The sequence below is a fragment of the Pinus tabuliformis genome, chromosome 7, assembly GCF_031772625.1.
Source record: "Pinus tabuliformis cultivar Carrire ecotype Pingquan chromosome 7, CPIR1, whole genome shotgun sequence".
Lineage (NCBI taxonomy): Eukaryota > Viridiplantae > Streptophyta > Pinopsida > Pinales > Pinaceae > Pinus > Pinus tabuliformis.
The window spans coordinates 602,956,051-603,100,229 of NC_142293.1; positions in this window are offsets into that span (position 1 = coordinate 602,956,051).

Consider the following 144,179-nt stretch of genomic DNA (forward strand, 5'->3'; position numbering starts at 1 on the left):
CAATGAACTCTTCTAGCATATAGGTACGGGAGCATACTGATGAACCAAATATCAAGAAAGGACATCAATAATGGTAAACCTTTCTTTTTACAACTATGGAGGTTTCTTCCTACAACTAAGGAGGTTTCTTCTGAGACCAATGAACGTTTCTGGCATACAGCTAGGGAGGCATACCAACGAACCAGAGATCGAGCAACATCATCAATCGAGGTCATTAAGTTCTAGGTTCCCCCCCTGGTGGGCAACGATATCCTTTATTATCTTAATTCAATCGTAAAATCATCTTTATCATAGTTTGTTCCCTCTTCTGTCAGACAATCATCTCCACATCATGTTATTTCTTCCTTCAATTGTAAAAGTCATAAGTATTGACCATCCATGACATTCAATCCCTCATTTGGCATCCATTTATTTCAATCTCTCAAACTTCATATGTTCCAATGTTTATCCCTCCCTAGTGACCACTCTATTTCTTGTTTATTCCCAATTATTTGTTGGTAGTCCCGAGTATTGGTAGATATTTCCGAAAAGAGTTGTTAATCTACCTACCTGCTATTGGTTGACCAAACAAAGGTCCTAGAAAATTTGCAAGTGCCCACCAATCCCTTCCAATATCCCTGCAGGGTTTGACATTAATTCCTAAGGTAGTTCTTAGGATCCAATCAACAAAATTTAGTAGCTTTCCAACGTGTCCAACATAAAGGTAATCATGTAGCCTTTGCCAAGTCCTCCCTAAAATCCAAGCGCAAAGTGGTGAAAGACAGTTCCATGAGATTTTATCTTTTTTATTTTTTTAATCGATGGAAGCATTCACATTAAAATAGTGAATATCTCATCTATATCAAATATATTATATCATAGTGTGTGAGTGACATTATAAAAAATATTTGTAATGAATCTTAATACAAATAATATATATATCTATATATATATATATATATATATATATATATATATATATATATATATATATATATATATATATATATATATATATTTGTCTTAAGAAAAGTGAGATGAAAGCTTTTTATATACATGTTCACATATAATAATGTATCAAAAATCAAACTTAAATTAGTTCTAATGCTATAAAAAAAAAGAATCAAATTGATCTCTGAGTTGTTTTGCCTTAGCATGGAACTTCACTTTAGATGACTTGATTTTATCCTTAATATCATTAAGATCGGCTTTAGAATGCACCTTATTAACCATGCTGGTCTAAATCTTATAGTACATTGTTGGATTGACTTAGTACATTGGGGGATTGAATTACAAAATTACATTATGAAAACATGTACAAGTCATGATAGTCATAGATATTTGTAACTAGTAATTGACTTCTCCTTATCATAGACTCGTATGAGATACAAACTCCATGTATTGACCATTTCATACGTTAGAAGGAATATTATTCAATTTTGTTACAAGAATGATCAATGAACCTCGTGGATATTGGTGGAAAACCACCTATCCCACCTAGATCTCCAGTTAGTTTCATCTGTTTCCTTGTTTGTTTAAGCATTTACTACTTTTAGCAGTTTTTTGGGTCCTGAACTTCTGGTGCAGTTTTGACCCCTAAATGATGTTCTTTTGAGGTCTGCTGCTAGCCCATGGCCAAAGGAAGCTGCTTGCAGAAAATATTGTATTACTCAGAGAGACCTTTCCAACAAGGCATCATATGCACCAAATGGAGAAAGTATGACCAAGTTATGATCTTGGGAAGTTGGTTTCCCAAGTAACCCCAACAGGGCCCACAATCCCTTCGCGTTACATCTCCTCGGGTTAGGTTTTTGGCTGCTTAGGGTTTCCTCATGTCTTGAAATAACAAATAGGCCCTTGAGCCTCATTCTAACACATTTTAGAGAAATGTAGCTGCCACATCACTTCTCAGAGATAAGGTACCATCATCCAAGCTAGTCTTATTTCCATTCTATTTGTAAGCATATTCCAGTATTTGATATTAATGAAATGAAGTGTTATTTCTGGTGCGTCTTTGTATTTATGGTTATATCTATAATTTCTTGAATTCCTAGTTAAATTCAAATCAGTGATATCAGGCTGGTCTGCTCTTTCTCTCTTTTTCTTTGCATGTCCCATACCAGGTCTTGATATAAGGATTTAGGGCTTCAACTAGTCGAACCTTTGCAAGACTAGCTTTGTAAATCCTAACGGCCTCCCATGGAAAAAGAAAAGAAAGATGAGGGTGATGCATCTACTTCCATCAACTTTGAACAGATCCTTTAACAGCTACCCATGGGCGATGCATCTACTTCCATCAACTAATATTGAACTATCACACCCTTTAAGGTACAAGTTAATTTTGACATTCCCCTATTTGAGGGTTAGATAGATGCAGATGTCGTAGATAAATGGTTAAACCTGCTAGATGGATATGTTTTTATTCTTGATTTTTCCATCCAGGAAAAGATTATTTTTTTCTCATCTCAAAGCCACCCCACATGTCAAGGATTGGTGGGAAACCTATTGTGAGCAGAAGGATGAAGGTACGCCTTCACTATTTTCGGTCCCACCTGCTTGAGATTCATTCTGGATGCCATCAAGGAGAAATACTACCCTGTCAGGAGCTATGAGGATAAGTAAATAAAGTGGACCACAATGCAACAGGGAAAAGACCAAGACGTGATGGAGTTTACCAATGTTTTTCATACCCTTTTCACAAAGTTGGGTATCAAGGATTCTAAGAAACATTTGGTAATCAAGTACTATGGTTGCCTACATAGGTACATCCAGAATGAGATGGAGTTCCTAGAGATCTACTCACTCAGCACAACATACCAATACATTGTCGAGATTAAGGAGAAGCTTAAGTAGAAAAAGTGAGACTTTAGATCTGTGAATTCGAAGGAAGGGAAAGGTGCCCCCAAATTGTAGAATAAAGGGAAAAGTCAAGGCTGGGTGACCCAGGATAACCCGCTGAGGCCATAAGAAATGAAGAACACCAAAAAGACAAAGAAGGACATGGGAAAGTGGTGTGAGTTACATAAGAGCTCCACTCACAACACAAGTGAGTGTCAGGCCAAGTAGTCACTAGCGGTCGAGTTGAAGGCTTCTGAGTCTGATGCATGTTTTGGCTTTGAGTCAGAACCTGATAAGGGGAATGAAAAATGCAGGAAAATCATTTATGTGGAGCCCAGTGCCATTTTGGACACCACCAAGATTAAGAAGATTGAGCCTGAAGATCGAGAAGAGGGGGAGCTCATATTCCACACACAGATGTGGGTGAAGGGTTCTCCACTACAGTTCATTGTCGACAGTGGGAGTGAAAAGAACCTCATTTTAGGAGCGGTCCTAAAGGAGAGGGGCCTACCAACTACAACAAATTTCCAGCCATATAACATCTGGTGTCTTCACCAAGGACGAGATCTTTGCATCAGCCAGTAATTTTGTTTTCCCTAGAGGATCAAGCTCTTCACGGATGAGGTACTATGTGATGTTGATCTTCCTGAAGTTTGTGATGTATTATTAGGACAACCATACTTATGGAAGTGGCATGTTGTATATGTGTCTAGACCTTGTTCTATTATTATTTATTTGGGTACTAAATTATATAGGATATCGGAGGTAGCCCCACCTACCGCTGTCTCTTGATCTTTTCTAAGCAAAGCAGTAAGGTCATCTCCCAGACCGAGGAATTTATTTTCTTTATAATTCACTCTCAAAGTAATAGTAAGGTCGTAGCCACATCTATGGCCCCTGAGAAGGTTTAATCCAAGCAACAGAAGCAAGTGGATACAGTTGTGGAAGAATACGGGGATGTCTTCTACTCACCCACAGGGGTACCCTTGCATTGTCAGGTCAAGCATTCAATTAATCTAACTCCCATAGAACTTCCACTGAACTGACCGATATATCACTGCTTCATTTTGGAAAATGAAGAGATCAAGTGACATATCTAGGAGTTTCTATAGAAATGGCGCTAAACAGGCTCTACAAGGATGGGTCCTAGAGGCTCTACATTAATTATCAGGCACTAAACAAAATCACTATCAGGAACAAATATCAAATCCTATGGTTTGATGACCTGCGGGACCAACTCAAGGGGGCCATGTATTTCAGCAAGATTGATCTAAACTCTGGTCATCACTAGGTTCCAATAGGGCCCAAAGATGTATGGAAGACTACCTTTAAATCCAAGGAGGGCCTTTTTTAATGGTTGGTTATGCCCTTCGGGTTGACAAATTCCCTTGCTACTTTTATGAGGCTAATGGATGACATCTTGTGACTTTTCGCCAACTCATTCATTGTGGTTTATCTGGACGACATCCTCCTCTTCAACAAGAGTTAGGAAGAACACTTGCAACACATTCAATAGGTCCTTCAAACCCTTCAACAGCACAAACTCTTTGCCAACTTGGAGAAATGCACCTTTGGAGTGAGCTAGGTCCAATAATTGGGTTACATCATAGATGAGCATGGCGTGCATATGGGCCTAACAAAGATCCAAGTCATTTAGGACTAGCCAGCTTCAACCACTCTAACGAAGCCTCACAACTTTTTGGCTCTTGCAAATTTCTATCGGAGGTTCGTGTTGGGATTCTCCCATACCACTTGGCCTTTGAGTCAGATTACTAAAAGTGAGGTGAAAGAAATGTTTTCTTGGTCCGAGTCCCAATAGAAGGCATTCATTGAGTTGAAGCACCGCTTCCTCTCTGCACTGGTACTCACACTTCCAAACCTGTAGCAGCCATTTGAAATCAAGATAGACACATTAGACTATGCTATTGGTGCAATCCTCACCCATCACGGGAATCCAATGGCCTATCATAGTGAGACACTTTCTGATACAATTTATAAGTACCCCACCTATGATAAAGAGAGGTATTCCATCATGCATGCTTACCGACAATGGAAGCACTATATTCTTGGGAAGGAGGCGTCTTCCACATCGATCACCAACCTATTTAGTTTATACATGCGGGAGGGAAGTTACAGAATGATCGCCATCAGAAGTGGTCTACATAACTGCAACAATTCCACTTAAATATTAAATAAAAAAAGGGTAGCACCAATCATGTTGTAGACTACCTCAGCCAACCCCCAATTGCCACACTGACTACTTTTCTCTACTCTTGTCGTCACGAGACCTCTTGATAGCCGCAACTATACAAAAATGAGCCATAGTTTCCCTCGCATACCAGATTCTAACTGGGAGGCGCTTTGGTGTGGAAAAAATTGTGGTTGTGCTACAAAAGTACTTTGATTAGCCCAAAATCTGACTGGATGCTGGGAAATATATCAGATCTTGCACTACATGTGCCATCGACAAGCCAACTATCAAGAAGAAAGGCTTGTACACTCCTATACCTACTCCCAACCAATTGTGGGAATCCATCTCCGTGGACTATATGTTTGGCCTTCCTTCTACCAAGCATGGTAATGACTGTGTATTTGTGGTCATGGATAGATTTAAGATGGTGGCCTACAAGAAGATTGGGATCCCGTAGACCATTATACAAGAATAGAATAGAAGGTTTGTCAACACATTCTAGTCAAGTCTCTTAACACTATTGGATGCCGAATTCACCAAATTGACTTCCTTCCATCCCCAAACTGATGGTCAGACGGAGGTCATCAATGGGATGATAGTGCACATATGTCGAATGTACAACTCCAGGCATCCTCAAACCTGGGATGAGAGACTTCCATATGTACAACACATTTATAATAGAGCTCTCCATAGCTCGACGGGTTGCGGTCCCTTTCAAGTGGGTCTAACATTTCAACAGTTTTGTCTAATTGATGTTTTCATGCCTCATGCGACTACGTAGACATAATCCACACATATATTGTATGAGGCTGATAAAGTGAAAAAATTTATTGAATGCATCCAACACATCAACCAGAAGGTTCACAACATCCTAAAGAAGTCAAATTTCAAGTACAAGCAACCACATGCTGAACATCAGGTGCCATACAAGTTTCAGGTGGGTGACAAAGTCTGGTTGTGCTTGCAAAAATAATGCCTTATCCGAGTCCATTGGAAGCTCAAAGCACTCCTATAGGGTCCTTACACCATTACCAAGGTTGTGGAAGACAATGATTTTGAGCTCAAAATTCCTGCATTCCTTGTATTACACTCAATGTTCAATGTGGACCACCTTCGACCATACCTACCACCATTGTTGGACACATCAAACATTGAAGAACAACTCACACCAACAGAGTTAAACCCAATCTGCATGGAACAGGCCACAACTGATCAGATTATGGACACATAGGTTAAGAAAACTCGCTAGCGAAAGATCCAAATATATAGTTTTGTCAAAACTAACCAACTCCTGTACCAAGGTAAGTGGCTCATGAGCAACCAAGTTCAACATAAATTTACTCACCTCATGGAGGATTTGCACACAATGGGGACCATTTTTTCATAAGGGGAGAGGAATGATACAGGTGGATATTAGTGACCACCCACCTATCCCACATAGACCTTGAGTTAGCTTCACTTGTTTCCTTGTTTATTTAAACATTTACTACTTTTAGCAGTTTTTCGGGTCTTGAACTTCCGGAGCAATTTTGACCCCCTAAAGGACATTTTTTTTTTGGTCTGTTGTAGGCCAATAGCCAAAGGAAATGACCTATGGAAAATATTTAAGTACTCGGATGGACCTTAACAACAAGGTATTGTACGTGCCACATAATGATAATATGACCACGTTATCACCCTGTGGTGTTGGTTTCCCAACTAACCCCAACAGGGCCTACAGGCTCTTGGCGTTACATCTCCTGGGGTTAGGGTTTTGGTTGCTTATGGGTTCCTCATGTTTTTAAATAATAAATAGGCCCTTGAGCCTCATTGTGGCACAGTTCAGAGGCATGTAGCTGCCACATCTCTTTTCAGAGATAAGTTACCATCGTCCAAGCTAGTCTTATTTCCATTATGTTTGTAAGCATATTTCAGTATTTGATATTAATGAAATGAAGTTTTATTTCTATCGCGTCTTTGTATTTCTGGTTATATCTGTAATTTTTTGCATTCCTGTTTAAATTCAGATCAATCGACCTTACTAATAAAAGCTTAAGTCTCCACAACAACTTTCTAGATTGATATAACTCTCAAGCTTTTTAGTGATCATAAATATAGTTTTGATATTAATAACTCTAGATTTCTTTGGTGATCATGAAAATAGTGTTCCCTACCTCACAATCAAAATAGTAGCGAAGAATGTTAGTATGTGAATTGTTTAGTGCTTCTACCATCCTTCACACTTTTGTTTCTTATACCACTTTTAATATGTCCAACTTGATCACACAAAGAGGATTGAGTGGAAACTTGTTGTATGTTACCAACCTCATATTTCCATGTGGCATTGGCTTATCACGTAAACAAAAATGGAGCCATGTTAGCATTACCATAAAATGTAAAGAAAATGGAACCATCTCACTTTATAAACTAATGCAAAAAAAATTGAGATCAATTATTTAGAAACAATAAAACAGGGTTTCTAGTTAGATGATTTTAGCCTTTTTTTGGTTTTGCATTTTTAAGAAAGCTCAAATTTGATAAATGAATTTGCAAGTGATTTTAGTGGAACTTAGAATAATTGAACTCCACAAAGGACATATAAGGTGGAAAATTTCCAATCAAATTATTATGCACATTATGCACATGAAAAAACACATTAGTCGCTTATGACCCAAAACCATTTCCCTTCCATTACACTTTTATCCCAATGGAAATAAGGGTAGCTTTGATGTAATTATCGAAAGGTAGGCATTATCACAGTCATAACCATTGCATACATATTTGAGATATACACTTAACAACACTAAATAATTGCATCTCTTACATTAAAGACAGTAAATGGTCGGTTAATTTTGAAATTGTTACGTAGATGAAAAATTACACTTTAATCACTTATGTAACAAAACCATTTCTAGTCAACTTTCATCCCAAAAGCAATAAGTTGGCTTTGATGTGATTGGCCAAAGGTAGCTATTATAGCCATTGGAACCAGTCCATACATATTTGAGACTTATTTTCCTTCCTCTTAAATCTTATAGACTTCGAAGTCTCAGTCCATAAGCAACACTTATACATTGCCATGTTGTTGTTGGGAAATTTCTTCTTTTTTAATTTCCTCAACAACCAATCCAATCAATAATCTCACATTTGAGATAGAAAATTATTTTTACTTTATTTAAAACCATCTGATAAAGAGAAATGCACTTAGCTTAAAGATATTTTATTTTCATCTTGGAATGATGTATATTTTCCCATGATGAATGCATATTATTATCTATCATTTCTTCATGATATGCATCCTACTAGATTTTAGAGAAACTTAACAAAAAAACCAACCAAAAAACTTCCAAAAAATTACATTGAAAGAAACTCATTATGAAAGCCATGTAAGCCCACTCACAGACACATTCATTGCGCAAGTTGAATTTTTTATTTTTTTTTACACCTTATGAATTGCTACCAGAGCTAATCTGAAACCCAGGATCAATACACGTAGCTACGTCTATAACACCAAGAGTACATCCAACTACCTGCAAGTTAGATATACTAAGATCCTATGACTTTAGCAAGAGTGGACTCATGTGCCGCCAAGGCCCGGATGGGGAATCTATTCATTGAGCTGACACCACAGCAAGTCATTGTACTCATTGAGATTTGAACTAGAGTCTCTTGAGCTTCGCACAAATTGAATTAAAAATCCCTGCTTGAGGAATCCATGGTATTAATGGAAAGGAATCCCAGATATTCCCCTTGTCATATAGAATAATTAGAGTCATGAATAGAATGAGGACTTTTCCCTAGTCATATAGAATAATTGGAATTCTTGTGAACCTAAGAATATCATAAGGTTTTGTTCCTAGGACCCTATGGTTTTGAAGGTTCTGTTGGCATGGATATAACTAATTTTCATGAGACTTAACATGTATTAAGGTTTAACTAATATGGGGATATACTTTATTCAAAATAGTATTAATATTAGAAAAATATAAATAGTGATAAAGCGTTTTATTAAGAACCTCTTTATATGAATGTTGTCCATTCAAATTTATAGAAGTATAAGAATTTCAACGCTATTCACAAATTTTTAGCCACAACCTACATCACAAACTAATTATAAAAAAATATGAATAATTAAAATAATAATTCTTTTTAAATTACAATCCTTTTTTTGCCTTTGCTATAAGAAGATGGTTGTTTAATTGTTGTGATGGTTATGGGACATCATATTGGAGATAACTATTAGAATTATTTTCATTTTCAATTGAGTAATTTTGTTAATATGCAACATATTAATATTATAACAGAGGTTATATAGTAGCTAGTATTTGCCTCTTAACTTAAATACAGTTTTATAAAATAAAAACATAAGAAAAGCAAATATTTCATCACAAAAATAAAGTAACTAATAAAATACTATATTGTTTAATATCATCATCAAAAATTAAGAAATATAATTAATATATGTGTGTGTGTGTGTGTGTGCACGCGCGCAGGCTTTATTTTTATTAATATATGTACAACTTGAGTGGGCCTAATGGTTAAGATTATGTGTTTCCTCCTAAGAAGTCACAAGTTCAAAACCAGAGGGGGGTAGAGTATGTATACCTTCGTAGACTTAGCAGTCAAATTGCTGCGCGGAGGTGGGTCCCTTGTCCCACAAACAAGGGGGTCTCATACACCAATTTGGTTTCTGGCTTGGCTGTGACCTTAAAAATGGATATTATTATTATTATTATTATTATTATTATTATTATTATTGTATACAATTAAATGTATTAAAACATGTTTTTAATATAATAATTAGTCACGTTAAATTGAAAACACTATGCAAAATTATAAAATTCAGTAAAATATAAATAATAGAAAAACTAAAAATAAAAAATAAAAAAGTTAAAAAGAAATAAAACAAAAAAAAAAAATAAATTAATAACCAATAGAAATGGCAATCCATAACGACACCTCAACCAATCACCTTATAAATAAATAGATAAAAATTGAATTCCTAATCTTAAACTATGGATAGACATCATAAATTTTTTGTCAAAGACAAACTAATACCCAGTCAAAGGCAAAAATATTTTTTTTATACCATTGGTAGGTATAATAATAAAAAGAACATTAATTTAATTTAATGAGCTTTTTTAATTTATTGGTTCATATTGTAAATATAAAAAGGTTATAAGAAATAAAAATGTATTAGAGTTTAAGTTTATGATTATTTTATAATCCATCCCTATTAATTTGTATCTACCAAGCATGGAGAGAGATCAAATATCTTGAGATGGAAACCTTTCTTAGAGTGAAGAAAGATTTTGTCTCTCACGATGCTTGATAGATCTCAAATTGAGATGCATCTAGTTTGGTCTTAACTCTAATCTTACATCTTAATCCTATGGAAATAAGATTCAAAACTAAATCTTCCCCCACATAATATTCTTTGGTGACTTTAATATTTCTTTGAAGCATGTGATAAAGAAAGGGACCTCAATTGCTTCAACCGGTGATGATCAATTTAATATAGGTACAATGTGATATGGATCTTTGGGAGCTGCATAATCTTGCGTTTCCTGCTTACCTAAAAGCCTCTCCTCTACTCCACTTAGGGAATGTAAATAAATATTCTTCTAACGAGTCAATTCTCACCATTATTTTATGCTTCCGTTAACACTTTTATAATGGTAAAACTGTAAATGTGTAGGCTTATTAGTGGTTACTACCCACCAAATTTTATACAAGTTAATGTGCCTTAGCGATTAATTAAATTATTCACTTCATTGATCAATTTATTAGCTACTTCCATAGTAATACTATAAGATTTGATCTGCATGTTGACCATCATTAATTTAGCATTCACTAATGTTGGTTATAATTTTTTATGTATCTTTTCACAGACTTCTAACATGAATGATAGGAGAAGCTTTCATACAATATTTGTTTTAATTGTTTTAATTTATATGGTAAAATTAATCTTAATTTATAGCTACTATTTATGTGTGGTAAATTTTAATATGATATGTATATTATGATTTTCTTTTAGAGAATTTTTTCATAATTTTATTTATAAAAACAAAATTAAAATATAAAAATTTGATTTTTTTAAACCTTTTATTATTAATTGAGCTCACATGTAAATGTCAAATTTTTACAAACATTTATTCTTACATACATGTCCCTATTCTCTACATTATGCTCTAATTTATTGACATATAAATGTTTATGTTAAATATTAATTTTATAAACATTTACCTTTTGAACACCTCTAGGTGCAATAAATTTTTTTCCCAGGAAAAATTGTAATCTTTCATTAATTTTGAGAAATTACATATAGTAAATGCTTGACAACATATGCATCATTGTCTCTTTTTCAATTTAGTCACAAAATTCCATCAAAAACCATTCCTGTAATGGCTGGAAAAAGAAAAACATTCACCACACAGGGTGATATCCTGAGAAAGTCTAATATGTATGTTCAAAATCCATGAGATCTATAATATATACACCATGTAGGGTGATCTCATATGATATAATCTGCAAAAGAACTATGATATATACAGTATAAATTATAACCGAGAACTTCCAGCAAAATTTAAGGTCCATCAACCCGATGATATGCCTGATCTATATAAGGCCTGTGATAATATTGGTACTGTGTAGTACCCCTCTACTCTTGTATCATCCACTGACCTTTGGGAAGTAGCGTGGCCTCCTTCAAAAGCCTATCAGTGCTGTCTTTATGCTCCCTGTAGATATGATGACATGTGATGGAGTTAAAATGTGATTTGAAAATGTTCACTCCATCCAAAATATTTCTAAGTGTGTGTGCATGGCAGATTGTGATATTATTGAAATAGTTAATAATGATTCTGGAGTCTCTAAAAATCTGAAGATTGTTGCAATCATGGCTTAGAGATAAATGTAATAAATGGCAAAGGGTAATTAGTTCTGCAAATTTTTTTGTTCATTCACCAAGTCCCATCTTGACCCTGTAATGATGTTGATCATAGAGGTACAGAAGAAATCCACCCCCACACCCATGTTCCTGTGCGACACCGTCAAAAAAAGCCCATGGGATGGAGTGGTCTATAGGATCGGGTGCTAGTGGTCTGCGGGGTCTCGGCTTAGTGAATTCAGGGAGCTCGTGATATGCGGAGATTATTTTTGTAGTGATAAACTGCCATCTGACTGCACAATTTTCAAAAATCATTCTGTTCCGAGCCAACCAAATAGACCAGCATATAATCAGAGGGAGGCAGATCAGGTTGGTTCCCGAGTGTGAGCTGAGCCAGGTGTTCCATGCTTGGATGATGTTGTCCCCTTCCCACTTGCCAGAATAATGAATCTCTGTTGCGATGGATCTCCAGAGATTGACCGTAGTTTCACACTTTAGAAATAGATGCTCAGTCGATTCGGAAGCTTGCTTGCACAGCACACACCAGTGAGGTCCGTGGATGGCTCTGTGTGTTAGGGATTCCCCAGTGGGGACTTTATTGCTAAGTACACACCAAAAGAAGAGCTTGGTCCGAGGCGGGGATTTTAATTTCCAGATAGCCTGCCACCATTCATGTGTAATCTCTGGTTTTTTGTTATTAATCAGTGCAAGGTAACCAGCCTTTGGGGTGTATGCTCCATTTTCTGCCAGGCACCACATAATTTCATCCGATCCCTCTTTTATTCTGATGTGAGACTTTGTCAAAGCAGCAGTGTAATTATTCCAAATTTGGTGCCAATGAAGTGGAATGTTTAACTGATTTGCAGATTTCCAGGCCTGTGCATAAATGGAGGAGTTAACCTGGTCTGCAATATGGGCAATCACACTGATATCTCTCTGATTTAAGTGGAGGATTAACTCTCGCGGAAGCTGGAATTGACCACCTCCCCCTGTCTAGGGGTCCAGACCAATGCGCACTTTAGTGCCATCATTTATCCTCCATGCCAAATGATTGCGGATGTTCGGGAGGGAGTGGAGCAGTGCTTTCCAGACCGATGAGATACTGATCCTTGTCCATTGTGGCAGCCTAACCCAGTCCATGATTTGGAGAGGCCAAACATATTTGTGATATGAAACAGAGGTCCAAAGGTTCTGTTTGTTGAGGAGTGTCCAACCCATTTTTGCTGCAAGAGCTTTTGCAAAAAGGGTTAAATCTTTGAGTCCCCACCCTCCCCATTTTTTGGGCAAGGCAATATTGTTCCAACCAACCCAAGCAAATGTTTGCTTATCCTATTGACCATTCCAAAGATATCTGCTGCAAATCTATTGGAGGCGGGCAAGTATACTTCTGGGTATCCAAGCTAAAGCCATCCAGAAAACAGGGGTAGCCTCCAAGACTGATTTTATTAGCACTAATCTTCCAGCTCTGGACAAGAAGCGATGACACCAATTTGTTAGCCTCTTCTCCAATTTGATGACCAACCATATCCAATATGCAATTTTTTGGCTCAGGGGTTTGATCTAGAAACCCAGGTATTTGAATCCATGGTTAAGAGGGCGAATACAATAAGGGTAGCATTGATGAGAAAATCTAGATTCATGGATAGATGTGTGGGGCAAAGTAATGGTAGATCTCCCATGGTTGGCCATCATACCTATAGCCCAGGACAAAGAAGATAGAAGCTTATCAAAGGATACAGAGTCTCTAATGCTACCATCTAGAAAAATAAGGACATCATCGACAAATAGGAGGTGTGTGAGATAGCAATGATCATTGATTTTCAGACTGAAAAGTCTGCCTTTTTCATTTTTCATGTGCTATTAAGCGACTGAGTCCTTCCATGACAATGAGGAATAGGAGTGGGGATAGAGGGCATCCTTATCTGAGTCCCCTTTCAGTATGAAAGAAATGGGAAGCAGAGCCGTTTATGAGTACACTGAAGGAGGCAGATGATATGCAAGACATAATCCAGGAGGTGAAAAGATGTGGGAATCCCAGGTGAATAAGGAGCATTTTGATGTATAACCAGCTAACACAGTCAAAAAAATTTGCCAGGTCGATCTTTAATATGATGCCTTTAAGCTTTCTTGATCTAATAGAGTGTGTAGCCTCTTGAGTAGTACCAATGGCTTCGTGGATCTATTGGTCTTCGAGAAAAGCAAACTGCTCAGGTGAAATATGGTGAGATAGGATGGGTCTCATTTCGTTGGCAATGACCCTAGAGATGATTTTGTAGAGAAAATTGTAGAGGGAGATAGGGCGGAAGTCAGTTAAGGATGATGGAGAATCAGACTTGGGTATAATGGCAATGAAGGTGTAATTGATGGCATCATACAACTTTCCTGAAGTCCTACACTCCTCCACCACATTGAGCAGGTCTTAACCCAAGAGATCATTGAATGCTAGATAAAACTCAATAGTCCACCCATCCAGCCCTGGACTTTTATCCTTTTTAAACCATTTCAGGATCCCCTCAAGCTCAGTAGGTGATACTGGTGAATTTAGCTCCTCTGCCTTCTCATCATCTACAAACCTAGGGAAATAGCTAGCCACTTGAATGATATCCACTAGATTGGTCTCTCGGGGAGATTTGTAAAGGTTTTGGAAATGTGAGGTACCTAGAAGTGATAGCTTTTTTAAGGTGTTAGCCATGCCTCCATCTGGAAGGGGTATTTTATAGATTGTGTTGGCAACCTTTCTTCCCTTTGTAAAGTTCTGAAAAAACTTTGTGTTATCATCTCCCGCTTGTAGCCATAATGCCCTTCTCTTAAGTCTCCAGGTTTCTTCTGTTTCCTTCAAAAAAAATTCCTTCTGTTTCTCAAGCTCAATAAGATGTAGTTTTTCAGAGGCAGATGCAAATCCCTTATTACTGTCATCCATAAGGGCATTCAATTTAGATTCAATCAAAGATAGGGTCTGATCATCCCTCATTGTTTTCTCCTTGTCCCAAGAAATGGAGAGGTGCTTAAACTGTGAAAGATTGTGGCAGAAGCCCTCAGCCAGTGATCTGTGACTTGATATTGGATGTGATCTCCAAAAGTTAGTGACCATCTTGATGTATCCCGAATCCTGTAACCAGACATGATTGAATTTGTAGGGGCATTTAGGCTTGGAATTACGGCCCAGGATCTCCAACTGTATAGGGGAGTGGTATGATATGCCCCCAAAACCCACCCATTGTATATATCTATATAGTTGTTGCATCAGGGGCACCTTAATCAGGAATTTATCGAGCCTCTTAGCGAAAGCTCTTTCCCCTACCCTTTTATTTCTCCATGTGGATAAGGGCTTGTTCATGGGGATGTCTATGAGGTTGTGTTGCTCCAAAGAATCCCTAAAGTAACGAGACAAAGGATCTACTTGTGCTTGGGATCCCCAAGATTCTCCAAATCCTATGGAGAAATTAAGATCACCTCTGATGACTAGATGATCAAATGAAGTGATTTCCAGGTTGAGGAAACACTTCCAAAAATCTTCTCGTTGTTGACAAGGTCCATAAAAATTTATAACCCAGATATTCATACCAAGATCAGTAGAAAAAATATCCATACCTATGAATCCTAATCCTCCCCAGGATTCTGAAACCTTTATAGTGCGCGGGTCATATCCAATGGCTAATCCCCTCGATCGACCCACAACATCAAGGGAGTAGAATATCCAACCGGATTTTAAATTTTCTAAGAATTGATTGATGAGATTAGTGTCCCCTAGGGTTTCCTGCAGCATGATGATATCCACGGGCTCAACTTCAAATAATCTACACGGGATAGTTTTTTGGAGGCACTAGCCATGCCTCTGCAGTTAAAGGAAAGCCATTTCTTGGTGGAACCTTCCCAGGGGTGTTCATAGCTCTAAGAATGCCTTCTAGAGTGGATTGTCTACCCGAGACCACTTTTGCCCTGGCCTTATGAATGGCTTTTATGAGATTGGAATTTCGTCCATAAGATGGTTGAATGGCCAGACTAGGGTAAGTGAGACCTAGCCCTGAGTAGGAGGGTGTAAGGATCTCCGGGAGTGATCGAGGTTGAAGGTTGTATGGGTGAGTCAACTCCATTCGATTCATGGAAGATGGGAGGCGGGAGGAGGGGGGAGTAGGAACAGATGGAGATGTGGTAGAAATAGTGGGAGGAGGTGACGAAAGTGTACATGGAATGGAGGGAGAAATGAACTTTGAAGATTTTTTATCCAATGATGCATAGCATGTAAGAGATACAGATGATACAGATGAGACAGGGAGGGAGGAAAGAGGAGTAACTGCTTTTGTTGCGGCCTCGGCAATAGCAGCTCGTGCACAAGTCATCGGTGGCAATGGAGTCTTGTGCGATCCTTCCGTAGCCATGGGGGTACCGACCCTATCAGGTGCTCGGTGTGCCGAAACTGGAGTGATGGCCTCGTTGGCTACTGCTTTACCCTTAGAGATAGTTGGTGTGCACAGGAGATCAGTTGATTTCATGATTAATGGACATTCCTTGAACTCATATTTCATTAAATTTGGAAGTAAATAGTGGATCTAGAATTTCAAAATAACCAAAAAGCTTAATTCTAGTGATGTCCTTGTAATAAAATATTTCCAAATTTAACGAAATATGTGTTCTTGTAGATATGCCCTACCTTATGGCATCTTCTGCAATGAAAAGGGATGCCTTCGTAGTCCAAGATTTGAATTCGAGTGTAGTGCCTCCATTTTAATGTGATTTTCTCCTCCAAGCCTTCTTGCATATCCAAATGCACCAAGATACGGGCCAAGGTTTGATTCTTTGTCTGGACATAGGTCTTATCGTAGTCGAGGTAGGTGTCGAGCGTGTTCTCGATTCTAACAAAAACTTCTTCAGACCAATACTGGAGTGAAAGACCTGGTAATCAAACCCAAATAGGTCTAGCTCTTATTTTCTCCCTTTCTAGGTTAAACAATGGACTCCATCACTTAAGGAGAATCGGCACCATCTCAATATGCCAGTATTTCGCTAGAACGAAGTTTGTATAGTCCTCCTTGGAAAAATGTAGCGCGAACCATCCCCTTGGAAGGATTTGGACCTCCGACAAATATTTGAGGGTATTGCCCCAAATTTCCTTGACCCAGAGGGTTGGTCTCTCCACAGTGTAAGCCCTTTCTCAGACATGCCCAACCAGGACCGAGTTGGCCTTGTTCGCAACTTCGCCCATTGGGATGTCTTCCCCGAAGGAGATTGTGAAGTCCTTTGCTAAGGCCTTTACACACTTGACCTTTCGTTTTCCAGTCCATAGAGCTGATGGATGTCCCTACAATGGATCAATGGTAGACCCTCCCTCCTATTGGTGCTGAGCTACCGATTTTACCATGATCATAGGGGTTTCAAAACACCCTGAAGGTGGAAGGCTAGGGTTTGGTTGGCTGGTACTATGAGCACCTCTGGATGCTACATCTATTGTTGGCAGAGGGCAAGACTGGTGCAACTGAATGCCCAGAGGGCACGACCCGAATAAAGGAGATGGCAAGGTGATGGCAGTGAGTAGATTCAACGTCCCAAGTGAGGGCAGAGGACAGTCAAGGCTAGGAGAATCAACGGAAAGCGAGCCAAACTATAGAGTAGGTGTGGTATGGCCAGGTAGGGAGACCACCAGAGCAGAGCAAGTTTGAACAGTGGCGAAAGGTGGAGACACAACAACGTTGGATGAGATAGGGTTAAGGTTACAAAAGATGGCTTGACCGGAAAACAGGTCCAGGGAATAATTGACTTCTTCGAAATCCATGATATCCTCCATGTTGAGACAGGGAACCGACACCGAGACCACCGGAAGCAGGTTGACAATGACGCATGGAGACGGATGTCGATAGTTGTTTGGAGACTGTGGCTTATGAATAGCTGTAAAGCACCCTCGAAATTAACCTAACCCTTTGTTAGGTAGGCTATGTGTGCGAGCCTCCATCCTCTACAATTATTTTTCTCTCCTCTAGGTGCAATAATTTATTATGTTATTAATTTGTTATTATTTATTTTTTATTCGTTTATTTACTTATATTTTGAAAAATTAAAATAATAATTACAATAGATAAAAGAATTATGTTAAAGTAAATAATATAAGTTACCTACTAATTTACAATAAGTTTATAGCTTAACAAAAAGGGATTGAGAGGAATGTCAATTTAGGAATTTGGAATGTTATTAATTATTAATTTATTATTTATTATTTATTTATATATTTAACAATTGAAAAACTAATTATACTATATAAAATAATCATGTTAAAGTAAATAATAAAAGTTACCTACTAGTTTACAAAAAGTTTGTAGCTTAACAAAAAGGGACTGAGAGGGATGCCAATTTTGGGATTTTGAACTTTTAAGAGGTACATGTTTTTTTGGTTAATTGGTTGTATTTTTATTTATGTATAAAGAATTTTTTAAATCACATGTTTGGATTTTATCCTATTCTTGCCTAGTTGGAGGAATTTTTAATAATTTTTAGTAGCTATATTTCTTTACCCAACATAGCTTCTTGTACATGGAGGTTCCATCTCCATCCAGACTTAAGGTTCATGGCTCCAAGTTGTACAAAAGTCCTCAGTAGGGAAAAACAGGCTTTAAGTTAAACTTTATGAAACATTAATCAACATACAAGCATAGCTTTGGTTCTCAAGTATATTTATAGTTTGTTTTATTTTGTCAATATTGTCTCAATTATATTTCCATTTACGTTTGCTTTTTGTTTTTTGTCTTATATTTTTAGGAAGTGTATTTAGTTCTCATGGCTTTCTCTTTTTCAAGGATTATCTTTCCTTTTTGTTCTCTATATTTTAAGATTCTTTGGAATTCCTTGTTTGTTGTTTCTATTGTGTCTATTTTAGAGGGGTTTCTTATTGGTTTTTCCTTTAGTCACCTCACCCTATTTAGTTCTCATTGCTCTCTCTTGTTCAAGGATTATCTTTTCATTTAGTTCTCCATATTTTCAGATTTGTTCTTATTGGTTTTTTCTTTAGTTACCTCACCACAACACTTTGGTTTTGTTTGTTGGATTTGGATTATTTTGGTTCTCTAGCCATCTATCAACACTCCCTTTTTAACCCTTAATTCCCTTTTTCTTGTTCAGAATTATGCCGATCAATTTAGCGTACTATTCATTTCCCTTTGATGGCTAGGTGCATTTGTTCTATTTCCTTGTTAATATCATTTGTACAAATTGGTTTAGGGCTCATAGAGGGAGAAGAGGCCATCACCCCCTTTCCAACTCTTAAGCCTAATTTTCTATAGAGTGTTTTAGTGCACTATCTATGTGAAATCTACCCCTTCTAGTATTAGAAGAGAGGAACATGATGTAGAATGGGAAGCTATAATAGAGAGAAAATTTATCACAAATGTTAAGGTTGATGTGGAGCTTGGGCACCAGGTTCTTAATATAGGAAACACAAGAAGTGGACAAAAAAGATATATGTAAACTATTGATATATATTAACAATCGCTGACCATCACAAGAAAAGTAATAGTTGAGAAATTTGAAACCCAATATGACATTAGTTTATATCTCTTGAGTTATGTTATTAAGTTTAAAATGTTTAAATGGACAAAGTAAGTTGTGTTACCATCCTACTATCCTAGTTTCCCTTGTGGTAGAGAAGTAAGCATTATGCAAATAATTGCAGCACGAGACACTCTCCAACCTTGTATGGTAGAGATGTTGTAAGGTTTTGTTAAAATTTTTGGCTCAAAATAAAATAAAATAAAATAAACTAAAAAACATAGAATTACTAATTATAATCAATAACTAAACCATGATAGATCCATCTTAACTCTAATTCTACGAAGTGCTAAGAGGGATCAAATCTCTTTGGATTGAAATCTCCTTTAGAGTGAAAAGCAATTTTATCTCTTTCAAAAATAGATAAATCGATAAAACTGACATAATAATAATAATTAAAAATAAAAATTAAATTTAAAATTTATACACTCTACTTTAAATTAAATTAAAGATAAAAATTAAATTAAGATAAAGGACCCACTATGGGATCCCATCCATATGCCGGACACTGAAATTGTGGCCGATGGCTTTGATGGCAAATGATTTCTGACCTCTCATGTATGATTTTGTCTTCACTGTGTACTTTCCAGAAAATCAAGAAAGACCTAACGCATCCTTGTACATTGAAATTCCGCGATAGTTTGTTTGGAGCTGTTTGAATGAAAGTATCTATTGAAAATTTGGGTAAATGTATGGATGAATAAAAAATTAAAATGTAAGCCTGCTTGGCCTTCATAGTCTCTCTGCGAAATCCTCTGATGCTGCCATGGACTGAGCGCTTCTTTCCCACCTCGCGCCATGTGCGGCGAATTGTACCCAAAATGTTTCTGCTTAAAAGTCGTCTTACTCTGTCAAGTCCTTGTAGAATGAGATCGAGGTAACCAGAAGTTACCTGCTTAATTGCTGCTATGCACACTATTGATCTAGAATGGAAGATATACCTGGTATTTGCTGTTTTTCTGGTTGTTCTTTTTTTTCAGTGTTCAGCGTAGATTTCGATATTATTTTAAAGATAATATGTTGAGCGTAGATTTCGATAATAGTTTCTGTATATTGATTCAACTGGGTTAAGTCATTTATCTATGACTAATCTATGAGAGATAGTTTCAATTAATCTATGAGAGATAGTTTTAATTAATTATTTTTTTATGATTTTTGAATAGGTTTATTTAGCATTCATTGTATAAGGTGATGCTCACACAGCCCGGTGAAGAAGTGCCACTGAAACTAGTGAAATAAATCACATAAATTCAATTATCATTTCCTAGGCTTACACTAACCAGGACTTCTGAAGTATAAACCTGGAACTAATGACTAACCCTATGTGATTTATTTCACTAATTTCACTACCAAAATAATATCTAATGTAATACATTAACAAAATCTCACAACATTTATTATAGTGTTGCACATCTGAGCTTCATCTCAACGGTTTTGTTTGCTCTCTTTGCACCGGGCTGATAATTGTGATCCACATCTACAGAGTTTTGTGGATGGACTGTTCGAGACATTTTCCTCTGCGGTCACTGTTGGTGAGATTTCTCGTTTGCTGTTCACTCGCTTTTAAGCTTTGATGATGGTGATCAGAGTCAACTGAGATTGATATGGTTTTTAGATTTGAAGAGATTTTGAACATTTTATTTTTTACGTTTAAAAATATAAATAAAAACAGTTTAACGCCACTTAATTTATTTTTTCATTTATATTTTTAATGGAACACAATTTTTAAACGTTAACTATACCATTTCGAACCAACAATCTTCGCACAACGACTCTTTTACCATTTTAATTTTCTATTTTGTTCCAATAACTTCTCACCGGTTGCTCACTATTGCTAACTGGTCATTGTTATCACTCTTTTTCCCCTTGTTTTCTGAAAATTAAAATGACCACCTCCTTTTCCTTTCATGTATTTTCTCATGTAAATGTTAAAAATTAAGATCCCTTCTCTTAGAAAGTGGTTAAGATCCAAAACCAAGGTTTGAAAATGCTAAAACATATGAGCATAAATATATTTGACCATCTTTGTATAGGTTATTGGTCTTCAAAGAAGACAAAGCATGAATTCACACATAAAACATGAGTTGTTGTTTTTCTATTGATCACATGAAACATGATGGTTACAATGAACCCGATGAAGGGTATTTAACCTTTTCCAACTAGCTTCTTCCCTAAAATATATTGACATGAAACCACATGCAATCACACACTCAAAGTCATCTATCAATTAACTCGAATTGACTCAACACTCAAACACTCAACCACTCAATCACTTAGTTAACTCACTCTCTATATTTAGTCAACTCCACATGTAGGAGTAATTACAATTTCTAACACTCCCCCTCAATTACGATCGTAAGACTCAACATGAATTAACTATTACATACACATGCCTGCTGGTTTATGTCTCAGCTAGGCTAACAATGACTCAAGAATTTTACAATTTTGCATTTTTTTTTTCTTTGCTTCCAAATTCTATATCCTCGAAATTGCTTCATTCTCTGTTGAACTTTCCTTCTATAGGCTTCATTCACTTGTTGTTGCTGCAATTTCTCTTTGACTTGTCTTGAACTTGTTCTGAAAAAAATTGGATCAAGTCCTCTACAACTTCCTCTTCAAATATTCGTTCAACTACAGACTGCGTCCAAAACATTGCATCTTCAAACTGTCTTCTTTGCTTTGGCTTTTATACTTTATATTCATAAGTTTGACTCGCTTCAATTTGTCCTACTGGTTTATGAATCCATTCTTTAATGAGCTTCAAATCTACTTGAAATTTGTTAAAAACCTTGCTTTCAACTTCTTTGCCCATACTATTTTGAACACCTGCATATTAAAAAATAATATTATGAACATCTTTAATGTGACTTTCTTTAGTGAGAGCTTCCTTATCTACATCTGCCTTCTTTTCAACTATATGGAGGTTGTCTTCCACTGTTATGTTGTTAGTGAATATTCTCATAAAAAACTCTTCAATCACTTTATCCTCTTCTTCATCAACTGCTGCTAAATGACATACTACTTCATGAGCAATTCCAACTGCTTCATATCTTGCTGCTACAGTGGTAGCTTCAACCTTCAATGTTTCATTAAAATTTGTGCTTACCATATTGTCACAATTAATCCATCTTTCAAAAAAGAAACCACACATATCATCAATATAATATTCGTCCACACTATGGTGGGATATTCGAGCATGCATGTGCTCATTGTCAATTTCAACTTCACCAAATCCATAAGCGGAATCCAGATTCACCAATTCACATCTCATAGTGGGATTCACCACCATCTACATCATCCACGTTATAGTGGAGTCTTTGAGGGTTTATTTGCTCTTGCTTTGCTTCACACATAGAGGCTATTCTTCCTGTCTCCGCAATTTTTGTTGCATCATCTTCATCCATATGCATGCTTGCATAATGGGTTTCAATTGTATGGTATTGACAACCATCATCCACTTTTGAATGGGATTCTCCAAGCTCTGTTTTCCTCTTAAAGTCTTCCTCATCTAATCTCAGATCTACAGCTGACTTCTTTGATTGTAACATAACCTGTTGTTGCATGTCACTGTCTTTTGCACCAAACTCTGCTTCCAGGAATTTCCATGCTTCCTTGGAAGTTGTAGCTTTTGCTACCCTGCACAAACACTTCTCATCCAATGCTTGTTTTATAAAATTCAATGTTCAAACATCGTATCATATGGGTTATTGGAATCATACTCGATTAACTCTTTAACTCAAAGAAAAGTTAACATCTTGATAATCCAATGATCAAAATATTCACCTGTAAACATAAGAGGTGGTAGCAAATCAAAGCTACACTAATCACCTTTGATTTCTTCTTTGTCTTTTGCTGGACTTCTTAGTTCCTCAACTGCGGCCTGAACCTCTCTAACCATGGCAACAATCTCTGTCTCTTTTTTTCGATTCATTTTCTTAGTCTTCTTCAGTCACGCTTTGTGACCCATAAATGTTGTTACTCCTTTTCTTATAGCTTATTTGCTGATTGCATGAGGCTATCTTCCATATCACCCCCAAAAAAAATATGATTTTCAATATACAGTCTCATAAGGCACAATTTCCACCAAAAAATTGTCATTAACACACTTTACAAAACCTAAATTCTCTTGCCATCCCGGATTTTATGTTTTTGTTTTATAAAAAAAAAACTTAAAAAAAATCGTTTTCCCAGACCCTTTTAAAAAATCCCTTTCTAAAAACTTTAATAAAAAACCTTAATAATACGCTCTTCAAAATTCAAGAATCTTATAAAAGGCTTTATGAAAAGACCTTTCACCAACACGTATGTATTTAAGAATTTAAGAAGTCAAACAACTGAACTTTGGTAGTAGCTTCCACGATAATTGACTTCTCCACGTTAATGCCCTGTATCGTTTAAACTATTGCATGTTAACGCCTTTTACGTTAATGAACTTCCGAGTTAGTCCTTTAACGCTTGCAACCACAGATCGAATCCGCGTGCATGAGGAACTGCAGAACACCAATTGCGGAAAGCTGTAAGAGTCAGATTTATAACACGGCTTTTTCTTAAACCTGCCAATAATAGGAAAAATTATATTTCTCCTCTCACCATTGTTGTTAATTCGTTTTTTTTTTCGCTTTATGTAACTTTGTTCTGATATCAATTTGTTAGAAAGGTAGAGAAGATAAAATATGAATTCACCATAAAACACGAGTTGCTGCTGCTCTTCTATTGATCACCTAAAACATGATGCTTACAATGAATCTGGTAAAATGTATTTAACCTTTTCCTACTAACTTCTTGCCTAAAATATCTTGACATGCAACCACATATAATCACACACTCAAAATAGTCTATCACTTAAGCTCGACTTGACTCAACACTCAGACACTATATATTTAATCAACTCCACATACCGAAGTAATTACAATTTCTAACCGCTTTTATCAAACAACCTAGTGTGTCATAACAAATTAAAACCTCGTTTATATCTGCATTTTTATCGACAATATATGAATGAATGGATATATAGATTCATGTCCCTATGTACTAGACTACCTCTTCAATCGTTGATCTTGGATATCAATGTGTATATACTTTCAGCAAAGCTAATTGTTTGACAAAACAGACTTCAACATTTTTGTTGCACTGAAGTGGGTATATATTTCTTGGAGTTTCCAAGCACCCACTTATTAGGCACCGGAATGCAGGGCCTGTAAACCAGCTAGTCCATATATGGGAAATTTGGTAAGTTTACATCCATACTATGGTAACAGTGCAACTCATTCATGTGGTTATACACTTCGAAATATTCATGTGCTCAACATTGATTTTCAAGATTACTTTTATCTTTGTTTTTGCTTTATAGATTTTTTCTGGGGTAAACTAGATTGGAGTAAGGAATAAAAAATTCAAATAAATTTATGGTGATAGTTTTGGACATATATTGTATGTATTGCTTCTATATATATTTTTATCATCTTTTCTTTCCTATTAATAATTTTTCCCTCTTATATTTTGTCAAGTTAATTGTCACGAAAGTAAAAGTTTTAAAACCTGGGCATATTTGGACCCAATAACCTTCAATGTTGCCAATATGAAAACTAGAACTCTGGGAATTCAGGTTGTGAATATTGCTTCTCTCAAGTACTCCATAGATTTGACCGTGCTCGTGCCTATGCATGATCTAGCACCCTCATTGTTGTCGCCTTTTCAATGCAGTTTCCTTCCACTATAAATTCTTTTTTGCTTGTTGCGCCTCATATTCTTGATCTTCTTTCTTCCATATTTCTTGATAGAAGAATTTTCTTTCTTCCTGAATCTGTTCCTGAAAGAATATTTCAATGTTTTATTCTTCATATTATGTTTCTTGTTCTACATATTTTTAGCCATCTTCTCTTTCAGTTGGATTGCTATCTCGTTTACGTGCACACTCAAAATAATTGTTAAAAACATCTTCCTTATGCTCTCACTGAGAGATTTCTCATCCTCATCTTCCTTCTGTGCCTTCTTTTCTACTCTTTTACAAACCTTTATTGTTGCAAACATGTTTTCTTCCACTTGGCTTCTTGAAACAAGTGGGCTTCTCTCACCAAATAATAACATATCAATAAGATCTTTCTTTTGCATCATGTGCAACCACTCATTACTAGTTAATGGTTCTTCATCAAGCTTAACATCAACAAATCCAATTATTGGATCCAACAAACCATTTGATGCTCTATTGATAGCTTTAACGATGCCAAACATAGTTGTTGTTTCTCCACATGATACTTCATAAGCAGTGCCAAATGCTTCATAACTTTATGCTACAATGGCATCTTCAACCTTCAATTATTCATCAAACATGACACTTGTCATATTTCCACAATAAATCATTGTTTCAAAAAAGAAACTACACAGATCATCAACATAATGTTCATCCACATTGTGGTGGGATATTCAAGCATGCATGTGCTACTGAAAAATTAAACTTCATGAACTACATCAGTTGCAGCTGGATTCAACAATTCATATCTCACTTTGCAATCATCATATGCATGTGTTTCATCACAGTGAGATTCACCATCATATGCACTATCCATGTTACAGTGGAGTTCTTGGGAATTTATATTCTCTCGCTCTGCTTGATACAAGGAGGCTTCAATTTCTCTCTCTGTAACCTTTGTTGAGTCTTCTTCATCCATATGTATGTCTGCATAATGGGTTTCACTTCTATAGTGTTCATGGCCATCATACACTTTTGAGTGGGATTTTCCAAGCTTTGTTGTCTTCCCATAGTCTTTATCATCTACTCTCAAATCTGCGGCTGACTTAAGAGACTCTGACACATCTTGCTACTATATGTCACTCTCCTTTGTGCCAAACTTTTTTTCTAGGATCTTCCATCCTTCCTTAGAAGTTGTAACTTTTCATACCTTACACAAAAAATTCTCATCTAATGTTTTTTTTATAAAATGTAATGCTAAAACATCGCATACTTCATCATATCGGTTATTATAGTGGTACTCAATTAACTCTTTAGCTCGAAGAAAAATTGGGATTTTTGATAACCCAAAAATAAAAATATTTACCAATAGACATAGGTGGTAGAAAATGTAGGCTACACCAATCACACTTTATCTATTTTCCATCCTCTTCTAGATTTCTCAGTTCCTTGACCATGGCATGAACTTCTCTAAACATGGAAACAATCTTTGTATTTTAATTTCGATTCCTTTTATTCATTTGCTTTAGTCACGCTTTGTGACCGATGACTATGGCCTTTCCTCTATCTTATAGCTTCTTTCTTCATTGCATGAGGCTATATTCCTTTTATTCATTTTCTTTAGTCACAATTTGTGACCCTTGATTGTGGCCTTTCCTCTATCTTATAGCTTCTTCCTCATTGCATGAGGCTATTTTCTGTATTGTCCCCCCCTCTCCTCACAAAAAAAATTATGATTTCAATATGCGCCGTGTAAGGCACAATCTTCTTCCAAAACAATGTCATATTTTCTATAAACTCGTAACAATATTTCTCTTTTAATTTTTTTATAAGCAGAGAAACCCAACAATCACCTCACACGTAGTTGTTAGTAAACAACCAAAAACTACGACCTGTCCTCCTTTCTATAACCTCAACTACAACATAAAAATTTGAACCTAAATCTTTCAAATTCCAACAATTTCAGTTATCTCGAATTACCAACTAAACTATTCCTGTAACTCATAACAATATCTCTCATGCTTGAATAACTCTCAACCTTAAAAACCTTTAAAACGACCTTTTGCAAATCTTTAACTTTAAGGAGGCACATATGGTATTCACATTTTCAAATAAACCTTTTTTAAATCCTTTTATTTGTGATCTTATGAATAACTTTGGCCACGTAACTTAAAAATAATCTCCATATATAAAAAATATCTTTTGGATTTTTTAAACGATTTGACACCTCCTTTTTTTGAATGACTCGTAACGTTTTTATGATAACTGTGATTTGATTTTTTGACTTTTTCGTCAAACGTTAAAGACTGACTATCATTAAGCAATTAATTTTATTAGCTCCCGACTTTTCAACAGACCATTGCACCTTTCGCTAGGGTGGAGCTGCAATTGATTTTTAAATTCAATGTTCTTTTAACAAATAAGGACTCCGATGAGCGAGAACTTTGTAAGTTTGCGATCTATGCACCTTTTATATTTGACAAACGGTGATGGGCACCTTAAACTGCGATGGTTCTACCAAGGTCTTCTTCCGTCAGCTTGATAGCTATGTTGGTTCATTGTATTTTCTAATCTTTCCTGGTACCAGTTTGGTGGAAAGATAGGGAGGAGGAAACACAAAATTTACACACAAACAAATAATATTAAGTGTGTTGTTCTATTTATTTCGTAAACTTGGTTTTCAAACAACTATTAATAGAATTTTGGCTCTTAAGTTTCACACATACTTTATTCGACTTGACTTGATTACAATGAACCCAATGAGGGGTATTTATTCCTTTTAGCAATCAATTCACTCAAAATAATTTCAACTTCCAAATACACACTATATTTGAATTTTTCCAAAATAAGACTGAACACAAAATCACTCACACTTGACTGACTTAACTTGCACTCTAAATCTAGATTGCACTTAACTCAGCTTATCTCTTCATGCATCACTTGACTTGGATCTTGCTAGATATTCATGCAGGAGTAATTACTATTTCCAAAAATTTCATGGCTTGATTTATGAGATGAATTGGGCCATATTTGACTGAAAGCTATGGCATCTGGTGGCATTGAAAGTGGATCAAGTTAAAGCTACATGAAAATGGTCAACACTTAGATTTACAAATACTTTGCAAGTAATATAATTTTCAATGGTAGGAGAGTGACGTCTCAACTATCAAAGATGCTCACTAGTATTGGAATTGCAAGAATACACCAATTAAGACTTTTATGCATGCATGGAAATAATCTAAAATGCAAGGACGAGACTCCTTACCATTATCAATATCCATTACAAAGTCCATTACTAGTCTAAATAAAACATTCATCATAAAATAGAATACTTATACTCAGTGAAGAAGCATCAGATGACACATTCACATCCCACACTCACCTTTGGGATATAGTGAAAACTAGTTCTTAGAATAGACAAAATAACACTAGAATTTTATATTTTTCAATTTTATTATATATGATAGTAGCAACATGACTTCAATTCTAGGTGTTATCAACTCTAAGTTTTGTAGAAAGGTCTGAAATTCTTACCAACATTATTATGTCCTTCACTATGTTATCATGTTTAAACTATTTAAATGGATAAAATTTTTGCTACTACATTATTGGTCTACTTTCCCTAGTGCCTAAAATACAAGGTGTTGTGAGTTCTATGTTTTCTAGCTAAGTGTCAAATTGGTATAACATTTATTAACTCAAGTTATGTTATTAAATTTAAAATGTTTAAATGGACAAAATAAGTTCTATTACCATCTTACTAGGCTAGTTTCCCTTACGGTAGATAAGTAAGCATTATGAAAATAGTTGCACCTAGACATACTCTCCAACCTATTATGGTAGGGATGTCACAATGTTTTGTTAAATTTTTTTGGCTCAAAAAAAAATAAAAAAATAAAAAAATATAAAACAAGTTAAATTAAAAAAACATACAATTACTAATTATAATTAATAATTAAACCAAGGTAGATTCATCTTAAATCTAACTCTACAAAATACTAAGAGGGACCAAATCTTTTTGGATGCAAGGATCAAATCTGTTTTGATGCAAATCTCCTTTAAAGTGAAAATAAATTTTCTCTTTTAAAAATTAGTAAATCCGAAGTTAAGATAAATTTAAAATAGTAATAATAATAATTATAATTAAAAATAAAAATTAAATTAAAATTTTGTATACTCTACTCTTATGGAATTTGAACCTATAATATTTTATAAAAAAATTATATTCTCACAATTTTTATGGGACTATATTTTTTCATTAACAATTTACTGAATATTAAAAAAGATAAAACAAATAAAAATTAAATAATTTTTTTGTCAACTTCTTGTTTTTATATAAATTTTGTAATATCTATTTTTTATATATTTAAATGCTTTCCATTTAATTTATCAATTTATGAATATAATACGGTTAGTATGACGTATTATAAATACATTTCAATTCTATCAAAATAATTACTCAAAAGAGAGGTTGATGGGTGGGGAAATGTGTTTCACATGCCCGTCATTCCCATTTACCCACCACCCGATCATGCATAAATAATTACTCAAAAGAGAGGTTGATGGGTGGGGAAATGTGTTTCACATGCCCGTCATTCCCATTTACCCACCACCCGATCATGCATAAGGTTGGATCAGTCGTTCTCCACGTGGTTGGATGTGAGAGAAAATGTTGAGGAAGAGTATGAGCAGGACGTGAGAGAAAATGATAAGGAAGAGTATGAGCCTCCATTCATTAGGCATGGATAAGGTGTTGTTAGAGGAAGGTTTAAGGGAATGAGACAAGCCACCATTGGATGATAATTTTTTAATGTACAATGTTTATGAAGCGATAATTTTTTTAACGTACAATGTTTATGAAGCAAGAAAAATTGGGATTCAAGAGTTAACATTATATCATATCAAGATGTTAGGGTGAAGATGTTAAGGTGAGGGATAATTGTAGTAGAATTCACTATTTTTTTTTATTACAGAAGTTTTAGTAGTTTTTATAGTTGATTGATGAGTGGAGTGGACACTTTTTTGAGGCTTTCAGTGTGGGTGAAAACAATGGGAGTATATTGGACATGTTAGCTCTCCATGACTTTCTCTCATTAGGTAGCATGGATTTTGTTTAATATGTGTTATATTCTTTACATGACTAGTCTAACATGCAATTTGTATGCACTTTCAACAATGGGTTAGGGGGTGGGATGCTAGTCAAAGAAGGGTGAAGCCCCCAATTTATCTTTTTCTGATGTTTTACATTTTTCTGCATAGGGTTTGTGCTTTTGACATTTTTATGGTTTATGGTGGTTCAAACATTAGTTTTCCAATTTTTGTTAACGAAATTATATTGAAATATAATCCATGTTAGTGGATTAAAGGTTTTGAATGTTGCAAGATCATGTATATTGTATTCCAAAAAAATGAAAATGATAAGAAAATTAGAGGTGTGGAACTAAACAACTTGCTAGTTTTCTTAGTTTGGGTTTCTAAGATAAATTGATGTACAATATGTGATTGATATTGTTTTACTTTTCTATATTATTGAGAATTTGTGCATTATTGTACAATCTTTGTAACATATAATTTACCTCGTCCTTACATACTCTACTACATTTGGCTTATGTACTTGGTCAAGGATGGGTTGCGTATTGATCTTAAGTGGGTTCTCTCAGAATTAAGGTTTTGATCTAGGTGGAGAAGAAGTTTTGGTGGGTGGAGGCCAATCCTAACCTACTTTACTTGGTTCTACTGATGGTTAGTGTTGTTTTCTTATCTTGTGAAGGATTTTAGTTAGTGAGTTTATATAGTGCGTGGGGCTAGTTGAGTTGGTGTTGGTAGGAAATAAGAATGAAGAATGGAGATTGATAAAGATTCCTATGTGGTTCAATCCACCCACTTGTCCATGACTATTGGTGAGGCATAAGAAGTTGAAAAATATACCATGATATATGCTTATAAGTAACGAAATAAGAAATAGAACACTCAAAGAAAGTGGTGTAGGAAAGAAAAGTGATTTGATTAATTATAAACAACTAATGTTTACACAAATTTCTTTTGATACAACAATTAGTACACAAATTTTGATGAAAATTTTCAATTATGGCCATTATCTATAATTAACTATACTTCCTTTTCATTTATAACATGAATATGCTTATATCTTTTATCTAAAAAGTTTATCAAAATATCAATTTAAAATCAAATAACATTACATCATCATTATATTGTATCTCATATATGAAATAATCAACCATATCATTAATGTGAAAGTAATAAAGATAATTGATATTGAAAAAAATAAATTAATAATTATATAAAATAAAAAATTAATTGATATTACATCATTCTGATATATATCAGTGAAATCATCTTGGATATTATATTAATTAAATTTTCATCTTTCACTTTGATAAATCCAAAATAATAATATATTAAATTATTTCATTTTAATTATATATTGTTATTAATTTTTATTTATTTAATTAAAAAAATCTTATTATATTTTTTTTATTAATTTTAATATTCATAAATAAATTTAATAATTATTAATCTAGTCCCTCCATTGATTTTTGATTTCACTAATTTCAGTTAACTTTAATTTTTTTTTTTTCTCGAAAAGAATGATAGAGAAAAATATATATTATAGCATGAAGTTGATGTATTATATTCGATATTTTATTTTATTTTGGCTTTTTCCCTTTTTTAATATTAATTGACTTTCCATTTTTACATACTTTGAATAGTGAAGTTATTAAACATTCTTTAATACTAACTGGCTTTCCATTTTTACATACTTTGAATGATGAAGTTATTAAATATTCAATCTTTGTAATGCAGGACAAAGACGGATGTCAATCGAATATTTTCAGTTCATGTATGTATTCAATGATTTGATCAGAAGACAGTTTTAAAAAGCCATTTTTAAATAGTAATTGATTTTCTATTCTTATATACTTTTCACTTTTAATCATGAAGTGATCAAATATTCCAACTCTATAATGGAGGACAAAGACTGCCATTTTTAAATAGTAATTGATTTTCTATTCTTATATACTTTTAATCATGAAGTGATCAAATATTCCAACTCTATAATGGAGGACAAAGACTGATATCTGTTGATTTTTTTAATTCATGTATCTGTTTGATAAATTAATTGCCACACATCTCCAAAACGTGGACCGCAGGGATCACAATTGAACACATCAGAGCCCTTCAAAGGGTCTTTGGCACGTCAGAGAAGTGGGGAGAAAATTTTACCAGTCAAAAAAAATTAAAAATTGATTTTTGTTATTTAAAAAAAAAATTGGAATAATAGCTTAAATTTTTTAAAGAAGTGCTGTCAAATTGTCAACCTTTTTTTAAATTTCATTTTTTCTGATATTAGAATTTTATGAATGTTGAATTTGTAAATTTCTTTTCATGTTAAAACTTAAATCCCATTTCAGAAACTCCCATTTCAAAAACAACAGTTTCCTTTTGAGTTGTTTTTTCTAATTGTGCATATGATGCAAGTTCTTATTAATTATTATGTCACAATTACCTTTTGATACCATTACATTTGACAGTTTTTTAGTTGCTCCCATTTCAAAAACAACAGTTTCTTTTTGAGTTGTTTTTTCTAATTGTGCATATGATGGAAGTTCTTATTAATTATTATGTCACAATTACCCTTTGATACCATTACATTTGGTAGTTTCAATTGAGAGTGACTAGATGTCAATATGGGCCATGTATTAGGTCTGTAATTTCACTGGGTTGTGCGTGAAGGTTGCCCAAAGCAAGGTTTGACGAAGATTTAAGCGGGAGAGGAGCATAGATTCATCATTCAGCAAATGCCTGTCAAGCAAGGTTTAAGCACGATTTATGCTTGGAGAGGAGCGCATTCAACATGCTTCCTAACATACTGGATTTGATTTGTTTGCGGATTCCCAATTCCTGGTATGTTTTCATATTAAAAAAGGAGATACCAAAAACATATACACCTTTGTACACTCTTTTGTTGAATCCTAAACCTATTTAGAATTTTACTGAATTTTTTCATTCATGCAATAAACTTAAATTTGATTGAGCTACTTGTACATTGGCTTGAACGTTTTGGTCACAAAAATTTCCTACAAAATTAATCCTTATCTGAACTGGAGCAGGAATATAGGTCTCCTATTTATCCATTAATGGTAAATGCATCCGATATATTAGTTGCAGCTCATATCAGACCTGCCTTATACACAACATCCATGGGGTTGTTGTTCCACCATTCTCCTGTGAAAAAATAAAAGGTCTCCTGTTTATCCATTAATGGTAAATGCATTCGATATATTAGTTGTGGCTCATATCAGACCTGCCTTATACACAACATCCATGGGGTTGTTGTTCCACCATTCACCTGTGAAAAAATAAAAAGAAATTTGAAAATAATTTACTGTTGTCAATTGAATTGCTCTTTTTTTTATGCTTTTCATTATAGAAGTGCGACCTGAATATGTGTCCTTCTAAATAAAATTAAGACCTGCCCTTCAAATTTGATCGCTGGTGGACGGTTACATTTTCATGATCTCTTATGATTATGACAGATTTTAAGTTAAAAATATAAAATTTCACGTGATCATAGGTTATAATCTCATATTCTATGACCTAACTCTAATTCTTATTCAGCAAATTCCAACCTGTTTCCAAAATTCTGCATTTAAGATAAACTTCCACTCTTAGAATATCTTGACAAAACATACAAACCTCGATAGTGTTAGAATACTAATATGACTGTGTTATGATTTCAATCCGGCGACTATAAGGTGTTTTGTTTCTCTATCATTTCGCGTAAACTTCCAAGAAAAAGATGCGATGGTTAGTGCACCATTGGTGTTACGTTAGCGGTGATGAGATGAAATAAAAAACCAGTTCTGATACAAGCTATCAAAGCCAGGTTTTGATCCTCGGGTTTGTAGGTTATGGGCCCACCGTGCCTCCGCTGCGCCACTCTGACGGCAGATCTAAGTGCACTCACAGACAGATCCATTTCGGCGTGCAGAAGTTGAATTCATTACAACACTGGAAATTTTATTTTAACGATGCCAGAGATGCTTCAGGAATCCATCATATTAATGGAAAGGAAACCTGGATACAAGGGAACCACGATATTAATGGAAAGCAATCCTGGATATAAGGGATTCGGCATCGTATCCATATGCCGGACACTGTGAAATTGTGGCCGAGGGCTTTGATGGCAAACAATTTCTGACCTCCGATGTATGATTTTGTCTTCAATGTTTACTTTCCGGAAAATCAATGGACGATGCTGCGCTGCGGCCTCCATCAGAGTCGTTTGGGTCTCAGCTTATCACAATGCAAAAGGCATCCTTGCAAATTATAAGCCGAGACTCAAACGACTCTGGAAGAGCTAACGCATCCTTGCACATTGAAATTCCACGATAGTTTGTTTGGAGCTGTTTGAATGAAAGTATCTATTGAAAATTTGGGTAAATGTATGGATCAATAAAAATCAATAAAATGTAAGCAATAAGCATTCCGCAAGTTTCTTGGCCTTCATAGACTCTCTGCAAAATCCTCCGATGCTGTCATGGACTGAGCGCTACTTTCCAACCTCACGCAATGTGCGGCGCATCGCACCGAAAATGTTTCTGCTTAAAGTCGTCTTACTCTGTCAAGTCCTTGCAGACTTAGATGTTGGGTATTTTTGATGGGAAAAATACCAAAAACCAAGATTCAAACACACAGAGGCAATGCTCTGTTTTACCTCCACAGGATCCTCTTGTGCACAGAGAAGCTTAAAAAAAATTTCACTGAGGAACAGAGTATTTCACCACTATAAAAGATTTCTATTCATTAAAACAAAAAAAAATTTACTCTGTCTCCATATGAGAATTTACACTGCTGGAAAAATTCCCATTAACATTTACTGTTGTAAAACCTCCATTCACATTTACTGGTGTAAAACTCTTTTTACACGCTGCTGTAAATCAAAAACAAATTACATTTGCATCCAAAACAAATGCGCTCATGGATATTACAAAACCTTCAGCACATAAAACATTCTTATTTCACCTTGCGTTTTCACCGTTCCATTACAAAAGTAAAAACTGAACATTACAAAGCATATCTTGTGCACTGCTGTGCATACATCTCTGGTTCCTTTACGCTGCTGCGAACACACATTGTCTTTACCTCTCGTGTGCCATACAAAATAATACAGAGCACACTATATTTTTACTGCTCCATCGTTCCCTTTTTTAATGGTCAACGCTACGACCTTAAGCACACTTTCACATGGCTCATATATATATAAAACTTAATACAAAACATAACTTATTAAAACATACAACGAACACTCATAAAAAAAAACTTTACGTGTCGTATAAAAACATATAACATATACCATATGGGACATATGCCCATAACCAAAATTAAAGGCCTCCACCAAAAAACTACGAAAAACATTAAAGACATTTAATTCCCTTCTCGGCGGTCAACAACAAAAATCAAACTTTTCACGCAATTTGATTTGACGTTGGTTTGTATGCAGCTTCAATCGATCAACGGCGGAGAACACGGGAGCAGATCCGACGGTGGAGAAAGATATCGGAAGCCACTTTAATGCTGAGCTTTACCTCCCGATATGTCAGAGATGCTGATGTCAGGTGAGAGCCATATGTCTTCACCAAATCGTATCGGAGCCAAGAATACGGAAACAACTTTTCGCTGGAAGGTGGTGCGATATCCTCGAGGCGGTTTGTGGTTTTGTTCGGTGGTTTTGGAGAGCGCAGTACAGCTGCGTTGAAATTACAAATTTAACACTCCCCTTTAATTTCAACTGCTGGGAATTCGGTCATACCCAGACACTTCCTCAAAAATTCAAAGCTTTTCTGATCTAATGGCTTTGTCAAGATGTCTTCTACCTGTTCCTGAGTCCTGCAATGTTCTAGGACAATTTCTCCATTGTTCACCAATTCTCTGATGTAGTGAAACCTTCTATCAATGTGTTTCATTCTCTTATGAAACACTGAATTCTTTGACAATGCAATAGCTAAGCTATTGTCACAAAAGATCACTGTCGCTTTTGCCTGCTCTTGGCCTAATCTTCTCAACATCCTTCTCATCCAAACTGCTTGACATGTTGCTGCTGTAGCTGCCACATATTCAGCCTCTGCTGTAGACAATGCTACAATGGACTGCTTCTTAGAAGCCCATGAAATGGCTCTTGAACCCATATTAAAAACATAACCGGAAGTGCTCTTCCGATCATCTACACTTCCAGCCCAATCGCTATCTGTGTACCCAATTAAATATGAATGTTCTGAGGCATGATATAAAATTCCAAACATTTTAGTGCCTTTGACATACCTCAAAATTCTCTTTGCTGCCTGCCAATGTGCCTCCTTCGGCCTCTCCATGAATCTGGAAATTAAACTAACAGCATACATTAAATCAGGCCTAGTTGCTGTTAAATACATAAGGCTACCCACAATGCTTTTATATAAGCTAGGATCAAAATCCTTGCTGTTGTCCTCTCTGCTGAGCTTTAATCCCATCACTGTGGGAGTGATGGCAGCCTTGCATTCTTGCATGTTAAATCTGCCCAAAACTTGATTTACATATCTTGCTTGAGATATAAAAATTCCTTTTTCATTTTGATCTACTTCTATGCCTAAAAAGTATCTCAACAAACCCATGTTAGTCATTTCAAATTCATCCTTCATTACTGATTTAAAATTCTCAATAAGATAAATATCATTTCCAGTGAAAATAACATCATCTACATACAAGACAACAATTAAAATTTTACCATCCTTTTCCTTGATGTAGACTGTGGGCTCTCCTTCACATTTGTCAAATTCATTATCCAATAGATATGAATCTATCCTGCTGTACCATGCTCTTGGCGCTTGCTTCAGCCCATAAAGAGCTTTCTTCAATTTGCACACTTTGTGCTCTTCACCTTTCTTCTCATATCCGAGAGGCTGTTCCACATAGACCTCTTCCATTAACACTCCATTTAGGAATGCTGATTTCACGTCCATTTGGTAGACTTTCCATTTGTTTTGTGCTACTATGGACAACACTACTCTCACGGTTTCCATTCTTGCAACCGGGGCAAAAGTCTCCTCATAATCTCTTCCATACTGCTTCTTGTACCCTTTAACAACCAGCCTTGCCTTGTGCCTTTCTATCTTGCCTTCAGCATTGCTCTTGGTCTTATAGACCCATTTCACACCAATGACTTCTTTGCCTTTTGGTAACTCAACCAAATCCCATGTTTTGTTTCTCTCTATGGCATTCATCTCCTCATCCATAGCTTCTATCCATTTCCTATCTTTAATTGCATCTTCAAAATGAATAGGATCATCAACATGACAATACAAGGCAAACAAAGAATTCATTCCTTCATCATAAATGTCACTTAGATTTCTAAATTTCTTACCTCTTTCACTTGGTGTGCAAGTGCTTGAAGATGCACTTGACTTTCCTCCTTGTGGTGTGCTTGGAGAAGCACTTTCATTTATCCTCAATGGTGTCCCTTGCTGTCCTTGTGTTGGCGCTGCTGTTTGGGGATGCATTTCAGCCACCTCCTCTTCATCTTCATTATGAGACAAACAGTTCTTGACATTCACTGTTTTCTCTATGCTTCCATCCCAAGCTTCTTCCTCAATCAATTGAACATCCCTGCTTACAAAGAACTTCTTGGTAGATGGGATGTATAGCCTGTAGGCTTTGGATTCATCACTGTATCCAATGAAGATGCATTTCTCCCCTTTGCTGTCCAACTTCTTCCTTAGCTGATCTGGTATGTGTGCATAGGCCACACACCCAAAAACTCTCATGTGGGTGACTCCTTGCTTTCTCCCACTCCATGCCTCTTCTGGCACTTTGTTCAAGACAGCTTTTGTAGGACACCTGTTCAATATATAAACTGCACAATGTACAGCTTCAGCCCAATACTCATTTGGCAAATGCTTTGCCTTCAACATGCTCCTTGCCATCTCCATGATGGTTCTGTTTTTCCTTTCAGCAACTCCATTTTGCTGCGGAGTGTACCGAGTTGTGAACTGTTTATGTATTCCATTTTCTCTACAAAACTTTAGGAATTCATTTGAGATATACTCACCTCCTCTATCAGTTCTCAATACTTTTATGTGCAGCCCGCTTTGGTTCTCCACAAGTGCTTTGAAATTTTGGAATTTCTCAAAGACTTCACTTTTGTTCTTGAGGAAATATATCCAAGTCTTTCTTGTAAAATCATCAATGAATGTCAAGAAATATAGGCTGCCAGCTAATGATGGAGCTTGCATTGGTCCACACAAATATGAGTGGATAATCTCTAAGGGTGTCTTTGCCCTTATGCTCTTCCCTGATGGAAAACTTTCTCTGTGTTGTTTTCCCAAAATGCAGCCTTCACATAGGCTGTCCGGTTTCTCTATCAATGGTAATCCCTTTACCATTCATTTTCTGCTCAATAAGTTTAGGCCTCCAAAATTTAGATGCCCGAATCTCAAGTGCCATAACCAGTTCTCATCCTTTGGCACACTTTGGAAGGCCTCTTGGGTGACTGCTGCCATTTCCCTTTTGTTTTTCATGTCTGCCCTGATCCGGAGAGGGAACATCCTGTTCCTTGTCATCTTCACTTCAGCAATGCATCTTTTGCTGGGTGGTATATCCATGATGGTGCATACATCATTTTTAAAGAAAACATTGTACCCCTTATGGACAAGTTGTCCAATACTTAAGAGATTACATCTCATTCCGGGGACATAGTATACATCTGCTATGGTTTTCCTTTCTCCTTGCTTTGAAAATATTTTTACTTCTCCTTTTCCCATAACAGACACTTTACTATCAGTTCCTAGTGTGACTTCTGATTTCACATTTTTATCTAGGGCAGAAAAGAAGGCTATGTTTCGGGTCATATGGTTGCTGCAACCTGAGTCTAAAAACCATATGTCCTCACTATGTGTTTCAGCCATGTTACAAGCTAACAACACATTATTTTGGCTGCTGTTTTCTCTAGTAACATTTGCATTTTGTCTACTGTTCATATCATGCTGTTTCTTTCTACAATCACTTGCATAATGTCCATACTTTTTGCAATAATAGCATTGAAGATTAGATTTATCATACCTTTGTCCTTGAGCATGATACTGTTCTCTTTGTTGGCTGCCGCCTTGGCCTTGGTTCTGATTTGTATTGCTGCCTCTTCCTTGTGCATTTGATGGGCTGTTCCTTCCACCTCTGTTCTGGCTTCTGCCTCTTCCTCTCTTGTTTCCTCTTCCTTGACCTCTTCCTCTTCCAAAGGACATCTGGGTCTTGAAGGCTTGCTCAAGAGATGAGTTTTCATTCCTACTCAACCTCTGCTCATGTGTTATCAGTGATGCATGTAGCTCATCAACTGAATAGTTTGAGAGATCCTTTGTCTCTTCAATGGTGGTGACTATGGCATCAAACCTTGAGGGTAAGACCCTCAATATTTTCTCCACAATCCTTCTGTCTTCAATGGTTTCTCCATGAGTTCTCATTTGTGTGATTACACCAATCACATGAGTGAAGAATGAGTCAATGTTATCTGACTCCTTCATGCACAGATTCTCAAAATCCTTTCTCAGCAATTGTAGTTTTGCTGTCTTCACTCTCTCCATGCCTTGATAGGCTGTCTTAAGGGTTTCCCATGATTCATTTGCTGTCTTAGCTGCTGCTAACCTTGGAAATATACTCTGGTCTACTGCTAGATACAACAACACACGGGCTTTTGAATCCTTCTTCCTATTGCTCTTCAGCAGATCCTTTTCTCCCTGAGTTAATGCATTGAACTCAGTTTCATCTGCTGGTTCTTCAAAACCATCTTCAACTATTTCCCATAAGTCTTGGGAAGCAAGCAAGGCTTTCATAGTTATTGACCAGTAGTCATAGTTCTTCCCATTAAACTGTGGGAGATGGGTATTAAACATACCCATACCAGTGCTTGTGCTAGCCATTCCTTGACTGTGTATTTTAAAAACTGACTGTCTCTTTAGTAACAAACAAGATAGTTATGAAGAATATCTGAATCCTTCGTTGTCTGAGTCTTCTGTCTGCCTGAGAAGTTTTGCTGCAGCAACAACCTTCTCCCTTCAGCTTCTTTAACTTCTTTAAAGAGCCTAAGCCTGCTCTGATACCACTGTTGGGTATTTTTGATGGGAAAAATACCAAAAACCAAGATTCAAACACACAGAGGCAATGCTCTGTTTTACCTCCACAGGATCCTCTTGTGCACAGAGAAGCTTAAAAAAAATTTCACTGAGGAACAGAGTATTTCACCACTATAAAAGATTTCTATTCATTAAAACAAAAAAAAAAATTACTCTGTCTCCATATGAGAATTTACACTGCTGGAAAAATTCCCATTAACATTTACTGCTGTAAAACCTCCATTCACATTTACTAGTGTAAAACTCTTTTTACACGCTGCTGTAAATCAAAAACAAATTACATTTGCATCCAAAACAAATGCGCTCATGGATATTACAAAACCTTCAGCACATAAAACATTCGTATTTCACCTTGCGTTTTCACCGTTCCATTACAAAAGTAAAAACTGAACATTACAAAGCATATCTTGTGCACTGTTGTGCATACATCTCTGGTTCCTTTTCGCTGCTGCGAACACACATTGTCTTTACCTCCCGTGTGCCATACAAAATAATACAGAGCACACTATATTTTTATTGCTCCATCGTTCCCTTTTTTTAATGGTCAACGCTACGACCTTAAGCACACTTTCACATGGCTCATATATATAAAACTTAATACAAAACATAACTTATTAAAACATACAACGAACACCCATAAAAAAAAACTTTACGTGCCGTATAAAAACATATAACGTATACGATATGGGACATATGCCCATAACCAAAATTAAAGGCCTCCACCAAAAAACTACGAAAAACATTAAAGACATTTAATTCCCTTCTCGGCGGTCAACAACAAAAATCAAACTCTTCACGCAATTTGATTTGACGTTGGTTTGTATGCAGCTTCAATCGATCAACGACGGAGAACACGGGAGCAGATCCGACGGTGGAGAAAGATATCGGAACCCACTTTAATGCTGAGCTTTACCTCCCGATATGTCAGAGATGCTGATGTCAGGTGAGAGCCACATGTCTTCACCAAATCGTATCGGAGCCAAGAATACGGAAACAACTTTTCGCTGGAAGGTGGTGCGATATCCTCTGGGCGGTTTGTGGTTTTGTTCGGTGGTTTTGGAGAGCGCAGTACAGCTGCGTTGAAATTACAAATTTAACATTAGATCGAGGTAACCACAAGTTATCTGCTTTATTGCTACTATTCACACTATTGATCTAGAATGGAAGATATACTTGGTATTGGCTGTTTTTGGGTTGTTCTGTTTTGCTTTCAGTTTCATAGTGTTGAGGGTAGATTTCGATATTTAGGGAATAGCCCAAAATCCAGGATCAATTTCATAATATTCCTAAAATCTAGAACTAATTTCATGTTTTTTTTATATTCATGGTGGAATATCCTAGAAATCAAGGAAATAGTTCGTTAGGCAAGAAATTCTCTCGGTGAACATTTGATATAGTAAATATCATTTTTTGGGATTCACATTTGATATAGTAAATATCATTTTTTGGGATTCAAGTGCTTTAAGTAAGTCATTCATGTATGACCATTTCTATCCTCGATAGTCTTAAATGACTAATTTTTCATGATTTTTGAATAGTCCATTTAGAACTCATTGTATAGGTTGATGCTCACATAGGTGAAGAAGTGGGACTGAAACTAGTGAAATGAATCACATAGCCTGAATTATCACTTCTTCAGATTACACTAACCAGGACTTCAGGAGTGTAAACCCAGAAATTGATTATTAACACTATGTTATTCATTTCACTAATTTCAATCTCAAAATCATATCTAATATAATATACTGCTAAAATCCCTCCATAATATTACACAACCCAATTTTTATTAAAAAAAGGAAAAGTACGGGGAGGTTTTTCTTTATTTTTACACATATACAATAACTGACCAACAATCGCGAGCTTCATCTGAACGGTTTTGTTCGCTATCTTTGCTCGGGGCAGATAAATGTGATCCCCATCTGCGGAATTTTGTGGATGGACTGTTTGAGACATTTTCTTCTGCGGTTACTGTTGGTGAGATTTCTCGTTTGCTGCTCACTCGCTTTTAAGCTTTGATGATGTGATCAGAGTCCACTGAAATTGATATGGTTTTTAGATTTGAAGAAATTTTTAACAATTTATTTTTTATGCTTAAAAATATAAATAAAAACAGTGAAACACCATTTCATTTATTTTTTCATTTATATTTTTAATGGAACAATATTTTTAAATGTTAACTAAACCATTTCGAAACAACAATCTTCGCACAACGACTCTTCTACCATTTTCATTTTCTATTTTGTTCCAATAACTTCTCACCGGTTGCTCACTATTGCTCACCGGTCATTGTTATCACTCTTTTTTCCTCTTGTTTTCTAAAACTTAAAATGACCTTTTTGTTTTCCTTTTATGTATTCTCTCATGTAAATACTAAAAATTAAGATGCCCCTTTCCTAGAAAAGTGGTTAAGTTCCAAAACCAAGTTTTGAAAATGCTAAAACATATGAGCATGAATATACTTGACCATCCTTGTAAGGTTCCTGTTCTTCGCAGGCTTTAGAAGGCTGTCCCTGCAGAGAACCAGCTTCATGCTTTATCACACAACTTAGTGTGTCATGAGAAATTAAAACCTTATTTATATTTACATTTTTATCAACAATATATGAATGAATGGATATATAGATGCATGTATATCAATGTTTATATAGTTTCACCAACCAAATCCTTGCTCTTGTATATCAATGTGTATATACTTTCACCAAACCAAATTGTTTGACAAAACAGACTTCAACCTTTTTGTTGACTGAAGTGGGTATGTATTTCTGGGAGTTTCCAAGCACCCAGTTATTAGGCATAGGAATGCAGGGCCTGTAAATCAGCTAGTCCATATATGGGAAATTTAATAAGTTTACATTCCTACTTTGCTAACAGTGCAACTCATTCATGTGGTTATACACTTCGAAATATTCATGTGCTTAGCATTGATTTTCAAGATTACTATTATTTTTGTTTTTTGTTTATAATATTTCTGGGGTAAACTAGACTGGAGTAAAGAATAAAAAAATCAAATAAATTTACGGTGATAGTTTTGGACATATAATGTATGTACTATATATATTTTTATCATCATTTCTTTCCTACTAATATTTTTTCTCCGTTATATTTCGTCAAGTCAATTGTCGCCTAAGTAAAAGTTTTAAAACCTGGGCATATTTGGACCCAATAACCTTCAATATTGCAAATCTGAGAAACTGGAACTCTGGAAATTCAGGTTGTGAATATTGTTTCTCTCTCACACTCTAACGATTTGACCGTGCTCATGCCTATGCGTGAACTAGCGCCGTCATTGTCGTTGACTTTTTATTAAATCAAGCGTGGGGGTGTTAAGCTGTATGCGGATGTATAATCCAGCATGCGTTTTATAAGGAATTTGCTTTTTTCCAGACTTGTTAGGGGAAGATTTCTCCGCATTTATGAAGTTATCCACTCAATTTTACGTTGGATAACGACGGTATAATCTATGCACTGGCTGGTTACAAGGTCGGCTGGGCAGCAGGTTTCATTGCCAAACGTACACTTTATTATATTTTATAAAGTTAATTAAAATCATGATAGAACATACAAAAGATGAGTTAAATAGGCAATGTCAAACAGTGCGAGCATGGTGCGATGGAAACCGAGAGAGGCAGAAACACAAAATTGACACACAAACAAACAATATTGAGTTGCTACTCTTTTATTGATGTAATAAACTTGGCTTTGAAACAACTATCTATAGAGCTGGGGCTTTTGGCTTTTACATATACTTGATTCTACTGGAACACTGCGAGAAGTATTTATGTTTTTAAGCAAGAGACACACTAAAAATAATTTTAACATGCAAACAAGTTTTTTTCAAAATAAAATCAAATTAGAACTCACTCACATTCTAATCACGTTTTAATGGGAACTGCACTTAGCTTATCTCTTCATGCATCACTCTACTTGGATCTTGCTATATCTTCATGCCAAAATAATTACTATTTCCAATAATTTTATGTTTTGGTTTATGAGATGAATTGGGCCATACTGGACTCAAAACTGTGGGTTTGGTGGAATTGAAAGTAGATCAAGTTAAAGCTACATGAAGATGTTCAACACCTAGATTTAAAAGTACCTTGCAATTGAAAGTGGATCAAGTTAAAGCTACACAAAAATGTTCAACACCTAGATTTAAAAGTACCTTGCAAGTAATAGCATTTTCAATAGTAAGAGAGTGACCTCTCACCTATCCAAGATGCTCACTAGTATTGGAATTGCAGGAATATACCAATTAATACTTTTATGCATGTGTGGAAACAATCTAAGATAGTAGGATGAGAATCTTTATCATTATCAATATCCATTATAGAATCCATCACTAGTCTAAATAAAACATTCATCATAACATAGAATACTCATTAAAGAAGCATGAGATAACATATTCACATCACACATTTACCTTTGGAATATAGTGAAAACTAGTTCTTAGAATAGACAAAATAACACTAAATCTTAAAAGAATCAAACAAAATCTTAAGAATTCTTCCAATAAAACTATCTCTCATTTAATCCCTTATTACATTCATGTTATGCCTATTTCCCAATTGGTCGGTTACACAAATAGTTATACCTGCAACATTTGGCACGAGATTACTCCAATCGTTAGCATAGTATCCATAGTATCAGATGATCGACATTGTTGGTGCATATGCAAGGTGGGAACTCTTCACACAAAACCTATTTCGCACAACTGAATTCTGCTTAATACAATCCTTGTGTGTTTTTACAACCTTAGCCTTGCTTTTGTGTTAACAAGCCTGGTTTTATTATTTAGCTCATCAATAAGTCAAGAATGTTTGCTTTGGAAAAATTGATGGAAACAATGGGACCCTGATGAGGAGGAGTTGTTAAAAACTATCGAATTCAATATTGAATTCATTCAAGAATGGTGAGTAGTAGTCTCAAATGTGAGTAACATTCTCAAATTATTGCAAAATTTGTTTATCTCATTTGGTTGATGTAGAGTCCATGATGTGATTAAATGATCAATGTTGGATTATTATATTATTTGTCATCTATTTTGACTTTTCTAAAGTTAAAAAATTGGAGGAGTCACCTCACAAGTCCCACTTTGGCGAGTTTGGGTTTAAAACCTTATGCAGTTAGTTTGAGGGATATAATGAAGATTTTATGGTCCAAAAACTCTCTCTTGCATGGGAATGCCTAAGATTGTTCTACATTCATATAATTTTCAAATGCTGAAATAAACATCTCAGAGCATGTATGAAAAATTTATACCACCCATAAGATAACTTTACTATTTTGTCCACCATGATTCTAGACGACTCCACATCAATCCCATTACTCATGGAAAAGGTGCTAGCCACATGGGCCTTATGTAGACAAATCTGGAAGATTCTATTTGTGGCTCCAATTAATGGTTGAATAGATCAAATTTAACCCCCATTTGTTTACTAGGAAATGTTATTGTTGGACTAGTAGGAGGAAAATGGGTCAATTCTATTCATGTGGATTTTGTTTCAAAGTATACTCGAGTAGCTGAAAGTGGATAGAGAGGTAATAATAGAGAGGGTTTTTGTTTTTTGGCATCATATAGGCCACAATTTCACTTTTTTATATTCACACCATTTCCATTCAGAGAAAGAGAGAGTAGAGTGGCCTCACCTTCCAACTAGGTTTTCTATCAAAAGGGTTTCCCATGTCATATCTTGTGTTATGATGGTTTCGTGAGTGCTTGTTCTATTTGTTCTCTATGCTTTGAATTTTATATATATAATGCATAACATGAAACAATATTTAATAAATATGAAAAGACTGAGAAAAATTAACCCTCATGGTATAGATTTTGATATTTCATTAAATATTTATCAGATATGTTTTGACAAACTATCTAGTGGAATATCCATGTATATTATTGAATGTTTGCAACTATCTTGGCATGGAAATTAGTAAACATGGAGTATTGGAGCTCACCCTGATCTTGGAACTCCAATGTTATAGAGGAGAGGGTCTACTATTTAGCTAGCGCTATGATGATATTACATGTAAGAGGACAGATATGTATCATTACTTATTTGCATGCAAACATATAAATTCTTACAAGGTCCTCTAATTTCTCACCTATTTGAGTTTTTGAGGCATGGGTTTGTTCCTATATTATCTTTTGAGGAATTGATTTTTTCATCTCATGTATGCCTCGCATGACTATTTATGTTAAAACTCATAAGCAGAGATGTGAATGAAAAAGATTGGAAACACATGGGGCATTGCATGCCTTTCTCATTATTTAATAGATTTTACAAGACACTAATAATTTTCTATAATTATCTAGTGCTACTAATTTCTAGTGATATTTGAACAAGAAACTTTTACACTTGTATGTTTCTAAAGATATATTGGACTAATAGACAACTACTTGGCAAAATTAGTTAACATGAGATATCATATTTTAACACTCCCCCTTAATCTCAATTGCTATATTCATTAGCACTAACAATGCCTAAGAGCTATCTCTAAAACGTAAAACGTTTTTTCCCAAACTTTTGGCAAAGATACTTGTTACCCGATTTCTAGATCCACAAAATTGAAGAGATATGCCATAATTGTTGACAAACTCATGAATGAAGTCATAATGGTTGTCATTGTGCTTGATTTTCTTGTGAAATACATGATTATTTGAGAATGTAATTTCTAAGCTCTTATTAGACAAAATAGACGTTGGCTCTTTCTCCACATGGGCAAGATCCTTCAAAAGTATTCTTAGTCATACTACATGGCATCATTTTGTTTTGGAAGATATTGAGATAATGGTTTATTTCTTAGAAACCCATGAGATCAAATTTTTGCTCAATAGAAAATCATCTTAGAATATATTTTTCGTATCATCAATATTACCAACAAATTTATTATCCATGTATCCTATAAGTGTGTTGAAGTTATAAGTTATGTATTTCTACCCACCAAAACATGGGTGAACTGTACGAGAAAATTTGTCTCTTGCGTGGCCAACTAGCCAACTAGAACCCCTATATGATCAACACATAAAATGATGCCAAGATCGTCCACATCTTGCTTCTGATTGAATTCTCTATCCAATATGGCATTCCTTGAAGAAAAGTGGGGCATCTGTTCAAATGTGCTTTAGAAATTTTCAATCATGTGCTCTCACCTAATGATACGTACATACTACTATATATCGGGGCGAAGACATGATGATTGACTGATCGTGACTACATTTTTGTTCCCTTCACTTGTGAGTTCATGTTATCACTGTAGTTCATTAGGACCTCCTCGAAGGTCTTACGGATTTAGGAAGAGCATTGTTGGGAGGCTCTAATTGAGATAACATGTCTATAATTATTCCATACTTATAGCGTTCCATATTTCCCCTTATGAATCTCTATTAATTAAACTTTTAGTCTTTAGTTAGAAGCATCGTAACACTTTCATCCTCATCTTTGAGTCTAGGCCTAGAAAATATTTTCCTAGAGGTTGAAGTAGCTAAAAGAAAGATGTAAGCATAAAAAATCCACCATTAAAGTAAAGGATAAAATGCAAAATATGGCTACGACATTTAATTAGAACATGGAAAAAAAACTAGCATAAGATCTATCCCCATCATTAGTCATCATCGAGTTCCAGAAGCACATGATGCTTCATCTACAAAAGAAACCCTTTTATTATCCCAACCTAGATGAGAAATAAATTGAATCATCTTTAAGGGTTAATGGAAAAAAATAAAAAGTAATTTTTACCTCCTAAGTTATGCACCCAAAACAATGAAAAATCGTAAATAAGTAAAAAGTGCCCCAAAGGGGTGGAGAAAGAAGGCCAAGAAAAGGGACCTCCAGTATGGCGGACCTCCAATATTGTTATTAATCTAACCATCCTTAATATATGGAGGTAACTTGTTTACATGATTTGATCTACTTAGACATTTCAGTGTGAGCTTCATGTGAAGTATTATGGTGCCCCTTAAGTTACACATGGACCACTAATATTCACTTATTGCTATTTTACCTAAGGATTATTCATTTCACTTGACCTTTAGAGGGTTTCGTCAGGTGGTTTTTCCTTGTAAATAGAGGCCTCTTGGGAGATGATTACTCACCTTCTCAGCAACATCTAGAATCCATTTTCCCATTACGGAGAATATATATGATCTTTTTGATGCAATGATTCCCACCTAGAGTAGAGTGTTAAGTTATGTGATGGTTTGAGATGGTACTTGACACTTTTAAATACCCCGACATGCTGAAATTGTATGCCAGTGAGGTTTGGTGTTGGAATTAAAATTGATGTACTTGAGTGGGCCCAATATGTCCTTAGGATATACTTAACATTGTTTGATGGGAGTTTCTTATTCCAAAGCCTAAATGATGATAATATTACATAGGATGGCTTGCATATTACTATTTTATTGTAATTCTTGATTATATTGGTGCCACCATTAGGGGACTTTTGAGGTCTAAAATGGGCTTTAGATTTATAGGAGAATGTGGTAGTTTAGGAATTATTATCCATTTACCAATCTAGGCTTGAGATCCACTTAGGAGGGGAGGATGATCTCAAAGGATAAGAGGTGAAATCTCCAAGCTAGGATCAGATAGGATTCAAAGTTCCTATCCACGGTAAATGGTTGGAACAGCTCCTGGAAGCTTCTGGAAGAGGAAGCTTCAGGATTCTTTTTATTTTTCTCAAATTTATAGAATCAGCGCACCCACAACAAGGGAAAACCTACTACTAATCATAGTAGGTGAAGAAATGAGTAACCTATTTTTGAATGTGGGTCCCTAAAGGACCAAGTTATAACGACCTTAAAAGCATTGAAATGAGGCAGTTAAGTTCAGAAACATAGGCATTTGGGAGAGTCATTCCTAGGGTTTTTTGTACGGATGATAACAAGGTGTTCATGGATGTTGATTGATCTTTTTTGTAGGCCTATTAAGCAGATGCAACAAAATGGCCTATAAAAATAGGTGTTTTAATCCCCTCATAATTCTTAACAAAGTTGTGACAATGCATTGTCAACTCAAGAAATCCTTGAAGGCGCCTTAAGGTTATGGGAATTTTCTATTCCTTGATGGATTTAACTTTGTTAGGGTCTACTTGAACACCCTTATGTGATACAACATGACCTAAATATTCCACTTCCTATTACCCAAAGAAAATTTTGGAGGATTTTGCATACAATTGTTTCTCCTCTAATAATTTGAGCACCCTATCAAAATGTTGAACATCATATTTCCAAGACTTTCTATATATTAGTATATCATCAAAAAATACTAACAATTTTTTTTTTGAGGAAGTGTTTGAAAGTGGAATTGATAAAACCTTGAAATGTGGAAGGTGCATTAGTAAGGCCAAAAGACATGACTAAAAATTCATAATGACCTTCATGAGTTCTAAATTTTTATTTCAAATTGTCTTTTGCCTTCATTCTAATTTGATGATATCCTAAATGAAGATCCAACTTCATGAAGTAAATTTATCCTTGTAGTTTTTCCAACAATTCATCAATAACAAGAATGGGAAAGCTATATTTAATAGTGAGTTTGTTGAGGTATCTATAATCCAGACACATATGCTATGAGTCATCCTTCTCATGCAACAATACTGCCAGAGAAGAGAAATAACTTTGGTTAGGTTGAATTATACTTTCCTCTAGCATTTATGAAAACATACATTCAATTTCACTCTGCTAGGCATAAGGATATCTATAAGCTCTAATGTTTGGAGGAACACTTCTTGGAATCAAGTGAATAACATGATCATGATCACGAATAAGCGGTAGACCTTTGGTAGTCTAAAATAGCTAGGAATGATTGTCAAGGAATCTTTGGAGATCTAAAGGAAATGGATGGCATAGATGTTTGAATATCTAGTGAACACAATTGTGTATCTAACACTTGTTTTTCCTTATTCAAAAGATTTTTCATTCCATTAGAGACAATTATCTTCCCAGGTTTCCCTGTGATACCCATTAATTCAATTTCCTTTCCTTCCAAAAAAAAAATCAAGAAAAGTTCTTGAAAATTAGAATCTATCGCCCCAAAAGATCGTAACCATTGGACTCCTAATGAAAAAACCACACCACCCATTGCAATGGAATACATTGGACTATTCAAAACATAATCCCCCATGGTTAGATTTACATTATGGAAGTTCCCTAAGAAATTTATAGTTCCTCCATTTGAAACCATCACTTGACACGCTAGTCCTATATATAGAAAGCAATATAAACCCTTGGCTATCTTTAAATGAATAAAATTATGAGTACCACCTAAATCAATAAACATTATTACCTTTTTCTTCTTGATATATCCTTCTATCTTGAGAGTTTGAGGAGTGGTAATTCCCACCAAGATATTACAAGATATGGTCAGATCCATTTCTTCTTTTTTAACCCGTCGGGTTGATTCCTGATGTATATATGCTTATTTTGATTTTTCTTGTTTCTTTTCTTCCTCCTCTTCAAAATAAATGTAAAAAAAAAAATATTCTTAGCACACATATGACCTTTAGTGTATTTTCTATCACAACTCTAAAAAATCTCTTTTTATCTTCTTTTCTTTCAGTTGTTGTGATGTCAACCTTGTAGATTGTGGGAATATAGGAGTGGTAATACTTAAATCTTTATAGTTGTGAGTGGTAGACATCGTTGCTGCCATAATTTTGGTTTCAACTTTTCTTTCCACCTTAAATGAATTGTACAATGAATTATTTTCTCAAAGATAAACCTCATGTTGGATTTTATCCTTTAAAGTCCCTATGAAGGCATCAATCAAATGTTCATCTCAAATATTAGCTCCCTTGATGTTCAATATTTGGAAGTCCTCAGTGTGCTCCCCAATTGAACCCATTTGTTTGAGATTTATCATTTGGATAAAGAAGGTATTGCTCTTTGTATCCTCATAATGTGCTATAAAATCCTCTGTAAAAATTGTCCAAGTGACTAGGAAAAATTTGTTGATATCATATAAATTTATTGGCCTCCAAATACATATATGCAATGCGTACCTTTTGTGTGTGTTCCACATCGTGTAGATGAAAGTATTGCTCCATCTATAGTATCCATGTGATGAGATCCATGCAATCAAATTTCATCATATCAATATTTTGAATTTGGTTTGTCTTTAACCCAAATTTAGAGTCTCTAAAATCATGATTTACCTTCCTTTTTTCTCATCATGTCGCCACTAGGAAGCATTTCTTGTAGCATCTTTGTCAAACCTTCCTTGAAACCTTCCATTTCTACTTATAAACCATCCTTTAAAGCTTCCATGTCCTTTTTTATTTTTTCTTCCAAACTATCCATGTCCCCTTTTAGACCATACATCTTAACATTCATCATCACTTCCAATTCATTTTTGGCTACTCTTTGTGAGAGTGAAATTTGTTGCACTTGGTCTTGTCATTTTGATATATCATGTTGCATTTCTTCTTCTTTTTCATTCGTCATAGTAGATATTTCAATTGGCTTACTGAGTGTATCCATTTTATTTCTTTTACGCATTTTAGAACCAAATAATGATATCTATTTTTCAATATTCCCTTTGAACCTCTTAAAAATGAATTTTCAAACAAAAGATGCAAATTAAAAAAAATACACAACTTTTTCTTCCTTTTGGAAGCCCAATATTAAAACTATTTTATCTTTGTCATTTTAGCATCTGAAGGTCTAAAACTCTACCTCGAGGTAGTTTTATGTGTCTTCTTTCAAACCCCATAATTTAGATTGAAATTGAATTTTTCAAGATAAAGTTGTATCCATTATTTCATGATAGCTTGATTATGGACTGGTTCAGTATAGAAAAATTGTACAAATTTCCATCTGTAACTCTTTCAACTTTTTCACTAACACTCATCTTCAAGAAACTACAATCCATGCAATTTCATCCCATTTTTACTGAACTCAAATCCAATGCTTGAAGGGAAAGTTATGGTGATTCTCCCTAGGTCACATGTTTTAAACAGAATTCTATAACATGCAAAAACCCTATATTTTTTGGACCATATATAAAGAAAAGGGATCTAAAATTTTTACATGAAGTTCACCGCGATTTCTACTCCACATGGAAAAAATTTCTTTTGAAGCCTCACAAAAAAATGTTATAATTAAAATACCAAGATGTCTTGTTTGAAGTAGCAAAACCCTAGGATCCAAAGCTTTGATACCAAATGTTATGTAACTACATCACAAAAATAGGGGAAAATATAGATCAATTACTTGAATATAATCCTCTTCGAGTGAGAAATATCCTTTTACATCACATAAATGAAAAATTATTTGATGATTCGAATGAAAATACCTGCTTGGTATATATAGGAGTCTAAGGGGTCAAAATAAAACTAGGGCTTACATAAGAATAACAATGCAAAGGCACAACAATAATAATATGGGAGTTATACTAGTATTATAGGGACACAATAGGGGACATGTGTTGCACATGTTTTCCACTCTCATTTACCCACCATCCCCGTCATGCCAAAGGTTGGCTCGGTCCTTGGCCACGTGGTGGAATGTGAGAGAAAATGATAGGGAGGAGAATATGCCTCTCCTCATTATGAATATGTAAGGTTGATGATTTATTGGTGTGAAATGTTTATGAGCCAATAATAAGTGGGACTAAAGTCCTCTAATCATGTGAGGGCGAGGGATAATTGTGCTAGGATTCATTGAACCTTTTTTATCGCAACACTTTTAGTGTTGTCCATGGTTGGTTGGCTGATTCTGGCAGACATTTTGTTGAGATTTCTAGTGAGGGAGGAAAGAATGGAGGCACACTGAACAAACAAATTCTCCATGAATTTATCTAGTTAGGTAGCATGGTTTTTGTTTGAAATGTGTTATATTCTTTGCATGAATAACCAATTTGTAAACATTAGGAACAATGGACCAGGAGGTGAGATGCTAGTCACAGGGGGTGAAACCCCCAATTTTTTTTTTTGGTGATTTCTTGCATTTGTTTTTGGCACTCAGTTTGTACTTTTGAGAATTTTATGGTATATGGTAGTTCAACCCATTATTTTCTAATTTTTATTAAGGAATTATGTTGTAATTGAATCTAGGTTAATGCAGTATAAGCTTTGGATGATGCAATATCATGTATACTGTATTACAAATAATGAACATGATAATAGAGTTAGAGGTGTGGGTCTAAATGATTTGTTAGTTTTCCCAGTTTGGGTTTCCAATATAAATCCATATACAATATGTGATTGACATTGTTTTATTTTCCCATATTTTTAAGAATTTATGGATTATTGTTCAAGGTTTAAAACTTATAATATTGCTAATTGTTACACACTTGGTTTCATTTTGCTTATGTTTTTGGTCAAGGGTGGTTTAAGTACCAATCTTAATTGGGTGTTCTCACAGTTGAGGTTTTGGTATAGGTGTGGAAAAAATCATGGTGCGTGGAGGCCAATCCTAACGTCTCTCACTTGGTTCCACTCATGGTTAGTTGTGTTTTGTTATCTTGTGAAGGGTTTTAGTTAGTGATCTTATATAGTATGTGGGGCTAGTTGAGTTGGTGGTGGGAAGAAATGGGAATGGAGTGCTGAGGTGGATAAAGATTCCTTTGTGGCTCAACCCACTCATGTGTCCATGGTTATTGGTGAGGCATGGTAAGTTCAAAAATGTACTATGGTATATGCTTGAAAGTAAAAAAACAAGAAATGGAACATTTGAAAGAGGTAGTGTAGGAGATAAGCGTGATTCAATTGATTGTAAAAAATTTAACCTTTACAAAATTCCCATTTCATACAATAGTTAATAGATGAATTTTGATGAAAAATTTCCCTTCAGTCATTTATGCCTAACTATAATTCTTTCTTATTTATAATATAAATATCTTCCCATGTTTTAGCTAAAAATTTTTGTCAAAATAACAAATCTAAAATCAATTAAGAATACATCATCATAATGTATGTTATATATGTAGAAATCAACCATATCATTAATTTGAGATTACATAAAAATGAAAATTTATTAATATTGAAAAAATAAAATAATAACCATAAAAAATTAAAAATCAATTAATATTACATCATATTAAAACATTGAGATATAACATAGAGTAAAACTATATTCATAATAAATCACTATGATACCATATTAATTAACTTTTCATCCTCCACTTTGATAAATAAAAAATATTAATATATTTAATTAATTTTTCAATGATATATTATTATTTATTTTTAATCATTTAATTAAAAAATTGTAAATTTAATCTTTTCAATAATAATTTTAAAAATAGCTGATAAATATAAATCTAAATCTACCATTGATTTTGATAATTTTAATTGACTTTTATTTTTTGTATAGGTATAAAAAGATGATAGAGATGATTATTAAATTCTTCATGATATACAAAACAATATAATATAAAGATGATATGTTATGATGTAACATCCATTTACACATGATTTTATTTTAGTTTTCTATTTTTTTAAATATAATTAACTTTTCATTTTTATATTATTTTAATGATGAGGTAATTAAATGGTCTATAATGCAGAAAAAAGACATATATCAATTAACCTTTTTATTTTAAATTCATGTATGTGTTTAATAAACTGATTACTAAATAGTTCCAAAACATCTTTAAATATTCTATAATAGAGGACAAAATATCATTAAATATTCTATAGTGCAACAATTTCAAAACATGTTTAAATATTCTAATAATACAAGACAAAATATCTTCAAAATATTCTATAGTGGAGGACAAAGACAAATATCAGTTAACATTTTAAAATTCATGTATGTGTTTAATAAAGTGATATGATGTAACATCCATTGACCTTTTATTTTATGTATAAAAAGATCATTATTAAAATCTGTTTGATATACTAAACGTTATAACATAAAGATGATCTATTATGTTATGATGTAAAATTTATTGATATTTTATTTTATTTATTTATTTTTTAAATATTAATTTACTTTTCATTTTTACATACTTTTAGTAATGACTTGATTAAATATTCTATAATGCATAACAAAGACAAATATCAATTAACTTTTTAAAATTCATGTATGTGTTTAATAAACTAGTTACTGAACAATTCTAAACAACTGTTCCAAAACATCTTCAAATATTCCATAATACAGGACAAAACATCTTTAAATATTCTATAATGTAATACAAATATAGATATCAATTAATTTTTTAAATTCATATATATGTTTAATAAATTGATTACTAAGTAGTTCTAAAACATCTTTTCTTAAACGGATTACTAAGCAATTCCAAAAACATCATTTTTTAAATATTGATTGATTTTCTTCTTTTATATATTTTAAACATTATTATGATTAAATATTCCATTTCTATAATACATGAAAAAGTGGAATATCAATTGACTTTTTTCATTTCATGTAGATATTTGATAAATTGATTACTAAGAAAATCCAAAACATCTTTTCTGAAACTGATTATTGAGCAGTTCCAAAAACATCATTTTTTAAGTATTCATTGATTTTCCTATTTTACATATTTTAAACATTGAAATGATTAAATATTCCATTTATATAATACATGAAAAAGTGGAATATCAATTGACCTTTTTGATTTCATGTAGATATTTGATAAATTGATTACTAAGAAAATTCCAAAATGTGGACGGTTACATTTTCATAATATAACACTATGAGGACACATTTTTAATTAAGAAGTATCAAATTTGATTTATAAAATTGATGGAAATATTTTTTAGAGTGAAAACAGATTTTATCTCTCGTGGCATTTGGTAGATCTGAAGTTTAGATGGATCGAGATTGGTCTTAACTCTAATCTTAAATCTTAATCATAACACTAATCTTAACTCATACTCATCTCAATAAAATATTTACCGTTTTTTACTTCCCACCACAATTTAATCATGTATTTACATACAAAAAAAAATGTATAGAATTAAGAATTAGAACTAAACCTTCTCTATATCTTATTCTTTCATGACTTTAATATTACTTTGAAGCATGTGAAAAAAGAGGGAAACCTCAATTACTTCAATGGGTGATGGATCAATCTAATATAGGTACAACGTAATCTGGATCTTTGTGAGCCTGTTTCCTTCTTACCTAAAATGCCTATCCCCTGCTACACTTGCACTTAGGGAATTGTAAATAAATATACTTCTCAGGAGTCACTTACCACCATTATTTGTGTTTCCCTTAACACTTTTGTAAGAGTAAAATTGTAAATCTGTAGACTTATTAGTGGTTACTACCCACCAAAATTTATGCAAGTGATTGTGCCTTAGCAATTAATTATTCTATCCACTTCACATATCAATTTATTAGCTACTTCCAAATTAAGACTACTTACTAGTGGTTACAACCCACCAAAATTTATGCAAGTCATTTTGCCTTAGCAATTATTCAACGTATCCACTTCACATGTCAATTTATTAGCTACTTCCAAAGTAAGACTATAGGATTTGATCTGCATGTTAACCTCCATTATTTTACCATTCACCAATGTATGTTATATTTTTTTATGTAGTTTTTCACATATTTCTGACATGAGTGATAGAGCAAGCTGCCATACAATACTTGTTTTAATTTTTATGGTAAAATGAACATTAATTTATATCTACTATTTATATGTCATATATTTTAATGTGATATGTATATTATGATTTTCTTAATTGAGGCAGCATGTAAATGTTAAATGTTTATTTTTTACAAATATTTATGCTTACACAACTCCCCTACTTTATATTATGCTCTACTTTTTTTTTACTCAACTAACGTAAAAATGTTTATGTTAAATGCAAACTTTTATAAACATTTACGTCTACACATTTCCCCTATACTGACTTGCACTTGTAGGTGAAATAATTTATTATGTTAATAATTTTAAAATTTTTATTTTTTATTCATTATTTATTATATTTTTAAAAATTGAAATAATAATTATAACATATAAAAGAATAAATATTAAAAGTTGCCTACTAGTTTATACTAAGTTTGCAGCTTAAGAAAAGGGACTAGGAGGGATGTTAATTTAGTGATATGGATCTCTTCAGAGGTACTTTCTAAGGAACCCACATGGTTTCTTGTTAATTGGTAATATCTTTATTTATCTGTGAATTGTTTTTTAAATCACATGCTCTTAAGTTACATGGGATTTTATCTTATTATTTCCTATTCGGATTTCCATGGTTGGAGGAATTTCTAGTAGTTGTACTTCTTTACCAAGTAGAGTTGCTTGTATATGGAGGTTCAATTTAGATCTAGACTTTGTTGGGAGAAACAACAAATGTCCTTAGTGGGAAAGAGAAAGCTTTTAATTGAACTCTATTAAAGGTTAATCCAACATACAAGCATATCTTTGGTTCTCAACTATACTTCTAGTTTGCTTTCTTTGCTCAATATTGTCTTAGTTATATTGCCATTTGTGTTCCATGTTGGTGTTTTGTCTTAGATTTTAAATAATTGTACTTAGTTCTCATGCGCTCTCTTTTTGAGGGATTATCTTTCCTTTTAGTTATCCAGATTTTAAGATTCCTTGAAATCCCTTATTTGTTGTTTCCATTGTGTCTAGTTTAGAGGGGGTTCTTATTTGTTTTTTCTTTACTTATCTCACCAAAACATTTTGGTTTTGTTTGTTGTATTTTGATTATTTTGGTTCTCTATCCATCTCTCCATAGTCCCTTTTTAACCCTTAGCTCCCTTATTTTTGTTTAGAAATTATGTTGATCAATCTAGCTTACTATTCATTTCCCTTAATGGCCCAGTGAATTTGTTCTATTTCCTTGTTAATATCATTCATGCAAATTAGTTTGGGGCTCATACTGAGAGAAGAGGCCATCACCCCCTTCCAACTCTTAAGTGTAATTTTCTGTAGAGTGTTTTAGTGCACTATCTATGCGCAATTCCCCTTCTAAAATTAGAAGAGAGGTGGATGATGTAAAATGGGACGCTATAATAGAGAGAAAATTTATCACAAATGTTGAGGGTGAGGTGGAGCTTGGGCACTAGGTTCCTAATATAGGAAACACAAGAAGTGGATATAAAATATATATGTAAATTATTGATATATATTAACAATTGATGACCATCATGGGAAAAGTATTAGTTAAGAACTTTGAAACCCAATATGCGATTAGTCTATATATGGATGAAATGTAGAAGAATATAAGAAAGTTGATCGAAATGACATTGATTTTAGCTAAAAAAGCTAGTAGAATTGGAGTTTTCTACCTTTCAAGAGGATGGAAAAGTCTCTAATACTACTTAGGTGGATTCATCATCCAAAATGATGCATTTATTTTTCATTTTTGTTATATATTATAGTAGCAACATGACTACAATTTTAGGTGTTATCAAATCTAATTTTTTTGGGAAAGTCTCAAATTGATAAAAACATTATTATCTCCTTTACTATGTTATCAGGTCTAAACTATTTAAATGGACAAAACAATTTCTACTATGCTACTAGTCTAGTTTCCCTAGAGATTAAAACACAAGGAGTTGTGAGCTCTACGTTTTCTAGAAAAGTGTCAAATTGGTATAAAATTTATTATCTCTCGAGTTATGTTATTAAGTTTAAAATGTTTAAATGGAAAAAATATTTTTTTTACCATCCTACTAGCCTAGTTTACCTTGTGGTAGATAAGTAACAATTATGCAAATAATTTCACTTAGAGGAACTCTCCAACCCAGAATGGAAGAGATGTTGTAACATCTTGTTAATAATTTTGGCTCAAATTAAAACAAAATAAAAATAAAATAAAAAAACATAGAACTACTACTAATAATTAATAATTAAACTAAGGTAGATCCATCTTAACTCTAACTCTACAAAGCACAAAGAGGGATGCAATCTCTTTAGATGAAAACCTCCTTTAGAGTGAAAAAAGATTTGATCCCTCACAAAGCTTGGTAGATCCAGATTTAAGATGAATCTCGAATAATAATAATACGTAAAGATAGAAATTAGATTTAAGGTTTATATACTCTATTGCTATGGAATTTTAACTTATATGGAGAGAAAATGATAAGGAAGAGTATGAGCCTCTCTTCAGTATGAATTGATAATATTTTATTAGAGGAAGGTTTAAGGGAATGACCACCATCGATGCTGATTTTCTAATGTACAGTGTTTTTGAAGCAAGACAAAGTGGGACTCAAGTGCTAACATCATTTCAAGGGGAAGGATAATTGTAGTAGGATTCGTTAAACCTATTTTATCATAGTAGTTTTAGTGCTCCCCATGGTTTGTGTATGAGTGGAGTGGATAGTTTATTGAGGTTTCCAGTGGGAGTGGAAACAATGGAGGCACATTAGACAAGTTATCCTTCGATGACTAGTCAAACATGTAGAAATTAATGAGTAGATTCAAAACTTCTCATGAAATTACTAAATCACAATACTCGAAGCTACTCTACTGATCTTTGGAAGTTAATTCACTATCTAGAACACAAATCATAGACATGAAAAAGGAAAAATCACACATGCATAGATATTTATCTAGGTGAAAGAAACTTCTCGAAACCCCTTCCTATCTATATTTCATTAATCAGAGAATAAACATGAAATACATATCTTCTCTGAAACTTGAAAACACCATGCAATTGTATAGTCTATCCTTCTGCCTAATTGACTGACTCTGGACAACACTTAACCAATTTTCAATCCCTCCAATAGCTTATCTCCTTGCGATATTCCTTGAGGAAATTATATCATATTATTTACAAAATTCCCAAGCTCTATTGAATTGCATAATTCATGTATCTCCTTCCTCTGACTACATGCACCACCTGTACACATTGGAATTGTCTACAATTAATTGTACATGTCCTTCAAATATCTATTTCAACTGGGTAACTCGAATTCTTTGAATGAAACAAATATTTTGGGTAGATTGATCAATTAACTGGTTGATCACTAAGCGTGTTTGAAGTTCCACTTCCACAACTTGACCTCCACTAGTTCTTCTAACAGTTATAACTAGTTTAAGTTACAATAATTCAATTTAACTGAAATAATTTGCTACAAATTAGCAATCATTCATACTGTACTGAACTCAAGATTCACCAAATTGAATTAACTGAGTGACAAGTTCCATGTCACCCACGTTAATTACCTTCAAGATTTCTGCTGAAATAGAAATTCAAATTGATATTTTATTGTTGCATTTTCAACACTCCCTCTCAGTAAGAAAGGGATTATCAACCACCCTTATCCTGCACCTATGGAACTCAGGTTTCCCCCTTGACAAGGAATTTGTCAAGATTTTAGCATCTTGTTCCTTCGTCAGATTATATTACAACAACATAATCTGCCTTTGCACATAATTCCATAAATGGTGATACCGGATATCAATATTCTTGGATCGATCATGAAAAACATGATTTTTATATATTTTAATGCAACTCTGATTATCAAAGTAGATGACAGTTGGATCCATCATCTGAAAAAACAAGTCAACAAGTATGTTTGATGTTTCTCATCCAAATTGCCTTACATGCTATTTGACTTGCAACCGTGTATTCTACTTTTTCATAGCTAAGTGTCACAAATATTTGCTTCCTAATGTATGAAGAAAGCACTGCGGACCCAACAATAAAAATTCCACCTAATGTACTCTTTCGGTCTCATGTACTTCCCACCCAATCTAAATTTGTGAAGCCTATTTGTACCATAGTCCAAACTAGGTAGTGCTTATAAGGTACCATAGAACATGCTTAGATTCTCTCCAATATAGTTTGGTTGGCCTAACCATAGATTGACTCAGTTGATTGACTACATAGCCCATAAATCCTCTTCTGTTCACAAGATACATGATTGAACCCACTAACTGTCGATAAACAATGCAATCCACTTCCCTACCTGAATTGGCATCCTCTTTCCTTTAGTAGGTAGCTAAAGGAGTCTCCATGGGTTTGCATTTGTCCATGCAAAACTTATGAAGTATCTTGTTGGCATACTTTCCCTGAGAGATAAATAGTTCCCCATCACCTTGCCATATTTCCAATCCGAGGAAGTAGTGCATGAGACCCATGTCCTTCATTTCAAACTCTCCTTCAAGGTCCTCCTTTCAATATATGATCAACTTCTCATCACTAGTAGAATTCAAGCCATCAACATATAAGAAAATAATCAATAATTTACCTTCTACCATAATACGATACAGGTTTACATCCACTTCACTTCTCGTGAAGCCCAAATCTGTGATATAGTTGTTGGTCCTAGTGTACCAAGCACAGGGTGATTGCTTGAGACAATACAATGCTTGCTTGAGTATGCGCACACGAGACTTGCAATCAAAAGTCTCAAATCCTTTTGGTTACTCGATATACACCTTCTCCTCAATATCTCCGGTGAGGAATGTTGTTTTCACTTCCATATGGTCGATCTTACAGCCCACTTGTGCACCTAGAGAAAGGATTGATTTAATGGATGAGTATAGTTCTATAGGAGAAAATGTCTCCTCATAGTACATCCTCTCAATTTGAGAGTACCCCTTGGCCACAAATTTGTCCTTGTAATTTTCTATGCTTCCATCAACTACATGCTTCACCATAAAAATCCATCTTGAACTCATAAATGATTTGTCTGTTGGCCTTGGGATGAGTTCCCAAAGAATTTTATTTAAAATGGACTCGTAATCCTCCACCATTGCATCAACCCATACATTTTCCTCTACTTATTCCTTGAAAGAGGATGGTTTAGTCTCTACTAGCTCAGTCATTAGAGCTACGTAGCCAGTGTAATGATTTGGTGACCTTCTATGACTGCGCTAATTTGAAGGAGAACCCACATTCTCCCTCGCATAATACACAAGTCTCTCAGCTTCCTTAGTCCCTTTTCTACCTTCTTTGGATTATTCTTCTTGAGTTTTTGTCTCCACTCTCTACTCCTTAACTTGTGGCTACTGCACAACATCATGAGGCTCCTCTTTTGGAACTAAAATCTGCTCCTCTGGTGGTATCTGAAGCTACCTCTCAAGAGAGCACCAAATTGATTTGTCTTTATCAAATTTTACATCCATTCATAGAACTGTCATTATGAGGGATGAAAATTACAAATGGTAGTTTGTCTAAAGGGTATTGATAGTTTTACTGGATTTTATTGTGAATTGTATGGCTATGTCTGTAGGTTGTAGAGGATTGATATAGTCCATATGTTGTATCAAATACTTATTAATGAAGTGGTTATGTTTTTTTATGTTGTAAAAGGAACACATAATCGTTGCAGGGAGTTTCTGTATAACCCAAAAATAGCCCTAATTCAGCTATCAACTTTGGCTTCTTCCCTGATTCTTGAGAGACATGGCAGTAAATAAAGGCTCCAAAAATCTTGAAGTACGACACGTCTAGCTTCCTTCCTAAGAAATCCTCCTCCAGTGTAATCATGCCAAGAATCTAATGAAGACTCGTGTTCTACAAACAGACTGTTGTGTTGCATGCTTCATCCCACCAGTGCAGAGGTAGAATTTGGTCATTCAACATTGCCCTTGCTACTCTCATAATGTTACGGTTCTTCCTCTCAGACACCCCATTCTGCAGTGGGTTGTGGAGTGTTGTCAACTCTCATTGAATGTATTATTTTACACAAAAACTTTCAAAATAATTTGATGTTTACTCACCTCCATTATCACTCCAAAAATCATTCACCTTCTTGTTGTTTTTTTTCTCAACCAATGCTTTGAACTCTACGAACTTGGAGAAAGTCTAATCCTTCTTCAGCATGAATAAAATCCAACACTTCTGTGAGAAGTCATCAATAAAAATGACAAAACATTTGGGCATCATAGTGGAGGCTATTGGGAAAGGTCCACAGACATCAGAGTGGATCCTTTCAAGGACTGCTTGTGCTCTGTTGTTCTGATCATGGAAAGTGGCTTTTGTGTACTTCCCCAAGGTACAAACATAGTTACTAATGAAACAGGAACTATTACCTCAAAACAGGTACTCCAGACCAAAAACCCCAAAAAAAACATGAAAAAACAACCCAAAAGTGAAAATTCTTTATGCCAAAATGATGTTTATATTTTTTAGGGTAAATTTTCAAAAAAAAATTAAATGGAAGTTAAAAGCATTTTTTTTTTAAATGGATGGAAAACACAACCCTAAAAAAAATTGTTTATTCTGGAATAACAAAAAAATAAATCGGGTTACAATTTTGACATTTTTTAGCAATGGAGTTAAAGAGAAAATATCCAGACTTTGAAAACCTATAAATTTCCAACAATTCTTGGAGATGATGTTAAAGATAAAATATCATGTCTTGAATCCTGATAATTCCAACTATTTCCATCCGTGTTGTTAAAGATAAAATATCTTGACTCTAAAAAAGCTTGAAATTGTAATTGCTTTCGACCATAGCATTAAAGATAAAATATCATGACTTAGAAAAACATTAAAATCTTAACAATTTTTCGACCATGCAATTAAAATGAAAGATTATGACTACAAAAAAATCTCAAGTTTTCAAAATATTTCAAGCATGACATTATGGAAAAATTTAATGACTAAAAAAACTTTAAAAATGAACACCTGAATGAAAAAGTTAATCTACCAAGAGTAATTTTTTAAAAATTTTAAATGTATAGTGATTTTAAAATCTTAGCCTAAGACAACTTGAGACATTGCAAAAAAAAAAATTAAAGATAAACTATCAAATTGCACATAATGGGATCGGGTTGCTAGACAAGCATCAACACAGACCCTACAATATATATATATATATATATATATATATATATATATATATATATAAGAAAGATACATAAGAAAACAAAAATTCAAATATTGAGAAAAAATAAATAAAAATAATAACAAGTAAAAAATTAAAAAAATCATGAAAAGGAAAATCGAATATAAAAAATATATAATAATGAATTAAAAAAAACTATAAAATGTAAGAAAAATTAACCATACCATGTAAAATTAAAAAAAAAAACAACAACAACAAAAAACAAAAAAAACAACAAAAAAAAAAAAAAACAAATTACAAAATTAACAAAAAAAAATTACAAAAATAAAATATAACATTAAAAAAAATAAAAAACTTAAAAAATAAAATAAAATTCCCCTGCCAACCTCGAGGCCCAACCAGCTACAGGTGGCAAGGGGACGATTCATGACAAAAACTAAATTAAATCTCTTAACATAAAAAAAATAAAAAATAAATAAATAAATAAATAAATAATATATATATATATATATATATATATATATATATATATATAACATAATTAACTTAAAAAATGAATTTTTTTAATAAAAAACAAATAAATAAAACAAAAAATAAATTAAAAAAATATAAAACAAAAAACAAAAAATTAAAAAATATATATAATTTAAGAAAAAAAAAACCTTTTTTAGTTAAGAAAAACATGATTTAAAAAAATGGTTAAAAAAATGGTTAAATAATTACCAAGAAATAAAATTAGAAACAAAAAAGCTAAAAAAAATCAAAATAATTAAAAATATTAAAATTTTAAATAAAATTTAAAAAATAAAAATATTTGAATAATTTTTTTTTATATATATAAACTTAAAATAAAAAATAAAAAATAAAAATAAAAAGTATTTAAATTTAAAAATTAAATCATTAAAATTTAAAAACAAAATTAAAAAAATAAAATAAAATAAAATAAGATAAAAAATTAATAAAATAAAAAAAAAAAAATTATATATATATATATATATTAAAAAAAATTAAAATTTAAAAATATTTAAATTTAAAAATAAAAAAAAAATATTAAAAAAAAAATAATTATTAAAAAAATAATTATTAAAAAAAAAAGAAAAAAAAAACAATTGAAGAAAAATTGGGTGCTCCCACAACCCAACACCCGACCTACCCTCTCCTCTTCCCCTCCTCCTCTCCCCACCCCACCCGCTCCCTCCCCCGAACCATCCCCTCTCCGTGTCCTCCACTCCCCCCCTCTCCCTCACCCTTTGGCCCTCTCCACCTGTTCCTCTCCGCTCGCTCGAGCCCCTAGCCAGTGGCCAAGACACCGCAGGTCGATTTCTGGAATTGGCCTGCGACCTCTTGGCCGTTGGCTGGGGGCTTGAGTGGGCAGGGAGGGTCATTTGGGGAGGTTCGAGGGGTGAGGGTGTGGGGGTTGTAGGGGTGGGAGTGGGAGAGGGGAAGGAGCGGGTGGGGTGGGGAGGCAAGGAGGCAGAGAGAAGAGGAGAGGAGGGGGGCTGCGTCGGAGGAGGGGAGGGGAAGCGGGGTGGTGACGAGGTTAGGTGGAGCGAGGAGCTAGAATGAGGGGATGTGGGGAGAGGTCAGTTTTTTTCATTTGTTTCTTTTAGCATTTTTTTTAATTATTTTTTTTTAATTATTTTTTTTAATTGATTTTTTTAATATTTATTTTTTAATTTTAAAATTTAAATATTTTTTAATTTTATTTTTTTTTCTTTTAATTTTATTTAATGTTATTTATTTGTTTTTATAATTTTAATTTCAATAAATAATTGTTATATTTTTATTTTATTTTTTATTTTGTTTATTGAAATTATTTAATTTAAATATTTTTTTATTTTTTATTTTAATTGATTATTTTTTATTTTTTTTCTTTATTTTATTTTATTTTATTTTTTTCTAATGAGCTTTTTATTTTTTTATTTGCTTTTTTAACTTAATTCTTTTTTTTTTTAGATTTTTTTTAGTTTAATTTGTTTTTCTTTAAATTATAATTTTTTTGATAAAAAATTTTAATTTATTTATTTATCTATGTCTTGAAATTTTTTTATTTATTTCATTGTTGTCCATTAATTTTTTATTCAATTGTTTTTCTTTTTTTACGAGTTAATTTTGGCTTTTTTTATTACATTTTTCTAGGATTTTTGTTTTTTTTTTTAATATATTTTTTTGTATTTGATTTTTTTTGTCATGTTTTTTTATTTTTATTTTTATGTTTTATTACTAACATGAAAATCACCAACATTTAAAAAAAGTTATTCACACTTAATTCATTAGAAAATTTAAAGTGTAAAAACTAAGCCCTCTAAAAAAAAGGGTTGATGCTCATCAGCACTTTTCAAAATCAAGATGAAAATCACTAACAAAAAAAAAAAATTCACACTTGATACATAAAAAAATTTAAAGTATAAAAAATAAGCCCTCTAAAAAAATGTGATGATGCTGCATCATTAATTTTCAAAATCAGCATGAAAATCACTAACATTTAAAAAAATGCATTCATGATGCATCAACACTTTTCAAAATCGGCATGAAAATCACTAACATCGAAAAAAAAAGTTCATAGTTGATACATAAGAAAATTTAAAGTGCCAAAAATATGCTAAAAAACTAGCATCACCACTTTTCAAAATCGGGTGATTTTTTGCTACCTCAAAAAAACGAGTGCCAATTCACTTTCTCGTTTGATCAGTAACTATGTTTACACCCTTTACATGTATCCTGCTTCTCTATTTCTCCTTTAGGGATGCTTGTTGATATTTGTTGCATGATCTTCAAAGCATCGTGATGCAAATGGCCAAGTCTTCTATTCCAAAGTTCACATACATCACGGCTCTGCACCTTCTCCACCTTTGTGCTCATTGCAGCAAAATCCTCCACATATATCTTGTACACGTATTTCACACAAACCTTGATCTGCATCACCTGTCCCGTGGCTGTGTCACAGGAATTATTTTCCTATGTTGAATATCACATCATAACCACGGTCTTCCAAAATTGCAACATAGATGATATTTGTCTTTAGACCCGAAACAAGCATCACATCCTTGAGTCTGAGCAGGGGGCCCGAATCCCTCTTAAAGGTGATTATATGAATCCTGGTTGCATTGTACCTTCCATCATCTCGCATATTGATGTGCATATGGGGATTGTTCTCTTATAAATCACTAAAATTTTTCTATTCCCTGTCATATGGAATGAGGCACTACTGTCCAAGTACCACATGCTCCCCATCACTGTGTTGGCCATGCATGCAATGAGAGTAAAGTCAAGTTAAAAATGTGAAGCCAAATTTTCACCTGTTGCTCCTCCTAAGGTCTTTTTTCTTGTCTTCTTATGTGGACACTTCATGGCATAGTTCCCATATTCATGACAATGAAATCCTTGATATTGGACAAGTCTTTCTTCTTGCCTCCTTGATTAGATTTTGTTTGGAATGGAATTTCTTCCCTTTCCCCTTCTTTCCCTTTCTAGGCAAGCCAAAGTTTTCTTCATCCTCGCCCTTTCATAAAGTATCGTCTCTAATATTCCACCTTATTTCCTCTTGTACCAAATCAGACCATATGTGTTCCCAATTTGCTAGTTTCTCCCTCCCATTCTCTGAATGTTGGTACTTGTACAAGCTCTTGGCAAGGGCCAAAAGGGCTAGGATTACCAAATCATCCTTTGCAATAGTAACACAAACTTGACCAAGTTCATCATGATATTGTGTGAACCCGCTCAGGTACAGTGGAATAGTCTCATTCTTCTCCATTTTGATATTTCAAAGTTTATCCTTAAGTGCCAACTTCCTATGGTCACTACTATTGTGGATCGAATATGTTAGTTCTTGCCACACTGGATACATAGTCTCTTTCCCATCAATATTTGAGACAATATGGTATCGTACTCACTCCAATATTATTATCCTCGCCTTGAATACACATTTCTTCCATTCTTCTAGATCATGAGCATCAGATGTTGTTGGTTTTGGGATATCATTATCAATGAATTCCTTCAATCCATTATCTTCTATAACTTCCTCCATGTGCTCCTTCAAAGTAACATAATTTGAGCTTCTGTCAAGGGCATACTCAGGTCTTAGTCCATAGAAATCCATCCTTCTAGCTATGAAGAATTGATACTGTAAATCCAATCCTCCTGCAATGAAAACTTTGAAATATCTTCTCCACAGTGAATCTTGCTCTGATACCATGTAGAAATTAATTTGTGTATTCAAATTTTCTCATGAAATTCACTAAATCAAAAGAGTCAAAGCTTCTCTACTGATCTGTGCAAGTTAATTCACCATCTACAACACAAATCATAGACATGGAGAAGGAAACATCACACATGCACAAAGATTTATATAAGGGAAAGAAGTTGCTCAAAACCCCTTCCTATCTATATTGCATTAATCAGAGAATAGAGATGAAATACATATTCTTTCTCAAGCCTAAGTACACCCCGCAAGTGTATAGTCTATCCCTTGACTGTCTGACTCTACCCAACACTTAGCCAATTTTCAAGCCCTCTAAGCTCTTATTTCCTTGCACTATTCTTTGAGTAAATTAACCCCTATTATTTATGAAATTCCCTCTATTGAATTATGCAATTTCTCTAGGCCCTTCCTCTGACTCCATGCACCACTAAAGATTGCAATAGACTACAACTGACAGTACACTGCGTTGGAATATCCATCTCAACTACGTAACTCGATTTATTTGCATGTAACAATTACATTGGGATGATTGATCAGTTAATTGGTTAATCATTGAGCATCATTGAAGTTCCACTTCCATAACTTGACCTCCACTAGTTCTTCTAATAATTAGAACTAGTTTAACTAACAGTGGCTCAATTTAATTGAAGTATATTGTTGCAAACTAGAAATAAATCATACTGAACTGAACTCAAGCTTCCTCAACCCAGATTAACTGAGTTAACTGAGTGAAAAGTTCCATGTTACCTTAGTTAACTACCTCCAAGGTTTCTGCTGAAATAGAAATTCGAATTTTCTCTAGTTTGACCAATGCAAAATCAAACTGAGATTTTCTTGTTTCATTTTCAACACAACATGCAATTTGTATACACTGACAGCAATGGGTTATGGGGTGGGATGCTATTAAAACAGGGTAAAAGCCCCCAAATTTTAGTTTTAGGTGATGTTATACATTTTTTTCATACGGTTTGCGCTTTTGAAATTTTTATGGTGTATGGTGGCTCAAACAATAGTTTTCCAATTGTTGTTAATGAATTTATGTTGAAACATAAAACATGTTAGAAGATTAGAGGTTTTGGATGTTTGAAGCTCATGTATATTGTATTCCAAACAATGAAAATGATAGAAAAATTAAAGGTGTGGCTATAAACAATTTGCTAGTTTTCCTAGTTTGGTTTTCTAATATAAAGCGATATGCAATATGAGATTGACATTGTTTTACTTTTCTATATTATTGAGAATTTGTGTATTATTGTACAATCATTGTAACATATAATTTGCCTCATCCTTACACACACTATTACATTTGGTTTATGTGTTTGGTCAAGGATGGGTTGGGTGGTTATTGATATTAACTAGGTTCTCTCAGAATTAAGGTTTTGATCTAGGTGGAGAAGAATCTTTGTTGGTTGGACACCAATCTTAAGTTTCCTTACTTGGTTTCACTCATGGTTAATGTTGTTTTCTTATCCTGAAAAGGATTTTATTTAGTGTGTGGGCCTAGTTGAGCTGGTAGTGGGAGGAAATGGGAATGAAGGGTGGAGGTTGATAAAGATTCTTTTATGGTTCACTCCACCCACTTGTCCATGACTATTGGTGAGGCATAGGAAGCTGAAAAATATACCATGATATATGCTTAGAAGTAACTAAATAGGAACTGGAACACTTAGAGAAAGTGGTGTAGAAAATAAAGGTGATTTGATTAATTGTAAACAATGAATGTTTACAAAAATTTCTTTTGATACAAAAATGAGTAGACAAATTTTGATGAAAATTTTCAATTATTACCATCATCTATAACTAACTATACTTCATGTTCATTTATAACATGAATATCCTTATATCTTTTACCTAAATTTTTTATCAAAATATCTAATTTAAAATCAATTAACATTAAATCATCATCATAATATATCTTATATATGAAATATTCAACCATATCATTAATTTGAAAGTAATTATAAATGAAAAAATAATTAATATTGAAAAAAATAAAATAATAAATATATAGTAATTAAAAATTAATTAATATTATGGCATTATGATATATGAGAAAGTAAAATCGTCTTCAACATCATATCAATTAAATTTTCATCCTTCACTTTGATAAATCCAAAATAACAATATATTAAATTATTTCATTTTAATAATATATCGTTAGTTGTAATTGATTTTCCGGATCCATCCCATTCAAGTTGATATTAAATCGACATTTTGAACCTGCAACTGACGTTCATCATAATATATTTTTATTAAATTTTATTTATTTAATTAAAAAAATCTCATTATAATTTTAATTGATTCATTGATTTAATATTCATAAACAAATTTAATAAATATAAATCTAGTCTTTCCATATATTTTTTATTTTTACAGTATAAGGTGTTTCCCTCTAGGAAGAACTCCCCCAGCTTCCACTTTGCACCTTTTTGCACCGTCAGATCTAATGTTAGATGATTGAAATTTTTTCCACCATTAGATCCCATAGCTTTAAATGTCAACCAAATCTTGATTTGTGCCTTGTGCAACTGTTACTTGTTAATCTTTAATATAACCCATAACATATTGCAAGTACCTTTACAATTCTCAAATATTTGGAAGTCCATAGGAAAGTTGAAGAAATCAAAAGGAATCATGGTCCATGGAATTTGGATTCTCCTTTTAGTTCATCTCTAAATCCTAGTTCAGATGTCACTATTTGCTCTCCATCTGCGACTGCTGCCATTGGATCTTAATCTGCATTCGGATCTACTGTCGCTGGAATAAATGAAACTAGAATTTCTTCCTCTGCTGATGAAACTAGTGCTTTTTCCTTTGCTGTCACCTTTGCTCCTTTCTCCTGGAATCCTGTAAATATATGGCACAGGATCTAAATATATTGACTAAGGGAATGTAACAAGCTATGGGAAAGGAAGGGAAGATAGAACTGGTCCAACTCCAACTCGGTCTCAATCTAAGGTATGGATATCGATATATGTCAAGAATACCTATTAATTGATTGGAGAGAAATAACATTTCATTGGTTAGCATAGGATACACCTTCTATTGGTTTTCTATTGATTCGGGAAGTCGATTGTTCAACTCTCTTCCATTAGAGTCCCATCGAGCAACTCTATATCTACAATTTAAGAAATGTTAATAATGATAGGGTATGAATTTCTCCATCTCCTCTTGGCTTTTCAATATTTCCTCCCATAATTTTTGCATTCACTATCCATCCGCCTGCGTGTGTTGCAACTTTTGGCAAACCTTTCGGTCATTTATTTACACCCCAGTTGCATCCAAAGCCTGTCCTATCTCATTGATATATTACATCCCAGCTCTCCCATGTACATAAACATTTACCTGTATTGTGTGTGGTCTAGCTTATCATGAACCTTTCTTTCTATAGTTATGGAGGTTTCTTCCTACAGCTAAGGGGGTTTCTTCCCAGACCAATGAAACATTCTTGCATATAGCTATGGGAGCATACTAATGAACCAAACATCAAGAAAGGACATCAATAAGGGTAAACCTTTCTTTCTACAACTATGGAGGTTTCTTCCTACAACTAAGGAGGTTTCTTCCCATACCAATGAACCATTCCGGCATACAACTAGGGAGGCATACCAACGAACCAGAGATCAAGCAACATCATCAATTAATGTCATTAAGTTCTAGGTTCCCTGTCCAGTGGGCAACGATATCCCTGATTATCTTAATTCAATCGTAAAAGCATATTTATCATAGTTCACTCCCTCGTCTGTCGAACAATGATCTCCACATCATTTTATTTCTTCCCTCAATTGTAAAAGTCATAACTATTGACTATCCATGACATTCAATCCCTCATTTGACATCCATCTATTTCAATCTCTCAGACTTCATCTGTTCCAATGTTTATCCCTCCCTCATGACCAATCTATTTCTTGTTTATTCCCGACTATTGGTTGCTAGTCCTCAGAATTGGTAGATATTCCCAAAAAGAGTTGTTAATCTGCTTGCCTGCTATTGGTTGACCAAACAAGGTCCTAGAAAAGTTGTAAGTGCCCACCAATACCTTCCAATATCCCTCCGGGGTTTGACATTCATTCCCAAGGTAGTTCTTACGATCCAATAAACAAAATTTAGTAGCTGTCCAACGTGTCCAACATAAAGGTAATCCTGTAGCCTTTCCAAGGTCTTCGTTAAAACCGAATCACAAAGTTGTGAAAGACAGTTCCATGAGATTTTTTATTTTTTATTTATTTATTTATTTTATAAAATCAATGGAAGCATTCACCTTAAAATAATGAATATCTCACCTATATCAAATATATTATATCATAGTGTGTGAGCGACATTATAAAAAATATTTGTAATGAAGCTTAATATATATATATATATATATATATATATATATATATATATATATATATATATATATATATATATATATATATATATATATATATATATATATATATATATATATATATATATATATATATATATATATATATATTTGTCTTAAGAAAAGTGAGATGAAATACTTTTATATAGGTGTTCACATATAATAATGTATCAAAAATCAAATTTAAATTAGTTCTAATATTATAAAGAAAAAGAATCAAATTGATCTCTGAGTTGTTTTGCCTTATCATGGAACTTCACTTTAGATGACTTGATTTTATCCTTAATATCATTAAGCTCGGCTTTAGAATGCACCTTATTAGCCATGTTAGTCTAAATCTTATAGTCCATTGTTGGATTGACTTAGTACATTGGGGGATTCAATTTCAAAATTACATTATGAAAACATGTACAAGTCATGAGATTCATAGATATTTGTAACTACTAATTGAATTTTGCTTAGCATAGACCCGCATGAAATACAAACTCCATATATTGACCATTTCATACATCAGAAGCAATATTATCCAATTTTGTTACAAGAATGATCAATGGTCCAGGTGGATATTTGTGGAAAACTACCTATCCCACCTAGACCTCCATTTAGTTTCACCAGTTTCCTTGTTTGCTTGAGCATTTACTACTTTTAGTAGTTTTTTGGGTCTTGAACTTCTGAAGCAATTTTGACCCCTAAACGACATTTTTTTGAGGTCTACTACTGGCCCATAGCCAAAGGAATCTGTGTGATGAAACTCTTGTAGTACTCAGATAGACATTTCCAACAAGGCATCATATGCGCCAAATGGAGAAAATATGACCAAGTTTGACCCCGGGAAGTTAGCTACCCAAGTAACCCCAACGAGGCCCACAAGCTCTTGGCGTTACATCTCCTGCGGTTAGGGTTTTGGTTACTTAGGGTTTCCTCATGTTTTGAAATAATAAATAGGCCCTTGAGCCTCATTCTAACACATTTAAGAGGCATGTAGCCACCACATCTCTTCTCAGAGATAACATACCATCGTCCGAGCTAGATTTATTTCCATTCTCTTTGTAAGCACATTTCAGTATTTGATATTAATGAAATGAAGTGTTGTTTCTGGTGCGTCTTTGTATTTATGGTTATATCTATAATTTCTTGAATTCCTGGTTAAATTTAGATCAGTGATATCAGAGTGGTCCGCTCTTTCTCTGTTTTTCTTTGCATGTCCCATACCAGGTCTAGATATAAGGATTTAGGGCTTGAACTGGTCGAACCTTTGCAAAAACAACTTGGTAAGTCCTAACAACCTCCCATGGGGGAAGAAAATAAAGATGAGGGGGCAGGATATCATTTCAAAATATTTCTCGAAGAAGCCCTTGAGCGATAGAGGAACACAATGATGGACAACTTTGCACAGATCCTTCAACGATTACCCAAGGTCGACGCATATACTTCCATCAACTACTTTCGATTCGTCACACCCTTTAAGGCACAAGTTAACTTTGACATTCCCATATTTTAGGGTTAGATAGATGCAAACGCCGCAGATAAATGGTTAAATCTGCTAGATGGATATTTTTTTGTTCATGATTTTTCCATTTGGGAAAAGATTACTTTTTCTCATCTCAAAGCTGCCCCACACGTTAAGGACTGGTGGGAAACCTATTGTGAGCAAAAGGATGAAAGTACACCTTCACTATTTTCAGTCGCACCCACTTGGGATTCGTTCCGGGATTCCATCAAGGAGAAATACTACCCTCTCGAGAGCTATGAGGATAAATAAATAAAGTGGACCACACTATGAAAGGGAAAGGAACAAGACGTGCTAGAGTTTACCAATGTTTTTCATACCCTTCACACAAAGTTGGGTATCAAGGATTCTGAAAAACATTTGGTTATCAAGTACTATCGCTGCCTACATAAGTACATCCAGGATGAGATGGAGTTCCTAGACATCTACTCGATCAGCACGACATACCAATACATTGTCAAGATTGAGCAGAAGCTTAAACAAAAAAATCAAGACTTTGGATTTGCAAATTTGAAGCAAGGGAAAGGCACTCCCAAATAGTAGAATAAAGGGAAAAGCCAAGTCAGGGTGACCTAGGATAACCCTCTGAAGCCATAAGAAATTAACAACACCACAAAGACAAAGAAGGACATGGGAAAGTGGTGTGAGTTAGATAAGATCTCCACTCACAACACAAGTGAGTGTTCGGCCAAGAAGTCATTGGTGGTCGAGCTGAAGGCTTCCGGGTCTGATGCATGTTCTAGATCTGAGTCAGAACCCGATAAGGGGAATGAAAAATGGAGGAAAATCATTTATGAAGAGCCCTGTCCCATTATGGCCACCACCAAGATCTAGAAGATTGAGCCTGAAGATCTAGAAAATGGGGAGCTCCTATTCCACTCATAGATGTGGGTGAAGGGTTCTTCGCTACAATTCATTGTCGATAATGGGAGATAAAAGAACCTCATTTTAGCAAAGGTTGTGAAGGAGAAGGACCTACCGACTATAGAAAATCTGTAGCCATATAACATCCAGTGGCTTCACCAAGGATGAGATCTTTTCATCAGCCAGTAATGTTGTCTTCCCTAGAGAATCGAGCCCTTCACAAATGAGGTACTATGTGATGTTGATCTTCCTAAAGTTTGTAATGTATTATTAGGACAACCATACTTATGGAAGTGGCATGTTGTATATGTGTCTAGACCTCGTTATGTTATTAGCCCTTTGGGTACTAAGTTATATAGGATATCGAAGGTATCCCCAGCTACCGCTGTCTATTGATATTTACTAAGCAATGCAGTAAGGTCATATCCCAGCCTGGGAAATTTGTTTTCTTTCTAATTCATTCTAAAAGTAGGGCAAAGGTCCTAGCCACATCCATTTCCCCCGAGAAGGTTTAATTCAAGTAGCAGAAGCAGGTGGAAACGGTCGTGGAAGAATATAGGGACATCTCCTACTCACCCACAGGGGTACGCTTGCATTGTCAGGTCAAGCATTTAATCAATATAACTCTTGGAGCACCTCCACCCAACGGACCAATATATCACCACTCCATTTTGGAAAATGAAGAGATCAAGTGACAAATCTAGGAGCTGTTGCAGAAAGGGCACATCTGACTAAGTTCCTCGCGTAGTGGGAGCCTGATTGTACCTATACAGAAGAAGGATGGGACCTGGAGGCTCTACATTAATTATCAGGCACTAAACAAAATCATTATCAGGAACAAGTATCAAATCCTACGATTTGATGACCTACGAGACCAACTCAAGGGGGCCAAGTATTTCAACAAGATTGATCTAAAGTCTGGTTATCACTAGGTTGCAATAGAGCCCAGAGATATATGGAATACCGCTTTTAAATCCAAGGAAGGCCTTTTTAAATGGTTGGTTATGCCCTTCGGGTTGACAAATTCCCCTGCTACTTTTATGAGGCTAATGGATGACATCTTGCGACCCTTCACCAACTCGTTCATGGTGGTTTATCTGGATGACATCCTCATCTTCAACAAGAGTTGGGAAGAACACTTGCAACACATTTGGCAGGTCCTTCAAACCCTTCGGCAGCACAAACTCTATGACAACTTGGACAAATGCACCTTTCGAATCAGCCAGGTCCAATACTTGGGTTACATCTTAGATGAGCATGGTGTGCATATGGACATGGAAAAGATCTAAGCCATTTAGGACTAATTAGCCTTGACCACTCTAACGGAGCCTCACAACTCTTTGGGTCTTGCAAATTTCTATTGGAGGTTCATGTTCGGATCCTCCCATATCACTTGGCCTTCGAGTTAGATTACTGTGGGTGAGGTGAAAGAAATTTTTCCTAGTCCGAGTCCCAACAGAAGGCATTTGTTGAGTTGAAGCACCACTTCTTCTCTGCACCAGTACTCACACATCCAGACCAACAACAACCATTTGAAATTGAGACAGACACATTAGGCTATGTTATTGGTGCAATCCTCACCCATCACGGGCATCCAATGACCTGTCATAGTGAGATACTTTCTGATACAACTCATAAGTACCCCACCTATGATAGCAAGATGTTTTCCATCATGCAAGCTTATTGACAATGGAAGCACTATATTCTCGGGAAGGAGACGTCATCCACATCGATCACCGACCTGTTCAGTTTATACAGGTGTGAGGGAAGATTTAGAATGATCACCATCAAAGGTAGTCTACATATCTACAACAATTCCAATTGAAGATTAAATACAAAAAGGTTAGGACCAATCATGTTGCAAACTACCTCAGCCAGCCCCCAGTTGTCGCACTGACTACTTTTCTCAACTCTTGTGGTCACGAGACCTCTGGATAGCTGCAACTATACAAAAATGATCCATAGTGTCCCTCGACATACTAGATGCTAATAGCTGGCAAGCAATTTCCTGATTTTCACCTCGAGGATGCATTATTATGCTACTTGGCAAAACCTTTGTGTTCCTTCAAGTGAGCATGCCAAGCTTTTTTGGGAGGCGTTCTGGTGTGTAAAAGACTGTTGTTGTGCTACAAAAGTAATTTTATTAGCCCAAACTCTGACTCAATGCTAAGAAATATATCAGATCTTGCACTACATGCACCATCGAAAAGCCAACCATTAAGAAGCAAGGCTTGTATACTCCTATACCTGCTCCCAACCAACTGTGGAAATCCATCTCCGTGGACTATATGTTTGGCCTCCCTTATACCAAGGAATGGTAATGACTGTGTATTTGTGGTCGTGGATAGATTTTCTAAGATGGATATATTGGCGGCCTACAAGAAGAATATCACAGTAGAGGACATTGTCAAACTTTTCTTTGAACAAGTATGGGTAAATTTTGGGATCCGGCAGACCATCATATTAGAATGGAATAGAAAATTCCTCAACACATTCTAGTCAAGTCTCTTAACACTATTGGATGCCAAGCTCGCCAAATTGACTTCCTTCCATCCCCAAAGTGATGGCCAAACGAAGGTCATCAATGGGATGATAGTGCACATACGTCGTATGTACAACTCCAAGCATCCTCAAACCTGGGATGAGAGTCTTCCATATGTACAACATAGTTATAATAGATCTCTCCATAGCTCGAAGGGTCACAGTCCCTTTCAAGTGGGTCTAGGATTTCAACTATTATGTCTGATTGATGTTGACATGCCTCATGCGACTACGTATACATAATCCACACATATATTGTCTGAGGCTGATAAAGTGACCAAATTTATTGAACACATCCAACACATCTACCAGAAGCTTCACGACATCCTAAAGAAGTCAAAGTTCAAGTAGAAGCAATGACATGCTCAACATCTGGTGCCACACAAGTTTCAGGTGGATGACAAGGTTTGGTTGCGTTTGCAGAAATAACACCTTACTAGAGCCATTGGAAGCCCAAATCACTCTGATAAGGTCCTTACACCATTACTAGGGTTGTGGAAGACAATGATTTTGAGCTCAACATTCCCCCATTCCTTGTCTTGCATCCAGTGTTCAATGTGGACCACCTTCAACCATACTTCCCACCATTGTTGGACACATCAAACATTGCAAAACAACTCACACCAACAGAGTTAAACCCAGTATGCATGAAACAGGCCACAACTGATCAAATTATGGACATGCAGGTTAAGAAAAATTCTAGCAAAATATCCAACTATATCAGGTTGTCAAAACTGACCAACTCCTTCACCAAGGCAAGTGGCTTACGAGGGACGAGGTTCAACATAAATTTCCTCACCTCATGGAGGCTTTGCATGCAATGGGGACCATTTCTTCCTAAGGGGAGAGGAATGATCCAGGTGGATATTGGTGGCCACCCACCTATCCCACATATAATTTGAGTTAGCTTCACTTGTTTCCTTGTTTATTTCAACATTTACTATTTTTACTAGTTTTTCGGGTCCTGAACTTCCAAAGCAGTTTTGAACCCTAAATGACATTTCTTTTAGGTTTGTTGCAAGCCAATAGCTAAAGGAAAGGGCCTATGGAAAATATTTTAGTACTCAAAGGGACCTTACCAACAAGGTATTGTACGTGCCACATAGAGATAATATGACCAGGTTATGACACCGTGATGTTGGCTGCCCAACTAACCCCAAGGAGGCCTACAAGCTCTTGGCGATACATCTCTTGGGGTTAGGGTTTTGGTTTTTTAGGGGTTCCTCGTGCTTTTAAATAATAAATATGCCCTTGAGCCTCATTGTAACACAATTCAGGGGCATGTAGCTGCCACATCTCTTTTCAGAGATAAGCTACCATCGCCCAAGCTAGTCTTATTTTCATTCTATTTGTAAGCATATCTCAGTATTTGATATTAATGAAATGAAGTTTTATTTCTACTGGATCTTTGTATTTATGGTTATATCTGTAATTTGTTGCATTCTTGTTTAAATTCGGATCAATCAACCTTACTAATAAAAGCTTAAGTCTCCACAACAACTTTCTAGGTTGATATAACTCTCAAGCTTTTTAGTGATCATAAATATAGTTTTGATATTAATAGCTCTAGATTTCTTTGTTGATCACGAAAATAGTGTGCCCTACCTCACAATAAAAATAGTAGAGAAGAATATTCGTATGTGAATTGTTTAGTGCTTCTACCACCCTTCACACTTTTGTTGGTTCTACCACTTTTAATGTGTCCAACTTGATCACACAAAGAGGATTGAGTGGACACTTGTGGTATGTTACCAACCTCATATTTCCGTGTGGCATTGGCCTATCACGTAGACAAAAATGGAGCCATGTTAGCATTAGCATAGGGTTTCTAGTCACATGATTTTAGCTATTTTTTGGTTTTGCATTTTTAAGAAAGCTCAAATTTGACAAATGAATTTGCATGTGATTTTAGTGGAACTTAGAATAATTTAATTCCACAAAGGGCATATAAGGTGGAAAATTTCCAATCAAATTATCATGCACATTATGAACATGAAAAATCACATATTAATTGCTTATGACCCAGAACCATTTCCATTCCATTACACTTTTATCCCAATGGAAATAAGGGTAGCTTTGATGTAATTATCCAAAGGTAGGCATTATCACAGTCATAACCATTGCATACATATTTGAGATAGACACTTCACAACACTAAATAATTGCATCTCTTACATTAAAGACAATAAATGGTTGATTAATTGTCAAATTGTTACCTAGATGAAAAATTACACTTTAATCACTTATGGAACAAAACCATTTCTAGTCAACTTTCGTCCCAAAAGAAATAAGTTCGCTTTGATGTGATTGGCTGAAGGTAGCTATTATAGCCATTGGAACCAATGCATAAATATTTGAGACTTATTTTCCTTCCTCTTAAATCTTATAGACTTCGAAGTCCCAGTCCATAAGCAACATTTATACATTGTCATGTTGTTGTTGTGAAATTTCTTCTTTTTTAATTTCCTCAACAATCAATCCAATAAATAATATCACATTTGAGATAGAAAATTAGTTTTACTTTATTTAAAACCATTTGATAAAGAGCAATGCACTTAACTTAAAGATATTTTATTTTCTTCTTGGAACGACGTATATTTTCGCATGATGAATGCATATTATTATCTCTCATTTCTTCATGATATGCATCCTACCATTCACATATACAATTGAATTCTTACTCTGTCGAATGAGACTTTTATCTTTTGTGACAACTCTATGGATATTATTAGTTTGACATAGTTTAGAATGTGAATGATGCTCTATCCTGGAATCACTACATGATGCAACATTTCATGTTGAAGTTAAGCAATCCTCACCAACTAGAAAAAGAAAATCTGAAGGCATTTAGATAATGACCATCTTCTACTTGAAACAAAGTCTAATACTACATAAATAGTCAAGTCTCACAAAATATCACCTTGAATAAGGGAATGCTCATGGTTGCTACCATAAAACTTCACAGTAGTAGCTCTCAATAGAAATTTATTTTTTAATTATATTTTATTCAAATAATTAAATTATTTAAAATTAAATAATTATAAATAAATTTTTTAATTTACACTTAATAAGCTATATTATATTTTTATCACATTTAATTTAATAAAATATTATTTTGAATAATTATATTGTAATTTATTTTTATTTTTTAATATTATTAATATATTTTAATAAATTTATAATTAAAAATATTTTTTGAAAATTAAATTATTATTAATAATTTCATCTTAATTATAAATAAACAAAAAGTTGAGAAAAAATTGCCTACGATTTCATATGTATTGAGTAAGAAGGTATTATCTTCCAATATTACTTAATATCATGAAAATTTCAATATCAAATATGAAAATGATTTAATCTGGTTCTTCAAAATCTATCAAATATTTTCTATTGGAACTTGAAAGAGCATCTTCTAAGATTAAGATGGAATCTATGTTGGAAAGGTTATAGAATATATCAATTTGACATAATGTAAGTGATTTCTCTTTATTTTCTAGCTTTGAATGTGGTTTTGCTTACTCATTTCTATCTTCAATAATTTTTTATATATTATGATTCTTCTCAAGTTTATATCTTATCACTTTTCCTTTACAACCTCTGATGTAATTATAGGATAAGCTTGATCTATTATATTTGATTTATTATGGCTTTATATTTGTACATACTTTGAATGATGAAATTATGAAGTATTCAATCCTTGCAGGGCAGGATAATGACGGATGTCAATTGATTCTATTTTGTTTATGTATGTGTTCAATAAATTGCTCGGTAGACCATTTCTAAATGTCATTTTTAAATAGTAACTGATTTTCCATTCCTATATACTTTTATTAAAATGAATAATATTCCAACTCTATAATGCAGGGCAAATGCTGATATCAGTTGAATTTTTTAATTCATGTATCCGTTTGATAAATTGATTACTACGCAGATCCAGAACGTGGATGATTATATTTTCATGACGTATTATGATTATGACAGATTTTAAGTTTAAAAGTTTAAAATTTAATGTGATAATAGATTATAATATGATATTCTATCATCTAACTCTAATTCTATCGTAAAATTCAAAGCTTAGAATATGTTGAGAAAACATACAAAACTCGATAAGGGTAGAATACTAGTATTAGTGTGTTATGATGCCGATCCCGCGACTATAAAGTGTTTTGATTCTCTATCCATTCTTGTAAATTTGCAAGAAAAAAAAGTAGAGATGTTGTAATGTTTTGTTAAAAATTTTGGCAAAAAAAAATAAAAATAAAAAACATATAATTACTAATTATAATTAATAATTAAATCAAGGTAGATTCATGTAAATTCTAATTTTGCGAAATGTTAAGAAGGATTAAATCTCTTTGCATGCATAGATCAAATCTGTTTGGATGCAAATCTCCTTTAGACTGAAAAGAGACTTTATCCCTTTCAAAGATTGGTAGATCCAAAATTAAAATAATCTAAAATAATAATAATAAATAAAGATAAAAATTAAATTAAAATTCTATATACTCTACTCCTATGAAATTTGAAATTATAACATTATATAAAGAAATTTATATTCTCACAATTGAAACTAGATTTTTTCATTCACAATTGGTTGAATATTAAGAAGGATAAAATAAATAAACATATAATATTTTTTTAACGAAGTATATATATATATATATATATATAATCAGCCAAAAAAAAGTTAAATAATTTTCCATAGTTATAATTTTGTCTCAACTTCTTCTTTTATATAAATTTTGTAATATCCAATTTTTATATATTTATACTTTTTTCTATTTAATCTATTAATTTATTAATATAATACGGTTAGTATGACATATTATAAATACATTTCAATCCCATCAAAATAATTACTGAAAAGAGATGTTCATGGGTGGACACACCTGTTGCACATGCCCGCCATTCCCATTTACCCACCACCCCATCATGCCTAAGGTTGGATCAATCCTTCTCCAAGGTTGGATCAATCCTTCTCCACGTGGTGGGATGTGAGAGAAAATGCTAAGGAAGAGTCTGAGCGGGATGTGAGAGAAAATGATAAGGAAGAGTATGAGACTCTCTTTCGTATGAATGGATAAGGCGTTGTTAGAGGAAGGTTTAAGGGAATAAGACAACCCACCATGGATGATGATATTCTAATGCACAATGTTTATGTAGCAAGAAAAATTAATATCATATTAAGGTGAGGGATAATTGTGGTAGGATTCATTAATTTTATTTTATTTTATCATAGTAGTTTTAGTTGTCTCTATAGTTGGTTGATAAGAGGAGTGGACATTTTTTTGAGGTTTTTAGTGCAGGTGGAAACAATAGGGCATATTGGACACGTTAGCTTTCCATGACTCTTTCTCACTAGGTAGTATGGATTTTTTTCAATATGTGTTATATTCCTTACATGACTAGTCCAGCATGCAATTTGTATGCACTTTCAACAATGGGTTACGGGATGGAATGCTAGTCAAAGAAGGGTGAAGCCCCCAATTTTTTTGTTTGTTTGTTATTTTTTACATTTCTTTACACAGTGTTTGTGCTTTTGACATTTTTATGGTGTATGGTGGTTCAAGCATTAGTTTTCCAATTTTTGTTAATGAAATTATATTGAAATATAATCCATGTTAGTGGATTAGAGGTTTTGGATGCCACAAGATCATGTATATTGTATTGCAAAAAAATGAAAATGATAACAAAATTAGAGGTGTGGAACTAAACAATTTGCTAGTTTTCCTAGTTTGGGTTTCTAAGATAAATCGATATGCAATATGTGATTGTCATTGTTTGACTTTTCTATATTATTGAGAATTTGTGCATTATTGTACAATCTTTGTAACATATAATTTCCCTTGTCCTTATACACTCTATTACATTTGACTTATGTATTTGGTCAAGGATGGGTTCGGTATTTATCTTAAGTGGGTTATCTCAGAATTAAGGTTTTTATCTAGGTGGAGAAGAAGTTTTGATCTAGGTGGAGAATAAGTTTTGGTGGGTGGAGGCCAATCCTAACCTACCTTACTTGGTTCCACTCATGTTTAGTGTTAATTTCTTATCTTGCGAAGGATTTTAGTCAGTGAGTTTATATAGTGAGGGGGGCTAGTTGAGTTGGTGCTGGGAGGAAATAGGAATGAAGAGTGGAGATTGATAAAGATTCCTCTATGGTTCGATCCACTGATTTGTCCATGACTATTGGTGAGGCATAAGAAGTTGAAAAATATACCATGATATATGCTTATAAGTAACCAAGTAAGAAATGGAACACTCAGAGAAAGTGGTGTAGAAAAGAAAGGTGGTTTTACTAATTATAAATAGCTAATGATTACACAAATTTATTTTGATACAACAATTAGTACACAAATTTTAGTGAAAACTTTTAATTATGACCATCATCTATAACTAACTATACTTCCTTTTCATTTATAACATGAATATCCTTATATCTTTTACCTAAAAAGTTTATCAAAATATCTAACCTAAAATCAAATAACATTACATCATCATTATAATATATCTCATACATGAAATAATCAACCATATCATTAATTTCAAAATAATAAAAAATAAAAAATAAAAAATAATTGATATTGAAAATAATAAATTAATAATTATATAGTAATTAAAGATGAATTGATATTACACCATTGTGATATATCAAAAAGTAAAATCATCTTAAATATCATATTAATTAAATTTTCATCTTTCACTTTGATAAATCTAAAATAAAAATATATTAAATTATTTCATTTTAATAATATATTGTTGTTAACTTTTATTTAATTAATTAAAAAAATCCCATTATAACTTTTTATTAATTTTAATATTCATAAACAAATTTAAAAAATATTAATCTAGTCTTTCCATTGATTTTTTATTTCGCTAATTTCAGTTAACCTTAAAAAACATAAAATTATCGAAAAGAATGATAGAGACAAATATACATTATAGTATAAACTTGATCTATTATATTTGATATTTTATTTTATTTTGGAATTTCCTTTTCTAATATTAATTGACTCTCCATTTCTACATACTTTGAATAATGAAGTTATTAAATATTCTTTAGTATTAATTAGCGTTCCATTTTTACATACTTTGAACGATGAAGTTATTAAATATTTAATCTTTGTGATGCAGGACAAAGACGGATGTCAATCGAATATTTTCATTGATCAGAAGACAGCTTTAAAAAGCCATTTTAAAACAGTAATTGATTTTCTATTCTTATATACTTTTAATAATGAATGACCAAATATTCCAATTCTATAATAGAGGACAAAGACTGATATCAGTTGCTTTTTTAGTCCCTGTCATCTGGCAATGGCCACAGACTATAGTAATTGAAAACGAGGTGGTTGGCATTAATTGAGCTGTTTATTAGGCAGGTTAATTTGGTATAATCAAACTTTTCAGGAATATATTCATCTATCCTCTTATTTAGCCTCTTCCCGAGGCAGAGGGAAGAAACCATATACTATATTTATAAATTTGCTTGCATTTTGATGCTAAGGTAAAGCCTGGTAAATTAATGCTAACATTAGTTAATGTTAGTTTTCATGCATTTAATGTTATGTTAGATATATATGATGAATTAGAGATATATATCTCATTCTGTGAGTAAACCATAAAAATACTCACATACAATTTGCATGAATAAACATACTCACATACAATTTGCATGAATAAACAAGTGGCATGTGAGTGAACAAGTGGCGAGTGATAGGAGGATGTAAGTGGCTAGTGAAGCCAACGCATGCAGAGGTAGGTCTTTAGCAGGCTTTTTATTATCAAACCTGCCTTCACAATTACAATTATATTTCTAGACTGCCTCACAATTCTTCACAAGTCTGTTTCAGAATTCTTCCCGAACTACTTCACAATTCTTCCTCCACCGCTTCAACTGTTTCAGAATTCTTGCCTGGCTGCTTGGACTGCTTCACAAGTCTGTTTCAGAATTCTTCCCCGACTGCTTCACAATTCTTCATCCACCGCTTCGACTGTTTCATAATTCTTGCCTCACTGCTTTGACTATTTCAGAATTATCCATTCACAATTTTTCTTTTGCTTGTTTCACAGTTTCACAATTATTTGCTTTATGCACAATATAGTAGCAAGATTCCTGTGAAATTACTCTCAGAATGTGAAAGAGTACAAAATTTGAAAGAGTAAGAGACTATTTGAGATAAATCACTAGTGGAACAAATCAAGAATTCAGGTTCATAAAATGAAAGCAGTTTTTCTTATCCAAGAAAATAAATAAATAAATAAATATATATATATATATATTTGTTGTATGCAAGAAAATATTTTTCCTTTTCTTTTTTGGTTGTATGCGCCTATGCCCAACCACTGTTAATTTCTGGTTTTCCAAGTTCATAAAATAAACCTCTACTAATTACTTGTTTTCTAGGTTCATAAGATAAAAGCAGTTTTAAATAAGAAAATAAAAATCTGTAATTGAAATTCACACTTTCACCTTTGCTTTGGGCACCGCCGCTGTCTATTTTCCTTTACTGAACTGTTACCAACTCCCACCGCTCCGTGCCTTAATACTTATCTTTGGAATTAATGCCCCAAACTGCCACGTTCACCAACTTCTCAGAGAGCTAGCTTTTCCACCGCCTTCCAGACAGCATTCACTGGAATCACACTTGCTTTATTAATCTTACCTTTGTAGGCACTTTGACCTTTTTGCTATTTCTCTTCTGAATGATTCCCCTGGGTTTCTTATTGGCTTTCTCTTCGACCCTCTGCATGCCATCACTCCTTCCTTAGCGTCTTCGGACAACGAATTTCTTTGCTTCCATCCTCAACGAACTTCATCACATACCCTGATTGGAGGACAAGGTTGAGCCCACAGGAAGACAGTCAGTTGGACAGGAACAACCAGTCGTTTTCTAGGTTCATATTAATCACTCGTTTTTTAGGTTCATAAAATAAAAGCGGTTTTACCTAAAATTCTAGGTTCATAAAATAAAAGCAGTTTTAAATAAAAAACTGTAATTTAAATTCAGTATTCTGCTAGGTTCATAAAATAAAAGCGGTTTTTCTTATCTAAGAAAATAGAAAACTGTAATTTAAATTTAGTGTTCTGCTATTTTTCAAGTGATGAGATTCAGGAGATGAAAGCATTTTGAAACAACAAATTGCTGCCGCAATTCTTCTACTGTTGTGCAAAGAGCCCTGTCACAGAGATCAATATCAAGAATTAATGGATTCTGAATATTTATTCCCATCCAACAGGCTCAAGTAATTGATTAATTTGATATAAACCTAAAAAATGCTACATAGAATTCAATTTTCAGAAACTATTGGCCTAAGGCGTGCAAATCAGCTTAAAGAAACATGCAGCTATGATAAATTAAATTGCTCTTACTCTGCACATCTTGTTACAACACTATTTGCTGTAGCAGAAAGCTCCATCTTGCTCCATCTTTTCATGCGTTGCAGTTTCCTTAATTCTCTGAGCATAATGCTGCATGATGTTATTATTTTTCTCTGCCAGTCATGGCAACCTCCCTCTCTGTAACAGGCGATGGACAACAGCCTTCCCAGCCACGTGTCTCTTGCATGCACATCGACCAGCTGAGAATGAAACAACACACACTCAGAAGAACACTCTTAAATATATTTGAATGTTACTAATAAAATATTTATATTTAAAAAACATATTTTGTTGAACTTAATGGTAAACTTTATTCGAATTTTATTGGAAAATTTGAACTCAAACTGAACTTTATCCTTGCCGAACCTGAATTCGAACCCAATCCGTGTCACTTGGTTCCTGCCAAGTGCCACTTCACTCACTTTGCATTACTACAATATTGTACACTTTACAACGCACATCAGGTAAGAGGGCAAATTGAATTGACTGCTTGCCAAATATGATCCATCATCACACTGCCCATGCTTCTATGTCTTCACATAATGGCCTGAATGGGTATACTGACTCGCCTTAAGTCTTGATCTTGACAAAATTTTGGTTGGGAACATTGATTTGATGAACATGGAAGCTTTCTAAAAGTTGTTGAACACAATTGCATACACACCTTCAAGCAAAATATTATGTATGAACAACAGTGCCCAGAAGATCAACCTATGAGCTCTTATCGCAATCACATAGAATACCATCAAAGGAGTACTGGGAAGTCTGAGATCTCTGCACTCACAAAATTAACCATACAAAGAACCTCTTTGATCAATTCAAATGCAGCTAAACTCTCAGACCCCAGTCATTGAACTAAAGGAGGTGAATAAAATGAAGAAAATCATATGCACAAGCACAAATTAGAGGTAGAAACTAGAAAAAGCAAGCCACGTCCCGAGCAATCAATTAGGCGCCTTGCCTCTGAAAGCGAATTTCGCAGCAATTGCAACCAAATATTCACGATCTCTGGGGGCGCTTTCTGTGGATCTTGGAAAAAGAGGGTGGCAATATCCTCGGTAATAAGATCAGTGAGCTGCTGGATGACTGGGTCGATTATGGCGTTGCCTGCTACCCTGGTCACCATCGCCATGGCTTTCTTGCTATTGCGGGAGATCAACGCAGAGAAAAAAGAATAAGAGAATGTTGGGCATATATCTGCGGCAGAAACTGCAGAACTGCTGAAGAGGGACTATGATGGAATGATGGATTGTGCGTATATCTGCGGCTCATGGGTTGCCTCGAGCTAAAGCTAAAGCGAAAGCGTTGAATTCGTCGATTCGAGATTAGGGATCAATCAAGAAGGATATTGCGGCTTGGACCGACTTTCCTATGCGCTGCTTACTCCTTGTTTGGTCAGTTGGACCCACGTAAGTCAATATTTCAGTGATCCTACTCACCCCACAGGAATCACGCAATGCGCTTTCTTCCCCACCATCCCTGCCTGTGAGCCTAGGAGCGCTTAGCTTTGATACTGATGGTAGCATAGCGTATTCGCGTAGAAGACACCGAGGCAAGGAAGGGAGGTAAGAGTAGCAGCGACGGGGACAGAGATAACAACAGTGGCAAAGAGAGTTTAAAAAATGATTGCATGTTTAGACAAGTGGAAAACATGCGCGTCTTAACCTGGCACAACCACGATTACATACATATATCTTGGAAAGTCGCTAAAATTCATTGCATGTTAGCCCATTCTCGAATGATATTTAGAATGATTAAGTAGGAACTCTCACGGGTTTCGGGGTAATGGTAGGTAATCTTAGATGCGTCCTTAAACTCCTAATTACCAGTTTGTTATGGCGGGGATAGAAATGTTTATCGGTCAGGTGCGCGCCTGGTCACATTTCAAAAGCCATTTGTTAGAGCATAGGTATACTTTTCTTTGCCAGCTGGATGTTAGTTCACTGTATTATTTCTCTTAGGAGGGATTAAAGGAAAGGTTCACTTGGCATCATTCATAGGTCAGATAGCCTCAGCTTTTTTATGCAATTTGCCTCCACCCCTGTGTCTTTTCCAACTCGGTTAATGAGCTCTGCTTACTATCGCTAAGAATATGCTGCTTTGGTGGCAAGGACTTGCTGCCTTCGCAGCCATACTTGTTTAATTCATGTATCTGTTTGATAAATTAATTTCCACGCATCTCCAAAAGGTGGATGGTTACATTTTCATGATCTATCATGATTATGACAGATTTTAAGTTAAAAATATAAAATTTCACGTGATCATAGGTTATAATCTCGTATTCTTAGACCTAACTCTAATTCGTATTCAGCAAATTCCAACCTGTTTCCAAAATTCTGCATTTAAGATAAACTTCAAATCTTAGAATATGTTGACAAAACATACAAAACTCGATAGTGGTAGAATACTAATATGACTCTGTTATGATGGCGATCCGGCAACTGTAGGGTCTTTCGTTTTTCTATCATTTCGCGTGTACTTCCAAGAAAAAGATGCTATGGTTAGTGCTCCCTTAGCTTGGTAACTGAATTAAAAAATTTGAACAGAGGCATCTGGCAGGACTATTAATTTGGGATTTGGGTTATAAACCGGTAGCGTATGTTAGCAGAAATTTTTGGTGTTATCTAAAAGAGTTACTTTTGGTGTGATTTTTTAAGATGTTTTTTATGTGGTAATTTGGCAGAAAATTTTGAAGTGAAATTTTGATTTGTCTTATTTAAATTGATTTTTTGATTATATATATATATGGATTCAGCACCTTGAAAAACTTCCAAGGCACTTAGATTGTGCCGAGATTATCTATCACGTTTGTGATTTCAATAAATTGTTACCAGATTTTAGAGAAATTTAACAAAAAAACCAATTGAAAAAACTTCCAAAAAATTACACTAAAAGCAACCCGTTATGGAAGCCATGTAAGCCCACTCACAAACACATCCATCGCACAAGTTAATTTTTATTTTTTTAGTTAACACGTGATGAATCGGTAACTGCCAAGGCTAATCTATGGGAGACCCTACCTGTATAACACCAATAGTACATCCAACTACCTGCAAATTGGATACACTAAGATCCTATGATTTTAGCAAGAGAAAACTCACGTGCTGCCAAAGCGAAGTAGGGAATCTATTACTTGAACCCCACCACAACAAGTCAATGTACTCAATCAAATTTGAACTACAATCCCTTAAACTTCACACAAATTAAATTTATTACAACACTCCTAAAATTTTATTTTAAAGATCCCTGCTCGAAGAATCCACGGTATTAATGGAAAGGAATCCGGATATTCCCCTTGTCATATAGAATAAGAATAATTGGAGTCATGAATAGAATGAGGACTTCCCCCTGGTCATATAGAATAATTGGAATTCTCGCGAACCTAGCAACATCATAAGGTTTCGTTCTTGGGACCCTATGGTTTTGAGGGTTCCGTTGGCATGGATATAACTAATTTTCATGAGACTTAACCAGTAATGTATTAAGGTTTAACTAATGTGGAGATATATTTTATTCAAAATAGTATTAATAATAAAAAAATATAAATAGTGATAAAGAGTTTTATTAAGAACTTTTTTATATGGATGTTGTCCATTCAAATTTCTAGAAGTACAAAAATTTCAACGTTATTCACAGACTTTTAGCCAAAAGCTATATCACAGACTAATTATAGAAAAATATGAATAATTAAAATAATAATTTTTTTTAAATTATAATTTGTTTTTACTTTTGATATAAAAGAAAGGTTTTTTAATTAATATGATGGTTATGGGATATCATGTTAGAGATAATTATTAGAATTATTTTTATTTTCAATTAATTAATTCTGTTGATATGCAACATATTAATATTATAATATAGACTATATAGTAGTTAGTACTTGCTTCTTAACTTAAATATAGTTTAATAAAACAAAAAAATAACAAAAATAAATATTTCACCACAAAAATAAAACATTGTATTGTTTAATATCATCATAAAAAATTAAGATATATATATATATATATATATATATATATATATATATATATATACGCGCCTGTGTTTCTTATTGTTATTAATATATATAATTGTATATAATTAAAGTTATTAAAACATGTTTTTAATATAATAATCAATCACCTTAAATTCAAAATATAGTGCAAAATTATAAAATTCATTAAAATATAAATAATACAAAAAAATAAAAAAAATTAAATAAAACTAAAAATTAAAGAATTAATAACTAATAGAAATGACAATCCATAATAAGATATCAACCACACACCTTATAAATAAATAAATTTCAATAATAATAAAAATAACAAAAATTGAATTCTTAATCCTAAACTATGGATAAAAATCATAAATTTTTGGCCAAAAACAAACTAATACCAAGTCGAAGGCAAAAATATTTTTTTTAAATAAAAATGTATTAGAGTTTAAGTTTATGATTTTTTTTAATCTATCTTTATTAATTTGTATCTACCAAGCATGGAGAGGGATCAAATATCTTGAGATGGAAACCTCTTTGAGAGTGAAGAAAGATTTTGTCTCTCTTGATGCTTGGTAGATCTGATATAGAGATGGATCTAATTTGGTCTTAACTCTTCTTACATCTTAATCTTATAGAAATAAGATTCAGAACTAAATCTTCCCCACATCATATTCTTTGATGACTTTAATATTTGTTTTAAGCATGTGAAAAAGAAAGGGATCTCAATTGCTTCAGCCGGGGATGATCAATTTAATATAGGTACAATGTTATATGGATCTTTGTGAGCCACATAATCCTGAGTGTCCAAGATAGACGTACTATCTTGAGACCAATTTCATCATGTATTTATGTCTACTATTATCATTCTTTGTACATTGGATTGATTAATAATAAGAATGTGAGGAATGCTGAAGGCACTCTGTCTTTTCCGCCAGTTTGTCTTTTGTGTGTTGCTGGTTTGATTATTGAATATTAATTTTATGTGTGTGTTTAATATTGCTATGTGAGTTTCGTTCCTGTGGTATCTGAGCCTCGAAAGTTCAGAAAAGATTGAAAACACGGTCATTTCAGCAAATTGAAGAAATGGAAATACTTCTGAAGGATTCGATAATCCCGCACGTTTGAGCTTCTTAGATCGTTTTCATTTATTATAATGAAGTGGCTACTTCATTCAATAGGGATATAAGGTGGGGAGCTTGCTGGTTAGCTGGATGGCTTGTTAGCTGGGTGGGGAGCTTGGTAGCTGGGGAGCTGGGAAGCTGGAGCAGAAGCTGGATGGATGGGTGGAGGGATGGATGTTTTAGTGAGTAGCCCACAGGGTGGGGTGGGTGCTTTCCCCCTTTAGCTTAGATTGTTTAAACTGTCGATGGAGTTACGTCAGATTCCTCCTCTCTCTATTGGTGCACCTCAAATTAACTACTACGTTGGCTACAGTTGCCGTATCTGCTAATATCCATTGTTGCGGTCGTAAAGTCTTAAAGTTTTGCGGCTATGCATGGGGGATAACTTGCTTTCAGGTGATTGAAAATTTAAAATTTACTAAACTTTGATGGCTTTGTTCAAGACAACTAGTGTTTAAAGCAAGTACAACAATCACTAACAAGTGAGCCTGTGTAAAGTTCATTAAAGCATTCAAAAAGTTTCATTCAAGCAAAGCAATCATCATCAAGCGAGCGTCAAATCAATAGTTCAAGAAAGTGTTTAAAAGCTTTAGCAACAGTACAAGCGAGCGTGTCACTTCTGTCATCAACTCAAGTGCACAATTTTCAAGCACGACTTCTACGACAAGCGAGCGTGACTTGCAAGTAAACAAGACAACATGGCGACACACATTCAGTTGTCCCAAATTATTAACAATTTAATGTTATCGTCAGCTGGTGACATGGTGTAGATCAGCAAAACCACTCTTGCTGACATTCACGTGCATATTCAACATGCACATGAAACAATTGAATTCCTTCAACTAGAGCCGCAACTCTAAAGAGATGAACTGCAATAGAAGAGTACTTCTTCCAAGTCATTCAACCATACATATGAAGATAAAGATGTTGATTCCAAATCACTCATCCAAACAACTTCAAGTGTTGAAGTTATTCATGATCAAGTTCAACTTTCTTCCAAAGCCATCATCAAGCCATGTGAAGAAATTCAAAGCAATTGAAATTGACGTGGCTTAGGATATGTCGAAGATGACAACAACTTACATATCCCTGATTATTCAAAGCCCATTCAGTTCTTCAGTGCCAAATTACTTGAACATATCACCTTAGCGAGTTCTCCACAAGTTGCAGACAGACATCACTGCACACAAACTAAAAGTGCACACAAATAAAAATACATGCAAACTCTAGTTGCAGACAAACTGAAATGTTCTCATTGTCAAAGAACCGGTCATCTGGAAGATCAGTCCTTTGCAGGGAAAATTTTAAAAAACACCATAATTTTTTATGTATAATAAATGGGCGAATCCCCATGACAGATAGGAAAAATGGGAGGCAATTTTATCACTAATATAATAAATGGGCGAATCCCCATGATACATAGGAAAAATGGGAGGCAATTTTATCACTAATATATATATATGGTGAATCTCTCACCAGATTATATTATTTTGTAAAGTCATGGCAAATCTTTCACTGAATTATAAAATATTGTAAGATCTTGGAAAATATTTCACTGAATAATAAAACATTGTTAAGTCTTGGGGAATGTTTTGTTAAAGTATGAAACCATATATGATAATAATAAAACATATTCATTAAACTATAATATACTAACATACATGTTAGGAAAAAAGAAACATAATTTTAACTTCCTACAAACAATTTTGCAAGTTTTAGAGGCCATGTTTGTCATGGTAGGAGAGATTAATGTTTTCTCTTCCACTTTTGTCAAGCTACTAGTTTTTCCAAGCTATTAAATTTCTTTCTTATTCCATAGGCTCCAACTACGAGATAAAAAAAAACATCAAGTTTGTTTACCCCAACACGCCAACAAGTAGCAAGCCCAAATTATATAATATAATGAAGTAGTAGGTATCCCAAAGCCCTGAAGGGGATCTAATGGAAAGAAGTGACCGTTGTCAGAAGCCTTCCATTCAATATATAAATATATGAATGTAGATTTATTATTATTTTAATTGGAAATCTTCAATTCAATAATAAAATTTAATTACGTCTCTCCCAATATGAATTTCTTATTAGCATAATTCACTACCTTCATACCATTTTTAACATTATTGTAACATGTGGATTAATTTCGTTTTTGGTGCACAATCTCCACCTTTTAGGACAATATGGTGCAGTGACCCAACCCCTACAGATCATTACTACAAACTAAAAATAGTAGAGAAGACGAAAGGTTGTACAAACCAGCATATTTTTCAAACAACTAATCCAAGATCAGTACCTTAACTTTTTCATGAAGATATCATATTGAGAATGTTTGAAAAATGGCGGGAAATCTAGGCAGTGACTATCTCTCTTCTGCGAGGGTGATGCAGAAAGAGTTAAGATTTCATTGTTTTGATTTTTCTTTTTGTTAAATCAGAAAAAACAATATTAATAGAGATATCGGTATTTTTTACTAAATTTTGTGAAGTGACTAAATTTAGCTTTAACCATTCACCTTAAGATTTTTTTTACAATATAATTTCCTAGGTCTATTTAATATCTTCATTATCATAAAAACCAGCCTATATCCATCTTAACTCCACATCTACCACTCTTAGACAGATGAAATCTATTTATCCCTCCCAGCACTTGGTAGACCAGGAATTAAGATGGATCTAAGCTAATAGAATTTCCCCTTTAAATAGTCTATGCTCACATGAATACCATGGTATTACCATGGGTCAATACCATGGGTTATCATAAACCTAGAGCTTAAAAACTACTATTAGTAATTTATAAAAATTAATAATTGATTTTTATTTTATTTTTTTATTTTAACCAAGTTAAAATGTTTAAGTGACATTAAATTACAAGATCCAATTTTACTCTTGATCTACCAAGCCAAGCCCTGAGGGGGATATTTTTTCACTCTATGTTAATTTGCATATCATGATATTTGATCCAGAGTAAAGATGGGTCTATGCTAGTTTAATTCCCCACTTTAAATTGCCTGCATTCGATGTGAATACCATGGGTCAATACCATGTGCTATCTTTATTTTTATTAATACTAATATTAGGGTTAATAATGTTTTTTTGCATGGTATTAATAATAATCTGGCCCATAGGCTTCCCCTGAATATAACACATTTTTTTATTGTTCGTAAATATAAGGTGGCTTATGGATTAAATATAAAAAAATGTTTTATTTATTTACCATACCTCTCATTTATTTATATTTTTATTAATTTACCATACATCTTTTATAAATATGGTATTTGGCTCATATGATTGAATTAAATAAAACCTCTTTTTTGAGCCTTCTTAATAGAAAGAGGGTTATGGACTAAATATAGAAAGAGGTTTTATTTATTTACCATACCTCCACTTTATTTATATTTTTATTTATTTACACGCTTGCGTGTTCATAAATATAAGGCGACATATGGAGTAAATATAAAAAAATGTTTTATTTATTTACCATACCTCTCGTTTATTTATATTTTTAGTAATTTACCATACCTCTTTTATAAATATGCTATTTGGCTCATAGGATTCACTTAAATAAAACCTCGTTTTTGAGTCTTCTGAAATAGAAAGAGGGTTATGGACTAAATATAAAAAGAGGTTTTATTTATTTACCATACCTCTAGTTTATTTGCATTTTTATTTATTTACCATACCTTTGGAGTAAGTATAAAAAGAGCTTTTATTTATTTACCATACCTCCACTGTATTTTTATTTTTATTTATAACTATCATAAATAGATTTTCTTCAAAATGAGAGCGAATGGAAGATTGTAACTCCTAATTTCAAGGGCTAAACTTACTTTTTTTACCCTCCCCTTTAAAATAAGGTGGGCTGACCTACATACCTATTTTTTTTGTAAAATAAATTTGAGGCAATTTGTAACAATGTACTATGATACAAAATATTCACCCAATAAAAATATAAAACCCTTTAATTTAGCCCAAGGCTGAAAATTCGCCCCTAAAATTTTGCATGGAACTTTGATCTCCATCCTTGTCACCATTGTGGCAAGTAGAATCATTCATCAAAGAAATGCTACAAACAAGACCAACCTACCAGATTAAAGATAAATTGTTTATCAATTAATCCTTGGGAATGGTCATCCATAGCCAGAAGATTGTACAAATTTTACAATCATATTCACTCACACATATCGCAGCCAACAATCAAATGACGATGGTACTCTCGTGCAGTTGAAAGGGGGAGTACAACAGTGAAACTCTCCTACATCTAAAGGGGGCAGTTCAGATATAAAATGCAAATGATTGTCTCTCCTTTCAGCTGACAAAGGGGGGGAAATGTCAATGAAATTAACAAGTGGTTGTCAGGCTGAAAGTCTTGACAACATCAGCGAAGCAGCCAGTGGGCATCTTCATCAACTAGTGGGCATCTTCATCAGACAGTGAGAATCAACAAATTCGTTAGTGGGTGATCGACAACAAAAGCAGTAGTGAGCAACTTTCATCATAGCAAAAGCAACATTGAGTTGTTTTTCGACATCTTCAGCCAGTGGGTGATCATCATCAGCAAATACGCCAGTGGGAATTCATCAAATTGTGTCAGTGGACACCAAATGCTGTTTTCAAGCAAAGGATAGTTGGATCCTTTTACAGCTTGGCATGTGATGAAGTTTTCAAGAGACATTCAGAGATGAATCAGGCATGTAGCTGATTCATGTTCTCTTCACATTTGAGTTTTTTCCAGCATCCAGATTTGGTGGTTTTTTCAGGCATGTGATTTTTGAGGAGAAACTTGAGAACTTGGAAGATGGTTCCTTGTTATATTTGTATTTATCATTGAGGGGAGGAATGTTAGCCTTACTCTCTTAAAAACAATTATAAATCCAAATAAAATAATTAATTAAATTAAATTCATCAGAGTTAGTTCCTCAAACTAGGGAGTTTAGTTAGGAGGAGAGATTCTCTCCAACTAGTTCTCCTAAGTTAGTGTGTAGTTGAGAAATTGTCTCAACCATAGTGTCCAAGATAGATGTACTATCTTGAGACCAATTTCCTCATGTATTTATGTGTACTCTTATCATTCTTTGTACATTGGATTGATTAATAATAAGAATGTGAGGAATGATGAAGGCACTCTGCCTTTTCCGCCAGTTTGTTTTTTGTGTGTTATTGGTTTGATTATTGAGTATTAATTTTATGTGTGTGTTTAATATTGCTGAGTGAGTTTCCTTCACTCTCCCCTACTGCACTTAGGGAATGTAAATAAATATAGTTCTAATGACTCACTTCTCAACATTGTTTTATGCTTCGACTAACACTTTTATAAGAGTAAAATTGTAAATGTGTAGACTTATTAGTGGTTACTACCCACCAAATTTTATGCAAGTTATTGTGCCTTAGAAATTAATTAATTTATCCACTTCATTGATCAATTTATTAGCTACTTCGATAGAAATACTATAAGATTTGATCTGCATGTTGACCATCATTAATTTAGCATTCACTAATATAGGTTATAATTTTTTATGTAGTTTTTCACAGACTTCTAACATGACTTATAGGGGAAGCTTCCATATAATATTTATTTTAGATGTTTTAATTTATATGGTAAAATGAATCTTAATTTATAGCTACTATTTACCTGTGATAAATTTTAATATGATATATATATTGTGATTTTATTTTATAGAGTTTTTTTTTTTTTTTTTTTTCTTATATTTTTATTTATAAAAACAAAATTTGAAATATAAAAATTTGATTTTTTTAACCTTTTATTATTAATTGTGCTATATGTAAATGTTAAATTTTTACAAACATTTATTCTTACATATATGTCCCTATATTTTATATTATGTTCTAATTCTTTTACTTAATTGACATATAAATGTTTATGTTAAATATTAAATTTCATAAACATTTACATCATCAACACCTGTAGGTGCAATAATTTATTATGTTATTAATTTTTAATTTTTATTTTTCTATTCATTAATTTTTTATATTTTTAAAAATTAAAATAATAATTATAATAGAGAAAAAATTCATGTTAAAATAAATAATAAAAGTTACCTACTAGTTTACAATAAGTCTATAGGTTAACAAAAGGGGATTGAGAGGGATGTCAATTTAGGAATTTGGAATGTTATTAGATTTTAAATTTTAATTTATTATTTATTTATATATTTAAAAATTGAAAAAATAATTGTAATTTATAAAATAATCATGTTAAAGTAAATAATAAAAGTTACCTACTAGTTTACAATAAGTTTGTAGATTAACAAAAAGGGACTGAGAGGGATGCCAATTTCAGGATTTTGAACTTTTGAGAGGTACATGGTTTTTGGTAGTATTTTTATTTATTTATAAAGAATTTTTGAAATCATATATTGGGATTTTATCTTATTCTTACTTAGTTGGAGGAATTTCTAGTAGTTATATTTCTTTACCCAACATAGCTTTTTGTACATGGAGGTTCCACCTCCATCTAGACTTAAGGTTCGAGCCTCCAAGTTGTAAAAAAGTCCTCAGTGGGGAAAATCAAGCTTTTAGCTAAACTTTATGAAATGTTAATCCAATATACAAGCATAGATTTGGCTCTCAAGTATATTTCTAGTTTGTTTTCTTTTCTCAATATTGTCTCAATTATATTTCCATTTATGTTCCCAATTATATTTCCATTTATGTTCCTGGTTGGTTTGTTGTCTTAGATTATCAGGAAATGTATTTAGTTCTCATAGCTTTCTCTTGTTCAAGGATTATCTTTTCTTTTTGTTCTCTATATTTTAAGATTCTTTTGAATTCCTTGTTTGTTGTTTCTATTGTGTCTATTTTAGAGGGGTTTCTTATTGGTTTTCCCTTTAGTTACTTCACACTATTTAGTTCTCATGGCTTTCTATTGTTCAAGGATTATCTTTCCTTTTAGTTCTCCATATTTTAAGATTTGTTTTTATTGGTTTTTCCTTTAGTTACCTCACTACAACACTTTCGTTGTGTCTTTTGGATTTGGATTATTTTGGTTCTCTAGCCATGTGTCAGCACTCCCTTTTTAACCCTTAACTCCCTTTTTCTTGTTCATAATTATGTTGACCAATTTAGCTTACTATTCATTTCCCTTTGATGGCTTGGTGCATTTGTTCTATTTCCTTGTTAATATCATTTGTGCAAATTGGTTTGGGTCACATAGAGGGAGAAGAGGCCATCACCCCCTTTCCAACTCTTAAGCCTAATTTTCTATAGAGTGTTTTAGTGCACTATTTATGTGAGAGGAACATGATGTAGAATGGGAAGCTATAATAGAGAGAAAATTTATCAAAAATGTTAACGTTGATGTGGATTTTGGGCAATAGGTTCCTAATATAGGAAACACAAGAAGTGGACAAAAAATATATGTAAACTATTGACATGTATTAACAATCACTAACCATCATGGGAAAAGTATTAGTTGAGAACTTTGAAACCCAATATGACATTAGTTTATATATGGATGAAATGTAGAAGAAGATAAGAAATTTGATCAAAATATAATTGATTTTAGCTAAAAAAGCAGGCAGAATTGGAGTTCTCTACCTTTGAATATGATGGAAAAGTATCTAATACTATTCATGTGGATTCACCATCCAAAAGGATACCTTTATTTTTCAATTTTGTTATATATGATAGTAGAAACATGACTTCAATTGTAGGTGTTATCAACTCTAAGTTTTGTAGAAAAGTCTCAAATTGATACAAACATTATTATCTCTTTCATTATGTTATGAAGTTTAAACTATTTAAATGGACAAAAAGTTTGCTACTACACTATTGTAATAGTTTCCCTAGTTCCTAAAAACAAGGCATTGTGAGCTCTAGGTTTTCTAGCTAAGTGTCAAATTGGTATAAAATTTATTATCACTTGAGTTATGTTATTAAGTTTAAAATGTTTAAATGGACAAAATAAGTTGCGTTACCATCCTACTATCCTAGGTTCCCTTGTGGTAGAGAAGTAGGCATTATGCAAATAATTGCACCGAGAGACACTATCCAACCCTGTATGGTAGAGATGTTGTAAGGTTTTATTAAAATTTTTGGCTCAAAATAAAATAAAATAAATTGAATTAAATTAAACTCAAAAACACAGAATTACTAATTAGAATCAATAATTAAACCACTATAGATTCATTTTAACTCTAACTCTACAAAGTGCTAAGAGGAATCAAATCTCTTTGGATGTAAATCTCCTTTAGAGTGAAAGGGATTTTATCTCTTTCAAAGATGAGTAAATCCATATTTAAGATGAAATTGGGATAATAATAATAATAATAATTAAACATAAAAATTAAATTAAAAGTTTATGTACTCTACATTAATTTAAATTAAATTAAAGATAAAAATGAAATTAAGATAAGGGATGATTCGAGGGAGCACGTGGACGATTAGCTAGGGTTACAGGATTTTGCAGAGGTTTTTCTCCATGGATGGACATAAAGGAGGGAGCTCCACTCCCTCCTACAAGTAGGTTGTGGCCAACAGAGGTAAATAACCAATAGAATATGATAGAGGTCCTTCAGATGGAAGGAAAAGGAACAATGAAGAGGAGCAAGATGGTACTAAATCAAGGGAGAATAATAGCACTAAAGAAAATGAGGAAGCAGACAAGGAACAGGGAATAAAAGACAAAGCACAAAAGGGACCATGTAAACCCAAAGCTACGATCACACCCAGAGTAGTTTTAAATGATCTTGCTCTACAGGCGCACAGGGACCACATGCAGACATATGCAATCATTTGTAAATTCATGGGCTTATGGCCCACTCAAAAGGATTTACAAACATGGATTAAATACCACTGGAAACCAAAAGGAAGCATATACCTACATCTTGGGTCGAAGGGATTCTTTACTATGGTCTTTACTAGTATTGAAGATAAGGACAGAGTGTTTGAAGGAGGGCCCTACTTTTATGCAGCAGCAGGCCTTTATATGCGACCATGGATTATGAATTTTGTCCCAAAGCGTGAGACTTTTAGCTTGGTCCCAATTTGGGTTAGACTCTACTCTCTACCTCTTGATTACTAGCAAACGGAATCCTTATCTAGCATAGGAAATAAGATAGGGTGTTTTGTCAAAGCTTCTGAGCCCACTAGGAGACGGATCTCTTTGGAGCTCTACCGGATGAGGTCATCTTGGAAGTGTTTGATGAAGAATGGGTGCAAAGAGTGGATTATGAACATATTCCATTCAGATGTCACAAATGCCATGAGCATGGGCACCTATTTAGAGACTGCCCTCTCAGTAAAATAGAAAACAAGAGTAAAGCTAACACCATGAAAGATACTGAAAGCTTTCACAAAGTGGTACATAAAGGAAAAGGAGGCAAAAGGGGGCCAAAGCTACATCAAACAGAAGGGCAACAGGCTAGTCAGAACAGGTTCCAAGTACTAGAAGAAGAAGAAGAGATAGTAAAAGCAGATCAGGCAAAGGGAGGAAGTCCAGTGGAGGAGGAGAATGAAGAAGATGGTGAACAAACACAAGATATTAATAAATAGAAAGAAACTATGATGAGTGATACAGAACTGGAAATGGACCAGGAAATGACCCAAAGTGAGATGGAGATGGAGGACCATGAACTACAAGAGATTCTTGATAAAGAGAATCTAGATCTAGAAGGATTCTTGAAACAAGGAACTAGGGAGGGGGTGGACTCGTTACCTCCAGAGGAGTTCAATAGAGTTCAAAAGCTTTTTATATGGAAAACTCAGACCAAAGGGCTGGAGATGTAAAGAAATGATGAAAGGTAGGGCAGCGAAGGTGTGAGAACTACAAAAGATACACCAGGATTAGCACCCAGAAACCCAGGAAAGAAAAGAGGCAGGAAAAAGCAGAATGAGCTATTGATGGAATGTGGAAAGATAATGATAGATTCAGGTAAGATGAAATACCTAACCAGCTACTCCTTTACAAATATTTAATAATGAAGTTCACTTCTTGGAATATTAGGGGTCTAGGCAGTAAAAGAAAACAAAGATTACTTAGTAATAGAATGAAACAAGAAGCACCGGATGTGATCTTCATCTAGGAAACTAAATGTTCCATTCAAAAAATAAAAGAAATTCATAGAAAATGGCTTAATCGATTTGAGTTTCTAGAAGTCAAAGTAGAGAATACAGCAGGAGGCATACTCACTCTTTGGAACCCCCAAAAAATTGGCATTATAGATGCAGAGGCATTTAGGGATTATTTATCAGTGGTCATTCAGCCTGTGGGAAATAAGGAAGCCTACCTGGTCATGAATGTGTATGGCCCCCAAAGAATGGATGGTAAACTCAAGTTTCTAGATTGTCTGGAGGATCTCAGAGATAGACATGCAGGAATACCATGGATCTTGGAGGGTGATTTCAGTATGATCAAATCACTTTCGGAGAAAAAAGGGGGAAATAGAATTGTTAGTAGAGACTCTTTGGTATTTCAAACCTTTATAGATAATATGAAACTAGTGGACATTGTAACGAGTAATGGTATCTTTACTTGGAATAATAAAATAGGAGGAGATGATTAGTGTCCTCAAAATCAGACAGGTTCATAATCGCAGAGGACCTTATGCTCAATGACAAGGAAATGGTAGCAAGATTTCTCCCCTTTGGAGGATCCGATCACTGGCCAGTTCAACTGGAGCTTCAGGGCATTGGTACCCCCAGGAACAGACCTTTTAGATTTGAGAATATCTGGCTCTCCCACCCAGATTTCATCAGCAACATAGCCAACTGGTGGTCAGAGGATTTGAATATTCAAGGCACAAGAATGTTCCTTCTTCAAGAAACACTAAAACATATCAAGCTCAGGGTCAAAGATTGGAACAAAAATGACTATGGGAATATTTTTGAAGGAAAAAAATCTGTTGAAGGTAAAATGCAGGAACTCAACCAAGCCCTTATCACGGATGGCTTTGATAAAGCCAGAAGTGATCAAATCACCAAATATCATCAAGACTAGGAGAATTGATGTAAACAAGAGGAAATATTTTGGAGACAAAAATCTAGAGTTCAATGGCTAAAAGAAGGAGAACGTAACACTAGATTTTTCCATAGATCCACTATAGCGAATAGAGCTCACAACATGATTTCTTCGATCAAGGACGAGGGAGGTAATCTTCTCAATTCTCATGAAGAAATAGAAGTTGTGCTAGTTCATCACTTTTGAGGTATAGAAAAGGAAACCTGTTCGGATAGAGAACTTTCCATTAGGGACTTAACAAGACATATACCTAGGTTGGTGTCTAGGGAGGAAAATTTCAACCTTTATAGGCAAGTGACAGAAGAGGAGGTTAGTGAGGTCCTCAAAGAAATGCAGAATGGTAAGGCGCCAAGCCTAGATGGTTTCAATGTAGATTTCTTTAAAGCTTGCTGGAATGTAGTCAAATAGGATATTCTGAATGTAGTAGAAGGTTCCTGGTTGAATAGAACTATTTTGAAGGTGCTAAATACCTCCTTTATCTCCTTGATCCCTAAACAGGATTTTTCTCAAACTCCTGACAGGTTTAGACCCATAGCTTTGTGCAGTGTGGTTTACAAGATAATATCCAAGGTTTTGGCCAATAGACTCCAGCCTATTCTTCCTACCCTATTTTCTGTGGAACAATTTGGATATGTGGAAGGTACACAAATTCTCAATAACATCATTCAAGCTCATGAGGTGGTGCACTCTCTGACTAGCAATAGGAAGGCTGGAATGATCATGCAATTGGACATAGCCAAAGCTTATGATAAGCTGAATTGGATCTATATGAGGAAAGTTCTTATTCGTTTTGGGTTTGATCACAACTGGGTTAGATGGGTAATGGCCCTAGTTACTTCTTCCAGCTTTTCAATTTTGGTTAATGGTTCTCCCTCAGAGACTTTTATTCCTTCAAGAGGCCTCAGGCAAGGAGACCCACTCTCTCCCTTTCTCTTCATCCTCATGATGGAAGGACTAGGTCGATATATCAAGCATTCAAAAGAATTTGGTAACATCAAAGGTCTCCAACTTTCTGAAAATGGACAGGCCTTCATTCATCAACAATTTGTTGATGATACCATGTTGCAGGGTATCCTGCGATCAAAGAAGCTCTTGCATATAAGCAAATCCTGAGTGACTTTTCCATGGCTTCAGGTATGGAAGTTAATCTCTCCAAATCTAAGATTTTTTTCTTTAATACTCATATTGCTATTGAGAGGAATATCTCTAGAATTCTGGGCTTTCAAAGGGAGATCCTCCCATCAAAATATTTGGGAGTTCCTCTAACTGCCAAACCTTTACACAAGAGCATCTGGGAGCTGGTGATTAATAAGTTGCAAGATAAAATCAGGAAATGGACTATTAGATCATTAAACTTGATCGGTAGGTTGGTTCTTACTAAGGTTGTCCTACAATAAATCCCAGTCTTCATGCTATCAGCTCTCCCAGCACCAAAAGGAGTGCTACAACAATTCAGAACCATAGAAAGAGACTTTCTTTGGGGCAAGGGGGAAGAAAGAAAGAATTGTGCCTTGGAAGCCTGGGAAAAAATCTGCAAACCTAAAAATCATGGGGGTCTTGGATTGGATGATCCTGAGATTCTAAGAAAGGTTTTAGGGGCAAAATTATGGTGGCACCGGGTAAAAGACCCAGTGGCTCAGTGGGCTATTATTTGGAAAGAAAAATATGCTCGCACATGGAAAAATAATGATCACATAAGGACGTATAGAAATATAAAGGGCTCACACATTTGGAATAAGGCCTAGGAGAACAAGGGCTTAGTACAAGAAAACAGTTTCTGGGAAATCAGAGTGTGAGACTTAGCTTTATTCTGGGAGGATAAATGGCAACAAGAACCTATACCGTTAAAAGAGGACTTAGGGGACCTCAAGGAAGAGATAGATACTAAAGGGTTATCTAAGGTAAAAGATTTTTGGGACCAAACCAACAGTATGGGAAAATGGGGAACTTGGAGGAACTTTGATTTTAGGGATGACAGCCCTCTGAAAGCTAAAGCAAAGACATTAATGAAAATGTTAGAACAAAGGAAGATTTTATTGTCAGGGGGGCATGACCAACTGAGATGGGGCAACAATAATGAGGGTGCCTTTAATCTTAAGGAGGATAAACTCATTCTCCTTGAACTAGACTCCCATGTTCCGGATAGGATTTGGCAAGACCTATGGAGGCATCAAGGCTGGATGAAAATTAAATGCTTCATGTGGCTAGTTCAGCATAGGAAAATTTTGACCTGGGATAAAATTTAGAAGAGGGGTGTCCTAGGGCCTTTCAGATGCCAACTCTGTGAAGCCCAAGAGGAAACAATGGAACACCTTCTCAACAGTTGCATTTTTACCTCCAAGTTGTGGGATTCTTTTGCCACCATTTTCCAACAGACTGATAGGGACAAAGGGAGTATTATCAACACCCTAAACAAATGGAGAAGAATCTTTTCAAATTATGAAGTTCTTGGCTTAGCATGGGCCCTCATGCCAAGCTTCATTATTTGGAATGTCTGGAAAGAAAGGAACAATAGAATCTTCAAGAATGAAAAGAAGCCATCCCAACTCCTTTATGAGCAGATCTTAAAATAGCTCAAGGAGAAGGTTGGAAATATAGTGCAAAATCTCCTTAAGAACCCACCTTCAGCTACATAATTGAGAATTCTCAGTAAGTTGGGTTTGCAGGTGTTATCACTCAAAATTTTCTCAAGGTTAAAGAATGAAATTTCTGAGATAACCATAAACCAACTTTTAGGTACAGAATCTAGCCCATCTGTACCCAGAGAGGGCTCCCACTTTAATATTTAGCTTGGTTTTATAAGATATTAGGCTAGTTATGAAAGCTTGTGGGGTTTTGATTGTGTTTGGTGGTGGAATTCAGGAGCGAATGGATAAAACTAAGGATTTCAGGCCATTGGGCTATGGAGTCAATTAGGGATGGCTTAACTGGATTTGGTTTCTCAACAAAAGGATTGCTTCACAGGGCAAGATAGCTAAACAGGGAGTAAATGGTAACTTGAAAGGATGGAATGGACTTAAAAGGGATGAAGGTCAATTAAGAATCCTTCAACATGTTTTAAGAGGGGGAACTTGAATGATCATTAATAAAAAGCAATTAAGAATTTCTTATTAAATGACCAAAATGATAAACTAAGAAGCAGGAGCAATTAATAATTCCTTACCTATGATAGTTTAGAAGAAAACATTTAGAATAAAAATGATTTTAAAGACAGATTGCACTGAAGCACTTTCTGAATTACACTTTTTCGTTTAATATTTAGATATGGAACACAGTTGAAATATTAAATAAGAAAACAATAACACATGAGATATAGATACTTATTTGTCCAGTGTTTGACACATGAATCCTGTGAAAAGCCCTTTGTATTATTCCTTCATCCAGCCAACCATAAAAAAATTGTCCAATAGTACTTCTTTTCCAAAATAATTAGTCTTACAAAAATTTCTAAGAATCCACCCCAAAATACTTCAAATGGAGAAGTATTTATACTAATTATAAACTGAAATATCTTGAAAAAATATCACGATTATTTTCACAAATATTTCCAACTGATTACATTAATAGAACTTAAATAAAGGACATTCAAAACTAATGAATCTATTTGGCACTATGTTTATGGATTTGTGGTGATGAAGAAGAGAAATTTGAATTTGATAGCAACTCTTAGTTGATGATGAGGCATCCTATTCACTAACTGTATCTTTCCTTTGTGCATTATGCCCCAGAAATTCTGCAAACTTAGGGTCCAACGATACGATTGTATATCTCAATCCATGATAGATATGTAAAAAGTGAAAGATTTTTTTGTAGATAAGAATGCTTTTGAGATAAACCTCTCTCAGTTTCCACTTGTTCGAACTATTCTCTATAAAAAGATGTCAAAAACAAGACTTTACACAAACTGAAAAATGGGCTGTGAAGACATGCACTTATATCCCTTTTGGTAATACCTATGTAAAATGTGAGATAGATTGTTGTAGATTAGCTTGTTAGGAACAAAAACCTCCTCCATTTTTCCAAAATACTTCGTTTATTGGTCACAATAGTTTCTGCAAAACTATGACTCAAACAAGAAATTTTTGAAGAATGTACCATTTTTGCTTTGGTTTCATCTTTTAACCTTAAATTCCTTTCAACTGTTTTTCACTTTTACTTTGGATAAAATTAATTGTAGGTGGTGAAAGTGTTTTCATATTTGTTTAACCCTTAATGTCTTCATGTTTACTTTTACCGTTTACTATTTACTTTTTAATTTTACCGCTTTGTTTTTTTATCTGTCCTCACTTTGACGTGAATTTGTATGGTATGCTTTGTAACTATCTTCTTTGCTATTTATCTTCATCCTAGCTGATTTACTTGACTTGGTCTTCAATCTGATACTCTTTAACCCTAACATACTTTGACTGTTCTTTACTGTGTCCTTTTACCTTCCATCTCTATTTGAATAGATTTGATAACAATCTCGAAGTAAGCAGGTCTTATGACTAGTATTAAGATTGTTTATCCAAGGCTGCAGTCTTTTGGTCACCTGTAAAACAAAAAAAATTGTTAAGAAAGCACTGGTTTGCAGGGGAGGTTGAAAAGGTTTCCTTTGAGCTTGAAAGGTTTGTGGAGTGAGTCTAGAATGATTTTTGGGAGGTAAACCATGCTCGAATCGGTTAACAAAGGCTTTAGGTGGTGCAGTTGGGTTGCATAGGGTTTTACTACACAATCAGGTGAAAATGAGAAAAATTGGGGTTTTGTGTTTAAAATGGTAAATGGTTGATATTGATGGGTGAATGAAAATGAGAATCGGCAGCAACTAAATGACGAGACATTTTGTCATTTAGTAGAAGGCAGTAAGTGGTTTATATTGCATCGCTATTGGAGGGGGGTGGTATTTGGGCTCGTCCACATGATACCATACAATGAGAAACACGTGGCAAGGGTACTATTCACAAAACCACTTCACGATTGCACGCTAACATTCGGTTGCGAAGGGCCATGCGATATGCATGACAGTCATCGAATTTGGCAGACTTGATCGAATGGCTGTCGGGGATGCAAGGTGACAGGAGTTTAATGCGGGTGGGCCCGATGTAATTAAAGCTTTTTAATCGTATCAGGAGCGATGAAATTGGATAGGAAAGCTATTAATTAACCGTGGAGGTTAATTAATCCTTTGTTAATATGGCGGGGGGTGGGGTTCTTAATCAGTTACAGATTAACTAATTAATTCCCATTATTAATGTGTTAGGGTTATATTTTAACCAAAGGGGCGGGATATTAAGATTTCGTGGTTTTTATATAGTTAAAGTAATACGGGAATGGGTAGATTTTTATAGGGGATTTATATAATATAGGTTAGTAGTTAATACGACATAATGAAATGATAAGCGCTAAGTCTAGAGCATTTTGATGTCTATTTAAACTTAGGCTAAAGTGAAAAAGAGGGTTTTTGTGGAAAATGTATTAATTTTCCTAAGTAAAATAGGATTTTACTTAGGAAAAGCTTCATCAAGGGAATGAATGATGTTATGAAGGGGTGAATACTTATTTTAAGTACTTAGGCACTATAAATTATTGAGCCAAGGGTCCGGTCTCTCCAAAATTCAGAGAAATGCTCTGAGCCCCTCTAACTTTGATAAATACCTTGGCACTTAGGGGAAATTAGTGAAATTTTAAGGGAAATGAGAAGGGAAGTTATTATTTTTTACTTTTCTTGCTTGATGTGCCTTCCATGTGATGTATGCCTTTGTCTAGTGATGAAAATAAAAGATTTACACATTTAAACTTATTCATTCACCACATATTATTCTTCAACCATCATCTACTTACCCCACCTACTTTAACCTAGCATTTTTACTTTTTTATTTGGGTGCACTTAGACTCGCAAACCCTTGTCAAACTTTCTTTTCTTTTACACGATAATGCCTATCTATGTCTACACTTATTACATCCAAGGGTTCAGATTAAACTGTTGAGCTCCTTTTTCACTCTACCTATCTACTTATCTACCAAGATTACACTATTTGATCAGATCTGTATTCTCTACTTCTAAAACATGAAATTCAAATATAAACTATCGAAGCTTAAACTGTTTGACTATTCATGAATTGTGGCATAATTGACAAAGTGCACACAATTTTTTTATTATACAAAAGTACAAAGTAGTGGCATTTAGACTTGCACACTCTCCCAGTCTTTCTTTTTGTTGGGGTTCATTTTCTTTCTTTTTTTGACCTTTTCTTTATTCTTTTTACCCTTTTATTCTTTTTCTAGGGCATACCCTCTTTACATTTTTCTATTTTTTGATTTTTTACAAATATAAAAAACATTTGCAACAAGCAAAGGTATGTACATATTTCAGAGCTAAACCAAGTCACTCATGATATATGACACCTATTAGTTAGGAACCTAACAGCAGGGACTTATTCCTCAGCGCCTAGATAGGAAGGTTTGAACAATGGAATTTGAGCAAGATTTCTGGCATCCTTTCCCTAAGGATTTTTTGAAATACAAAATTGATGGGGCTTCAAAAGGAAACCCGGGCACTGCCGGTTATGGAGGGGTGTTAAGGGATGAGAATAGAGGTATTCTTTTCATTTTATATTGCCATTTAGGAAGAGCCACCAACAATATGGTGGAATTAATGGCTATGGAGAAATGTTTAGATTTCCTGGAACAGGATAACCACCAAAATGTGATTGTTGAGGCTGATTCAAAGTTAATCATTAACTCGGTTAAGAGAATCAGCCATAGTACAAAGATGGAAAAAGCTGCAAAGAATTGGAGGCTAATCCAAGTCTTGCAACAGATTCAGCATCACCTCCAGTGCCTTCGAACAGTAAGTGTTAAACATGTGAGAAGAACGACCAATAAATTCGCAGATCTTCTGGCTAATCAAGGAGTGATCTGCACAGAAAATAGGGTTGCGATGAGTTGGCAAGAGTTGCCTCAAAATAGATTAAAGGCGAATTGTTATGACCAAGTAGATGAAGACAGGATGGTGTTTCGGAACAGAGCCATGGAGATGAGGTCTAGATAACTCAGTAGCTTTATGATTAACGGTTTTTTCACATTTGGGTCTTTTGTGGGTTGCAGGCCATTGTCAGACTTCGCAACCCAGGTAAGTACATGCATAGAGGCTCCAGGTGGTAGCAGCCCGGGAGACTCTAGTTTTTGGATGATCAGTAGGATGGCAGGAGTTACATCTTTCTTTGGTTCTGGTAGAGTAGATTCAGCGAGAGGCCAGAATCCGGGAACTCTCAGCGGCCTCAAAACCCTAGGTTTTCCTTCTTTGATCACAATACCACGTCTGGGGCGGTTTTTCGGTGATCACAGGCCTTGCAAGAGGGAAGTGGTTTTTCCAAAATGGGAGAAATTCCATTCAGCGAGCTACACGTGGCAGTGGGGTCGGATGGAATATTTCCCTCATCCCGAGCTATTATTCGGTGATGTAGACCCGTGTGATATGATCCTCACTCGTTGGATTAAGAAAGGCGGATCTACGGCTGGGATTGATTGCACATGTTGGTGGGTCCATGTGGGTAAGCGTCGTGCTTCTATGTACTACGAAATCGACCACAACTATGGGATCGGGTGAGGAGGTTCGATGGTCGAGATTGAAGATGCATGTTAGGAAGATGATGGGAGGTGTTAATGCATTGTATTCTTGGCAGGATGCAAAATGTTCTTGGCGGGAATCATTGTTTTTTGTACGTTCTACAGGTTCGCGGGTTTGTGAGTTATTTGGACATGAAATCCTTATAGATTGGTACATTTGTTCCTCTTCAGGTCTGATTCTTTATTCTCATTAGCCAGCTTCAACATTGTTTTTCTTTTGAGAGTTTTGAGGTTTGGTTTGTAGGGGTCGAGGCTTTTTCCTTTGGCCCATTAACAGATTGAGTTTGGTTTTTCACTTGGTCCACATTTCTTTGTGGAATGTTGTAATTTATGTATTTTATTTACCGATTAATGAAATAGAAGGTCCGACTCTTGCATCAGCAAAAAAAAAAAAGAAATTAAGATAAGGGATCCACTATATTAATGGAAAGGAATCCCGGATATAAGGGATCATATCCTATGTCGGACACTGTGAAATTATGGCCAAGATCTTTGATGGCAAACGATTTTTGACCTCTCATGTATGATTTTGTCTTCACTGTGTACTTTCCGAACAATCAATGGGCGATGCTATGCTGTGTCCTCCATCAGAGTCATTTGGGTCTCAATTTATAACAATGCATAAGGCTGGGATCGTTATAAGTCAGGACTCAAATGACTCTGGAAGAGCTAACACATCATTGTACATTGAAATTCCACGATAGTTTGTTTGGAGCTATTTGAATGAAAGTATCTATTGAAAATTTGGGTTAAAAAATGGATGAATGAAAAATTAAAATGTAAGCAACAAGCATTCCGTAATTTGCTTGGCCTTCATAGTCTCTCTGCGAAATCCTCTGATGCTGCCATGGACTGAGCGCTTCTCTCCCACCTCGCGCCATGTGCATCCCATCATACCCAAAATGTTTCTGCGTAAAAGTCTTCTTACTCTGTCAAGTCCTTGCAGAATGAGATTGAGGTAACCAGAAGTTACCTGCTTTATTGTTGTTATGCACACTATTGATCTAGAATGGAAGGTATACCTAGTATTTGTTGTATTTTTGGTGGTTCTATTTTTTCATAGTGTATAGCATAGATTTCTATAATATTTTAAAGATTTTGGGAATATCTCAAAATCTATGACCAATTTCATAGTTTCTTTATATTGATTCAATTGGGTTAAGTCATTTATTTATGATTATTTCTATGAGAAATTGTCTTAATTAACTAATTTTTCATGATTTTTGAATAGGTTCACTTAGCACTCATTGTATAGGTTGATGCTCACATAGAGTGGTGAAGAAGTGCCACTAAAACTAGTGAAATAAATCACTTAGCATCAATCATCACTTCCTAGGCTTACACTAACCAGAACTTCTCAATTATAAACCCCATAAGTAATGACTAACTCTATGTGATTCATTTCACTAATTTCACTCCAAAAATAATATTTAATATAATGCATTGACAAAATCTCACAACATTTAAATAGTGTTGCGCATCCTAGCTTCATCCGAACGGTTTTGTTCGCTATCTTTGCACCAGCTAGACAAATGTGATCCCCATCTATAGAGTTTTGTGGATGGATTGTTTGAGACATTTTCTTTTGCGGTCACTGTTGGTGAGATTTATCGTTTGTTTTTCACTCCCTTTTAAGCTTTGACGACAGTGATCAGATTCCACTAAAATTGATATGGTTTCTAGATTTCAAGAAATGTTGAACATTTTACTTTTTATGTTTAAAAATATAAATAAAAACGGTTCAACACCCTTTCATTTATATTTTTAATGGAACATTATTTTTAAATGTGGACTAAACCATTTCAAACCAACAATCTTCGCACAATGACTCTTCTACCATTTTAATTTTCTATTTTGTTCCAATAACTTCTCACTGATTGCTCACTATTGCTAACCGGTCATTGTTATCACTGTTTTTTCCTCTTGTTTTTCAAAAATTAAAATGACCTTCTCCTTTTCCTTTTATGTATTTTCTCATGTAAATGCTAAAAATTAAGATGCCCTTTTCCTAGAAAAGTGGTTAAGATCCAAAACCAAGGTTTGAAAATGCTAAAACATATGAGCATAAATATACTTGACCATCTTTGTATAGGTTATTGCTTCTCGGAGGAGACAAAGCATGAATTCACACATAAAACACGAGTTGTTTATGTTTTATTGATCACACAAAATATGATGCTTACAATGAACCTGATGAAGGGTATTTAACCTTTTCCCACTAGCTTCTTGCCTAAAATATCTTGACATGAAACCACATGCAATCACACACTCAAAGTCGTCTATCACTTAACTTGAATCGACTCAACACTCAAACACTCAGTTAACTCACTCTCTATATTTACTCAACTCCACATGCAGGAGTAATTACAATTTCTAACACTCCTCCTCAATTACAACCGTATGATTCAACATGACTCAACGTGACTTAACTATCACAAAAACATGCCTGCTGGTTTATGTCTCAGCTATGCTTACAATGACTCAAGAATTTACAATTTTGCATTTTTTTTTCTCTGCTTCCAAATTCTATATCCTCGAAATTTCTTCATTCTCTGTTGAACTTTCTTGCTATAGGCTTTATTCACTTGTTGCTGCTATAATTTTTCTTTGACATGTCTTGAACTTGTTTTGAAAAAAATTTGGATCATGTCTTCTAAAATTGCCTCTTCAAATATTCGTTAAACCACAGATTGCTTCCAAAACATTGCATCTTCAAACTATCTTCTTTGCTTTGCTTCTTGTGCTTTATATTCATGAGTTTGACTCGCTTCAATTTGTCCTATTGGTTTCTAAATCCATTATTCAATAAGATTCAAATCTGGATGAAAAATATCAACAACCTTCCTTTCAACTTCTTTGCCCATGCTATTCTGAACACTTGCATATTAAAAAACAATGCAATAAACATCTTTAATATGACTCTCTTCAGTGAGAGCTTCCTTATCTACATTTTCCCTCTTTTCAACTGTATGGAGGTTGTCTTCCACTGTTATTTTGTTAGTGGATATTCTCATAAAAAACTCTTCAATCACTTTATCCTCTTCTTGATCATCAACTACTGCTAGATGACATACTACTTCATGAGTATTTCCAACTACTTCATATCTTGCTGCTACAGTGGTAGCTTCAACCTTCAATGTTTCATCAAACTTTGTTCTTACAATATTGTCACAATTAATCCCTGCTTCAAAAAAGAAACCACACATATCATCAATATAACTTTCATCCACACTATGGTGGGATATCCGAGCATGCATGTGCTCATTGTCAATTTCATGACAATTTAAACTTCACCAAATCCATAAGCTGCGGCTAGATTCACCAATTCACATCTCACATTGCAATCATCATCCTCATGTTTGTCATCACAGTGGGATTCACCATCATCTGCATCATCCACATTACAGTGGAGTATTTGAGCATTTATTTGATCTTGCTCTGCTTCACACACAGAGGCTACTCCTTCTCTCTGTGAAATTTCTGTTGCATCATCTTCATCCATATGCATGCTTGCATAATGGGTTTCAATCGTATGGTCTTGACAACCATCATCCACTTTTGAGTGGGATTCTCCAAACTCTGTTTTCCTCTTAGATTCTTCCTCATCTACTCTTAGATCTGCAGCTGACTTCTCTAATTGTAACATAACATCTTGTTGCATGTCACTCTCTCCTGCAACAAACTCTGCTTCAAGAAATTTCCATGCTTCCTTGGAAGTTGTAGCTTTTGCTACCATGCACAAACACTTCTCATCCAATGCTTGTTTTATAAAATTCAATGCTAAAACATCACATATTGCATCATATGGGTTATTGGAATCGTACTTGATTAACTCTTTAGCTCGAAGAAAAGTTAACATCTTGATAACCCAATGATCAAAATATTCACCTGTAAACATAAGAGGTGGTAGCAAATCAAAGCTACATCAATCACCCTTGGTTTCTTCTTTGTCTTCTGCTAGACTTCTCAGTTCCTCGGCTATGGCCTAAACCTCTCTAACCATGGCAACAATCTTTGTCTCTTCTTTTCGATTCATTTTCTTAGTCTTCTTCAGTCGTACTTTGCAACACATGAGTGTTGTCACTCCTTTTCTTATAGCTTATTTGTTGATTGCATGAAGCTATCTTCCATATCGCCCAAAAAATATATATATGATTTTCAATATGCGGCCCCATAAGGCACAATTTTGACCAAAAAAGCTATCATGCTTGAGAGAACACCAAAAAATAAAAAACTTTACAAAGCCCTAAGTCCTCTTGCCAAAATAAACCTTGTAAAAAGTTCTTAATCCCAAATTTTATGTTTTTTTAATTAAAAAAAAATTGTTTTCCAAAACCCTTTTCAAAAAGCCCTTTGTGAAAACATTAATGAAAAACCTTAATAATATGCTCTCCAAAATTCAAGAATCTTTTAGAAGGCTTTATGAGAAGACCTTTCACCAACATGTACGTATTTAAGAATTTAAAAAGTCAAACAACTGAACTTTGGTATTAGCTTCCACGGTAATTGACTTCTCCACATTAATGCTCTGTATCGTTTAAACTATTGCATGTTAGCCCCTTTCACGTTAATGAACTTCCAAGTTAGTCCTTTAACGATTCCAACCACATATCGTATTCACGTGGATGAGGAACTGCAAAACACCAATTGCGGAACGCTATCAGTGTAAGATTTGTAACATCGATTTCTGCTAAGGCTGCCAATAATAGAAAAAATTATATTTCTTTTCTTTCACACGGATTGTTGTTTATCCATTCTCTCTCTTGCTCTTTGTAATATTTCTCTGATACCAATTTGTTGGAAAGGCGAAGGAGACAAAGTATGAATTCACACATAAAACATGAGCTGTTGCTCTTCTGATCACACAAAACATGATGCTTAGAATGAACCCGGTGAAGGCTATTTAACTCTTTCCAACTAACTTCTTGCCTAAAATGTATTGACATGCAACCACACGCAATCACACACTCAAAGTTGTCTATCACTTAAGCTCGACTTGACTCAACATTCAAACACTCAACCACTCAATCACTTAGTTAACTGGCTCTCTATATTTAGTCAACTCCACATGCAGGAGTAATTACAATTTCTAACAACTTTATCACACAAGTTAGTGTGTCATAACAAATTAAAACCTCATTTATATCTACATTTTTATCAACCATATATGAATGAAGGCATATATAGATGCATGTCCCTTAGTACTAGACTACCTCTTCAATCATTGCTCTTGGATATCAATGTGTATAGACTTTCACCAAACCTAATTGTTTGACAAAACAGACTTCAACCTTTTTGTTGGACTGAAGTGGGTATGTATTTCTTGGAGTTTCCAAGCACCCAGTTATTAAGCACCGGAATGCAGGGTCTGTAAACCAGCTAGTCCAAATATGGGAAATTTGGTAAGTTTACATCCATACTATGCTAACAGTGAAACTCATTCATGTGGTTATACACTTCAAAATATTCATGTGCTCAACATTGATTTTCAAGATTACTTTTATCTTTGTTTTTGCTTTATAGATTTTTTCTAGGGTAAACTAGACCGGAGTAAAGAATAAAAAATTCAAATAAATTTATGGTGATAGTTTTGGACATATAATGTATGTATTTCTTCTATATATATATTTTTATCGTCATTTCTTTCCTATTAATAATTTTTCTCTGTTGTATTTGGTCATGTCTATTGTCACGAAAGTAAAAGTTTTAAAACCTGGGCATATTTGGACCCAATACTTCAATATTGCCAATATGAAAACTAGACCTCTGGGAATTCAAGTTGTGAATATTGCTTCCCTCTCGCACTCCATAGATTTGACCATGCTCGTGCCTGTGCGTGATCTAGCGCCCTCATTGTTATTTCCTTTTTAATGCAATTTCCTTCATTTGTCAAATTAATATCCTTTTCCATTTTAATAAATCAAGCGTTGCCGTGTTTACATGTATGTGAATGTATAATAGAGCCTACGTTATAAAAGGAATTTGGGTTTTTCCAGAGTTTTTAGGGAAAATTTCTCTTCATTAATGAGTTTGTCCACTAAATTTTATGCTAGAAAACGACGGTATATTCTATGCAGTGGCTGCTTACAAGGTCGTTCGGGCAGCGGGTTTCATTGCCAACCATACACTTTATTATTTCATGGTGAACATGCCCATTATGAACATTTTAATTGCGATAATATCAGATAACTTTAATCATTCTTAAAATTTTCAAAAATTAATTAAAATCATTATAGAACATAAAAAAGATGAGTTAAATCGGTGATGGAAAACAATGTCAAGCATCGTGTGATGGAAACACATATAGGAGGAAAGACAAAATTACACAAACAAATAATATTGAGCTGCGCTTTTATTGATGTCACAAACTTGGATTTCAAACAACTATCCATAGTGTTGGATTCTTGGCTTTCACTGATTCAGGTGGATCTTTAGATACAATGGTATGAAAATACTCAGAATGAAGTCAACTCAAGATCAGGGCGTAGATCTCGTCGTCCTGATTCCAATGGCGTGAACGACACTTCAATCCGAGTCTGGATGATGGAGTTATCGTGAAAACAAGGATACTATGTTCCTTAAGAAAATGAGGCATTTTCCTTTAAAATGGACTTTTAAGCTTAAAAGGCAAAATCACAATTGGCACATCCCAAAAGGCATACTTAAAGAGAGGCAACAGAACCCCCAACCAGTGATTGCTCAAATATTAGGTCGGAGGCACATCGGCGATATTGGAGCAGGCAGGGGGCGACATGTGATAAAGTGATCAGTGGGATCGTTATTGGAAATCAAAGACTAGGACATCAGACCATTATGTGAGTGATGTGCCGATGCGATCGGCTGACACCGATATCGGCGATTAGAGATCGACGATCGGCCATCCCTGATTAAATAGGACTTGCACTCCTGATATGCTGATTGCAATCTCGGGCTAGGACCCGATACAGAAAATCCACCTGATTTAATAAAATTTGAAGTCCGGAGCTTGAAGATTTTGCCAGTTTTTAGTGTTTTTTGGGATTTTGGGTGTTTATCGTTACAACGATAATGAGGCCATTTTAAGGGGTTAGTTGTGCCGCCAATCCTTCTACTCCCCCTGCCTCCATTTTTGAATGAGGCAGCCCCGATTTATGCGGCCTTTGTCATGAAAAAGGCTCTATAAAGCCCAATAGTTGGAAAGAGCACGGGGGAGAGGAATTTCAACACACTGTTTGTGGAAGAACTTTCAGGAGACTAATAAAGCATATTTGTCTGTTTTGGACAAGTTTTACATGACTCCAGCCCCTCTCATTGCTACAGATGCATTGGTGCTGCTTACTTGTCCATCTGAGGTCTCCATTTCATAGACATATTTCAGAATGGAGGTATAATCTTCTTGTATGTAGTTGATGATTGTAAATTCCCTTCTTTCATGCCATTTAATATAAAGGCCTCCCCATTGTTTGAGTTGGGCCCAGAGATGTAGTCTGAATTGGACGAACATTGTTATCAAGTCATGGTGTCTTATTTTTGTGTCTTTGTGTGCTTTCTTCTTCTTTTCTTGAGTGTACATTGAATTTTTGTGTTAAGTTGCAATTTTTCATGTGATTCTTTTCATACATCTATAAGCGAAAGTATCCTAGATCAATTGGTATCGAAGCAGGGCTTTTTAGATGTGAATTTAATTTTTGCATGCTAACAAGAAACAGACTTCAAAGAGGTGAAGGGGAACTATAACCTTTCGATCGAGAGGCAGGGCGTGCACCTCGGAGAAGAAACATGGCTGAAGATGAAGCTCATAGTGAAGAGGAGCATAATTTCAGAAAGACTTTCTATTCAATGGTAGAGAATATCAGTGAACTGTTTTTAAGGTTGGAGAAAGCAGAAGAGAGGAACCTAGAAGGACAAGGTTCAACACATGGGAATGGTGGTGAAGAACCCCCATTCTTCACCTTCTGGGAGTAAAGGTTCTTCCCCCACTCACCACCGTCATCGTAGAAATTCAAAGGATGCATATAAGAAACCCTTCTTTAAATTAGATGTTAAATTTGATCTTCCTATGTTTAATGGTGAAAGTAACACAAAAAAACTTAATAACTGGATTAGGAATATTGAAGTCTACTGCAGGATTCAACAAATTGTGGAGGATGAGGCAAAAATCCAACAGGCCTCTCTACGGCTAAGTAGTACCACTCTCATTTGGTGGGAGAGCAAATTGCAGAGTAGTAAGAATGTGGGTAAGCATTTTCCTCATGGCTTGATTTCACTTCTGTGTTAAAGGAACAATTTTATCCCCTAGGATACAAGTAAAAAGCCTTGATGAATTGGTAGTATTAAAGCAAGGCAAAGGGCAGGGTGTTCAGAGTTTTACATAACAATCTAGGAAGCAAACATTGAATCTGAGTATAGCACTTGATACACTGAAGTTGTGACTAAGTATATAGGATCATTGCATAGCTATATTAGGCATTTATTATTGTTGTTTGAACCAACCACTATTGACGCAGCTAGTGTGAAGGCAATTCATATGGAGGACAGGGGCAAGAATGAAAGAGATGATCAGTCCAGAAAGCCACCGTTCAAACCTCTGAATGGCAAATCCAAAGCGAAATGGAAAGGGAAGGAGGAGAAAATAGCAGTAGCCAAAGAAGGAGAGCGGCCTTATTGCAATCACTGCAAGAAAGAAGGCCACGATGACGATCAATGTTGGAAGCAGCACCCAGAAAAGTGTCCAAAGAAGTATGGACGAAAAGAGAAGAAAAAGATAGTGGCAACGGCCCAGCAAGACCTTGGATTGGATTCAGGGGATGAAGCACTGATCACAGCAGCAAGAACAAAAGGTACTCTTACACCTCCTGTTAATTCTAAATTGCATGAAGGCACCAGTTCTGTAGATGAGTCCCTTTCGAATGACTAAAAAGGAATTGAATTATTTGATATCAGAGTTGTTGTAAATCATACCAAAGTTGAAACTCTGTTTGATACTGGGTCCCAAGCAAACTTAATTTCAGAATCCCTGGTAAAGAAACTCGGCTTAGAGACAAAACCACACCTGAAACCTTAACTGCTAGGATGGATACATGATAAAGTGAAATTGAATGTAACCTAGCAGTGCATTTTTGATTGCGTCTAAGCTAGTAGAAGAAGTAGAGATGGATGTAATACCATTGGATATCTATGGCATGGTGTTGGGGAGCCCATACCTGTATGATAGAAAGACATTGTTTTTCTGTCATGAGAACAAATATCAAATCACCAAGGATGGGATAAAATATATAGTGAGGGGTCATCAAAATAAAATTAATGCTAGCCTTGTAAGCGCTGGACAAATGAAAATACTAGTGAATTCCAGTAAAGGATGCATGCTTATGGTTGTAAGGGAAAAAGATGGAGAATTCGCTGATGCGTTCCAGGGCTGCGATCGGGAGCATAAACAAGAACTAACTGAATTTATTTCTAATTATGATGAGCTATTTCAGGAACTGAAGGGATTACCTTTGAAGAGGGAAATCCAACATGAAATCCGTCTATAGCATGATGCCCCTCTGCCAAATATTGGCATGTATAGGATGTCAGCTATCAAGATGGAAGAAATCAAGATACAAGTGCAGGAATTGTTGGATCAAGGTGTCATCAGGCCGAGAACCTCTCCGTGTGCTTTGCCGATTGTTTTAGTGCCAAAGAAAGATGTCACCTAGAGGATGTGCATGGATCAGCGCGTGCTCAACAAGATAACGGTGAAAAATCGTTGTCCCCTTCCACACATAAATGATTTACTAGACCAATTAAAAAGTTCTATTTATTTCACAAAGTTGGATTTGCGTAGTGGCTATCATCAGGTCAGAATTGCGGAGCAGGACGTGTGGAAAACCGCTTTCAAAACCAAGCAGGGGCTGTTTGAATGGATGGTGATGCCATTCAGGCTTTGCAATGCTCTAGCCACCTTTATGTGGGTTATGAATGATATATTTTAGCCTTTCGTTGATGATTTTGTTCTTGGTCTGAACATGTGTGTCATGGAAAGAAATTGCTTGATCTGCTGAAAAAGGAAAAACTCTTTGTAAAATTGTCAAAGTGTGAGTTCGGGAAAACCTCTTTGGGTTACCTAGGTCATATTATTGGTCATGGTCAGTTAAAAATTGATCCCTCTAAAGTTGAAGAAATTGTAAATTGGCCTAAGCCTACTAGTGTAACCGAGGTCCATATATTTCTAGGTGCAGTCCAGTATTGGAATATATTTATTGCTAATTTCTCTATTATTGCAGCACCTTTGCACACCTTGACAAGTGTGAAACAGGTCTTCCAATGTGGAGGAAGACAGCATAAGTCCTTCGAAACATTGAAGAAAAAGATCAGCACCACGCCAGTCTTAGGCTTACCCGACCTCCAACAGCCATTTGACATCAAAACCGATGCCAACGGTTATGCCATGGGAGCTGTATTGATGTAGCAAAAGAAGTCGATTTGTTACCATTCTGAGAAGTTTCTTAAGCTGTGATAAACTATCCCACCTATGGTGCAGAGTGTGAAAAAGTGGAAACACTACCTTATCGGCAAGGAGACCATTATTCATACAGATCATCAGCCCTTGTAGTACCTTCAGTCACAAACCAAGTTGTAGCAATCTCGTCATTTGAGGTGGATGGGCTTTCTTCAACAGTTTCATCTGGTAATAAAGTATAAGAAGGGAACTAGCAATTAAATGGCCGATGTGCTATCTCGCCCTTCTATTTCTACTTCTGTTATTTTGCATAATGCTCATTATCTTTTGAGAGTTATGTTGAACAATATGCTAACGATGATGAATTTAAGGAGGTTTATGCTAAAATAACCCATGGTTCACAGGTGGAAAACTGTTACTTGTAGGGGAAATTGTTGTATCGCCTTGGTAAATTGTGTATTCCCACAGGGGAAAGAGTACATGTAATTTGAGAGGCCCACACCTCTCTTATGTCTGGACACTTTGGTGTCGAAAATACTTTATGTCATGTACAAAGATTTTGTTTTTTGCCTCATATGAAAAACATTGTGACTCGCTATGTAAAGGGTTGTGTGACGTGTTTTGTTTCAAAGCCCTCTAATAGAAAACTTGGGCTCTACACACCACTCCCTATTCCGAGTCATCCTTGGGAAAGTTTGTCAATGGACTTTGTAGGAGGCTTACCTTTGTCTAGGAAGGGTCATGACTATTTGTATGTCATCGTTGACCATTTTACCAAGATGTGTATTCTTATGCCTTGTAAAACACAGATTACTGTGGAGAAGACTGCTTCTCTTTTCTTTCAGCATGTTTGGGTCCACTTTGGATTACCCACATCAATTATGTCAGATTGGGACTCTCGCTTTCTTGGAGAGTTTTGGACTAGCTTGTGGAGAATGATGGACACCAAATTGAAAAGAATCACGACATTTCACCCACAGACTGACAGACAGACAGAGGTTGTAAACCGTACCATGGTACACTTATTACGAGGCTATTGTGGGAAACATCCCAAGTTGTGGGATGAACATCTCCCATATGTACAACATTCCTACAACCGAGTAGTGCATTCATCTATGCAATGTTCACCATTCGAGACATGTTTTGGTTACCTACCAAAGGACCCTTTTGATATGGTCTTTGGAAGGAAAGATGGCTCCAGTGGATGTAATGATAGGGACAAAGCTCAATAGTTCATTCAACGAATCCAATTGATTCACCAAGCAGTGCAAAACCAGTCGGAGAAAAGTCAAGCCCGTTACAAGGCTCGACATGATAAAAACCAAGTCGACCATCTATTTCAAGTGGGTGACAAAGTGTGGTTCCACATCAGCAAGGACAAGATGAAGAGAGAAGGAAAGAAGTTGTGACCAATCTGGTATGGACCATTTGCCATTTTGGAGAAGATTGGGAATAATGCCTTTCGTCTTGAGTTGCCAGTATATATGCAGATGTACTCAGTAGTGAATGTGGAGAACCTAAAGCTGTATAAACCACCATTAATCATGGACACTGATGAGGTGGGCACAGTTCCTACATTCGATGATTTTGCACCTGAATATCTTGATGAGTTGCCCGAAGACATCATACTCGACAGAAGAACCAGGACTTCACGACGAGTAGATGTAGAACACCTTTGAGTTGGTTTCAAGGGAATGCACCCTAGCAAGGCCGAGTGGATGGACAAATAGAAAGCGAGGGAAAAATTCTGTCACTTGCCAATTAACTAATAAAAGGCTTTTGGTAGTCCAAAATCTCCTCAATGGGGAGGATTGATCCAGGTGGATTTCCAAATACAATGGCATGGAAAAGCTCAAAATCAAAGTGCTGAGAATGAGGTCAACTCATGACCAGGGTGTAGATATCGTCGTCCTGATTCCAACAGTGTCAACGACACTTCAATCTGAGTCTGGATGATGAACTTATTGAGAAAAGAAGGACGTTATGTTCCTTAAGAAAATGATGCATTTTCCTTTAAAATGGACTTTTAAGCTTAAAAGGAAAAATTGCAATCAGCACATCCAAGAAGGCGGACCTAAAGAGAGGCAGTGGAACCCCCAATCAATGATTGTCGAAATATCGAGTCAGAGGCACATTGGTGATATCGGAGTAGGCACGGGGGCCGACTTGTGATAAAGCGATCAGCGGGATCATTATCAGTGATCGGAGACTGGGACATCGGACCATTATGTGAGCAGGGTGTCCATGCGATTAGCCGATGCCGATATCTGCAATCGACCATCCCTAATTAAATAGGACTTGCACTCTCGATATGCTGATTGTGATCTTGGGCTCGGACCTGATATAGAAAATCCACCCAATTTAATAAAATTTGAAGTCTGGGCTTGAAGATTTTGCTGGTTGTTAGTGTTTTTTAGGATTTTGGGTGTTCATCATTACAATGATAATGAGGCCATTTTAAGGGGTCGGTTGTGCCACCGATCCTTCTACTCCACCTGCCTCCATTTTTGAACCAGGCAGCCCCAATTTATGCGGCCTTTGTCATGAAGAAGGCTCTATAAAGCCCGATAGTTGGAAAGAGCACGGGGAGAGGAATTTCAGCACGTTGTTCGTGGGAGAAGAGCTTTCAGGAGACTGATAGCGCATATTTGTCTATTTTGGACAAGTTTTATATGACTCCAGCCCCTCTCATTGCTACGAACGCATTGGTGCTGCTTACTTCTCCATCTGAGGTCTCCATTTCATAGACATCTTTGAGAATGGAGGTATAAGCCTCTTGTATGTAGTTGATGATTGTAAATTCCCTTCTTTCATGCCATTTAATATAAAGGCCTCCCCATTGTTTGAGTTGGTCCTGGAGATGTAGTCAAAATTAGATGAACTCTGTTATCAAGTCTTGGTGTCTTCTTTTTGTGCCTTTGTGTGCTTTCTTCTTCTTTTCTTGAGTGTACATTGAATTTCTATGTTAAGATGCAATTTTTCATGTGATTCTTTTCATACATCTATAAGCGAAAGTATCCTAGATCATTTACACATATTTGATTCAACTCTAACACTGTGACGAGTATTTATGCTTTTATTTATGTTTTTCTAGTAAGGGATTCAGTGAAAATAGCTTCAACATGCAAACATAACTTATATTTGGTTTTTCCCAAAATAAGTTTGAACTTGAACTCACTCACACTCCTATCTCTTCATGCGTTAGTGGACTTGGATCCTACTAGATGTTCATGCGGGTGTAATTACTATTTGCAACATTCCCCCTTAATTACAAAAGTATAAGTCAACATAACATGAGTGAAGCTGACTCAACTATGTATTTTACGCTTATAATAAAAATTGACTCAATCATCACTCAAACATGCATGTTGGTCTGTTGGGTCCCTAATACTAGTGATTACCCCATTACTATTGTAGTTATACCCCTTATTTATATTGTTGTGCCCCTATTACCCCCATGTTGCTATTTTTGTGCCCCATAGAATCCCTATATTGTTATTTTTGTGGCTTTATATTATTATTGTTAGGTCGACTGGATTATATTGTGACTCCTTAGACTCCTATATATAGAAAGGAGGTTTTGTCATTTGTATCATCCAAGAATTGTTCATTTATGTAATGCAAAGGAGGTTGCCCCCTCGAAGAGGCTGAATTCTAAGGCGTGGATCTCTCTTTTCTATCTTTTTGTGAGCTGGTTTCATAACATTTGGTATCAGAGCTTTAGATTCTAGGGTTTCGTTGCTCTAAACAGGTCATCGTGGCATTTTCGCTATAACCTTTTTTCTGTGACGTTTCAGAAGTCACAAAAAAAACCCATTTGAGAAGAAATCGCATTGAATCTTGGGTCCAAATTTCAGAGCTTTTAGCGCGATATTTGCGGAGATATGATCTGAGGAAGTTGGTCTTTTTGCAGACTCCTGAATTACATTCAAAACAGGTGACCTGGGGAAAATCGTCATAAATTTCTCTCTTGGGATCGGATTGAAATTTCGTAAGAAGGTGTAGAAAGAGGACGGACTGTAGTCTTGTATGTGTGTTTCAGATTCAAAGGTTGAAACATTGACTCGTGTCACGTCGTACAAGTTCGCTCTACTGAACTAGTCTAAAAGAAAGTCACTGTGGGAGATTTCACATAACTCTTCCTTGGAGAATCCAATTTGGGTCAGACATGTGGCATTGGAAAGAGGACACAGAAGGCTACTATAGGTTGCAATTTCAGAACTGGATGATCCGAAATTATTGAGATACATCAGATTCAATATCAGGCTTCTATAAAGTAAAAAAAAGGTGTGTAGTTTTTTTTTTAATTTTTGTGTAAGCTTGGTTTAACGGAATTCAAAGGGCATAGTAAAGCATTATTATCAGTAACTGATGCCCCGAGGAAAGAAAATGCAAACACCTAGTAAGGAACCTGAAAGCTCTAGCATGACTCATGAAGAAGAGGAAGAAATGCTACATGATATATCAAAATTAAAAGAACATGTGCAACAAATGTCACACTTACAAAAGCTAACAGAAGCTAAGATAAGTGGCGTGGAATCTAAGATAAATGGCGTGGAATCTAAGACAAGTGGCGTGGAAGCTAAGATGGACGATTTGAAGATAGATTTGAAGACAGATTTGAAGAAAGACATGGAAAATTTGAAGACAGATTTGAAGACAGACATGGCAGATTTGAAGACAGATTTGACAAATTTTCTACAAGAGATACTTACTAATGGTGAAAAGGTTGTAAAGGAAACTCATGATGTGAACAAAATTAATGTTAATCATGATTCCATAGATTCTAATGTTGGATCGAAGACCCACCGTATTCCAAAAATCGATATGAGGAAATTTGATGGCAAGGATCCCGCCACATGGATATTACAAATGGAGCAGTTCTTCGATCTCAATAATGTGCAAAACACACAAAAGGTATGTATGGCAATTGTATATTTGGAACCAAATCAGTTTGTATGGTATCAATGGCTTTTCTCTCGTAAAAAATTTATCACTTGGGCAATTTTTACAGAAGAATTGATAGCACATTATGAAGATACAAAAAGCAACACTTTTTTTAGCCAATTGATAAGTCTCAAACAAAAGGGTTCAGTAATGGAGCACATTGAGGAGTTCCAAAAATTGAACATAAGGGTAAAAGATATTCCATAGGAGCATAGGATTGATGTGTTCATAGGGTCTTTAAAGGATAATATCCAACATGATGTTCGCCTTTGGGAACCTGATTCATTAGAGAAGGCATTCAGGTTAGCAAGAAAAATGGAAAGCAAAATTATGGCAACCAGGAAGCATACCACTCACAACTATAAAGACGGAAGTGTTGTTTCCCCTAGTCTTCCACAACCTATAAGGTTGACACCACAACAATTGGAAGAAAAAAGAGCAAAAGGGCTTTGTTACAGTTGTGATAGCAAATACACTAAAGGTCATAAGTGTGCTGAGAAGAAATTATTCTACATAGATTGTGAAGAGGAAGAAGAAAAGGAGCAAGAAAGGTCAAAAGAAGAAGATATACTCCAGGAACAAAGCCTAGATGAAGAACAAATAAATCCGACCATATCTTGTAATGCATTGGTGGGAATTACCACTCCTCAAACCATCAAGATAGAAGGACAAATCAAGAAGAAAAAGGTAATAGTGTTGATTGATTCAGGAAGCACCCACAATTTTATTCATTGTAGGGTAGCAAAAGAATTGAATTGCTTCCTATATCCAGCACCAGAGTGTCAAGTGATGATTGCAAATGGAGGAACAATAAATTGCTCTGGAAAGTGCCATAATATCAAGCTATCCATGGGAGAATATGTATTGACTAGCCCAATGCTTTCCATTCCAATGGGAGGTGCTGATGTTGTACTAGGAGTCCAATGGCTACAATCCTTGGGTACAATAGCTTTTAATTTTCAAGAACTTTTCATCAAATTTTCTACGGAAGGAAAGGAAGTTGAATTAAGGGGTATTGCAGGGAAACCAGGAAAGATAATCAGCTCTAATGGTATGACAAAGCTTCTAAAAAAGGAGCAAAGAGGTGTAATTGCACAATTATGTTCGCTAGATGTTTCCACATTGGAATCATCTATTTCTCCAGATCTCCAAAAAGTCCTGGACAATCATTCCAAGGTATTTGAGACTCCCAAAGGTCTCCCACCTATGCGTGATCATGATCATGCTATTCATCTGATTCCAGGAAGTGTTCCTCCAAACATCAGGCCGTACAGATATCCCTATGTCCAAAAAAGTGAAATTGAACGTATGGTTGCAGAAATGCTAGAGGCTGGTATAATTCAACCGAGTCAAAGTTCTTTCTCTACTCCAGTAGTATTGGTGCACAAGAAGGATGGATCATGGCGCATGTGTCCGGATTATAGGGAGCTCAACAAGCTCACTATTAAAGATAAGTTCCCCATTCCTGTCATTGATGAATTACTGGATGAATTGCATGGATCAATTTACTTCACCAAGTTGGATCTTCGTTCGGGATATCATCAAATCAGAATGAAGATTGAAGACATTCCGAAAACGACATTTAGAACTCATGAGGGTCATTATGAATTTTTGGTCATGCCTTTTGGCCTTACCAATGCACCTTCAACATTTCAAGGTTTGATGAATTCAATTTTCAAACCATTCCTTAGAAAATTTGTGTTAGTATTTTTTGATGATATACTAATCTACAGCAAGTCTTGGAAGGATCATGTTGAACATGTTGACAGGGTGCTACAACTATTGGAGGAGAAACAATTATATGCAAAAAGATCCAAATGTTTCTTTGGAGTCCAGGAGGTGGAATATTTGGGTCATATTGTATCTCATGAAGGATTTAAGGTAGACCCTAGCAAAATTAAAGCCATTAAGGAATGGAAAATTCCCACATCCATAAAGCATCTGCGAGGACGCATTTTCATGGACTCAAGAAGCAACAAAGGCCTTTAAACATCTTAAAGAGGCAATGTGCCAAGCACTGGTCTTAGCTACACCGGACTTCACAAAAACCTTTATTGTGGAATGTGATGCTTCAGGAAATGGAATTGGTGCTGTTCTAATGCAAGATGAAAGACCCATTGCTTTTGAAAGTCGTCCAATCAAGGGAAAGTTTTTAAGCAAAGCTATTTATGAGAAGGAAATGTTGGCAATACTCCATGCACTTAAGAAATGGCGACCCTACCTAATGGGAAGACACTTCAAGGTAAAAACGGATCATGATAGCCTTAAATACTTTTTAGAACAAAGATTATCCTCTGAAGAGCAACAAAAGTGGGTCACAAAGATGTTGGGTTATGACTTTGAAATCATCTACAAAAAAGGGAAGCAAAATGTGGTGGCAGATGCACTCTCAAGAAAGGATGAGGATGTGGAAGCATTGTTGTGCGCCATTTCTATTATCCAACCAGATTGGATAAACGAAGCAAGGGAGGAATGGAAGAATGATGAAGAAGTGTGGGCACTTATTCGAAAGCTACAACAAGATTCCAGTACGTCTGATACATTTAGCTGGCAAAATGATTCATTATGGTACAAAGATCGCTTATACCTCTGTAAGAATTCCCAGCTAAAACAAAAGATTCTTATGGAATTGCACACTTCTCCCTTAGGAGGGCACTCAGGATTTTTAAAAACTTACCACAGGGTTAAGAAGGAATTTTTTTGGGATGGCCTTAAATCAGATATTCAAAAGTTTGTGGCGGAATGTTTGGTTTGCCAACAAAATAAAGTTGAAACAATTAAGACACCGGGTCTATTACAACCTTTATCCATTCCAAGCCAACGTTGGGAGGAGGTTTCAATGGATTTTATCACAGGTTTACCCAAGTCTGAGGGAAAGAGTGTCATCATGGTGGTAGTTGACAGACTTACCAAGTATGCACACTTTTGTGCATTATCACATCCATTTAAAGCCAGTACAGTTTCTACTGCATTTATGGAAACAATTCAAAAGCTACATGGAAACCCAAAGATTATTGTAAGTGACAGAGATCCCATTTTCACTGGAAATTTTTGGACAGAATTATTTTCTTGTCTTGGTACTCAGTTAGCTCATAGCTCATCTTATCATCCTCAATCTGATGGGCAAACTGAGATAGTAAACAAATGTTTGGAAGGATATCTTCGTTGCTTTGTATCTGATAAACAGACACAATGGGTCAAATGGTTGCCTCTGGCTGAATGGTGGTATAACACTTCCTTCCATACAACAACAAAAATGACCCCATTTATGGCACTTTATGGGTATCAACCACCATCCATCACATCATATTTAAGAGAAAATTCTAAGGTTCAGGCAGTGGAACATCACATCGAACATCAACAACAAGTCCTCCAACTCTTAAAGGATAACCTCGTGTTGGCACAAAATAGAATGAAACAACAGGCAGATCAACATCGCAGTGAAAGAAGTTTTGATGTAGGTGATTGGGTATTCCTACGGCTACAACCATATAAGCAAATGTCCCTAAAGCAAGCTAAGAAGGATAATAAATTATCACCAAAGTATTATGGTCCGTACAAGGTGTTGCAAAAGATTGGTACTATGGCATACAAATTGGAGCTTCCTGCAGCTTCTCGATTGCACCCAGTTTTCCATGTTTCATGTTTAAAGAAGGTTATAGGCGACAAGCTCCCAGTTCAAACAATATTGCCAGAACTTGACGAGGAAGGAAAAATTATATTGGAACCAGAAGCAATCACAGAAACAAGAACTCGACAGCTACGAAATCGATCAATTTCAGAGTATCTTATCAAGTGGAAGAACTTATCCGCTGAAGATTCCACATGGGAGGATGAGAATTTTATGCAGAAGTATCCAGAACTACTCAAGCGTTGAGGACAACACTTTTTTGAAGGAGAGGGGCATGTTGGGTCCCTATAATACTAGTGATTACCCCATTACTATTGTAGTTATACCCCTTATTTATATTGTTGTGCCCCTATTACCCCCATATTGTTATTTCTGTGCCCCATAGAATCCCTCTATTGTTATTTTTGTGGCTTTATATTATTATTGTTAGGTCGGCTGGATTATATTGTGACTCCTTAGACTCCTATATATAGAAAGGAGGTTTTGTCATTTGTATCATCCAAGAATTGTTCATTTATGTAATGTAAAGGAGGTTGCCCCCTCGAAGAGGCTAAATTCTAAGGCGTGGATCTCTCTTTTCTATCTTTTTGTGAGCTGGTTTGATAACATGGTCTATGTCTAAGCTAACAATGACTCAAAAATTTGACATTTTTGCATTTTCTTTTTTGTTTCTTATAGATTATATATCCTCAAAATTGTTTCATTCTTCATTACACGTTCTTGTTGTAGGATTTCTTCACTTACTATTCCTGCAATATCTTCTTGAATTCTCTTTTATTTGTTTTTCTTCACTTGTTGTTGCTGTGATTTCTTCTTGAATTCTCTTGTATTTTCTCTGAGCTTGTATTTTACATTTTCATTTTTAATAATTTTTTTAGTCATGAACTGCTTCCACAGCTCTTCATATTCAAACTATAATTTTTTTTTTCTTCTTGCGCCTCATATTCCCGATCTTCTTTCTTCCATATTTCTTGATAGTAGATTTTTCTTTCTTCTTGACTCCATTTCTGAAAGAATATTTCAATGTTTTATTCTTCGTATTCTATTTCTTGTCCTACATATTTTTTGCCATCTTCTCTTTTAGTTTGATTGCTATCCCGTTTACGTGCACACTCAAAATCAATGTTAAAAACATCTTCCTTATGCTCTTCACTGAGAGATTTCTCATCCTCATCTTCCTTCTCTACCTTCTTTTCTACTCTATTACAAACCTTTGTTGCTGCAAACAGGTTTTCTTCCACTTGGCTTCTTGAAATGAGTGGGCTTCACTCACCAAATAATAACATATCAATAAGAGCTTTCTTTTGCTTCTTGTGCAACCACTCATTACTAGTTAACGATTCTTCATCAAGATTAACATCAACAAATCCAGTTATTGGATCCAACAAACCAATTGATGCTCTATTCATAGCTTTAACAATGCCAGACTCAGTTGTTGTTTCTCCACACACTACTTCATAAGCAGTGCTAACTACTTCATAATTTGATGCTACGATGGCATTTTCAACCTTCAATTATTCATCAAACATGACACTTGTCATATTTCCACAATAAATCTTTGTTTCAAAAAATAAACTACACATATCATCAACATAATGTTCATCCATATTGTGGTGGGATATTCAAGCATGCATGTGCTCATTGAAAAATTAAACTTCACGAACTACAACAATTTTGGCTGGATTCACCAATTCATATCTCACTTTGCAGTCATCATCTACATGTGTTTCGTCACAGTGAGATTCACCATCACATGCATTATCCATGTTAGAGTGGAGTTCTTGAGAATTTATATTCTCTCGCTCTGCTTGATACACAAAGGCTTCAATTTCTCTCTCTGTAACCTTTGTTGTGTCTTCTTCATCCATATTTATGTCTGCATAATGTGTTTCACTTTTATAGTATTCATGACCATAATCCACTTTTGAGTGGGATTTTACAAGCTCTGTTGTCTTCCCATAGTATTTCTCATCTACTCTCAAATTTGTAGCTGACTTAACAGACTCTGACTCATCTTGCTACTATATGTCACTGTCCTTTGTGCCAAACGTTTTTTTCTAGGATCTTCCATGCTTCCTTGGAAGTTGTAGCTTTTCATACCTTGCACAAAAAATACTCATCCAATGTTTGTTTTATAAAATGTAATGCTAAAACATCGCATACTTCATCATATCGGTTGTTATACTGGTACTCAATTAACTCTTTAGCTCGAAGAAAAGTTAGCACTTTTGATAACCCAAAAATAAAAATATTTACCAGTAGACCTAGGTGGTAGAAAATGTAGGCTACACCAATCACCCTTTATCTCTTTTCCATCCTCTGCTAGATTTCTCAGTTCCTTGGCTGTGGCATGAGCTTCTCTAAACATGGCAACAATCTTTGTATTTTATTTTTGATTCCTCTTATTCATTTTCTTTAGTCGTGCTTTGTGACCGATGACTGTGGCCTTTCCTCTATCTTATAGCTTCTTTCCTCATTGCATGAGGCTATATTCTTTTTATTCATTTTCTTCAGTCGCACTTTGTGACCCTTGACTGTGGCCTTTCCTCTATTTTATAGCTTCTTTCCTCATTACATGAGGCTATCTTTTGTATTGTCTGCCCCCCCCCCCCCCCCCCCCCCCCCCCCTAGACAAAAAAAAATATGATTTCAATATGCATTGTGTAAGGCACAATCTTCGTCCAAAACAATGTCATGTTTTCTATAAACTCGTAACAATATCTCCCTTTTAATTTTTTTTGTAAGCAAAAGAACCCAGCAGTCAACTCACATGTAATTGTTAGTAAACAACCAAAGGCTACAACATGTCCTCCTCTCTACAACCTGAGCTACAACATGAGTATTTGAACCTAAGTATTTCACGTTCCAATGATTTCACTTGTTTCGAATTACCAACTAAACTATCCCCTATAACTCATAACAATATCTCTCATGCTTCAATAACTCTCAACCTTAAAAACAACCTTTTGCAAAGCTTTAACTTTAACTTTAAGGAGGCACATATGGTATTCACATTTTCAAATAAACCCTTTTTAAATCATTTTATTTGTCATCTTATGAATAACTTTGGCCACATAACTTAAGAATAATTTCCATATATTAAAAATATCTTTTGGATTTTTTAAAAGATTTGACACCTCCTTTTTATGAATGTCTCGTAATGTTTTTATGATAACTATGATTTGATTTTTTGACTTTTTTTTGTAAAACGTTAAAGACTCACTGCCAATAAGCAATTAATTTTATTAGCTCACGACTTTTCAATAGGCCATTGCACCTTTCACTAGGGTGGAGCTACAATTGGTGTTTAAATTCAATGTTCTTTTAACAAATAATGGCTCTGATGAGCGAGAACTTTGTAAGTTTGTGGCCATCTATGCACCTTTTATATTTGACAAACGGTGATGGGCACCTTAAACTGCGATGGTTCTACAAAGGTCTTCCTCCGTCAGCTTGATAACTATGTTGGATCTTTGTATTTTCTAATATTTACTCCTATGATTCAAGTTTGGTGGAAAGATAGAGAAAGATACAGAGGAGGAAACAAAAAATTGACACACAAACAAATAATATTGAGTGTTTGTTTCTCTATTTATCTCATAAACTTGGCTTTCAATCAGCGACCCATAGATTTTTGGCTCTTATCTTTCACACATGCTTTATTCCAATTGACTTGATTACAATGAACCTGGTGAGGAGTATTTATTCCTTTTAGCAATCAATTCACTGAAAATAATTTCAACTTCCAAATACACACTATATTTGAATTTTCACTTTACCGAGTTAAGTCACACTCTAAATCTAGATTGCACTTAACTCATCTTATCTCTTCATGCATCACTCAACTTAGATCTTTCTAGATATTGATGCGGGAGTAATTACTATTTCCCAAAATTTCATGGTTTAATTTATGAGATGAAATGGGCCATACTCGACTAAAAGCTATGGCGTCTGGTGGCATTGAAAGTGGATCAAGTTAAAGCTACAGAAAAATGTTCAACATTTAGATTTACAAATAATGTGCAAGTAATATCATTTTCAATGGTAGGAGAGTGACGTCTCACCTATCAAAGATGCTCACTAGTATTGGAATTGCAAGAATACACCAATTAAGACTTTTATGCATGCATGGAAACAGTCTAAGATGCAAGGACGAGACTCCTTATCATTATCAATATCCATTACAGAATCCATCACCAGTCTAAATAAAACATTAATCATAACATAGAATACTCATACTCAGTGAAGAAGCATTAGATAACACATTCACATCACACACTTACCTTTGATATATAGTGAAAACTAATTCTTAGAATAGACAAAATAACACTAGAACTTTATATTTTTCAATTTTTTTATATATGATAGTAGCAACATGACTTCAATTCTAGGTGTTATCAACTCTAAGTTTTGTAGAAAAGTCTCAAATTATTACCAACATAATTATCTCCTTCATTATGTTATCACATTTAAACTATTTAAATGGATAAAATTTTTGCTACTACATTATTGGTCGACTTTCCCTAGTGCCTAAAATACAAGGTGTTGCGAGCTCTATGTTTTCTAGCTAAGTATCAAATTGGTATAAAGTTTATTATCTCGAGTTATGTTATTAAATTTAAAATGTTTAAATGGAAAAAATAAGTTTTGTTACAATCTTACTAGAATAGTTTCCCTTATGGTAGATAAGTAAGCATTATGAAAATAGTTGCACCTAGAGGCACTCTCCAACCTATTATGGTAGAGATGTCGCAATATTTTGTTAAATTTTTTGGCTCAAGATCAAACAAAATTAAATATAAATTAATTTAAATTAAAAAACATACAACTAATAATTATAATTAATAATTAAACCAGGGTAGATTCATCTTAACTCTAACTCTACAAAATACTAAGAGGGATCAAATCTCTTTGGATGCAAGGATCAAATCCATTTTGATGCAAATCTCCTTTAGAGTGAAAAGAAATTTTATCTCTATCAAAGATTGGTAAATCGGGAGTTAAGATGAATTTAGGATAATAATAATAATAACAATAAATAGAAATCAAATTAAAATTTTATATACTCCACCCTTATGGAATTTGAACTTATAACCTTTTATAAAAAAAAAAAAAAATTATATTCTCAAAATTTATATTTATATTTGACTATATTTTTTTCCTTGACTATTGATCAAGAATGGAAGATATACCTGTATTTGTTGTTTTTTTGGTGGTTCTGTTTTTTCCTAGTGTTGAGTGTAGATTTCGATAATATTTTAAAGATTTAGGGAATATCTCAAAATCTATGATTAATTTTATAGTTTCTTTATATTGATTCAATTGGGTTAAGTCATTTATCTATGACTATTTCTATGAGAGATAGTCTCAACTAACTAATTTTTCATGATTTTGAATAGGTTCACTTAGCACTCATCATATAGGGCGATGCTCTCACAAACCCATGAAGAAGTTTCACTGAAACTAGTGAAATGAACCACATAGTGTCAATCTTCACTTCTTAGGCTTACACTAATGACTTCTGAAATATAAACCCTGGAAGTAATGATTAACTCTATGTAATCCATTTCACTAGTTTCACTCCAAAAATAATATATAATATAATGCATTGACAAAATCTCATAACATTTAATATAGTGTTGCACATCTGAGCTTCACCTGAATAGTTTTGTTCGCTATCTTTGCATGGGGCAGATAAATGTGATCCCTGTCAAAGTTTTTTGGATGCATTATTTGAGACATTTTCTTTTGCAGTCACTGCTGGTGAGATTTCTCGTTTTCTATTCACTCGCTTTTAAGCTTTGATGATGGTGATTAGAGTCCACTAAAATCGATATGGTTTTTAGATTTGAAGAAATTTTGAACATTTAATTTTTTATGTTTAAAAATATAAATAAAAACAGTTCAACGCCATTTCATTTATTTTTTCATTTATATTTTTAATGGAACACTATTTTTAAATGTTAACTAAACAATTTTGAACCATCAGTCTTCGCACAACGACTCTTCTACCATTTTCATTTTCTATTTTGTTCCAATAACTTCTCATCAGTTGCTGACTACTGCTAACTGATCATTGTTATCACTCTTTTTTCCTCTAGTTTTCTAAAAATTAAAATGACCTTTTCCTTTTCCTTTTATGTATTTTCTCATGTAAATGCTAAAAATTAAGATGCCCTTTTCTTAGAAAAGGGGTTAAGATCCAAAACCAAGGTTTGAAAATGCTAAAACGTATAAGCATAAATATACTTGATCATTTTTGTACATGTTACTAGTCTTTGGAGGAGACAAAGCATGAATTCACATATAAAACATGAGTTGTTGTTCTTCTATTGATCACACAAAACATGATGCTTATAATGAATCGGATGAACAGTATTTAACCTTTACCAACTAGCTTCTTGCCTAAAATGTCTTGACATGAAACCACATGCAATCACACACTCAAGGTCGTCTATCACTTAACTCGAATTGACTCAACACTCAAACACTCAACCACTCAATCACTCAGTTAACTCACTCTCTATATTTAGTCAACTCCACATGCAGGAGTAATTACAATTTCTAACACTCCCCCTCAATTATGACCATATCACTCAACATGACTTAACTATCACATAAACATGCCTGCTGGTTTATGTCTTAGCTAGGCTTACAATGACTCAAGAATTTTACAATTTTTCATTTTCTTTTTTTCTGCTTCCAGATTCTATATCCTCAAAATTGCTTCATCTCCGTTGAACTTTCTTGCTGTAGGTTTCATTCACTTGTCGCTGCTGCAATTTTTCTTTGACTTGTCTTGAACTTGTTGTGAAAAAAAATTGGATCATGTTTTCTACAACTTCCTCTTCAAATATTCGTTCAACCACAGACTTCTACCAAAACATTACATCTTGAAACTGTTTTCTTTGCTTTTCTTCTTGTGCTTTATATTCATGAGTTGGACTCGCTTCAATTTGTCCTATTAGTTTCTAAATCCATTCTTCAATGATCTTCAAATCTGAATGAAATTTATTAACGTTTCTTTCAACTTCTTTTCCCATGCTATTCTGAATGCCTGCGTATTCAAAAACAATGTTATGAACATCTTTAATATGACTCTCTTTTGTGAGAGCTTCCTTATCTACATCTGCCTTCTGGAGGTTGTCTTCCACTATTATGTTGATAGTGGATATTCTAAAAAAAACCCTTCAATCACTTTATCCTCTTCTTCATCATCAACTGCTGCTAGATGATATACTTATTCATGAGTAGTTCCAACTGCTTCATATCTTGCTGCTACAGTGGCAGCTTCAACCTTCAATGTTTCATCAAACTTTTCACTTACCATATTGTCACAATTAATCCTTGTTGCAAAAAAGAAACCACACATATCATCAATATAATGTTCATCCACACTATGGTGGGATATCTGAGCATACATGTACTCATTGTCAATTTCATTAACAATTTCAACTTCACCAAATCCATAAGCTACGGATGGATTCACCAATTCACATCTCATTTTGAAAACATCATCCACATGTGTCTCATTACAGTGGAATTCACCATCATCTGCATCATCCACGTTACAATGGAGTCTTTGAGCATTTATTTGCTCTTGCTCTGCTTCACACATAGAGGCTACTCCTCCTCTCTTTGTAATTTTTGTTGCATTATCTTCATCCATATTCATGCTTGCATAATGGGTTTCGATTGTATGGTCTTGAAAACCATCATCCACTTTTGAGTGGAATTCTCCAAGCTCTGTTTTCCTCTCAGATTCTTCCTCATCTACTCTCAGATCTGCAGTTGACTTCTTTGATTGTAACATAACCTGTTGTTGCATGTCAATCTCTTTTGCACCAAACTCTGCTTCTGGAAATTTCCATGCTTCCTTGGAAGTTGTAGCTTTTGCTACCCTGCACAAACATTTACAATCCAATTCTTGTTTTATAAAATTCAATGCTAAAACTTTGCATATTGCTACTTACTGCATCATATGGGTTACTGGAATCATACTTGATTAACTCTTTAGCTCGAAGAAAAGTTAGCATCTTGATAACCCAATGATAGAAATATTCACCTATAAACATAAAAGGTGGTAGCAAATCAAAGCTACACCAATCACCCTCGATTTCTTCTTTATCTTCTGCTAGACTTCTCATTTCATCGGTTGTGGCCTGAACCTCTCTAACCATCGCAACAGTCTTTGTCTCTTCTTTTCGATTCATTTTCTTAGTCTTCTTCAGTCGCACTTTGCGACCCATGAATGTTGTCACTCTTTTTCTTATAACTTATTTGTTTATTTCATGAGACTATCTTCCGTATCGCCCCCCAAAAGAAATATGATTTTCAATATGCAACCCCATAAGGCACAATTTTCACCAGAAAAAACTGTCATGCTTGACAAAACACCAAAAAGTAACAGACTTTACAAAGCCCTAAATTCTCTTGCCAAAATAAACTTCGTAAAAAATTCTTAATCCCAAATTTTATGTTTTTTTAATTAAAAAAGACTTAAAAGAAAAAATCGTCTTGCCAAACCCAAACCCTTTTCAAAAAGCCCTTTTTGAAAAATTTAATAAAAAACCTTAATAATACGCTTTTCAAACTTCAACAATCTTTTAAAAGGCTTTATGAAAGGACCTTTCACCAACACGTATTTAAGAAATTAAGAAGTCAAACAAGTGAACTTTGGTAGTAGCTTCCACGCTAATTGACCTCTCCACGTTAATGCTTTGTATCGTTTTAAACTATTGCATGTTAACACCTTTCACATTAACAAACTTCCGAGTTATTCCTCTGACGCTTCCAGCCACAGATTGAATCCGTGTGCATGAGGAACTGCAGAACACCAATTGCGGAACACTGTAAGTGTAAGATTTGTAACACGACTTTTTGTTAAGCTTGCCAATAATAGAAAAAATTATATTTATGTTCTTTCACAGATTGTTGTTAATCCGTTCTTTCTCTCGTTCTTTGTATTCTTTCTCTGATATCAATTTGTTGGAAAGGCCGACCAGACAAAGCATGAATTCACACATAAAACATGAGTTGTTTTTCTTCTATTGATCACACAAAACATAACGCTTACAATGAATCCGGTGAAGGGTATTTAACCTTTTCCAAATAGTTTCTTGCCTAAAATATCTTGACATGCAATCACACACTCAAAGTTGTCTATCATTTAACTTGATTTGACTCAACACTCAAACACACAACCACCCAATAACTCAGTTAACTGACTCTCTATATTTAGTCAACTCTACATGCGAGAGTAATTACAATTTCTAACAACTTTATTACACAACTTAGTGTGTCATAACCAATTAAATCCCCGTTTATATCTACATTTTTATCAACAATATATGAATGAATGGATATATAGATGCATAAATAAAATGTGAACATAATTGAAAAGGAGATGTAGCTCACAGGTGAGGCCTTCACCTGGAGACTACACTCAAAACAAATAGATCACTCTCATACACTCTATTATTCATGAATGAAAGATTACATCATTAAATACAATACTAGGAATTAGGAAGTTGCAACCAAACTCCTAAACTCTAGGAACTAATCCTAAACTAGGGAGAACGTTACAACTATGTAACCGTTTTCTCCATTAATAAAAAATAATATTAATTATTTTCAACTCCCCCACTTAATGGAGAAAGGGTTCTCCTGGACTCCTATCATCCTTCTAAACAATTCAAACTTCACACGTGCAAGTGGCTTTGTAAAAATATCAGCCATATTATCACAAGTTTTACAATATTCAATAGTAATTTCTTTTGACTGTATCTTCTCTCTGACAAAATGGAACTGAGTGTCTATATGTTTGGTGTTTTTGTGAAACACTGGATTGTATGCCAATTTAATGGTACTCTGGTTGTCGCTTTTGATGGAAGTGGGATTCTTTTGTTCTTTTCCTGCATCATTGAGAAGTATTCTCAACCAGATTGCTTCACACGTCACTGCACACAATGCTTGATACTCAACCTCACATGAAGACAACGCTACAGTACTCTGCTTCTTGTTGCTCCATGCTATGACCCCGGATCCTATGATGAATGCGTAACTTGTGATGGATCTTCGATCATCCAAGTTACCTGCCAAATCTGAATCTGAAAAACCTACTAGAATAACATCAGATGCGTCAGTGTATAAAATGCCATAATTAACAGTACCACAAAGATACCTCAACACACTTTTTGCTGCTACCCAGTGACTTTCAAGCGGTTTTGACATGAATTGGCTCAACACACTAACAGAGTATGCTAAGTCAGGTCTGGTTGTTGTAAGATATATCAAGCTGCCAACCAGCTGTCTATACATTGTAGCATCAACTTCTTTAGTGCCATCGTCACTGCTCAACATCAGATTCTGCTGTAACGGTGTCGCTGTTGATCCATACCAAACTTTTCTAACAGATTTCTGGCATACTTCCCTTGGGTAAGAAAAGTTTGCCCAGTATCTCTGCATACTTCTAATCCTAGATAGTAATGAAGTCTTCCAAGGTCTTTCATCTCAAAAACTTGTGCCATAAACCTTTTGATTCCTCTGATTAAATCATTTGCATCTCCTGTTATAATCATGTCATCTACATACAAAGAAATCAAAATAATCTGCCCCTGCATATTGTACTTGGTATACAAATTTGGGTCATTCAAACTTTTATGAAAGCCATACTCTAAAAAAAAAGAATCAACCTTTTCATACCAAGACCTGGGTGCTTGTTTTAAACCATATAAAGCCTTTTTCAATCTGCAAACAAGATGTTCCTGCCCCTGCTTTACAAACCCTTCTGGCTGTACTAAGTAAATTTCCTCTTTTAATTCACCATTTAAAAATGCAGTTTTGACATCAAGCTGGTGTAGCTCCCAATTATATTTAGTAGCTAAAGCAATAAGCATTCTGATTTTATTTAACTTTGCTACAGGTGCAAAAGTATCATCAAAATCTATACCTTCCTGCTGTGAATATCCTTTCGCAACCAGCCTAGCTTTTAATTTCTCTATACGTCCATCTGCATTCATTTTTGGTTTAAACAGCCATTTACATCCTATGGGTGTTTTATTTTTAGGCAGTTCAACTAAATCCCAAGTTTCATTTCTAAGAATTGATTCCATCTCTTCATTCATTGCAGCTCTCCACTCCTTAAATTGACTAGCTTCTTTGTAATTAGTGGGCTCTACAATGTTCAAAACATTTGACATCAAAGCATAGTCTCTCAATTTTAATGGTAATTGAGTCTTCCTACCAGATCTCCTTGGTAGGGGACTTACCTCAAATTTGTCAGCTCTAAATGGGCTTGCTTTATCACCTTTTTCCTGTTCTTCTTTCTGCTCTTGCTCTCTTTCATCATCGCTGCTTTCATCCATCAACAATGGAATGTGCCAATCATCACCAATGTCATCTTTCCCTTCTTGTACCTATTCATGAAACACTACATCCCTGCTTGCAAATATCTTATGAGTCTCAGGATTGAACAATTTATATGCTTTAAATTCTGTGCCATAACCAACAAAGATACATTTCACAGCTTTAGGATCTAATTTCTTCCTATCAGCTTTGGGTATATGGGCAAATGCTTTTGACCCAAATACTCTTAGATGATTTACTGTTGGTTTGAATCCAAATAGAGCTTCAAAAGGGGTTTTGAAGCTAAGATACCTGGTAGGACTTCTGTTCTTCAAATATACAGCAGTGTTAATAGCCTTTGCCCAAAAGATTTTAGATAGATCCTTACCTTGTAACATGCTCCTTGCACACTCCACTAAGGTTCTGTTTTTGCGTTCTATGACTCCATTCTGCTATGGTGTGTGTGGCACTGTAAACTGCTGAGCAATCCCATGAGATTTGCAGAATTTCATGAATTCCCCTAGCTTGTATTCTCCCCCTTGATCGGATCAGAGAATTTTTATACTCTTACCAAACTGTTTTTCCACTAAGGTTTTAAATTCTCTAAATCACTGGAAAGTCTGACTTTTCTTACTCAGAAAATAAACCCATGAATATCTAGTGCAGTCATCAATAAATAACAAAAAATAATATGCTCCACCTAGCGACCTTGTCTGCATAGGTCCGCATATATCAGTGTGCACTAGTTCTAAAATATCTGTTTCCTTCCTCCTATCATGCACAGGAAACTGTTCTCTATGCATTTTACCTAAGGCACATCCATCACAATTTAACTAAATATTACGAAAGATAGGGAGCCCCTCAACCATACCCTTTCTCTGCAATAGCATGAGGTCCTGCAAATTCAAGTGATCGAATCTCTGATGCCATAGTTGTTCGGCTGTCGATCCTCCTGCAACCATGGCTCGCTTTGATATACTCTTTACATCTAGTCTGTATAGGCTTCCAACACGCACGCCTGTTGCAACTATTTCTTTCCTGCAATCCTTTATCACACAGTGAGTCTTGAAGAACTCGACTTGCATATCTTGATCAGTTATCATGGACACAGATATCACATTTTTCTTAATTCCAGGTACATGTAAAACATTCTGAGGATGACTAATTTTTCCATTTGGTAACTTGACTGGAATAACCCCATAACCTTTAATCTCGTATCCACTATCATCACCTAAATAGATTTTTGATCCATATGTACTTTCCTCAAGACTATAAAAAAATTCCTTTTTACCTGTCATGTGAGAGGATGCTCCGGAATCAACAAACCATATATCATCATCATCAGACACTGAAAGGCCATGGTCGACTATGAACAATCGAAATTCATGACTGAAATCTTTATCTTCTTCAACATCATCTTCAACAAAGTATCCTCTGTGCTTTGCCTGCTTCCTCTTTGCATCATCAGCCTGCTTCTTAAAGCATACACTCTGTATATGGCCGTTCTTTCCACAATAATAACATTTCTTTACGGAATTATTTGCAATCATACCTTTATGTGGACGCTTCTGCGATGTTCCTCCTTTCTGCTGTGATTGCTGTTGTGGCTGCTTCCCTCTGAATGGTCGTCATTTTGCCATCAGCGCAAGATCATCACTCTGGGGGTTCAAGTTCTGCCGCCGCTCCTCCTCTTGCAGCAAGATCCCTGTCAGATCATCAAATGTGGGCGCTTTCTCCCTTGCCGCCAAGCCAGTGATGAACATTTGAAATTCATCTTGCATCCCGTTCAGTGTGATTGAGACAAGATCAAAGTCAGACACCGCCTCTCCGATGTTCCCCAATGCATCTTTTACATCTTTGATTCGCGCAACAAATGCAGCAGCAGTCTCATTTTCGTTCATCCTCATCGAAAATAGCTTTATTTTAAGTGCCATAACTTGGCTTGTGTTCTGGGTCTGATACAGACTTTTGATGGTCGTCCAGATCTCCACGGACATTTTACGGTCTCTGATGTGTGGGATAACGTTGTCCTTCACGGAAATGTTTAGCAAAACTTTCGCCCTGTTCTCTCGTTTATCCCAGTCTTGCTCCTGTGCCCCTGCATTCACCCTCTGCTCATCACCTGTAACTATGGACTAAGCATTCGCACCTTCAAGCAAGGTTTGGATCTTAAACTTCCAGTTCGTGAAGTTAGATCCATCGAGTTTGCCAGACTCGTGGAGGTAAGATTCCATCGTATTACTCATTTTGATCAGTTTTAATAAATGAATCTACCCAACAGTAACAAAAAATCAATACCTGTCAAATCGATCTGTCACCGATTTAGATCCACCAATATCTGACAACTCAGCAAAATTAGTTGCGTTCCGATGAGAAAATTTGTTTTTTTTCAATACAGCCAAAAAATCGTTCTGATCAAAACTGATCCGATCTGCCTCTCCTGGATAGATCTGCAACTTCTCTGATCTGCTCCCTTTGCAAACCGCCAAACGAAGATGAGGCTTCCCGCAGATCTCCTTGAAGGTGGATTGGCACGTCCCCGTGCTTATTGATGCGTATTTTTCCGTGAAATTCTGTGCCAATAGGGTAATTTGGCGTGATGGCATGATTAACAAACGAACAGTCACGTCAATTCCGCTCCTTGCGCTACTGTCAGCGCGAAAAGCACGCCAATCTCATTTCTACTCAAAAAAAAAAACATACAGTCTGAGCCAGGTGTTCTGCAGTCCACCTGCTCAATTGAGCACAAAGCTCCTTGTGTACACGTGGCCACAGAGGCACCTCACACCACAGAGGCAATTCTGCCACAAGGGCAAGCTAGCCACAAAGGCACTTTAGTCACAAGAGGTGATACAAGATCAGACTCACCCAATCTAAGCTCTGATACCAAGATAAAATGTGAACAGAATTGAAAAGAAGGAGATGTAGCTCACAGGTGAGGCCTGCACCTAGAGACTACACTCAAAACAGAGAGATCACTCTCGTACACTCTATTATTCATCAATGAAATATTACATCATTAAATACAATACTAGGAATTAGGAAGTTGCAACCAAACCCCTAAACTCTAGGAACTAATCCTAAACTAGGGAGAACGTTGCAACTATGTAACCATTTTCTCCATTAATAAAAAATAATATTAATTATTTTCAACTTGCATGTACCTAAGTACTACGCTACCTCTTCAATCGTTGCTCTTGGATATCAATGTGTATATACTTTCACCAAACCAAATTGTTTGACAAAACAGACTTCAACATTTTTTTTGGACTGAAGTGGGTAGGTATTTCTTGGAGTTTCCAAGCACCTAGTTATTAGGTAGTGGAATGCAGGGTGAGCAAACCAGCTAGTCCATA